This window comes from Spermophilus citellus (genome assembly GCF_964194105.1).
Source record: "Spermophilus citellus genome assembly, chromosome: 2".
In the NCBI taxonomy this organism is placed as follows: domain Eukaryota; kingdom Metazoa; phylum Chordata; class Mammalia; order Rodentia; family Sciuridae; genus Spermophilus; species Spermophilus citellus.
The window spans coordinates 202,746,359-202,871,541 of record NC_138183.1 but is presented as its reverse complement, the minus strand read 5'-3'; the positions used below and the strand labels follow the sequence as shown (position 1 = coordinate 202,871,541).

Here is a 125,183-nt window from a genome sequence, read left to right as displayed (position 1 = left end):
AGTGTCGCTGCTGCTCTGGGTCCTCCTTGTCTGATGGATGTGAGGAATGGAAACCCATGGCCTGCACACAGCTGCTGGACCAGGCAACACAGAGGTAAGTGTGGGTATCACGCACACTGTATCTCAAAGAGTGTGGCCTTAGCAAGTCCCTGACAACATATGTTTGTAACCACAGGGTCTGGTCACTCTTCAGACCCTCCATAAAGGGACCATATACCTGAGAAGAACAGGGAAAATATCTTTTAGGTAATTCAGGAGTACTTTTAGAAGCTGATTACCTAAACCAGTGCTCAAGCTCGTTGGTTAAATGACCTTTCCCATATGTGGTGATAAGTCTAACTTGTACAACTCGTCAGTGGTCCATGTTTCCCCTTGGACACACAGCACCTTGCTCTTGGGTTATGTACTTTAGTGAGGGTGTTGGTGGCTTGGGTCAGTCAAATCAGGGGAGGTGCTTCACCCTTTTCAGCAGATGTTGCTGAGAAGATGGGTGTGAACATGGTTTATAAGTTAGGATTTACCTGGACTGTCTATTTTTCTGCAGCTTCTAACAGCTGATTCTGCTATGAATGTCTCATTTTCAACTGTGTTTTGTTTTATAATTTGCTGCAAATCCTTTCTGGAATGATATGTGATATGAAAGCAGATACATTCAGTATTGAGTCAACGGCATCCTTCCATGCGGGGCCCGGTCAGGCCTCTCCAGCAACTTTGGGTAAAGCAAGTATAACCAGTTGGTTCAGCAAGCAGCCCTGCCTTCCTCAGCTGCTGCACCTGCTCTTATTTTGTGCTTTCCAGACTCTGAGATTTCAGGGACTGGTAAATAAACAAGCAAGCAAATGAACTCAGTGAATTATTATGAAGTGAACACCCTTATAATTACACCCATGTGAAGAATAGAACTTTGCTGGCCCCACTCCAATCTTCCAAGTTCCCTGCTCCTCATTGCAGTTCCAGGTGCCTTCCTCCTAATTTCCTGCCTTGTACAGTAATCATTTCCTTGAGTTTCTTAAATTCAAGTTTAAAGAAAATGTACATTCCTATACATATCATCCTTTAAAATTTTTGAACATGTGCTCCTTTATCCTCTGTATTTCCTAGAAATTAGCAGTTAGATCCAGAGACTTAATTTGCCTCAGGTTTGATCTTTTTGATGTGACTCCAGGTGGTGGTGTGCTCATTTATCAGGAGACACATCATATCTGCCTTTCACTTTTTCTTGATCTTAGCAGCCATTGATGTTCAATGCCTATGTGCAATGTTATTAACTGGAGGTTGCCACTTGGGGATTTTCTAATATATTATTTTAGTTTCATTTATTAGATGGAATGGTTTTATAAGGAGACATTTCTCTTCATCTATTATTTGATTTTCTATAGAGTTTACATAGAAAATGCAGATAAGTGCTTAATTCTTTCTGTGTATTTACCCAACTTTTAAGATAATGAACTGGTTCCTTGTCATTTTCAGAAGGTGACTATTTAAAAATTTTTATTATGAATCAGGTGTAGTGGCGCATGTCCGTAATCACAAGAGGCTGAGGCAGGAGTTTCACAAGTTTAAGGCCAGCCTGGGCTTAGTGAGATCCTTTCTCAAAATAAAAAATAAAAAGAGCTAGAGATGTATCTCAGTGTTAGAGAGCCTCATGGTTCAGTTCTCAGGACTACCTCTCCCCCAAAATTATGAACTTATGGATTTAAACATATTCAATGGGTTTCACACCACTGCAATTACTATCTTTATTTCCTTATCTTTGGCTTTGGCTCCTTAATTGTTTTGTCATGACCCTAGTGGTCTTTGATATCTTCTTTGCTTTGATACATTTTCTGTCCTAGACGTGGAATCAACCATTTCTTCAAAAAGTCCTGGTTTCTTTAAATAGAAAATGACATTCTAAGATTATAATCAGACACTAGAGATGCTCCTTGATAATGGTAGGTCATCATGTCTGTTCAGTAGACAAAGCTTACATTATACTTAAGTATAACATTTACATATATTTTATAGAAATATTTATCTAGAATTAGCTATATAGTAAATACATATATTTAAATACATAGTAAGATCTTAGAGTAATACACATAAAATTCATATGCAAATGTATGTGTGTTGGCATGTGTATATACAAATACGTTTGTACACCCCATGATTGTATAGTGTTATTTGATTCAAATTCAGGGTTCAGTTTTTACTTAACTTTTACATATTATGTCTTTGTCTCTTTATATTTTTTTATTTTTTTATTTTTTATTTATTTTTAGTTCTTGGCGGACACAACATCTTTGTTGGTATGTGGTGCTGAGGATCGAACCCGGGCCGCACGCATGCCAGGCGAGCGCGCTACCGCTTGAGCCACATCCCCAGCCCCTCTTTGTCTCTTTTTTTCCACAATGAGAACATGGTTTTCTAGGGCAGAGGGATTGGTAGAATTATAATGTCTTCTAAATATCTGCTTTATTCCTCATTATAAACAGAGCAGCCTCAGTAAAACAGTATTAATACTTCCACCACCAATTAGGATCATGGGAAACAGTTAAACATTTTTTGGTATGCTAATCTTGTTCTTTCCCCAAGCCTCCACTTTTTAAAAAAATAGTTTTCCTCTGTCTTTAACAGATCACATGCTATTTCGGTCAACTTAGCCTCAGCAAAAGAAAATCAGTGAGACCCTGTCTCTAAATAAAATACAAAATAGGCAGGGGATGTGGTTCAGTGTAGTAAAATGCTAAATAATGTGCTCTAACTGTCTAGAAAACATCTATCTGGAAATGGCATAATTTGCAAGATAACTTCCTAATCTAGTGAAATTAACTTCTATTACTATTACAAGGTCATGAATGAAACTTCGTGACAAACAATATATTTTAAAGTACTGTTTCTAAAAGAATTTCAGTTATACAACTGAGAACCTATAATTAAAAAATATGTTATGAAGTATTATTCAGCCATAAAGAAGACTGAAATTATAGCATTTGCTGGTAAATGAATGGAACTGGACAACATCATGCTAAGTGAAATAAGCCAGACTCGGAAAATCAAGGATCAAATGTTTTCTCTCATATGCAGAAGCTAGAGCCAAGTAAGGGGGAGAAAGGAGGGAGGTTGGATATCATAAGGACAGAGGGAAGATTAATGGAGTAGAAAAAGGAGATTGAGTGTGGGGTGGGGAAACAGGAAAAGGGAGGAAATGAGGAATTACTTTTGATAGAAACATTCTATGTGCATGTATAAATATACCACAGTAAATTCCACTTTCATGTATATCTATAAAGCACAAATAAAATTTTAAAAAATAGACTAGTAGCCTAGAGGAAGGGAGGTTAGAGAGAAGGAGGAGCAGCTGGAAAGAGGAGGTACCAAGAACTGAAATGAAGCAAATTAAATTCCATGTATGTAGGATTATGTCAGAACGCACCTCACTATTATGTATAACTATAATGCACTAATAAAAGCATAAAAAATGAGTAAGAGAAAAAGTGGGATCAGAAAAGTTTAAGATTTCAGAGTTTTTTGGATTTTGGAATATTTACTTAGACTATTAATTGAGCATACCTATTGCTGAACTCTAAAATCTGGCCAGGCATGGTGGTGCACACCTGTAATCCCAACCACTTGGGAAGCTGAGGAAGGAAGACCACAAGCTTAAGACCATCCTGAATATCTTAGAGATATTCTGAGACCCTGTCTCTAAATACATACATACATACATACATACATACATAGCTAGGGGTGTAACCCAGTGGTAGATCACTTGCCTAGAACATACAAGGCTTGGGTTCAATCTGATTCCAAGGCTGCTAACCTGAGTAGTTTAAACAACAAACATTTATTTACCACAGTTTGGAAGGTTAAGAAGTTCAAGATCAAGGTGCTGGCTGGTTTGGTGTCTGGTGAGGGCCACTTCCTGGTTCGAAGATGGTAATCTTTCCAGTACCAGAAAAATAAATAAAATAAAAGGGAGGGGGTTGGGGATGCAGCTCAGTAGTGGAGCACATGCTTAGCATGTATGAAGCCCTGGCTTCAATCCCCAGCAGGATACATGCACACACAAAGGCAGCAATTGGCATACAAATTTGTTGCAGTTCTTCCAAAACAAAACCAGAAAGAAACACTTTGAGAGAATCATTTAAGCCCCTCTCCAATTTTCTCCTTGGTTACATTGTCACATTAACAATAATAAGTAACATTTCAGGGCAGAAGCATTTATGCTCCCTAAGTATCCATATCCTTTTCCACATAATATTGCAGAAAAGACATAGGCTCTCGTGTGTCTTTGCAAGACCCTGCTGGTCCTCCTTCCCTGCTTCTGCCTGGCTCTCTTGCCAACCTCCAGCCTTGCTGGTCTGCAGACACAAGGGCAATGACAGCTCACATATGTAGAAGTGATGATCTTGCCTAGACTGCTTTTCCACTGCTGTGCTGCTGTCTGACACCTTAGGACAAATCCATTTTGCTAAGTTGTTCCCTGTGGTTCTGCTACCCTGCAGAAACAGAGCTGTAGAACCTTCAACTGTCCTGTGGCCTGAGGTGATAGCCTGACATTCTTCTCCTGCTTTGGCTCAGGGTGGACCAGGGCTTCAGTCAGAGGGCTTTCCTTAAGTTCAGAGCAACTAGAGGAGCAGGAAGCCATTGACTCTCCTGGACAAAACTTTGGCACCTCTGTGCTATAGCCACTGCAGCACATGATACTCACAGATGGCCAACAGGTATCTGTGTGTTTTCTTCTACTTCAAACACAACTCTCCGTCCCAGGGATAGAGATGGGTGTATGGTTCCAAGCCTGCTAAATTGGGTAGTTTAAACAACATTTATTTACCACAATTTGGAAGGCTGAGAAGTCCAAGATCAAGGTGCTTGGCTGGTTTGGTGCCTGGTGAGGGTCACTTCCTGGTTCAAAGATGGTAAATCTTTCCACCAATTCCTCACATAATTTTTTTTTCCAATACTGGAGGTTGAATCCAGGGTGCTTTATACCTGAGATATATCTCCAGTCCTTTTTATTTTGAGGCAGGGTGTCACAAAATTGCTTAGGCTGACCTCAAATTTGTGATTCTCCTGTCTCAGCTTCCTCAGTCTCTGGGATTACAGGTGTATACCACCACCCAGCTTTCTCCTCACATGAGAGAAAGCAAGCTCTCTTGGGACTTTTCCAAGGACACTAATTCCAAGACCTCATCTAATCCTGATTACCTCCCAAAGGTTCTAATATCACTGTAGGGGGAATGTTTCAATATATGAATTAGAGTGGGACAGAATTATATTCAGTTCATAACAAAAGACAAGTCTGGTGGGTAATCCTCTCTCTTGCACCCACAATGACCCAGGTTCAGGTAGGTTTCCTTCATCTGGCTACAAAGACAGTCCCCAAAGAGTAGCTGGGAAAGACTGAGCTGAAACCTACCTCTGAAGAAGGAGGGGGTTCAGCTATGGGGGACCACTTAGAAGCAAACAGATCTCACTTAGTATAAGTTCTGTTTTTATTGTTTTGCTGTACTGGGGGTTGAACCCAGGATGCTCTAACACTGAGCCTTTATTTTGAGATAGGGTTTCACTAAGTGAGGGAGGGATTATCAGGGAAAGCTTTGGGGGAGGGGCTATATAGGCCTGGGCCAGTGAAATCAATGGGGAGAAAAAAATGGTGTCATGTCAGTGGGGGCGTGGTCCTCATCTTGTTTGCACTGGCCTTCAGTCCTTGGGGTCCTATTGTTGACCTGCCCACGTTAGGTTCAGCAGCTCAAGTAATTCTGGGCCTATCCTGGCATTAACACCTGGTACTGTCTCACTGAGCACTCCCTCAGTCTGACAGAAAGCAAGAACTTGTGGGGAGCTTCGAGGTTCATAGAACTTAACATTCACACAAGTCTACTGGCTGATGCCACTTAAACAACCAGTTCTTGATTTCCATGGTACCTTTCTTACTGAAGAAAATTGAACCACCAAAGCAACCAACCACAGTCATTATAGAAAATTAATGTAAGGGGAAGACAAAACTGATTCCAGATGCCTGTTAAAGTTGGAGGAGATGATTTCTTGATCTTTTTGTACATAAGAAAGGTTCATGAGGAAGGCCTCATACTCTGCATAAGGAAATGTGGAACATGAAAAATTTGGTAGTTTAGTGGCAGGTGAGGATCTAGAGGATATAAAGTGGGGCCAGGGTGCAGAAGTGAGGATCTTCTCACTGTGATGAGATGGCCCGGTGAGACGCAGGATTGAGAAGATTGTTCAGTGAGACTCTTCCAGAAGTCTCAGGATCAGCCAGAACACATAGAATTTTTCTGCAGATTTTACATCGTCTAGTGTACCACATGGAGCTCTGGCCTCCTTAGCAGCACCTTAGTATAAGGTACTCATTGGGAGAAATCAAGGAAAAGAAAGAGGTTTCTTCTATTTGTGTTAACTGAGGTCAGAGAGAAGGGAACAGCTGCGGAGAATTGGATGCCAGGGAATTGAGAGGAGCAGGAAGAGGAAATAGGAGTGAACACGAGAGCCAACCTGAAAAATTGCAGCAATGTTGGGGGAGGCACTGTGCCGCAGTCTGACTGGGCACAAAATCACGAGCCACCACACACCTTGTAGATTCAAACAGCAACTCTTTATTCTCGAACTGTCACTAGCACTCTACACACGTTCTGGGGAAATCCACACCTCCAATGGGCTCTGTATCCCAAAATACTGTCTGAATCCTGTGAGAACTCAAAGGGAACTCAAGGAGAGGACTCGCCTGAGGCAGCAGGATACGCCCTATTCCCAGCAGGATACACCTTAAACCTGGAACCGCCCTAAACCCGGATCCGCCCTGGTCCTTGAGCAAGGTCATTTTACATGCAATGTCACTGCAAATGACCGGGTCATGCCATGCGTCATTCTTACTTGGCAATGGCTCTCAGCAGCACTGGAGTTTGCACACTAAATGGAATAATGACTTCGGCTTTATTTTTATTTTTATTTTTTTTGTACTGGGGATTGAGCTCAGGGGCACTTTACTACTAAACTACTCATCTAAACTACTCATTCATCCCTTTTTATTTTTTATTTTGAGACAAGGTCTCACTAAATTGACCAGGCTGGACTCAAATTTACAGTCCTCCTGCCTCAGCCTCCTGGGTTGCTGGGATTACAAGCGTGAGCCACTACACAATGTTAGATGAAGGAAGATCTTTCAAGGCTAGGAGATTTGGGGGAACAGGGATAGCAGATAAATAAACTACAAATAAACACAAATGGAAGAAAATAAAAATCCCTCCATGCCCACCTAGAGGGACAAATAACTCCAATCATTTCAGTGCATATCCTTCAGATTTTTTTCTTTCATACATACTTCTGTATCTAAAGCAGTATTTAGGGCTGGGGTTGTGGTTCAGTGGTAGATCCCTTGCCTAGTATGAGCAAGGCCCTCGGTTCAATCCCCAGTATAGCAAAAACAAATAATAAAGTGGGATTTAAAGTACACATCATTTTGTAGTCTGCTTTTTATACTTTATATGATATTATGAGCATCCTTCTCAATTATTCATGTTTGGCATCATTTCTAAGGGTTGCATAACATTTTGTGTGGAGATACCATAATTGATGAGAGAGAGAGGCAAAAAAAAAATTTAAAAATCAGAGAAAATCACATAGGCAGTGACACATGCCCATGATCCACGTGATTTGGGAAGCTGAGGCAGAAGGATCTCAAGTTTGATGCCAGCCTGTGCAACTTAGTGAGATTCTGTCCCAAAATAAAAAAATAAAGAGGGTTGGGAATGTAGCTCAGTGGTAGAGAACCCCTGGGTTAAACCCCAGTGCTGGACATAAATAAGTAAAAGCAAGGAAAATCTCTTGATCCTTAATTGGGGAGAGGAGTAAGATGTGTCAATTTTTCCACAATCTTGGTTCAGTGGGAAACTCTCCCAACTAGCAAAGGAGAGTAGAAGTTTTCCCCCATTATCTCTGGGTAAAGAGGAATTAGAAAGTTCAATTTGATACCACATCTTGTGCACAAAGCTGTGTGAACTCAGTAGAAAGGTACCTTCCCCAAATGTTCCTGGACTATCAGTGTAATCTAGATCTTAGGGATTCATTTTAGTTTATGCTGTGGCCTAAGGTAATTATCTATATTGTTTCAGTTCTTTGAATCCTTCAATTATTCTATTTCTCCTTCTGTTAGCTTGGCAATTTTATTCCTTGGTTGTTCTTTTAGTGGTGATCTATGAAATTATAATATCCATTGACTTATCGATGCCTAATATAAATTATTACTCTTATCTCTTTCCAGATAATGTAAAAACCTTTATAATAATAATTTATCTATGTTGTTATATATTTTATTTTTTCTCTCTATATAAACACCTATTTATATATTATATGTTGTAATTATATAATAAATACACAGAAAGTTCATAATATATAGTTAAACTCCATAAGAAATCTTATTATCATTGTTATTATCTTATACATACAGTGATCATCTCTATTCCCACCCTGCAATGATTTGAATATGTTTGTCCCCTCTGAAACTCATGCTGAAATTTAATCCCCATTATGAGATAATAAGAAGTGGGATCTGGTAGGACCTTTAAGAAGTGATCAGGAGCTGGGCATAATGGTACAAACTTGTAATCCCAGCAGTTTGGAAAGCTAAGGCAATAGGATCTGGAGTTCATGGCAGTGTGGGCAATTTAATGAGACCCTTTCTCAAAAAGTAAAAAGGATTGGGGTATAGCTTGGTGGCAGAGCACCCCTGAGTTTAATCTCTAAAGTACCAAAAAAAAGGTGATTAGAACTCTGCCCTCATGAGTGGACAAACCATTTGTGTAATTAGTAGATCACTGTATTATTGGCCTAATTGGTTTTCTCCTGAGTGGGTTTGCTCTAAGAGCCAATTTGGCTTGGTTTCTGGCATGCTCCCTGTTTCTCATTCACATGAGATTTCTCATACTGCCTCAGGACTCTTAACAGTGAGCAGGCCATCCCTAGATACACCTTGGACGAGAATTATGAACCAAAATAAATTTTCTTTTGTACTAGGAATTTAACACAGGGGCATTTAACCACTTCGCCACATCCTCACCCTTTTATTTATTTATTTTTTAAATTTTGAGACACAGTCTCTGGCTAAGTTGCTTAGGGCCTTGCTGAGTTAGTGAGTCTGCCTTCTAACTTGAGATCCTCTTGCCTTAGCCTCCTTAGTTGCTGGGATTACAGGCACGTGCCACCACACCTAGCATAAACCTCATTTCTTTATAACTTATCCAGCCTGTGGTATTGTGTTATTAGTAACAGAAAATGGACTAAGACAAGCCTTTTCTAATGTTAATTTCTGCCTGGGCCTCAGATCATTTTTCTTCTTGAAGAATATCATTTGGTATTTTCCACTAATATAGATTTGATGGAGTTGAATCACTTCATTCTTTTGAAACAACATTTTAACTGAGTATAGGATTCTGGGAGTTGCTTATTTTCTTACAGAGCTTTGAAGATATTCTATCATCTCTGGCTTCTCTTTCCAATGAAAAATTACCTGGCATCCTTATTGTTGTTCCATTCAAGCTAATCTGATTTTATTCTCTGATAATTTTAAGATTGCTTCCTTAGAATAAAAGACCTAGAATAGCCAAAGCAATTCTATGCCAAAAAGTCATCTGAAAGGCATCACAAAACCCAACTTCAAAGTATATGACAGAGCTATACTAATGAAAAGACTGCATGATACTGGCTTAAGAACAGACATGTAGACCAAGGAACAGAATAGAAGACACAGAGACAAAATATACAGATACAGTCATCTGATCCTTGACAAAGGTGCCAGAAAATACATCAGAGAAAAGACAATCTTTTTAAAAAAATGGTGCTGGGAAAAGTAATTATCTATATGTAGAAGAATGAAACTAAATCCCTATCTTTCACCTTGCACAAAAATCAGCTGAAAGTGAATCAAAGACCTAGGAATTAGACCAGAAACTTTGTAACTCCTAAGAAAAACCCTGGGGTTAACACTCCAATATACAGGTGTCAGCAACGATTTCCTCAATAGGAATCCTATAGCTCAGGAAATAATATAAAGAATTGATAAGTAGGGCTGGGGTTGTGGCTCAGTGGTAGATTGTTTGCCTAGCATGCATGAGGCACTTGGTTCGATCCCCAGCACCGCATAAAAAAATAAAATAAAGGTGTTGTGTCCATCTACAACTAAAAATAAATATTAAAAAAAAGAATTGACAAGTAGGATGGAATCAAATTTAAAAAGCTGCACAATAAAGGAAATAAGAATATGAAAAAGGAACCCACAGAATGGGAGAAAACCTTTGCTAGCGACTCTTTGAGAAAGGATTAATATCCAGAATATATAAAGAACTCAAAAAACTTTACACAAAAAAAATTAAAAAACAATTAATAAATGGGTAAATGAACTAAATATATTGACACTTGTCAAAGGAAAAAATACAGGGGCTGGAGTTGTGGTTCAGTGGTAGAGGACTTGCCTTGCAAGTGTGAGACACTGGGTTCGATCCTAGCACCACATAAAAACAAAGGCATTGAGTGCATAACCAACTAAAATATATATATATATATTTTTAAAAATAAAGAGATACAAATAACCATCAAATACATGAAAAAATGTTCAACATTTTTAGCAATTAGGAAATGCAAGTCAAATTACACTGAGATTTTATCTCACACTAGTCAGAATGGCAGCCATCAAAAATACAAACAGTAATAAGTGCTGGGAGGATGTGGAGAAAAAGGAACACTTTTACATTGTTGGTGGGACTGTTAATTAGTACAGCCACTATGGAAATCAGTATGAAGTTTCCTCAAAAGACTAGGCATGAAACCACTCTGTGACCCGGTTGTATCACTCTTTGGTATTTAGCCTAAAAAATTAAAGTCATCATACTGTAGTGATACATGAATACCCATGTGTATAGCAGTATAATTCACAATAGCCAAATTATGGAACCAGCCTAGATGTCCATCAGCAGATAAATGGATAAAGCAAATGTATATATAACCATTGGAGTTATATTCAGCCATAAAAGAAGAATGAAATTAGGTCATCTACAGAAAATGGATGAAATTTGAAAGCATTATGTTAAATGAAATAAGCCAAACTCAGAAGGTTAAGGGTCATATGTTTTCTCTCCTATGTAGATGCTAAAGAGGAAAAATAAAAAGAAAGGTGCTGGTGGGGGAAATCTCACAAAAGTTGAAGGAAAACCAGTAGAGTTGGGGAAAGGGACCAGAGGGAGAGAGGAGGGGAAGGAAAGGGGAAATACTGGGGAAGGATATTGACCAAATTGTTATGTTGTGTGCATGTACGAATTTGTAACAATGAATTCCACTGTTATGTATTATTATAATACACTAATAAAAATATGAAAAAAGACTACTTTCTGGTCATTGTTTTTCACTAATTTACTATGATTTTTCTAAATGTAATTGGTGTTTATTATGCTTGGAGTTCCCTGTGTGCTTTAAATCTGGGGCTTTATCCTTGGTGAATTTTGTAAATTTTTCTTACATTATCTCTTTAGATACTGCTTTTTCACATTTTCTCTCCTATCCTTCCAGCATTACACACACACACACACACACACACACACAAAATATATGTCTATATCTATATCTATATCTATATCTATATATGGAATTAAATATATATATGGAGTCCTAGAAAGATTATATATATTATAGATATAAATATATTATAATATATATTATGTTTATTATATATATTGTTAGACCTTTGAACTATTTCATGTATGTCTTTTATGTTCATTTCTGTGTTCAGTCCTTTTGTCTGTCCATGTATCTGTCTCTCCATGTATGTGGATATTTTCTTCTGACCTGTTTTCTAATTCATTTCAGCTGCCATAAACCCATTCATCGATTTCTTTCCACTGTATTTTCCAGAGGTATGTTAGAATTCAGGTTTGGTTTGGTCAGAGTCTGATTCTGTTTCTCTGAGATACCCTAGACTCTTTGCTCTTCTCTGTATGGAATTTATCCTCAGGTTGGTTTCATTCATGATAACAAGATGGAAGTAGGGACTACTTGTTCCCTTGATCTCATCAAGCAGGAGAAACAGTGTTTTTGCTCCAATAGTCCAAGCAAGGTTCCTCTTGATTCTTCTGGCTTTGTCAACATACTAATTCATCTGATTAGGGCTCACTTCTGCAGCTGGAATTGGGGTCAGTTTTCCAAAGCACATATGTATCTTAGAGGAGAAATGAATACCTGAATGAAATGAATAAATGAATCTCTGCACTGTTAGGAAGAGAGAAGGAGTGATGTAGAGTTAGTTGCAAGGCAACCAGAAAAATGTCTACCACACCCTCCAGTGAGCACAATGAACTTAAAGCCCTAAGTACCCTGGAGCCCATACAGCACAAACAGATATTGTCAAGGTTACTGATGACTTTTGTCATGGATTTGTTTGGTTGGTACTCAGCACTGGCTTTCAAGTCCTTCTCATGTACCTTTCTGCACAGCAGAGCTTGAAAAATTTAAAAAACAAAAACAGCTCTTCTAGGCTCCCTTGAAGCTTAGATTCTGGATTTGATTTACTTTCTGCCAGTGAATTACGCATGTGGGGCTGGGGTTGTGGCTCAGCAGTAGGGCCCTCAAACCTAGCATGTGCAAGGCACTGGGTTTGATCCTTAGCACCATATTAAAAAATAAATAAAGGTATTGTGTCCAACTACAATCAAAGAAAAATATTTTAAAAACATAAGCAAGTGAGATTTGAGAAGTGGGGGTGAGGCACAGGTTATTTTCCAACTGCTTTTGGCTTTGTTTATTTATAAGAAAAGTTAAGGAGATGAGTCTATTAATAGGTGCTGAGAAGCAGCTACTGTGAGGACAACTTCCTTGTCTTCATCCTGGTAGGGTTAAGTAATGTGACCAAGGTTACATGGATAGCAAGTGTCTGGATTCGCAGCACTCAGTGACTTCTTGAGTTCTGACCCTTGGCTGCTGCAGTGGCTTCCCTGGTGGGTACAGTTCTGATATTTTCTGGGAATCCTTCCAGAAGGCCTAGCCTAGAGCTCATCCCTCTAGTTCTTCCACTCATTTTTCAAGCTGTTTTCTCTACTATATGCCTATCTGCTGAAAATATCTAGAGCCATTTTGGTTTCCTGCACTGAGATCTTCCCACTAGCACAATGAAGGAGATACTCTTCTGGGATCTGGATAGAGCTAGCTTATCTCCAAAAATTCTTGGTTTCCTAGCTATAATCATACAGTGGGTATGGATTAATAACCCTTTTCTCTCAATAAATGGGGCAAGTGCCTATTCTTTGACACAGCCATAGAATAGCCTGAGTGGAGGAACATGGCCCAGGCTGGGCTTGGCTTCTATGGGTCCTGCCTCCACCAGTGGGTGGGAGACAGAAATTCCTTTTTAAATTTTTTAAATATATTTTTTAGTTATAGTTGGACACAATATCTTTATTTTATTTTTATGTGGTGCTGAGGATTGAACCCAGGGTCTTGCACATGCTAGGCCAGAGCTCTACCATTGAGTCAAAACCACAGCCCCAGAAATTCCTTTTGTTATGTGGCTATTCTGTGCCAAAGCCTGCACTCAGAGCTTCACAAATACCATCTCAGTCACAATGCACTGCCGCCCTGCAAACCTTATATGATTGTCCTCAGTGTACATATGGGGAAACTGAGACTCAGAGAAGTTAAAATGATCTGCCCAATATCCCCCAGTCTCACCCACGTCCCACCCTGGTTTCTCTGCATGAAATGGGCGGCTGCAGAACAAAAGCTAAAAGGCAAAAAAACCACAGTACATGGGAATTAATTTTGAAAAGTGGGGGCGTGTCAGCTCTTTGATCTTAGGGATCAGCTTCCATACTGGAAAAGAGGGGAAGCTGGAGCCCGCAGTTACTTTATTTATATGGGGGGAACATCAAAGGTTTTTGATGGAATGTTCTTTACCAAATAAGGTAGGGGGTGGGCTTTCCAGTTCCCAATGGGTTACACCCAACTCTGGAGCTGTCCCACTAGTAGGGGAGGGCAGAGATCTCATGTGTTGGGCAGCTGGGATCTTCCCAAGGGGAGACCTAAGTCCCCCTGGCTCAGTACCGAGTAAAGACCTTTCAAGTAGCTTCACAGGAGGCTTCCCACACCCCAGATAGTAAATGACAGAATTATAGTTAACATCCAGGTCTGTCTGAATGTTCAGCCTAGGCTCGTTTACATTTTTAAAATCTCCTCTCCTTTCCCAATTGTAAAGTTAATGCCAATTCATTGTAGAGGTGTTGGCATCCCTCCTTTGGTGTCACGTAGCAAGATGGAAGCAGAGGCAACTTTTTCTACAAAATTATTTACATAATTGTAAAGTCCCTTCTCTTCTATCACATGCATTGCCCAGTTTTTTATATAAGATATATGAATTCTCTTTTCTTTTTCCCTGTACACTGGTATGAACAGTATTTCAGGGAGAAATAACTGACAAAGTGGCATTCCATTGCTATATTAACAAATGAAAGGGCATTGCCAATTACTGCAATAACATTGCAAAATGGATCAACAGATAATTGCAAAGAATCACTGGTCACATCTTAACTTGACATCTTATTAATGGGCTCTATGTGCTAATTTTAAAGGATTATGTCATTTCTATTATCAGTTATCTTATATGATGGTTTTTACCATATAATCACACTGTCCTCTATGTGTGTGTGTGTTTTAGTTGCCTATTATCTTCCCACGGGCTGCAGGCAGTAGCTACCAGTGTTGCCACAAGAATTTAAAAGGTGTTATCTCTTGCTTATTTAGCCTAAATTGGTCCAGGAGGATAATTCACACTCTGTGGCTGAACATGAATCATGAACAAATTGCTCATCGAAAAATTCCATGTGAGGAATATTGTGATTCTGGGTTCAATCTACAGTACCAAAAAACATAAAAATAAAAACAAACAAAAAACCCATTAAAATATATATCACAGTAAAAAAAATGGTTGGGATCTGGACTTTATTCAATTCTAAGTTACTTTCATGGTCATGACAATGAAAACTACCTCTTCTCCAGTTTTCCTCCTCCTCCTTCTTTTATGACAATATAGTCACATCGTCAACAGCCAAAAAATTCCATAGAGAGGGCTGGGGTTGTGGCTCAGTGGTAGAGTGCTCGTCTAGCATGCGTGGGGCACTGGGTTCAATCCTCAGTACCACATAAAAATAAAATAAAGATATTGTGTCCACCTAAAACTGAAAATAAATATTAAAAAAATCCATAGAGAGAACTGATGAGTCTCCCTGCTATTTATTTATTTATTTTTTTGATACTAGGGATTGAACTCAGGGGCACTCTACCACTGAGCCATATCCCCAGCCCTATTTTGTATTTTATTTTATTTTATTTTTTTTATTGTTGGTTGTTCAAAACATTACATAGTTCTTAATATACCATATTTCACAGATTGATTCAAGTGGGTTATGAACTCCCATTTTTACCCCGTATACAGATTGCTGTGTCACATCAGTTACATTTCCATTGATTTACAAATTGCCTTTCTAGTGACTGATGTATTCTGCTGTCTATCCCATTCTCCACTGTCCCCTCACCCCTCCCCTCCCCTCCCCTCCCCTTCTCTCTCTCCATCCCCTCTACTATAAATCGTTTCTTCCACTTATATAATTTTTCTCCTACTCCTCCTTTCCTCTTATATGTAATTGTGTATAACCCTGTATTTTGTATTTTATTTAGGGTCTCACTGAATTGCTTAGTGCCTTGCCATTGTTGAGGCTGGCTTTGAACTTGTGATCCTCCTGTTTCAGCCTCCTGAGCCAGCAGAATTACAGGCATGTGCCACCACGCCTGGCCCTCCTTGCTATTTTTGACCCTCATCTACCCAGTTCCCATCCCTGCCAGTGGTAACTGTTTTCTTCATTCCTTATGTATCTTTCTCCAGATTCTTTATGTATATACAGGCAAATGCAAATATGGATTCTTTTTTTCCTTCTTTACACAAGAGGTAGCAAAACATATATATTTTTCTATATTCTTCCATTCAAAAGTATATCTCGGTAATCTTTCCATATTAGAATACAGAGCCTCTCCATTCATTTTTACAGCTGCATATAATGTTCCGTTTTATGAATGCCATTTAATTTATATTTCTAGTTTCCTACTGATGGCCATTTGAGTTGTTTGTAATCTTTTTCTACTACAAACAATGCTTGGATGTATAGCTTAGTAAACATGTCATTTTGCATGTGAATTTATGTGTAGAATAAGCTGTCAAAGAGGATTTGTTGATTTTGAATGTTCCCAATACAAAGAAATGATACATACTCAAGTTGGATTTGCCAGTTTCTCTGATCTGATCACTATATGTTATATACATGTATTGAAATATCACACTGTACTCTCTACGTACAATTATTGTATGTCATGTTTTAAAAAGTAGAATTGTTGGGTGAAAAAAATATACATATAACACTTTTATTTGTTTGATACTGGGGATTGGATCCTGGCGTGCTTTACCACTGAGTTGCATACCCTGTCCCTTTTATTTTTTATTTTGAGACAGGGTTTCTCCAAGTTGTCCAGCCTGGTCTTGAACTTGTGATCCTCCTGCCTCAGCCTGGGATTTCAGGTATATGCCACTGTGCTCAGCTATGTATAAGAATTTAACTAGATATCTTAAGACTTCTCTTTGTAGAACTTATGTCAATATAGGATCTCACCACCATTATTCCAAATGAATGTTTTCTTAGACTTGCCACAAGAATGTGTTCTCAAAGTTTGGATTTTGTTTATGAATTAAGTGAACATTTCTATCTCAGTGTTTTATTTTGTACTATGTTCATTCTAAATTAAGTTAATAATATTTGCATACTTTTAAGATTCAGTTATATTTCTTGTCTATTCATTTTCTTTGCATATTCCCTATTGGGAATATTTTCTTTATTTACTGACTTCTAGTGACTTTATATATGAGGGAGATTACTCTTCTGACTATGATCAGATATGAAGGCATTTTCCCTAGTTTATTACTTATTCTTTGACTTGCAGTTTTCTAAACATGCAGAATTTTTTTTTTCATTTTTGTATAGTTGAACTTACTGATCTTTAATGGCTTCTGAATTTGGGATGGTAGAAAGCTTTTCTTGGTACAATATTTTTTAGTATGTTTTAGTTTTTCTTTTAAAGTTAATTCTTTATCCATTTGAAGAACCGGATGAGGCATGAAGAATGCTCTCAGCTTTATTTTTGTCTTGGTGGTAATCTATTTGTCCTGATACCATTTATTTAGTGGCCCATATTTTCTCCAATGACTTAAGAGGTCGGTCTTATAGCCATGTATAATTTTGAGACTATTTCTGGTTATGATATTCTACTCCATTCGTCTATTTGTCTATTTATATGCCTGTATCTGTTTTTATTACCATGGCTTCATAACATCTTTTAATACCTAGGAGTGTTGATCCCCCAATATTGCTCTTCTTTTTTCACATTTTTATTGCAATTATTTGCTCTTTTCTTTTTCTATATGTACTTTAGAATAAGTTTTTCTAGTAAAAACCCTCATTTTTTAATTTAGTGGGTCAAATTAAGACTTAAATTATGGAGAATCAACATCTTTTAAAAATTTTTTAATTTGTTTTAATTAGTTATACATGACAATAGAATGCACTTTGATACATTATGTATAATGGACTATAATTTCTCATTCTTCTGGTTGTAAATGATGTAGAATCACACCAGTAATATAGTTATATATGTACATAGGATAATAATGTCTGATTCATTCTACTATCCTTCCTATCCCATACCCCCTCCCCTCCCTTCACTACCCTCTACCTAATCTAAAGTAACTCTATTCTTCCCTAGCCCCACCCACTCCCCTCCCCTTGTGAATTAGCATCCGTATATCAGAGAAAACATCCAGCTTTTGTTTTTTTGGGGTTGACTTATTTCACTTAGCATGATACTCTCCAGCTCCATCCATTTACCAGCAAATGTCATAATTTCATTCTTTTAAAAGTAATATTCCATCATATATATAAAAAATTATATATATATATCAATTTTTCCATTCAAATATTGAAGGACACCTAGGTTGGTTCCATAGTTTAGCTATTGTGAATTGAGCTGCTATAAACATCGATGCAGCTGTGTCACTGTAATGTGCTGATTTTAAGTCCTTTGGGTATAAACCAAGAATCGGCATAGCTGGATCAAATGGTTGTTCCATTCCAAGGTTTCTGAGGCATCTCTATACCACTTTCCATAATGGTCGAACCAATTTTTATTCTCACCGACAATGTATGAGTGTACCTTTTTTCCCATATCCTTGCCAACTTTTTATTTTTATATTCTTGACAATTGCCATTCTAACTGGAATGAGATGAAATCATAGAGTAGTTTTGATTTGCATTTCTCTAATTGCTAAAGATGTTGAACATTTTTTGATATATTTATTGATCAATTATATTTCTCCTTCTGTGAAGTGTCTGTTCAGTTCCTTATCCCATTTTTAAATTGGGTTATTAGTTAAAAATTTTTTATTTTTAAGGTATAGATGGATACAGTATCTTTATTTTGTTTGTTTATTTTTATGTGGTGCTTAGTATCAAACCCAGTACCTCATATGTGCGAGGCAAGTGCTCTGCCACTAAGTCACAACCCCAGCCCCTGGGTTATTAGTTTTTTGAGTTCTTTATACATCCTGGAGATTAATGATCTATCTGAGACGCATGTGGTAAAGATTTTCTCCCTTTCTGCAGGCTTTCTCTTCACATTATTGATTGTTTCCTTTGCTGAGAAGAAGATTTCTAATTTGAATCCATCCCATTTATTGATTCTTGATTTTTGCTTCTGGCACTTTAGAAGTCTTGTTAAGGAAGTCAGATCCTAAGCTGACATTGTGAAGATTTGAGACTATGAATAGGAAAAAAGAACTCAAACTATCACTATTTGCCAATGACATGATTCTATATTTAGAAGAGTCAAAAAAATTCTACCAGAAAACTTCTAAAACTCACAAATGAATTTAGTCAGCAAAGTAGCAGGTTATAAAATCAACACCCATATATCAAACATGTTCCTATACATCAGTGATGAATCTACTGAAAGAGAAATTAGGAAAATTACTCCATTCACAATAGCCTCAAAAAAAAAAAAAAACCCACACACAAACAAAAAAACTGGCAAGCAATCTCACAAAAGAGGTGAAAGACCTCTACAATGAAAACTACAGAACTTAAATAAAGAAATAAAAGAAGACCTTAGAAGATGGGAAGACCTCCCATGCTTCTGGATAGGCAGAATTAATATTATAAAAATGGCCATACTACCAAAAATATTATACAAATTTAATGCAATTCTATTTAAAATCCCAATGACATTCTTTATAGAACTAGGAAAAGCAATCATGAAATTCATTTGGAAAAATAAAAATCCCAGAATAGCCAAAGCAATCTTTGGCAAGAAGAGTGAAACAGGAGGCATCACAATACCAGAACTTAAACTATACTACAGAGCCATAGTAACAAAAACAGCAAGGTATTGGCACCAAAACAGACACGTAGACCAATGGTACAAAACAGAAGACACAGAGACGAATCCACATAAACACAGTTATCTCACACTAGATAAAGACACCAAAAATACTGAAGAAAAGATAGTCTATTCAACAAATGGTGCTGAGAAAACTGGAAATCCACATGTAACAAAATGAAATTAAACCCCTATCTCTCACCCTGCATGAAACTCAACTCAAAATGGATCAAAGACTTAAGCACTAGACCAGAGACCCTGCACTTAATAGAAGAGAACTGACCTCTTTATGGTGTTTGAGTATTTCTATTTAGACAAGTTACATTTCCACTTGTTAAAGTTTTCTTTTGGGGTTGTGTTTAACAGTGTTTTAGAAAAGTTTCTTCACATAAGCCTTTATTATTTTTGCTAAATTTACTGAGTAACATTTAACTTTTTTGTTGCTACTATATATGGGGTCTTCCCTTTGAACACATTTATACTGAAAAAACTTGATTTTTTAAATACTAATTTTGTTCTCTATCATTTTATTGTATTTCCTTCTAGCTGATTGTAGTTTTTTAGTTGATTTTCTTGGACTTTCTAGATATGCAATTAGATCCTGTGCAATCTTTTCTCCAATTTTTATACATCTAAATTTATTTATTTATTTATTTATTTATTTATTTATTTACTTACTTACTTAGTTTTTGGTATCAGGGATTGAACCCAGGGGTGCCCCATCACTGAGCTACATTCCTAGGCTATTTTATTTTTTATTTTGAGACAGGGTTTTGCTAAGTTGTTAAGTCTGTCCTTGAACTTGTGGTCTTCCTGCCTCAACCTCTCAGGTTTCTGGGATTATAAGCATGCCCCACCACACTACACCCTCTAATTTATTTTTTTCTAATTGATTTGACTAATAATATATCCATTAAGGTATTGAACCCTGTTGAATGATAATCTTTGTTTTATTCAAAGGCTAATGCAAATGCTTATAGTGTTTCCCCTTAAGTTTGATGTTGGCTTTTGGGTGGATAGTTTTTTTTTTTTTTTTTTCATGTTGAGGAAGTATCTCTCCCTATCTTACTGAATTTTTAAAAAAATCAATAATTGTTTATTTCAAATGCCCTTTAGTGTTTATAGAGATGATTGAGTGATTTCCCTCCTCAAATCTATTTATTATGATGTCTTATGTAAATCGACTTCATAATATCAAACCATCCTTGTACCCTGAAATATGTCCCAATTAAATGATGCTGAATTCTGATTGCTAGCTTTTATTTAAGGTTTTTAATTGATGGTCATAAATAATATCGATATAATTTTTTTTTAGAGAGAGAGAGGTAGAGAGAGGTAGAGAGAGAGAGAGAATTTTTAATATTTATTTTTTAGTTATAGGCGGGCACAACATCTTTGTTTGTATGTGGTGCTGAGGATCAAACCTGGGCCGCACGCATGCCAGGTGAGTGCGCTACCTCTTGAGCCACATCCCCAGCCTCAATAATATCGATATAATTTGGTTTTGTTTGTGTGCAGTTTTACCAAATTTTGGTATCAATGGTATACTTGCTTCATAGGAAGAATTTGAAGCTTTTTTCCCCCTATGCTCTGGAACAACTTTAAAGACACTTAAATTATCTGCTTGTTAAAAGCTTCAGCATCCTTCCTCTGGAACTCTCTGGGCTTTCTGTTTTCTCAGCAGGGCAGGTAGCTAGCTCTTTGACAACAATCCCTATTTCTTCCATACGAAGTGGTTTCCATTGTTTTTCTCTTCTAACACTAGTTTTTTTGTGTGTGGCTCTTCTGCTATTTAGAAATCTTGGATTTTTCTTCTTGTCATTGCCTTTATAATTATAACTTCATATTTCCTTCATTCTCATGCATTAGGCAGTATCTGTGACTTCCATAGAAAGAAAATAATGAAACTAGCTCATATCTTACTACTTCATTTTTTTAAAAATATATATTTTTTTTAAACAGTAAACTTCATAATTACTGTTTTTTTTAAGAGAGAGTGAGAGAGGAGAGAGAGAGAGAGAGAGAGAGAATTTTTTTTTAATATTTATTTTTTTTAGTTCTCGGCGGACACAACATCTCTGTTGGTATGTGGTGCTGAGGATCGAACCCGGGCCGCATGCATGCCAGGCGAGCGCGCTACCGCTTGAGCCACATCCCCAGCCCTAAAAATATTTTTTAGTTGTAGATGGACACAATCCTTTTTTTTTTTGACACAATACTTTTATTTTATTTATTTATTTTTTTTAATGTTGGCTGAGGATTGAACCCAGTGCCTCACATGTGCTAGGCAAGTGCTCCACCACCCAGCTACAACCCCAGCTTACTACATCATTTTTGGGAACCTGTATTTACTGACCATCTGCTATGTTCCTGACACCTGAGCCTGGGGAGTGCAGGCTTGGAACCAACATCACCAGCCTATAGGGACCTCAAAGCCAAGGTGGGGAGGCAGATAACACTGTGTGGTGGATGCTATGGTTAGGATAAGGGTGGTAAGCTCTGGGGACACAGAGAGAAGAACTTAACTCAGCCCGTGAGGCAGTTTGTTAAGAAAGACCTGGGAAAAGGTCACTGGAGCAGGCCTCAAAGGATAAACAGTACCAGGCAGAGCATTTGAAGTAAAAGGATTCGAGTTGTGGTGCTTTCAGAGACTGTGAATGGTTCAAGAGGGCTGGAAATGGGATGTACCCGAAAGAGAGATGGTATCTCCTGAGGCAAAAATCAGACAACTGTCAAATTATAAAGGTTGACTGCCATACTCATGAGTATGGATGGCTTTGAGGGTGTACAACCTGTGTAGTCAGTTGGATAGGGCCCCATTCTTAGAGTTGGTGCTATGCCCTGCTGCTGCCATCTTGAAATTCCTATTCATTTCATAAACACACTTATGTTTTGTAAATGAAGTTTGGTGGTATGATAGAGCAGGCAGCTATGTGGTGGAGATACACTGGATGACCATGCAGTCTCACATAGGCATGTGCGTAGGTCTTGGATGAATCCCCAGCAGACAGGGCCCCAAGGCAGGTGGGCTGGGCCCTGGGCCCATACTGTCAGCTGAGATAGTGGCAGCAGCAGCAGTGGCCATAGAAAAAAGGGAGTCTCTCCATGGGGACAGTGTCAAGACCCTCAGTGGGAACCTGGCTCGCCTGTCTATCACCAAGCCCTGTTCCTATGATGCCTGCACAAATATTAACCCTCTGGCCTGAGGACTGAGACAGGAATTGCTGGCACTCGAGCAGTAAACCCTGTCAGTAAATTATTACAAAATAAAGCAAACACATGGACATTGTGATAAAGCATATCGTGAAGTATTAGAATTCCTTGAAGAGTTTAGAATCCATGATGTTTAAAACTGCTGTAACATTGCGAAGCAAATATCTGCAGACATAGAAATAGAGTCAAATATAAAAATTATTGCACTAGATGGAAAACAATTCTATTTTCATATGAAGCTTCAGATTAACCAAATATTAACAAGGAAGACAATTTTAAAATTGATTTTTCCTTGTAGTTGAAGTTACAGCAATAAATACATGAACAGTCATTCTAAATTATAGAGAAATCATGAAGGTACGTTCAGTTTCCTATTTTTGACCTTCACAGATTATAGGAACTGTCAAAACATTGAAGTGACATGGTATAAATTTAGATTAAAATTTAAATTCAGACTTACACTAAGCTAATTTGTTTGAAGAATTAAATCTTTTTATCTTTTTTTTTTGGGGGGGGGTACTGGGGATTGAACCCAGGGGTGCTTTACCACTGAGCTACATCCCTAGTCCTTTTTATGTTATTTTTAAATTTTGAGACAGGGTCTCACTGAGTTTCTTGGGGCCTCCCTAAGTTGCTGAGGTTGGCCTTGAAGTTGGAATCCTTCTGTCTCAGCCTCCCGAGCTGCTGGCAGGAGTGTATAACCACACCCCTGGCTAAATCTTTTTAGATAAGTTGTTTTATAAGAATCACCTGCTCTACACGTACTAAAATTTATATTTCTTTTTTTTTTAGAGGAGAGAGAGAGAGAGAGAAAGAGAGAGAGAGAGAGAGAGAGAGAGAGAGAGAGAGAGAAAGAAAGAGAGAGAGAGAGAGAGAGAGAATTTTTTAATATTTATTATTTTTTAGTTCTCGGCGGACACAACATCTTTGTTGGTATGTGGTGCTGAGGATCAAACCCGGGCCGCACGCATGCCAGGCGAGCGCGCTACCGCTTGAGCCACATCCCCAGCCCCTAAAATTTATATTTCAAAATAAATTTTCAAAAAATTTTTTCATTATGATGTCTATAAATACTTCTAACAGATACATTATCAGTTGGGGAGAGTGTGAAAAATCCTTCTGAAAATTAAAAAATTATCAGCCAGGTGCAGTGATACATGATTATACTAGTGACTTGGGAGTATGAGGCAAGAAGACTGCGAGTTTAAGATCAGCTTGGGCAACCTTTTTTTTTAAAAAATATTTTTTTGTTTTGTTTTTTAGTTGTAGTTGGACACAATACCCTTATTTTATTTATTTTTTATGTGATACTTAGGATCAAACCCCGCACATGCTAGGTGAGTGCTCTACTGCTGAGCCCCAGCCCCAACCCCAGCTTGGGCAACTTAATGAGACCCTCAGCAGTTTAGCAAAACCATATCTCAAAATAAAATTAAAGAGGGCTGGGTGGGGATATAGCTCAGTGGTAGAGCACCTGCCTAGCATGTGTAAGGTCCTGAGTTTATCAATACACCAAAAAAGTACCACCCAATACCATCCACAAAAAAAAATTCATTGCCAAAAATGACTCATGTCCCTTTGGTTATATTGATTGAAATTGAAAATCCTAAAAATAAAAATTTTGATGACCTAAAAATAATTTTGCACAAAAATGATAAACATTATGATCCTTGAAGATATAATATTAATATTCTTAGTAGTTTCATTATATAAAATAATGACATTTGAAAGTTTACATTTTTACTCATGTTACCTTATTATGTTTTACAAGTAATAAAAAATTTTAAAGGAAAAATCTAGTTTCATACCTTTAACAGCACCTTTTGCAAGGCACTGTAATCCATGCTTGTAATCCCAGTGATTCGAAAGGTTAAAGTTGTAGGATCGTAAGTTTAAGGCCAGTGTGAACAATTTAGTGAGGTCCTGAGCAATTTAGCAAGACCCTGTCTCAAAATAAAAAGTAAAAAGGGCAAGGAATCTAGCTGGGTGCCCTGGTGCTTTCCTGTAATCTTGGTGACTCAGGAGGCGAGACAGGAAGATCTTGAATTCAAAGCCAGCTTCAGCAATGGCAAGGCACTAAGCAACTCAGTGAGACCCTGTTTCCAAATAAAATACAAAATAGGGCTGGGGATGTGGCTCAGTGGTTGGGTGCCCCTGAGTTCAATCCCTAGTACCCTCCACAAAAAAGTGGAAAATATATCTCAGTAATAAAGCACCCCTGGATTCAATGCCCAATATCAAATCAACTAACAAAACTCAGCACTTTTTTTTTTTTAAAGAGAGAGTGAGAGAGGAGAGAGAGAGAATTTTTTAATATTTATTTTTTAGTTCTCGGCGGACACAACATCTTTGTTGGTATGTGGTGCTGAGGATCGAACCCGGGCCGCACGCATGCCAGGCGAGCGCGCTACCGCTTGAGCCACATCCCCAGCCCTTTTTTTTTTTAAGCCTTTTTTTTTTTTTTAATGCTTTTTGGTTAAGAGGACTTGCATTTTAATTTTCTACGGAACCCTGTAAATTACATAACTGGTGTTGCCTGTGAGATCAGTTTATGGTACATATAATGTAGGGGAAGGAGCCATACAGGGTTTTAAACAGGAATTATCACATTTGAAGAGGTGTTAAAAATAAGTACTGTTATGTCGCACCCATTCTGCTGGACTTTAAGCTCCTTGAGGACAGGGTTTGCCTGTAATTCATCTTTGTGTCTCCCAGAGTGCCTTGCATGATGGCTGGCACACATATGAGCTCAATAGAGCAGTGGTTAAAAAGGGGATCTGAAGCCAGACTTCTGGCATTAGGGCTTGTTCTACCATCTACTGGCAAATTACCCCTCTTTACTTCAGTTTCCCTTTCTGTAAAATAGGCATTGACTTCACAGAGTTTTTATGAGGATTGCATATGAAGTGCTTAGAATAATGTCTGACATTTATTATTCACTCAAAGTTAATTATTATCACTTAAAAATAAATATTTGCTGGAATTTTCTTTTTTCTTTCTTTCTTTATTTTTTTTTTCTTTTTTTTTTTCAGCTATTGGGGATCAATCCCAGGGCCATGCTCATGATAAGCAAGTGGTCGGACAATGAGCTATACCACCAACCCTTGAAGGATTTTTAACCTTGGGTAAACAAAAGAAAATGTTAGTGCAGTTTTAGAACTATTGAAGAAATAAATGGAGTCTTGACTGTATGTCAAGAGAGCACCAAATCTACGCATCAGATAATCATTTATTATTTCAGGTGCTGAAAGGATTGGACCTTCCCAATGATCTTCCACCTTACTCAGTGGGTCACCTGCCACTCAGCAAAGTAACCTAATGGAAGTTTATATGAAACTGAATAGGAATTGTTTTTTGGCTGTAGATAACAGAAAACCCATTCAAAATCCACCATGAGATGACACTTCACATCTATTAGGGTGGCTATTATTTAAAAAGGAATATAATATGAGTTGGTAAGGATGTAGAAGAATAGGAAATGTTTCTGGTGGGACTGTGAAATGGTACAGTTGCTAAGGTAAATAGTATGGCAGTTTCTCAAAAAATTATAAATAGAATTGCCATATGATCCAGCAACTTCACTTCTGGCATATACTAAATAATTGAAAGCAGGGACATGAATAGATAATTGTACATTTACAGTCATTGCAGACCAACAGCGGAAGCAATCCCAGTGTCCATTGACAGATGAATGTGTAAAAAAATGTGGTATTATATACATACAATGGAATATTATTCAGCTTTAAAAAGGAAGGAAATTCTGATACATGTTATGACATGGCTGAACCCTGAGGACATTATGCTAAGTGAAATAAGCCAATCACAAATACTGTATGATTCCATTCAGATGAGATACTGAGTTAAATTCATAAAAACAGAAAGTAGAATGGTAGTTTCCAAGATCTGAGATAGGTGGCAGAATAAGAAATTATTGTTTAGCTGGGCATGGTAGCACACATCTTTAATCCCAACGAATTAGGAGGCTGAGGCAGGAGGATTACAGTTCAAAATGAGCCTCAGCAATTTAGCAAGGCCCTAAGCAATTTAGTGAGACCCTATCTCAAAATAAAAAACACAAAAGGGCAGGGGATGTGGCTTAGTGGTTAAGTGCCCCTGCGTTCAATCCCCAGTACACAAACACACACACACACACACACACAAAAAAAAAAAAAAAAAAAAGAAGAGATGTGTGAGGGTAAAATGACAAGCCACTAGTACAAGGACACGGTTTTATGTCCCTGGAGCATAGTACAGGTGAGGGAGTGGTAGGAGAGAAGACTGGAAAAACAGAATGGAATCAAATCATCAAGGTCTTTGGCTAGGCTGTTCTTGTTTCAAGTTATTGAGGTAAAACATACATACAATAAAGTACATTAAACATAAGGCAACATTCCAACAAATTTTTCATATGTATAATCAACTCATATAATCATCATGGAGATCAAGATCTAGAACTTTTCCAGCATTCCAGAAATTTTCTTCATGCTTTTTCCCAGAATATCCATCCCCAGAGGGAACTACTATTCTGGCCTCTATCAATATTAATTAATTCTGCTTGCTCTTAAACTTCATAGAAGTGGAATTATACAAATGTACCCTTTTATATTTGGCTTCTTTTACTCACGTAATGTCTGTAACATGCCTCTGTGTTGTTGCATATATCAGAGTTTGTTCATTTTCTTTTTCTCAAGTATTCCATTGAATAAATATCTCACAATTTGTTCATTTTCTCGTTGATGTGCATCTGGGTCATTTCCAGTTCTGTGATGGCATAAATACAGTTATTATAAACCTTCCTATGTCTGTCTTTTGGTGAATGGATGCACTCTTTTCTTTTGGGCATCCACCTAGAAGTGGGCAGGCACATTCTTCTCCATAGTTATTGCCCAATATTCTTGAGTAGCTATACTAAGGGAGTTTTTACTTTGGCCTGAGGAAGTCAGGAAGTTATATGATGAAATTTACATCTGCCAGGCACAGTGGCACATGCCTATAATCCCAGCCACTCTGGAGGCTGAGGCAGAAGGATTTCAAGTTTAAAGCCAGCCTCAGCAACTTAGTGAGACCCTGTCTCTAAATAAAAAATAAAAATGGCTGGGGATGTGGCTCAGAGATTAAGCACCTCTGGGTTCAATCCTCAGTACAAAAAAAAAAAAAAAGAAAAAGAAAAAAAAGAAAGAAAGAAAGAAAGAAAAATAAATTTACATCTTACTCTCTCAGCCCCTGAATTAGATGTACTGAAAAGAGATGAGATTCTAGGGAGGGACACCTGTAGGGAATCACAAAGGAGGAGCAACAGACCAGGTGAGGGATGATGAGGCCGAGTTTGGGCAATGGGCATGGAGGAAGAGGATGGTTTAGAGAGATGGTAAGAAGATAGAAATTATGATTGGAAGTTGTGGGAAGAGAAAGAATGAAGTCCAGGATGACTGCCAGGCCTCTGACTTGGTTGCAGCAGAATGTTGGCGCTCTTCCCTGAAAGAGAGGGCACCAAGAAAGAACTGGATTGAGGAAGAAGATGAGCTCTGTTTGGAACATGTTCAATCAGAGGGACCTATAGGAAATCAAGGTAGTATCCAGTAGGCAGTAGAGGACACTGCAGACTGGTGATTTATATTATGGAATCAAGGGAATGACTTAATCATCTAGAACTTTTGGAAAGAGGATCCCAAGGTGATGATGAAGGCATTTCCTGAGAGGTGGGAGGAAAACCAGGAGTTTTCCTGCTTCGATGAAAACCTGGAGAGGGAGTGTTTCCACAAGGAGGAAGTAGTCAACCTCTCAGAGGCTGCTCAAGATGTCAGGAAAGACAGGCACTGAAAGGTACCCAGTGATACTGGGCTGGCTAGGCCTCCTGCCCCCTCAGGCCTGGTTCATGGCCTCTCAGCCTGCTGTGAGGGGACAGAGAATCAGCCTCAGTCCAGGGAAAGTGTTGTGGCCTTTCTGAGAAGTTTTGTGGGGACCTCAGCTGGACAATAGAGGGCAGACAGCAGCTACCACAGGGGCTAACCAAGTCCCTCCTGACATTGAAAGTAGTGACATTTCCCCTATGGAAATTCCCTGTTGTAAACCATATTGACTTTAATCTCAAGTGTCAGAAGGTTGCCCAGGAGTCCGAGAGCCAACCAACTGAAAGCACATTTGTATGGAAGTCAGGATAAACAAAAAAAGGGTTCAGAACATTTTTTGAGATTCACACCAATGCTGAACTTTTCCAGGAAATATGACAAAAACTTCCCTCTTAGGCAGAGAAGCACTGGGGTTTATCATTATTAATTTGTATTCCAACTGATACTTAAACTTGGGGAAACAGAGAGGGAAAGAATAGCACATGTCCTTTTTCTTTGCCAGGCCCAAGGGGATTGGAGGAGGCTCCCTAGAGTTTAATAGGCAGCTTTATGTATTTATATGCTTTGACTGGAGCTAAAGAGCTCTGTGTCACACAATGGGCAGTTTCTAGTTGGATTTTAAAAGAAATAACTTTGATCATTTCAAAAGCAATGAAGCCTGATGCAGTGGAGAGAAAAGAAGGCGGTAATTTATGGCTACCATTAAGAACACAAAGACAAAGACGGAGAGAACGTTTCACTAAGTGAAGATTTACAAATGTGTAAAAACCATCCTATGACTAGAAATAGCTGAATGTCTCTCTCAGCACCAAACACAAAAGGGGAGGGAGGGAGGAGCAGAAGACAGAAAAAGGGATGCAACCTGCCTGCCTTTGCTGCGAATGAAAAGGTCAATCTGAAAACAACTATAGAAAACTTATTTTCTCAAATTCTCCATCAAGCAGCAGCACTAGTAACACCTGCAAAGAGGCAGGCTCAGCAGGGGCCCTGGGCAGGGTGGCTACTAGCAGATAGAGATGCTGAGGGTGCAGAGGGTGGGAGTTCAGGGTAGCAAATGTGCCCCCCCCAAAAAAAATTGTGTTTGTGTGCATGACCTAAGTGGGGTTTTCTGTGACATTTGTTTTATTCGCCAAAGGAATTATCATGTGTGTTTTCATAGGAGAGAGTGGAATAAATGCTGGGCAGAGAAACTCAATGGAGAACACTCATATACCTAAGTAAGGCATTTCTTGCATCTAGGGCTTGTTTGTTCCTGAAGTGATGCTTAGTGTACAGCTGCAACCATCTCATCTGTGCCTAGGGTGATGTAGGAAGACCTGGTGCCTGTGTTCCCTTGTAAGGACTGTTAAGCTTGGAGAACCGAATGGCAGGCTGGCCAGACCTGATGTTTATGAGTTTAGATGGTCATCAATGCCACCTGCATTCCAGGAAAAGTTGGAGCCGTTTTTTGTTTGTTTGTTTGTTTTTTTGTTGCTGGCCCATTCTTGATCTCTAGACACGTTTCCCTTCAAGAAAATAACATTTAACTGGTTTACAGTGAAAGGAACATTTTTTTTTTTTTTTGCAGTGATTCTAAGTCCAGAAGTGTGTTTCTTTCTGTGACATCGTGACCCACAGTGGGACAAGTGGGCCGGTGTCTTCAAAGGGTTGTGGGATGGGAAATCAGAGGGTGTGGGTTGAGCAGTATGGAGAACGCTGCGGGTATGTGCAGGCGTCAACAGAGAAGCTGCCACTCTCTCCATTTGCATTGCTGTTTTCTTGAGTGCTACTCACAGTGTTAAGAGTATGTGTAGCCCCAAGACGGCTTTGGAGTTTGGGAACCATACTGGACACTTTCGGGGTACCCTGTAACCGAACTTTTCAGGCTAGTAAGACTATTCGTCCTCACAAGAGGTAGTGGGTCAAGTTGTAGGACACTGTGAACCGGTGGAGCACCGACAAGGTTCTTGGAGCGCTGGAGCCCAGCGGGTGCGGTAGCAGCGGTTGGTGCCGGGGACTGCGCGGGACGCGGGCACCGCCAGGCCCGTCCCGGCAGGCTGACAGCCGCCTTCGGGCCACCGCGGCCGCGCCCCCTCCGCCCGGGGCCGGGGAGGGGCAAGGGCGGGCGGGGAGGCACTGCCCCCCGCGCCGCCCGCCCCGGCCCGGGGAGGACCATGTGAAAATGAGGCCGGGGCTCGGGGAGCGGGCGGGGCCCGGCCGGGGGTGTCAGAGCGCGGCGGGCAGGGCGCCCGCACACACCTCCCGGAGCTGCCGACGCCGCGCTCGTCGCCCGCATTGCGTCGCCTTTGCCCGCAGCCGCCGCGCCTTCCATGGGTGCCGCGAGCTGCGGCCGTCCCGGGGCGACCCGGGCGCTGCTGCTGCTGCTGCCGCTGCTACTGACGGCGACCGTCCCGCCGAGCCGGGGCCGCTCCACCGGGCAGCCAGAAGGTGAGTGTCCGTCCGCTAGGGTGCACCTGGCACACCGCGGCGACTCGGACGAGAAGGCGGGCGGTGGGAAGAGTGTCCTGGGGGCCGGCAGCGCGGGACCAGGGGCTTGGCGGCTGGAGTTCGCGTGGCCCTTGCTCTCCTGGGGCCCTCACCCGCTGACCAGGCCGAGGCTCCACTATCGCTTGGGCTAGAGGCCCAGGGCCTGATTTCCCTGGCCCAGTCTCGGACCCTGGGCTATTGACAGTTTACATCCCATAGCCCAGGGACTCTGCTCCCGCCTTCCCCCAAAAGTGCCTGCTGGTCAGTTTGTAGCAGTTGAGCAGGGAGGAGAGTATTGGGGCCTCCAGGCCAGGTCCCCATTGTGTAGATGGGGAAACTGAGGGCCAAGCTTGGGGTACATCCAGGAGGCCAGAGCAGCCTTTCCCTGGCTTTTTCTTTTATATGGGAAGTTCTCCTAGTGGCCCTCGGGGTCAACTTGTATCTGCGGAATGATCGGAATGATCGCGGTTTGAAAACTTGGAAATGTCCTTAAGCAGCAACCAGCCTAGATTTTGGGCAGCCAGAGGTAAGAACTCTGGAAATTCTGCACTAACTGGACTTGTAATACTTTCAAAACTCTCGTTTTACATTAACATCCTGGAGAGGGGTCAACCCAGGAAATACTTTTGCGAAGGCCAGTTCCCAGGTGAAGAGCATGGGCAGGGGTGCGGGTGGGGCAGTTGGGCACTATATCGGGTTTGCTCCATCTGAGAGCTCTGGATAGTTTTTGCTCAGAGCCCAGGGTAAACCTCTGGGTGACAGAAAACTTCTCTCCTTTCAGAGCTGTATTGCCAATTTGGTTCTTCCCTCCGAAGGCATTTTAATGTTGTTTCCTTATGTGCCAGGCACTGTGCTGGCTTGATATCAAGGCCATGACTCAGTCAAGACATTGTCTAGTGAAGATACAGCCAGGAAATAATGACAACCCTACATGATATGTGTGCTGTGAAAGGAGAGCACAGGATAGCATATAACTCCCCTATGGTGAGAGTCATGGCAGGCTTCCAGAAGGAGGTGAATCTGAACCAAGTCTTGAAGGCCAGTTGGTGATGGTGGAGTAATTCCAATTAGAGGAAACCAGATGGACCTAGCAATAGGGACCTGGACATGGTATGGCTCATCCCAGGGCTCTCAAGCACTTTTGGTTCTGAGGAGTCAAGAGGGGTGGGCTGGTGGAAGGTGATGTTAAAGAGGGCCAAGCCAGATCACACATGACTTGGACACCAAATCAGGTGCTTGCTGTGCTCTTTTACAGATGTGGATGAGTGTGCCCAAGGGCTAGATGACTGCCATACAGATGCCCTGTGTCAGAACACACCCACCTCTTACAAGTGCTCCTGCAAACCTGGCTACCAAGGGCAGGGCAGGCAGTGTGAAGGTAAGTGACTTGGGGACCATTGTAGGTGGGCTAGTAGGGCAACTTCCACCTCCTTACCTCTCATAGTGGACACTCATGTTGGTAAAAGTGCTGCCTCCGTCTTGAATCACACCACCTGCTGTCTGAAATGTATTGCAGATCCTTAAAGCTTTGACTGTAAACATCAGGTTAGGGTTGATCATAGTTTTAACTGGCTTTGAAATGTCCTTTTGTTGAGCTTGTAGAAATGATAAGAGGTGTTTTAGTTTCTTTTGGTCCCACTCAGCCATGCTCATGGGAGAGCTGTGCCTGCCAGAGCAGGGCTGATCCTGTCTCCCTGGCGCAATATGCACCCCCTTACTGGAGATCGAGTGCTGGAATCTTGCCCTCTCCTTCTGGCTCTGGAGGCTCCGTCCTGTTCATGGCTTTGAGATGTTTGGCATTGGGACTTGCCAAGCTTTAGAGCTACACCTTATCTGAGCTGAAATTTCACCCTTGAAAGATGTGTGTAAAGGAGTATTTTAACCGTTAGTGCTTCAGATCTGGGAATGCAAAGTCCAGACTCTGCCCACTGGGGATTAGTTCAGTGTCATGAACTTTAAAGTTCAGAACTTGATGGAGACTGGGCACTCACAGGAGAAGGCTGTTCTTAGGGATGGAAATCATCATACAGTGGAGCTGGTAGGCTCTTCATGGAGCTCTGGTCCAATCTATCACTCAGATGGGGACATCGAGGCTCAGGGGATTTGTGGCAATGATCACACAAGTCTGCTGGTGGAAAAAAGGTCATGTCTCTACCCCGATTCTGTCCCAGCTCCACCTCTCTTATATATTCACTCAGCTTGTTTCTGTCCCCCTTTGGTTGGGTAAGAAATCATACTATTTATTTATTTAGCAGCACTGGAATTGGAACTCAGGGTCTATCTACCATAGAGCAACATTCCTAGTCATTTTAATTTTTTTTTTTTTTATTTTGAGGCAGGGTTTCTAAATTGTCCAAGCTGGCCTTGAACTTGCGATCCTACAGCCTTAGCCTCCTGCCTTCACCTCCCGAGTAGCTGGGATTTCAGGCTTGCACTACTGAACCTGGCCAGAAATCCTACTATTTATATTACTTATAGTCTTCCTATGCAGGAAGAAGTTTAAAATTGATGAGGTGCATTGAATTCATTCCTGCAACTCCCTCCTGCCTCTGGACCCAATCCCTTTAGTCTGAGAGGTTTTATACTCTTTACAACTTGGGCTTAACCCTGGCAGAAACTGACCTGAATACTTGCAGGATCTAAACCTACATAGTGAGTAGTCAAAGTCCCTGCTAAGCACTTTGAAAAATACCTCATTAGACAGGAGGAAAACTTTTAATACATACCTATTTTAGTGCCTTTTAATGACCTCGTGTTCAAACCCTAATGTTTCAAACCAATCTGTTTCATCTTGTGGCCTCTGAGTAATGAAGGTTCTTGGTGTTTGGAACAGTGTGTAATATCTAGTACTGCCTGGTATGTGGTAAACACTCGTTCTTGTTCTTTTGTTTTGTTTTATTTTGGTACTGGATTGGAACCAGGGAGGCTCTACCACTGAGCTACATCCCTAGTTCTTTCTGTTTTTTTAAATTTTGAGACAGAATCTCACAATAAGTTGCACAGGCTAGACTTGAACTTGCAATCCTCCTTCCTCAGCCTCCTAAATATCTAGGATTACAGACATGCACCATCGTGCCTGGCACTAGTTTTTAAATAAATGACTGTGCAAGATGAGCTCAATCATTGACACCTTGACACAAGGTATTTTCCAAAAATACTCGAACCTGTGAATGAAATATCTAGGTACAGAATATTTAGATGATTAAAGAGGTGACTGTCAAGTGCATTTGTAGTATTGTAGCAATGACTTAATCTCTCCCAGCCCCCACCTCCTGGTCTTACCTGAGACATCCTGGGATTTGAAAAATGGAATTATAATGGGAAAATTTGGGTTTTGTGGTAGGTAAAGACACTCCTTGGGAAATCATTTGGGAAACTCTCTTTTGTGCCAGAGAAGCGCAGATCTGAGTCAGGTTCACAGTCAGGGAGGGATTGGTGGTCCCTCTTTAAAACCCTTGTGTTTGTGAAGCCACGTTTGTATTTTTCTCAGAGGCAGGCAGCCACAGCCATCTCTGACAGCCATCTCTGTCTCTGTCTCTCTCTTGCTCTGCCCTGTGTCTTGGGAGGTCAAAAGACTTCCAGAAACAAACATCTCTATGCCAATTCCTCCATATCACACCCTCTCTGTATTAAATATTCTAATTGCAGTATCAGAATTCACATGTTGCTTCTCTGCTTGGGGGAAAAAATCACATTTTTACCATGTGTATATAACATATCTTGTAGTCACTGTATATTCTCCAGGGGCACAAAACTGTGTCATTGGTTTCTTTTAGATAAAATATGTCTTTAATAAATGATGTCTCAAGTGACACCTGGCAAGAGTTTCCTTACTCTGAGCTCTTGTTTGACATATTACAAGTGAAATTGAATTGCTAGCAGAGTACAATAGAAAAAGGCTACTATTTAGTTTAAAATAACTAATAATTGGCATTGTTGTTTTTATATATTTCGATTTGCTTTTAAATAATCTATGATTATTGTTATAAAAAATCAAAATGCAAAAATGTTGAGAAAATTAAAGCACTTCTCATCCCTTTACCCACAGGTAATCACTGTTAACAACAAATACATATTCTTGGGGCTGGGGATGTGGCTCAAGCGGTAGCGCGCTCGCCTGGCACGCGTGCGGCCCGGGTTCAATCGCGCTCGCCTGGCATGCGTGCGGCCCGGGTTCAATCCTCAGCACCACATACAAACAAAGATGTTGTGTCCGCCAAAAACTAAAAAAAAATAAATAAATATTAAAAAAATTCTATCTCTCTTTCTCTCTCTCCTCTCTCTTTAAAAAAAAATACATATTCTTTGTACTATCATGTTAAACTAAAATCTGAGGGCTGGGGTTGTGGCTCAGTGGTAGAGCTCACTTGTGCGAGGCCCTGGGTTCGATCCTCAACACCACATAAAAATAAATAAATAAAACAAAGATATTGTGTAGAACTGAAAAATAAAATATTTAAAAAAAAACCTAAAACCTGAAATGATTTGGTGTTTTGAATACTTGTAGTATTAATGTTGTGAGTCAGAATATCCCTGTTTAGTTTGGATTTCTTGCTCCAAGAGTTCAGAAATGGAAATTTTCTTTTAAGAAGGAAAAGGAGAGAAATAAAGATTGTAAGGATTCAAAGATGTGGATATTCATAGATATTACTCCTTTATCTGTGTTGCTGTGTTTACTAATTTTTTAGTCTCTGGGGCCCAACCCAAGGTATCATTTGTGCTGTGATTCTCACCAGCCTCACTGCTCATAATTACTCTCACAAATGGGAACTGGGTTTGCCTGGAGTGACTGGAATTATCTTCCATAAAGTTTCTTCTACAAAATATTAGAGGAATGGAAGTATGGGCCTGAAATAAGTAGTTTTTTTTAAATAATGTGATTCAGAAGTGGCTTTAGATAAGTGATTGAGCCACTGAGCTACATCCCTGGCCCTTTATATATATATTTATTTTAAAGAGAGAGTTGGGGGGAGAGAGAGAGAGAGAGAGAGAGAGAGAGAGAGAGAGAGAGAGAGAGAGAAATTTCTTTAATATTTATTTCTCAGTTCTCGGCGGACACAACCTCTTTGTTTGTATGTGGTGCTGAGGATCGAACCCAGGCTGCACGCATGCCAGGGGAGCGCGCTACCACTTGAGCCACATCCCCAGCCCCCTTTATATTTTTTATTTCGAGTGCAGAACAGTAAAGAATTCATCTATGTCCTTTGCTCATCTTACTCTAATTTTACTAGCTTACAAAACCAGAAAATTAACACGGGCATAATGTTATTCACTAAATTGTAAATGTTATTCGGATTTCACCAATTTCCCCCTGATATTATTTTTCTGTTCCAGAACTGAATTCAAGGTCCCACAGTATATTCAGCCGGTGCTTCTCTCTTGTCTCACCCAATCTGTAACACTTCTTCAGTCTTTCCTGGTGTTTCATGACATTGACATTCTTTTTTTTTTTTTTTTTATGAATACTGCTGGCTTTGTTTGTCTTATGTTTTCTCAAGATAAGAATTGATATAAGGGGCTGGGGTTGTAGCTCAGTGGTAGAGAGCTTGCCTAGCACATGTGAGACACTGAGTTAGATCCTCAGCACCACATAAAAATAAATAAATAAAGTTATAAAGAAAAAAAGAATTGATATAAGAGAATGTCTTGTGTTTTCCAATGATAAGATTGAGATTATTTATTTGGGGCAGGACCACCATAGAAATGCTGTGTGTTCTTTTCAGTGGATCACATCAGGGAGACAGATGTCATCATATTCCATTTCTAGCTTTTTTTAACCTTGGTCACCTGGTTAAGACAGTATCTGCTGGGTTTCTCCACTTCATAGTTACTACTGGTTTCCCATTACAATAGAAACATATTTGGGGAAGATACTTTGAGCCCAGGGTCAATATTGTTTCTTCTTAAATGTTTATCTAAGGATGTTGGGATACAGTTCTGGATCTTCCCTGCAACAATTATTACTGTGATGTGTGCCTACATTTTTTTTGTACTTTCCTCATTCCTCATACATCTATTAATTGAGATTCTTCTTAAGAAAAAACTGCTTTTTCTTTCCTATTTATTTATGCATTTATTTATGTATGTACTTATACAACACTGTGGACTTATGGGAGTTGATTTTATTATATGTATAATAATTTATTTTTGGCTCAAATCATTCCAGCTTCAGCCATTGGGATTTCCTTCCCATTGTTTCCTGTGTCATTCTGACATCTGTTTTTTGAGAAATTCCTGATTTTCTGGTATTTTAAGATGCTTGGGTTAAATCTTATTTTTTCTTATCTTCAACCCTGGAATCATCCACTTCTCTAATGCAGTCTGACCCCTTTAATTGGAAAATGGTACACTGACACTTTGGATTCCATATCAATATCAAAAATTCAGTATTCCTCTTTAATTATTATTATTATTATTATTATTATTATTATTATTATTATTATTATTATTTTGGTACCAGGGATTGAACTCAGGGGCACCTAACCACTGAGCCACATCCCCAGCCTATTTTGTATTTTATTTAGAGACAGCGCCTCATTGAGTTGCTTAGTGCCTCACTTTTGTTGAGGCTGGTTTTGAACTCCCGATCCTTGTGCCTCTGCCTCCTGAGCTGTGGGGATTACAGGCATGTGCCACTGCATCCAGCTGCTCTTTGTTTATTTATAACTTCTTTCTCCAACAGTGAGAAGTCTGGCTCTCATTATCTGCAATGTGTTTACCTCTTTGTTTAATCCTAATATAGACACAAGTATTTATAGAGTTACTGAGCCATAACCCTGTGAGTAAACCAGATTTACTAACTAGAATATAGCATACAACTATTTTTTATTTTAGCTCTAAAACATCCAATTAGACATCCATTTCTTTTCTATTCCTATTCCTTTCAGTGTGGTACTTTTCTTTCCTATTCCTTTCAGTGTGTTTATGTTATTAATTTATAATACATTAGGTTCATTTGTTCCTTTTTGTGTTTTGTTTTTATCACCCTACCTCTCACCCCATCTCCTGGTTGGTTGTATATATGTGTGTATACATCTATGTATAAAAATCATCATTATGGTTCTAAGAATCAAAGCTATTCAAAAATGTACCTCAGAGAAGTGTGGCTCCCTCCTCATTTCTGTTACCCTGTTCCTCTCTCTCCATCTTTCCACTCCTTTCCTCATTCCTTGTAGGTCACCAGTCTCTGTAGTTTCTGGTTTGTGCTTTCTTTATTTCTTTTGGACAAGTAAACAGATAAATTTGTGGTGGTTTTTTTTTTTTAGCAACTTTACTGATGTATAACTTACCAACCATAACATCATCATTTGCCTTTTTTGTTTTTGGTAGTACTGAAGATTGAACTCAGGGGTGCTCTATTTCTAAGTTATACCATCAGCTCTTTTCTTTATGGGGGGTGGTACCAGGAGTTGAACTCAGGGGTACTTGACCACTGAGCCACATCCCTAGCCCTATTTTGTATTTTATTTAGAGACAGGGTCTCACTGAGTTGCTTAGTGCCTTACTTTTCCTGTAGCTGGCTTTGAACTGGTGATCCTCCTGCCTCAGCCTCCGTAGCCACTGGGATTACAGGCATGCACCACTATGCCTGACACCATCAGGTCTTTTTATTTTATTTTTAATTTTTTGGTACTGGGGATTTAACTCAGTGGCACTTTATCACTGAGCTACATTCCCAGATCTTTTTATTTTTAATTTTGAGACAGGGTCTTGCTAAGTTGCTTAGGGCCTTGCTAAGTCATTAAGGGTGACCTTGAACTTGGGATCTTCCTGCTTCAACCTTCCAAGTTGCTGAGATCAATGGTATGTACCACCTATACCTCGATTTTAATTTTATTTATTTATTTATTCTTTTGGTACCGGGTATTAAACTCAGGGGCACTCAACCACTGAACCACATCCCCAGCACTGTTTTGTATTTTATTTAGAGACAAGGTCTCACTGAGTTGCTTAATGTCTCTCTTTTGCTGAAGCCTCAGCAAAAAAGGCTGACTTTGAACTCTTGATCCTCCTGCCTCAGCCTCCTGAGCTGCTGGGATTACAGGTGTGTGCCACCGCACTCAGCTTTTTATTTTGTTTTTGAGACAGGTTCTCCCTAAATTGCTGAGACTGGCCTTAAACTTGCAATCCTCTTGCCTCACCCCTCCAAATTGCTGGGATTATAGGTTAGTGCTACCATGCTTAGCTGATAGGAGAATTTTGAAGAGATTTTTATACATCTGTGTTCATAGCATCATTTACAATAGCCAAAAGGTATAAACAATCAAAATGTTCACCTGACATTGGATGAATGGATAAGCAAAATGTGCTGCATACATATAATAGAACTATTGTTCATCCTTACAAAAGAAGGAAACATAAACTAGGGGCTGCAATCCCAGCAACCTCACAATGTGCCTGTAATCCCTTGTCCTTACAAGTTCAAGGCCAGCCTCACCAATTTAGTGAGCTTCTGAGCAATTTAGTGAGATTCTTTCTCAAAATAAAAAAACTGAGGATGTAGCCCTGTGGTAGAGCAGGGCCTAGGTTCAGTTATTGGTATCAAAAAAATAAAATCTTGTCACATACTTAATTGGGGTAAACTTTGAGAACATTATACTAACTGAAATAAGTCAGTTATCAAGAGACAAATAGTTTGAATCTATGTATCTGAGATACTTAGAATAGTCCAAATCAAAGAGACTGAAAGTAGATGGTGATTGCCAGAGGCTGGGGTGGAGATTAGGAGTTAATTGTTTAATGGGTAAAAAATTTTAATTTTACAAGATGAAAAGATGTAATGGAGATGAATTGAGGTGATGATTGCACAACATTATGAATGATTTAATAATACTGAACCATACACTTAAAAAAAGGAAAAGAAACTACTAAACTGTTTTCCAAAGTGGTTGTGCTATTTTATGTTCTCATCAGCAATGTATGGCAAAAGGATCCCCATTTTTCCACATCTTTGTCAACATTTGTTATTGTCTGTCATTGTTATTATTCAAGTGAGTGTGAAATGGTAGTCTTAATTTGCATTTCTCTAGTCATTAATAGTATGAGCATTTTTTTCATGTGCTTATTAGCCATTGGCATACCATTTTTGATCAAATGTCTTTATCTTTCTTTTTTCTTTTTTTACCATTTCTTTCTTTTTTTTTTTTTTTTTTGGTCAGTGGACTTTTATTTTATTTATTTATTTTTATGTGGTTCTGAGAATAAAACCTAGTGCCTCACACATGCTAAGCAAGCACTCTACCATTGAGCTACAACTCCAGCCCCTGAAATGTGTTTTTAAATCTCTTGCCCTTTAAAATTCAGTTGTCTCATTATTTTTAAGTCCTTGGTAAAGCATATGACTTGCAATTACTTTCTCTGACTCTGTGGTTTATCTTCATATTCACCCTTGCCCACTCACCCTACTTACTGGGGATTGAACCCAGGGGCACTTTACCACTGAGCTAGAAACCCAACTTTTATTATTTATTTATTTTTATTTTTTATTTTACAGTTGGACACAATACCTTTATTTCACTCATTTATTTTTTACGTGGTGCTAAGGATTGAACCCAGGATCCAGCGTGTGCGAGAGGAGTGCTTTACCTCTGAGCCACAACCCTAGCCCTATTTATTTATTTTTTTATTTTGAGATAGGGTCACTAAGTTGCCCAGGCTGGCCTTGAACTTGAAATTTTCTTGCCTCAGGCTCAGCTTGCATTACAGGTGGGTACCATCAGGCCAGGATTGTCTTTATTTTGTTTTTAAGACAGGGTCTTGCTAAATTGCTGAGGCTGGCTTTGAACTTGTGATCCTCCTGCCTCAACCTCCCAAGATGCTGGGATTATAGGCATATGCCACATCTTTATTTTCTTAATGTCTTTTGAAGTATAAAAGTTGTAAATTTTGATGAAGTCCATTAAATTTATGCATTATGAGTTTGGTGTTGTATGAAAGAAATCTTTACGAGGGTAAATTCTCAAAAACTTTTCTCTTAAAAACTTTATAATTCTTACATTTAGGTCTATGATCCATTTTAAGTTGCTTTTTGTATATAGTAGGAGGTAATGGTTAAAATATTTTTTGCATGTGTATTTTCCATTATTCATCACCATTTAATGAAAAGACTATGATTTCTCCCAATGAATGCCTTAACACTTTTGTCTAAAATCAAGTGACCATAAATCAAAGGTTTATTTCTGAATTCTCAGTTCTGTTCCATTGATCCATATGTCTCTTTATGCCTATACACACTGTCTTGGTTAAGTATAGCTTTGTAGTAAGTTAAATTTCCCCAAATGTGTTCTCATCTTTCAAAATTGTTTTGACTCTTCTGAAACTTTTGTATTTTCATATAAATTTTAGGACAAGCTTGTCAAGTTCTATAAAAGTGTGCTCAAATTGTGTGTGTGTGTGATTTTTTTATTGTCTTATTTCTTACATGAAAACATGCTACATATACTTTTTTGCATTTTGATTTTTTTCCACTAAATAGTGTATTCTAAAAATTACTTCAAGTCAGTTCATGGAAAACATCTTTACTTTTTTATAGTTGTATAATACTACCATCAAGTAGATTTACCATATTCAATAAACCTGTCTCCTGTATATGGACTTTTAGGTTGTTTTCAGTATTTTGTAATTTCAAACAATGCTTCCATGAATAATTTGGTGTATTTTTTATTTTTCTGCTGTTGGGTGAATTCTGAGATGTGGAATGGCTAGCTACAAGTCATAGGTCAAAGACATAGCACCTGTTTGATTTACTTCTGTTTTATTCCTTAGACATTGATGAATGTGAAGATGAATTCAATGGAGGCTGTGTCCATGACTGTTTGAATATTCCAGGCAATTATCGCTGCACTTGTTTTGATGGCTTCATGTTGGCTCATGATGGTCATAATTGTCTCGGTAAGGAGAACCTTTAGAAACGGCAGTTCTCATCTCCCCACCCCTTTATTTCCTTTGGTGAAAACCTAGTTATTAAGACAAAAATGGCTTCAGAGATTTGTGTTTTCCTGACCCATGGAAATGAGACTCCCCGCCGGGCATTATGTGGAACACCTGTAACCCCAGCTAGCTACTAAGGAGGCTGAGGCAGAAGGTCTGTGAGTTAGAGACAGCCTGAGTAATTTAGTGAGACCCTGTCTCAAAATAAAAAATAAAAAGGTCTGGGGATGGTGTTCAGTGGTACAGCTTCCCTGGGTTCAATCCCCAGTACTGTCCCCTGCACTCTGCCCCCACTAAAAAAAATTCAGACTCCCTAAGAGAAAATCAGGTACATGATTTATCTATAACATAGACCCATCAGTCCAAGGAGATAGGTAGACATTGTCATTATTATTTACTGATTATCTGTCATTGATTTGTCACCTTTAAGATCTTTGATTTTGTGTTGAAAAGATCCTGACTTATAGCCATTTCTTTAATGTTTTAAGTGTCATTATTCTGAATTAGCCCTGAAGACTTTAATGTTGGCTTGGGTCACAGCCAGATAGACCCCCTTCTTTTTTTTTTGAAAGAGAAAGAAAAATCAAACAGAAACTTTCCAGGAACATCCTCTTAGTAGTCCACAAAACAGAAACATCTGTTGGAGTTTCAGTCCTTGAATTAGAGACTGCAGAGTGTTGTTTACATCAATTCCTATACCAGAAATAAAATGGAACTTAGAAATAGTGAGCAGTTGGATGGGGCTGAGTGCTGGGAAGTCTTTGAGGACTCAGCACACCTGCCAGGTAGGTGTTTGTACTTTGCTTTTTGCGGGGTGGGGGGTACCAGGGATTGACTCAGGGGCACTTGACCACTGAGTCACATCCCCAGCCCAATTTTGTATTTTATTTAGAGACAGGGTCTCCCTGAGTTGCTTAGTGTCTCACTTTTGCTGCTTTGAACTCGAGATACTCCTACCTCAGGCTCCAGAGCCTCTGGGATTACAGGCATGTACCACCACGCCCAGCTGTGTTTTTTTTAATTTTTATTTTATTCTTTTTTATTGGTTGTTCACAACATTACAAAGCTCTTGACATATCATATTTCATACATTAGATTGAAGTGGGTTATGAACCCCCAATTTTACCCCAAATGCAGATTGCAGAATCACGTCGGTTACACATCCACAATTTTACATAATGCCCTATTAGTAATTGTTGTATTCTGCTACCTTTCCTATCCCCTACTATCCCCCCTGTTTTTTTTTTAATTTATTTTTTTTAGTTGTAGTTGGACATGATACCTTTATTTATTTATTTATTTTTATGTGGTGCTGAGGATTGAACCCAGGGTCTTGCACGTTTGAGGCGAGCGCTCCATCACTGAGCCACAAACCTAACTCTGTGGTTTGCTTTTTAAGGCTGGCATTACCAACTGTACAGGAGGTCATTACGGGAGATAAATGGCATCAGGGTCCTTTGACACTGATGACCCTTCATGTGTTTGACTTGCTTATTTCTATAAAGCCAACCAAGAAGTAACTTGAGCCAGGCTCTGACTCTGGGAACAGCTATTTAGATGTCCCTTAGTGGTTTGTAGGGAATGGTCACTTGATCAAATGCTTTGAGATCAGCATTAAAGGGCCTAGGAAAGCTGGGTGTAGTGGCCCATGCCTGTAATTCCAGCACCTTGGGAAGCTGAAGTGGGAGGATCATGAGTTCAAAGCCAGCCTCGGCAATATAGTGAGACCCTAAGCAACTCAGAGAGACCCTATTTCTAAATAAAATATAAAAAAGGGCTGAGGATATAGCTCAGTGGTTAAGTGCCTCTGGTTCATTCTTCAGTATCAAAAAAATAAATAAAGAAAAAAGAAAAGAAAAGGAAAGAAAGAAAGAAAGAAAGAAAGAAAAAAAGGCCTTAGGCAGAAGTTGTGTTTTGAGTGGTGGAGTTCTGGAGTGGAGTGGAGAGTATTTCCATTTGGGATGCAACCCAGATGTGACCTTTATCCCATTTCAGTATCTTCTGTAGCTCCATTCTCACTTAGATTCTGTCCTTTGCTATCTGTGCCCTATGGGAGAGGCCAGGCTTTGGGTACACAGCCTTGAAAGCCTGAAGTGTCAGTAAGATTTGATTGAAGACCAGGGAAGCAACCACCTCTCTGCAAACTTTCTAGGCAGTCAGTGTCAAAAAAGACACATTAAAGAGACAGTCCTGAGACAGGAATGAATTGCAATGAATTAAAAACTCTGAAAAGGGAAGTTCTTTTTCTGTTGGGAGGCTTACAGTATGGGTTTTTTGTTTGCTTTGTTTTCCATTTTCAGCGGGGAGATTTCCCTTTGATTTGCCAACAGTGGCATTCTGAGGATTTATATCTGATGGCAGACCCAGTCATTATGGTTATGCTCTGATCCACAGCCTTTGGGAAAATGTGAGCTTCCTAAGAGCAAAAAGCTGACCCATCCAAGGCTTCAGGACCTGGGCCAGGGCAGGTGGGATGGTTCTAAGTACAGGCCTGCTCAGAAATCCTGAGGCCTGGATTCTTGCTTTGCCTTGGCCAGTAACATAGTAGGGTATTTCATCAGGGTATTTCCATTTCTCCTCCTCGGGTCTCTTTTGTGAACTTGGTGACAAACATCTGCCTTACAGAGAGACCCTGAACATCCACTAAGCATATCTGCAGGGGCTAAGGATTCTTTAAAAGGAAGGCATGAGAAGATGAAGTCCATTTGGAAGAGTGGGACCAGTATACATAGTGACTGCCACTCAGACCAGAAAGGGTCAGTGCAGTTTGTGGCAGGAAAAGAAGGTCAGGACCCAAACTCTTTGGGAATGGCAGGTTCCTTTGATGACCCCTTCCTTCTCATCAGCCCCCTAGCCATACATTAGCCACAAATGTATTAGCCAGAGTATAGAGTACTGGCACCAAACCCAGGGTGTTCTGAGATCCTGAATGCCCATAAGCCTGAGAAATGAATGCAGCCCACCCTGCCTGAGTTCTGAGTTGATAGAGTGCCTGGGAGCTCATCGTAGCCGTTTGGCTTCATAGCAGCAGTTCTCAGTCTTCACCTCACTTGAAAAATCACCTTTAACCATTGCTATTGCCTTGGCTTCACCCAAACCCAGTTCTATGTGTGTCTCTGGAAGAGGAGTACAGCAATCTGGGTGCTAACATGCGGGCAAGGCTTAGAACCCCTGTCCTGTAGTCTAGAGAAGCTCACAGGCCTGATGATATTTATTTGTGCATGTGAAAACACACTGTTGTGTTCATCTAATCATGGTGTGACACTCAATGACACAGTTCTGATTGCTCTGGAGAAAAAACAGTGGGTTAAATGTGAGGTGGGCACATTTAATCCTGGATGTGGTGCTGAGGGAAACAGCTCTCCTGCTCACTTTGAGTCCTCCATGTGGAACACCAAGGCCAGGTGTGTCTCAGCTCGGCTCATCCTCTGGAATGTGCTTCCTTCACCCTTTGGCATAGACAAGGGTGAGTTTGTTAGGCTTTAGGGGATGGCTCAAGTCCCATCAGTTTAGTCAGGCATCTGCTTTGTAGTGTGGGAGGACAGATGCCTGTAAGATCTGAGGCTTGAAACCAGATAACAGACATTTAAATGTGAATTTTCTGGTTACAGATATGCCCAGGAGCTAGTGATAGGCATATGAGGAATTAGACTGAAGAAAATAAACTGTTTTCTTTCCCCCTCTGTATTGGAGATTGAACCCAGGGGTACTTTACCATTGAGCTCTTTCTGCAGCTCTTTTCATTTTTTTTGGACACAGGATTCTGCCTCCCTAGTAGCTAGGATTAAATTGCTTTCTAATCAGCCTTCTTCACAAAGAGTCTTTGTGGCATCTGAGACTCTTCTTGAAGTTTTTTCTTCTTTGGTTCTGGTGATGCTCCTGTATGGATAGTTAACGACTACCTGCTGTGTTCTAGGGCTGAGTTAATTAAAACAAAAATCTTGTCCTCAAGGAGTTTGCAGTCTAGTGGCGATGGATAGGTAAAAGGTCTTGAAGATGCACCTGGGTAAATGTTTCAGTGAGGGGTGCACAGGGTGCTGTGGCCACAGTGGGAAGAAAGGCCTTTCTAAGCCTATCTAGGGTATGAATGCAGGAGCAGGTTGGGGAGGCCTCCTTTCTCCCTGCATTCCTGGCCTTTCCTCTGAGGCTACTTGTCCCTCCTCTACCTGCTTCCTGCCCTTGATGCTGTCCAGAATTCGACTGCTGCTGTCTCCTTTCTGCCTGTTTCTCTGCTTTCATATTCCTGCCCTTGGCTTTCTCGTGTACAGTCACTACTTTGGCAACTGCAAGTAAGTGGTTTCCAAGGCTGTACATATGGCCGTGGATTCTCTTCCCATTTACCCTTCAGGTTTCCCCCATCTGCTGGATCTAGCCCTGATGTCATATGTCAGGCACATCGTCTCCCTGTCTAGGGATGAAGGGGGCAACTATGTCACCATCCCCATTTCAGTCCCCAGCACTGGTCTTGCCTATGTTTGTGTTCTAGAAGGACCCAGCATCAACTTCCCATCCTCTAACAATGCCCCACTCACAGCCTGCAAGTCTTCCAGCCCTGTAGGCACCTTATCCACCCACAATCTTCTACACCTGCCTTGCTAGCAAACCATGGTCAGGCCCAGTTTGCTGTCTGTCCCCAGTTAGGACAGCACTGGCCATGGCTGCCCAGTGTGTGTGTGCAGGTGGATTCCCAGCTATCAGTTCTTTCCCTTCTCTGCATCTGACCCTCAATTGCTGCCTTATTTTTCCCAAAGCACCCACCCCCGCCAGTGGTTCCCAACTGCCTTCCTTTGCCTGGTATTCAAAATCCTGTAGTGTGACCTCAATCTATCTTCCCAGCTGTATCTCCTGTGACTTCCTTCCACATTCCCTGTGCTCCAGCCAAATCAAATGACTCACTGTATCTGAGTTCTTCCATGCTTCCCAGCCTCTGGGCCAGGACTTACATTCATTCTTCTGCCTGCAGTCTCTTTTCCTCCTAATTTATAATGCAAGGAATTCTAAGGCCCTCTTTTTATCAGTTTCTCCTTAAAAACTGTGCTGATCCCACACGATCAGATGTGACCTGTCTTTCCTCTGTACCACCTTTTGCCTTATCTCAGAGTCTATTTGTTTTTCTTCCTCTCCTGAAGGACATGCTCCTAGAGGAAGAAATTTTATCTTACTCATCTAGCACCATGCTTTGGAAAGTGAAGGTGTTCAGTAAATGAACTGATTATCTAAGCAGAGATGAATAAATGAACTGATTTATTCATCAGCCAGGGTCCTGGCTAAGTGAGTCCCAGACACATGAGGCTGGGTAATCATCTGCAGTCCTGTAGTTTTGATTCTGAGAGCTTCTGAGATGCAGGGACAAGGAAAAAGGCCCTCATCTCTGCTTAGCAGGAGTCCTTGAGCTGCTGGACTGGGTGGGGTATTTGAAACAGCCACAAAAGCAAAGGCAAATCCCTCCCTCCCTCCAGATGTGGACGAGTGCCTGGAGAACAATGGTGGCTGCCAGCACACCTGTGTCAACGTCATGGGGAGCTACGAGTGCCGCTGCAAGGAGGGCTTTTTCCTGAGTGACAATCAGCACACGTGCATTCACCGTTTAGAAGGTACCTCTGCCCTGTTGGGGGTTGGGGAATGGTCACAGGGGAGGGTCCTCGCCCCCATGTGCACACAGGACTTCTGAGGGTAAGTGCAGCATATTGAAAGTCTGGAGGCTTGGGAGCAAGTCCAGACTGCAGCTGGGGAGCCATGGATAGTTATTTTCCCTTCGCCTTCCTTACCCAGAAAACTCAGTACAGATACTGCGGAAGCTCCAAGGTCTTCACAAACCCTCATCTCCTCTAGTTCTAATCTTTAAATAGAGTGTATTTCAAACAGAACTAGATGTCTCTGGAGAAATAAGATGGATGATCTACCAAGTTTTTCACAAGTGTGCTGAAAACCACAGTACCAGTGCCAGCCTGCCCCTTGTTCTGGGTGGATTCAGAGGGGACTGTACCTTTCTGTGGGACTGGCCATGAATTGCCCTGCTTCAGCCCTAAACTAGTTTTTTTCCCTGTGTTTTGCTTTTTTTTTTTTTTTTTTCTTTGACTGGGATCAAACCCAGGGCCTCATATATGCTTGGCAAGCACACTGCCACTGAGCTATATTTCCAGTTCTTTTTAAATTTTACTTCACTAAGTTGTCCAGGCTGGCCTTGAACTTGAATCTTCCTGCCTCAGCCTCCCCAGTAGCTGGGATTATAGGCATGGGACACGCCCAGCATGTTTTGCATTTCTTTCTTTCTTTGTTTTTTGTTTAATGGTTTGCATTTCTAACTCCAAGCCTCTAGGATTTTGAGAGGCAAGAGGATCCCTTTCTACACTGGGGCTCTCTATGCTGCAGTTTCTTTATCCGGGGTCTCTATTTATTATTCCTCCATAAATGTACAGGAAACTCATCTCTTCTGATGGCCTCACTTTCATTCATTCTCTTTGATTTGAGTTTATACCTTTTTTTTAAAAAAAAAATATTTATTTATTTATTTATTTATTTTCCTGATGGTGGAGTGTTGGGAGAGAGAAGCATTAAGGACATGTAGCCAATCAGTTATTTTTAACTAACTGTCATCCTTTTAATTCTTCACTGCTCTTTTAAAAGAGCAATATTGTGGTGGCTGTATTTCTCTTGCAGTTACATCTGCCTGTTTTTTAAGGGAAGTGCCCTAAATATTAAACTATTAATTTCTTTTGGCATATTCTGCAAATTCACTCTCATAACTTAAGAGTGAGGTCATTTTAAGTTCTGTTTAATCACACATTTGAAGATTTATTGTTTATCATAGTTTTGGTGACTTTTCAAGGGTTTCTTTGTGAAAGATGATTTTGACTCATTTTTCAAAGATGTAAACTCATACTTTATGCCTAATGAGAATACTAAGAAGAGTCCTCAGAGAAATCACCAGGGGCCAGTGACTTTGGTGATTGTGATCACTCCAATCTGCCTATTCTAGTGTTTGTGGTGGGGGAGTCACACTTGCTGACTCTAATTGTAAACACAGAGTGTGGCTGTCAAGTGGGTTCTTGGTCTCATGAATTTGAAGAATGAAATCCACGGACACAAAGATGAGAGCAAGGTGACAGGATTTATTACAGTAACAGAAAGAAATCAGAGCTTCCAAGGAGGGAGGGGTCCCAAGAGAGGGATGCCAGTTGTCCAGGGGTTTGTATGGATCTACAGGTTTAAGGAAGTCAGCCTCCTGCCCAATCCTGGGTAAGGCATTCAGTGTTTATGAGGCATTCATGAAGCCTTTAGTCCAATCAAAATATTGATCAGGCATTTTTCCTTCTTTGGAGAGGTTACGAACTCCAAGTCACATATGTCCTGATTTAAAAATAACCTTTTTGCAAGTTTCTCAGCAAAAATCCTGCAGCTGCTATTTGTGCTTTGCTGCCCAGGAAGTCACCCAGGGGCCCATTTCCCTATCTACCTAGACTTTTCTCTTCCTCCTGACTTTATAACCATGCAAATTACTTATCCTATGGTAGGTGTGGCCCTTGATAGAGTAGTAGTTGGGTTTTATTTTCCTGCCAGGTTCTCTGGTGTGCACTGAAGTCTTGTCCAAAGTAGGTAGAATTGGAGGTGGGGGTGAATTAAGTTGCCAGGGACAGAGAGTGATCCGAACCTCAGAGCATCACCCTCATTGGTAGTTCAGAGCTGTTTCATGAAGTCATGCTGGCTCTTCTTCTGGTGGTTGGGACAGGAGGAAGGGACCTGTGGTGAAGCCATTCCTGGAAACCCCGCTATAAGTCCCACCACTCAGGGCAGCTTGTAGGGATTCAGATGCTCTCTTAACTTGTATTTCCCGGGCCCTGGCTCAACCTTTCTCTCCTTGAAAGCCCCTAGATTGAGTAGAGACAGAGGATCCTCATAACAGAAGTAAATACAAATGCAGTTCCTTCCTGCAAGCTGTTTTCTAAATTTCCGCCAATTCAGACATTCTTAGATCCCCCGAAGAGTATTTAAAATGATCATATTTGTCTGGAACTAAAACCAAAATCCAAGAATTTGGGTTGTGGTCTGGAAGTGCTCTCTGTAATTTTCTGTTGCGTTTCAACCTGATAGCTTGGTAAATACACACCAGTGGGAGCCAGCTGATCACAGCAATTTGTGACCCCATCCAGCCTAGGGTCTTAGTTCTTTAAACTGAATAACCTCTGAACAATATTCCTGTAGGACCTCCTCCCTGGGCTCTTAGAAATTGTATTAAAACAGACTTAAAAACCCACAGTTGGTATTTTAAAGGCTGTCAAAGGAGGTAACACCAGCAGGTTAGTATTTTCCAGTGCTGCTATTGTTTTTAATAACTGTTTACTAAGTACTCTTCAGTATAGGGGATCAAAACAGCTGATTCTGAGGGAAAGCTCAAGCTATTTATCTTTCTTTTTAATCCTTAGAGACCCTAAGCTCTGATAAAGAGACTGTGTGTTTTCACCCATGTAATGGGGGTAGGCTGGAGAGACACACATCACCCCTGCCTGCCATTGTTCCTATTCATGGGCGCTCAGGCTCTCAAAATGAGCATTCCTCTTTGGTTTTGTCTGCTCTGAGAACATTTAGATGGTGCAGGTAATGGGGAGCATTGGGGTGAGGAAGGCGCTGCTTTCTCAGTCCTGTATTATGTGATATTTTTTGCCTCATTCTCAAGACGTGCTCTTATTTTATTATCTGTTCCTAGAAATATCCTTCATTGCCTGGGGAGCATCAAAACAGGGAATTTCTGGTGTTTCTTAACTGTCTCCCTTCTGGTGAATGAAGGGTCTCAGATATTCCTGAAGAGCTGGGAACCTCTTTGGGCCTCCTGATTTTTAACAGACCCATCTGCCTCCCCAAGCAGTGATTTTGTTTTGAGTCAGGGTACTATGAAAGGCTTGGGGGGTTGCCTCTTGAAAAATGGTCTAAGCCTCCATTACTTCTTGGTACCTGCCAATCTAGCTTGATATGATAGAATATCAGGGGGCAGCTTCTCTATGTACTGGATAGTGTCTGGCACCTAGTCATTCTTATGAAATATTTTTTCTAAATGAACTGCTCAAAAACAGTAAAGATCACTTTGCAAACATCTTGACAGACCTGTAAACAAAGTGAAAAAGGCAGCGAAGATGAAGGAAATATTCTCTTCAAGTGTTCTGCCACCTTTTCTTGGGCACTGTTACATTTACCCTCCAGTGTTCCTGGTGTGGTTATTTCAAGTGCTTCACTGACCCAAATACAAACTGCTTACTGGTCCTTCTCAGGAGGACAGGACACTGCTTCTTTTGGGAGACAGCTTTCACCTCCAGTACCATCTTGATACTAGGGAGTGAATGACATCTTCAGAAATTACCAGCCAGAGCAGAGAGAACTATGCACCCATCCAGAAAATCTCTGTGTTACTTGACAGCAGTCCTTGCTTGGCAACATGCAACATGCACAGATTGGGTACCAGGGTGCAGACCATTCAGAAATGTCAGATAAAAAGCAAGGTTGTTCTAGGAGAGACACAAGAGAGTAGGGGATGTCTTAAAGCTGTGCTGTCTTTTGGAATAGGAATGGTACCTGTTGAAAAAGCTATTCTTATGACACATTGGTGGATGGAGGAGACTCATGATTTCATTAGAGCCTATTGGCTAAGGTTTTAGAGACACAATAAGAAATAGTGTTAGATCCTAGAGATGTTGAATGAAACCTGTTGTACTTGTGTTTAAACAGTGCTACTTCTAGTATTAGGAAGTGTCTTGTTAATAGAGAGCCAATGAGAACCAAGTCCCTACTTAGATATATTTTAGAGTTTTACTGCATAGAGGCCAAGAAACAGCATATGAACAGATCTTTAATGCAGTACTAAAAGTTCCTTCAAAGTGATGGCAAATAGCAAGATCTCAATAAATTGGTTTCAAGATGAGGCAGGATCTGGTAACCCACACAGGTGTTTACTGTGCTGTTTCTATGCTATCTAAATGATGCACAATAAGCCATCCAGGAACATAGCCACCTGTCCCCATTCCTACCATAATTAGTACAAGATTGGCTCTAATAGAAATTTGTAGTATACCTAAAAAATTGTACAGTAGCTAAAGGAAACCACATGTATGTGACTCTCTCTCTCTCTCCTTCTGTGTTCTCTTGTCATAGTGCCATTGTATGATGCTGTCTGTCAGAGGCTTATGGTATGAAGCTGCAGAGGCCTAGGAACCAGCATAAAAGAGGTCCCTGGCAGGTGTCCGTGTGGTGATGCCAAAACGTAGTTGTCACCCTCACCTCCACACCCGTGGATGTGGTAGACGTGGAGAGGAGGGTTGACATTTTTTGAAAAAGATCTTCAAGAATATGTGAAAAAGTTGAGACTTTTACCATCTCACCACCCCATCTGCAAGTTTGCTTAGAGAGATTCTCCTTTTCTCTTTCTGTTCTGGACCAATGAATGAATAAAGTTATGGCAGAGATAAAAGTTTGGGTCCTAGCTCCTGGGGTAAGCAGGCTCAGATACCACACCCAGAAGAGTATTCCAGGTTATTGAGGAGGGCTCCCACCTCTAGGAGAGTTGAGACATCATGTCTCTTGGGTGATTAAAAAAAATTGTGTTTCTGTTAATTTACCTAGCTTATTTTGAAATATTCTTTTAAAATGTGGAGCAGATAGAGACCCAGGAGGGCAGGTTTATGGCCTAGCTTCCTCCCTCCCATTCCACCAGTCTCTTGGAGCTCCTCTGCAGAATCCTCAGGATCCTGACCACTACTGGATCACCTGCTGCATGCTGCTGTTTTGCAGAGGGCCTGAGCTGCATGAATAAGGATCATGGCTGTAGTCACATCTGCAAGGAGGCACCGAAGGGCAGTGTTGCCTGCGAGTGTAGGCCTGGTTTTGAGCTGGCCAAGAACCAGAGAGACTGCATTTGTAAGTATGGTCTGGAACTCAGCTGTATGAGGGACATCATACCCCCCAGAGGCTGCCTTCCATAGCTCAGCATGAATATCTCCTGGCATGGGGAAGGCAGTTGGCACAAGTGCTGTCCTCTATCTAGTGCTTGGTTCACTACATGAGGGTAGTCTCTGTAGGAAAGGGGAATGCTATTTAATTAATTAACTAACTAATTAATTAATTAGAACTGGGGATTTAACCTAGGAGCACTTAATACTGAGCTACATCCCCAGCCCTTTTTATTTTTTTATTTTGAGACAGGTCTTGCTAAGTGGCTCTGGGCCTTGTTAAGTTGCTGAGGCTTGCCTTGAACTTGCAGTCCTCCTGCTTCAGCATCCCAGGTCACTGGGGAATGCTATTTTAAAAAGAACTACTCAGAAGGAAATGAAATTAGGGAGTAAAGCGTGTGAATGTTGGGCTGGGGTTATAGCTCAGTGGTAGAGCGCTTATCTAGCACATGTTAGGTACTGAGTTCAATCCTCAGCACCATATAAAAATAAATAAATAAAATAAAGATATTGTGTCCATCTACAACTGAAAAAAAAAGAAAAGAAAGAAAGAGTGTGAATTTGGGGGGTCAGCTCTTCTTCTTTCCACAGTATAAAATAAAATTTTCTTATCTGGCAGTTATAGCTCCTGGCTACCTGATCCCTGCTTTCTTTATAAGTCTCATCTGCCTCCTTTTCCTAGACTCTAAACTCATTGCCTTTTGGGAGGTTCCTCATCTTCTTTGATGCCTGTCAACCTTTTCAAGCCCTCCTCCAATCCTAGTGTAGTGAACTTTGGTTCAGTCTTCAACATCCCACCTAACTTCTAATAATGACAAAGAACACACCTACAGTTTTTGGAGCATTTATTATGTGTAAAGCCTTTTCTCAAGGTATTCCACATCAATAATAATAATAATAACAACAACAACAACAATTATTATTATTATTATTTTGGCAGTGTTGGGGATATAACCCTGGCTTGCTCTATCACTGAACTATATCCCCAGCCCTTTTTATTTTTTATTTTGAGACAGAATCTTGCTAGGTTACCAGGCTGCCCTCAAACTTATAATTCTCCTGCCTCAGTCTCCTGGGAGCTGGGATTACGGGTGTGTGCCTCCCCATTAATTTTTATAAGTATCACTCTATGACCTAAGTATTATTACTCCCAATTTTAGTTGATAAAACTGTAGCGAAGATAAAGTAACAAGATCCCCTTGTGAGTAAGTGGGAAATTAGTTTCAAACTTAGGTCCTCCTGACTCTAAGGCTGTGCTCTTAATCTCCTTACTTCAGTGCCTCAGAAGCCTTCCTAGTGGCAGCTATTTTGTATTTTGGTTCCCATAGCACTTTGTTTCTTTCTCATAGTGTGTGACATTTTGGTTTGAATTGTGTTTTTAAATATCTGTCTCCCCAGTTATAAGCCATTCCAATCCAGGACTTTATCTCCCTTTTTGCTTTTCAGTCTTCTCTGGTGTCTACTGCAGGATGTATTCAATATGCACTGGTTTAACGAATAAGTGAATGGTGGTGTACAAATGCAGACACAGCTGCTGCACAATGGATGTGGTAGCAAAACCCCAATGGGTAACAGGAAATGAATGGCAATTAATGGTATTCCTAACCACTATTTATGAAGAGAGAATACCGCTACGGATAATTATTTGCAGTGAGGAGACCTTAGTGGTTAAGAAATGAGGAGATGGGTTTACCTCAAAGCTTGCCAAACCATGGCTGGTGCCACCATCACCCTCAAATAACAGGCTTTGACAGGCTCTTACAGCCTCCTAAAGTGAGGCTGTCTTTGAGGGCTTTCAGGGGCAGAGCAGAGACCACTTCTGCCTCCAAAGCTTCAAAGGAGGGCCCAGACCCCCCAAGACACACCCATGGAATGAGACTCTCAGGATTTCAGTTTTCCAGGGGCCAATTGCTAGAGGTAGAGTACCTATTAACTTGTTTTTAAAAATTTTAAATGCTTTTAAATAGTCACTGTTTAAAGATTCAATATTCTTTAACATTCAAATAATCAAACAAAAACATTTGGAGAATTAAAAAAAAAAAGCAAGGTCCAGAATCCTACTATATAACTAATTATTTTGATTTTTTCATATTCCTGTTTGGTTGTCATTCATGTGCATAAACAATCTTCACATAGCTATAATCACAGAACAGCTGCTTTCTCACATCTCAAATATGTAATTAGTTCTTTTAAATTAGAAAAATTGCAAAGGCCAATGTAAAAATTCAAACACTCTAAAGTAATCTCCCTCTCCCATTTCCTTTGCCAGAGGTGACTCTGTTAATAGTTTGATGAGCAGATAGCTTGGTAGTTGACATTTTAAATTTATTTTTTGGCCTGTCATCAATGCGTTCATACACAGTCTTCATAATTATTGGTTAATGCTGCATTAACTATGTGCAAAGAGTCATCATCTCCTCTGATTATCTTCCATTTTAACAAATCCAGATGGAGTCTGAGAATAATCCTAACATATATGTACAAATTAAATACTGTCAGTTTACTCCCAGATATGAAGTGCTATGGCATTTCGCAAAGCCTCATACAGGCAAATTTCATTAGTTAGAGCAGAGCAATAGCCTACAATCTCTTAGTATAATTCCTCCCAACTCTGCCGTTCACCCTCCCATATGACTTTGTTCAAACTTATGTTTCAGCTTTTATTTCTATGATTTGTTCTATGACTATCTGCTTAGGCAGCCATGGACAAGGCCTGAATGGGAATTCTCTCTTTTATGCACAGAGCCTGGCATGCACTAGGCCCTCAAATACTTGCAGAGTAAAAATCAGAGTTCCTCCAAAGCAAACAACCCTGGTTGTGGAAACCTCAGTGCTTTATGTATTGATGCATTTTGCTCTCAGTGACCTGTAACCATGGAAATGGTGGGTGTCAGCACTCCTGCGAAGACACGGCTGAAGGGCCCGAGTGTAGCTGCCATCCACAGTACAAGTTGCACACAGATGGGAGGAGCTGCCTTGGTGAGTGGTAGTCCCCACACTGAGTGAGAGTCTGCCCCAGCTTACCCACCACTAACCTTCACCTTACCCTTATTGGAGTTTAGTGCTAGATGCAGGGTATTTCTGGTGCATCTGGCCCCAAACAGGCACTGCTGCTTCAATGGTGCAGTGGGAATGGTCTAGTTCTGGGCTGGAGGTCCCCCTCTCTCCCTGTGAGACCTTGGAAAGCCCTTCCTCCTTTACCTGGAAAACACATCCCAAAGGGCCAGGACAACACAAAGTTAGAGCTAGCTGTTTGTGATAATGCAGCAAGCTTTACAGTCAGCAGGAGCCAGGGATGCATATTTTTGGCGGGATGTCTGTCCTTGGCTAGTTCTATTTTAGAGGTTTCCAGGCTCAAGTTCTTTTTTGTTCTGAACTAAGGTTACTGGAGTGAGCTGAAGCTTGCATTCCCTAGTGACTCTTTGGTCAGTGCAATATACTTCCAAAACCTTTTCTACATTTAACATTTATAAGGATCTGTGGCCATTTAACACACAGTGTTTCTCTCACAGCCTCATTATAGCACATTTATATTGAGTGAACAGAGTCACACATTTTACATTGTTCTTGTGTCTGGGATTTCAGCAGAAATAGTTGTTGAAGGAATGAATAATGTGACTCATTCAGCCTGAGAACTGTGGTCTTTTGCTTCTCTTGTAGAGCGAGAGGACACTGCCCTGGAGGTGACAGAGAACAATGCCACATCAGTGGCAGATGGGGATAAGCGTGTGAAACGGAGGCTGCTCATGGGTAGGCACCTTCTCTCCCCTCCCCTGGCCACTGCCATTGTCCCTTTTCCTCCCCAGCTCACTGCATCAGGCCTGAGATTGGGGGCCACGTGCCCTCAACCAGCAGGACTAGGGTGAGTGCAAAGCCAGGGCGTGTCTGTTCTTCTCCCACTGCTGTTGCTTAGCCACCATCCAAGGCCAGGGGACTGTGGGAAGAGTGCTGGCCAATCCTTCAGAATAATCAAGTCAATGTCCTAGCATTGCCCCAACTAGCTGTGATACTTGGCAAACTGCCCTGAGACTCTGACTCTAGGTCTTTCTTTAAAATGGATGTAATAGAATCTACCTCTTAGGCTTATCAGGAAGCTCAGTTAAGATAATAATATGCAAAAGGGCCCAGAGTCCAGGGCCTGGGACTTAGTGGGTGGCCAGGGGATGCCAGTTCCCTGCCTTCTGAGTTGCTATAATGAGAGAGGCGCTTTGGGCAGCCTCCAGCTTAGCATGGTTATTTGTCTGTTTTTGTGTCCACTGAGTCTTCCATTTCTGACTCAGCCAGTGTTAGTGGTAGGGGAGATGAATGGAGAAGAGTGGCACTTGGCTGTGGGATGTGGGATGGTTTGCCAGTAGGCCTGACAGTCAAGCTGGAGATGAAAGAGAAGTCGAGGCGGTGACTGTAGGGATGGGGACCAGACAGTTCCTTTGACATTATTCTGGGGAGTTTGGCTCTATCTAAACAAAACTGATCTTTTGACAGCTTCTGGATTATAATAGGTATGACAATGAACAGTCATTGGTTACCAAGCAGGTAACTTTTCTGCTCTTTAAAAATTAATTTAAATTTGTCTTAAAATTAAAATAATATACGTTAATACTATAAAACCTTAATTATCACTTAACTTATAATGAAATATATCATTTCCTTATCTCAGACCTTCTCATTTCCTCAGCCCTTTTCCCAGAGGCCATAATTCTCAATTCTCTTGGTGTTTTCTTTTTGCTCATCCTTACCCAAGGTCTGAAAAAATGAAGTGTGCACTTTTTGCTATTTTTTTCTTTCTTTTCTTTTTCTTCTTCTTCTTCTTTTTTTTTTGTTGTAGTTGGATACAATACCTTTATTTTATCTATTTTTATGTGGTGCTGAGGATCAAACCCAGGGCCTCGCACTTGCTAGGCCAGTGCTCTCCCACTGAGCCACAACCCCAGCCCACTTTTTGCTATTTCTTGATGTGTCAGTTTCAGGTGTAGCTTTTGACTTCCCGTTGTGGAAGATTAGGTTTTAGCCCTCTCTGCTTCCCCTCCTCCAGCACACTTGCACATCTATCCTCTCACCCATGCCCTTAATAGTGTTCTATCACAATTTAAGTCAATATTACGTGTTTATGTTATTGTGATGACCTATAGCTACATAGGATTTACCCTGAGTCACACAATGAGATATGGTTGTATTTTCTTTGGTTAATTTTCTAAATACCTCCTTCCAATTCTTTGGCAAATCTCTTGCACAGCTTTCTAAAACCCTTTGCAGTGTGTTCAAATATAGCAGGATGCTTCCCAACTGGGTTCCCTTCTCTGGCCAGCCTAGCCTAAGGCTTCCCTGCTCTAGGAGGCCCAGCTCCTGCCCACAGCTCCTCTCTCAGCAAGTCCTTTCCCAGCAGCCTAGGAATTCCCTCTGCTGCTCTGTTTTGGAGGATCCCAAGTCTTGTCCTTGTCAGTACAACAAATGAAATTTCACAGTATATTCCTCAACTGTGAATTTTCCCACATGCTGAGTACTTAGTAGGCCTCTTCAAGATGGGCATTCAGGTTCCTTGGTTCTGAGAAATTTTCTTCCATATTTTCTTTACTCTATTTTCTCTGTTCTTTGTCTCTGGAACTCCTACTGGTTGACTCCCAAATTGATCATTTACTTTTCTTCTCTTTTTCCTTCTTTGTACTTTTTGCCTACTTTCTAGAAATTTTTTTCACTTTTTTCTTTTAATCTTTCTACAGGAGATATATATATATATATATATATATTTTTTTTTTTTTAAACTTCTGACTTCATATTTTAATTTTTCAGGAATTTTATTTGGTCTTTTGTTGTAGAAACTTATTTTCACTTCATGAATGCTTCTCTTATCTCTCTGAGGAAATGAGAAGATTTTAACTTCTCTTTTTCCTCCAAATTTCTTTTTCCCTGTTTGACTTGGTATATGTATTTCACATGTAGAGGCTTTCCTAAAATATGTGGTGTTTTTTTGTTTGTTTGTTTTTGTTTTTTAACCTAGGGGGTTGAACCCATAGGTACTTTACCACTGAGCTATATCCCCAGACCATTTTTAAAATTTTTTAAAAAAATTGAAACAGAGTGTGGCTTAGTTGCCCAGGCTGGCCTAGAAGTTGAGATTCTCCTGCCTCAACTTTCCAAGTCACTGGGATTACAGGTATATGCCACTATGCCCAGCAGTCTAGTGATTCTTGACTGATTTTTTCACATTTAATTGTGAATCTAAAAAGCCAATTGGAGGGGCCGGGGCTGTGGCTCACAGTGGAGTGCTCGCCTAGCACATGTGAGCTGCTGGGTTCCATCCTTAGCCGCATAAAAAATAAATGAATAAATAAAATAAAGGTATTGTGTCCAGCTACTACTAAAAAAATATTTTAAAAAAAGCCAATTGAATATTCTGTTGGCCAATGGACTTCATGTTTAGGTGATTAGAAGTAACTTAACTGTTTCATTTAAAGATCCTCGAATACCAGTACTTATAAATCTTTTTACTTAGGCAGGTCAATTTAGCTAGACAGGATTCCTTCCATCACTTGCCTAGAGAATATAAACTTAGCTGCCAGCCTTCTAGGAGCTGGTATGGGAGGCTGTGGGCTAAAGATCTCTCTTCTCAGGGAATAGACTTTTATCCGACCCTTCCTCCCTCTCCTCTGCTATTCCTGGCACTTCTCTGGTCCAGCTTCTCCAAAGCATAAACTCCTCTTGCTGTAGCCAGATTAGGAAAGAGGTAGTCACATGACTGTTCAGAATTAAGAAGGAGCTCTGGGGGTTTGTCTGCCTCTTATACAGACTCTCAATTATCCTTCTATTTTAACTCAATCTTCACCTCTGCTTCTAAAGTAACTTGACACCTCCAATTCCTCCAATTTGGACCATTCTTTGATTCTGTTATGCAAGTGAGCTTTGCTACTTATAGTTAGCCCTTCTGCAGATTCCTAGAATTTAGCTTTCTGTTGTGCCAGTTACTGTTCCTCCATTGACATGCCACTTCCAAAATATTTGATATCTTTCATCTGTTGTCTCTTCTTCCTTTCCTGTCCTTAAGGATTTATACTATAAAAAATTGATTTACTCCCATTTTAGTGAGGTTTTTGAGAGGAAATAGAGAAAAACATATATATTACAGATGTCATTTTAATTAGAACTCAGCTTGTTTCCCCAGGGTTTCAAATTCTGTAGTCATGGAAGTAAAATGATGTTCTATGTGTCTAGATGCCAACAATGGAATGAATGTCGAGTCTCACTTTCCTGTTACTTGGAATAACTGTTGTGAAATGCAGAACTAGCAGGCCCTTTGCTTATTGTTCCTCCTCTGCATAGTTACAATATAACTAATATGGCTTATTTTTCATTTACTTGACAGGCAATTTAAGTCATTAGTTTTAAAAATGGGATGGCTGGGGTGGGCAGTGCTTATTTACCCTTTCTTGCTGTGTCCATTACTAAGCATTACTAAGACTGAAAAAAGAAGATTTGGGATTCAGAAAAGAACATTCCCCTTTGCACTGCACTCTCATCTCGCCTGCCAGAGGTGATCATTCTTAGCAGTTTGCTGGTTATGGATCATCAGGAACGTTTTTTTTTTTTTTTTTTTTTGTACTGGGTATTGAACTCAGGGACTTTTTGTTGTTGTTGTTGTTGTTGTTGTTTTAAACCAGTGAGTTAAATCCCCAGTTCCTTTTATTTTTAAAATTTTTTTTTTCTTTCCAAGTTGCTCCAGCTGGCCTTAAACTTGCAATCCTACCTCAGCCTCCTAGCTGCTGGGATTACAGGCATGTGCCACCGTACCCAGACATCAGGAATTGTTAGTGACTTTAAGTCTACTTGGAGTGGGGAATGGTTCTGTAGGTTAGGAGACATTTTTACCCTAACTCTGGTCATCCTGACACTCTTCCTCCAGAAATATACCCCATTTAGATGGGTGGAAGCTGCACCCGCTTTCCCTCTATCTTAACTGCATGTGGCAGAGACTTAAGGTGTGACTAACCATTCCACCATGCTTTCTGGCTTTCACAAGCTTTGTCAAACATTAACAACCATATCAGCACTTCTTTGGGAAGCTAACTGCCTTTTCTACCTCCTTGTCAGAAACATGTGCTGTCAACAATGGAGGCTGTGATCGCACCTGCAAGGATACTTCAACAGGTGTTCACTGCAGTTGTCCAGTGGGATTCACTCTCCAGTTGGATGGAAAGACATGTAAAGGTAGTCTTCACCTATGGGGGTGGAGGGTCTGGACACCCTCTTCTGGAGAGGGTCCCGTACTGCTGATGTGTGCAATAGAACCAGTGCTTTCCCTCCATGACCTTCGAATGACTCCAGATTTGCTTATGATTCATATTGATGTGAGCTTTTCTTCTCTGGGCTAGTGGACGGTTATAATTGAGTAAGCTTAATTAAAATCAACTTAATTATACTAACTGTTGAGAAGGTCAGCTCTACAAGGATCAAATAATCCATTGCAGGCAGTGGCCTTTTTAGAAAAAGTCTGTTCAAGGAAACATTCATTGGCAGGAGATAATATCAACCTATCATAAATAATAGCCTCAAGATTATTATGTAAATAACAGTCAAGATTGTTATCCAGAGAACTTAATGAATAACTGTACCATTAACTTATACTGATGAAGACAGATTCCATTAACTTGCTAGTATTTCACAGGCAAGAGTACAAAGGATTAGTTCTTTAGCATGATAAAAAATAGATATGAGATGAAACTGAGAACAGATAAGATTGAGTATCAGGAATCATTTAAAAACGTTGGGGCCATTTGATCATTGTGTAATTTGCCAAAACAAATGCTCTAGTCCCTTATAACTTTAATCATTAATCTAGAATAGAATGTTTACTAATGGGAAGTATGTCTTATCTTGAGAGAGTACTACAAGCATGGAAATAGAATGGGGCATCACTACTCGTTCCCACTGTTTGTTTCCTTAATACTTGTTAAGGGCATTGGAAGTCAGTTTGAAAGACCCTGTCTTTCAAAACTGGTTCAGCCAGACAAGAAAACATATAAGATTAAAAACATTAGCAAACATTTTTAAATGCTTTTCAGGGTCTGTTTTTATTTCAGAGAATAATGAGCACACACAATAGCACTTGGGGGATTTGTGGGAAGCAAGGCAATTTTGCTCTCTGATTTGCTGTTGCTTGTCTGTTACAGATATTGATGAGTGCCAGATCCGAAATGGAGGTTGTGATCACTTCTGCAAAAATACTGTGGGCAGTTTTGATTGTAGCTGCACAAAAGGATTTAAATTATTAACAGATGAGAAGTCTTGCCAAGGTATGTGCTGAAAATGTAGCAGTGCTCTGCAATAGTCCTCTGGTTGGAACAGAGAAGATGTTACCCACCCCTCTGCCCCCCAACCCCACATTCCCCAGTAGACACTGGCTCCACTGCTTTCCTGATAAGAGTCACTAATCCAACTTCTAACTTGGCCTTCACTTATATTTCATCTGTTAGGTAGAATAAAAGCAGGAATGTAGCTCACAGGTATATTTTGGAAATTAAGTTATTAATGATTAGAACATCTCAGCTGGGCATGGTGGCACACACCTGTAATCCCAGCAGCTCTGGAGGCTGAGACAGGAGAATCTCAGGTTCAAAGTCAGCCTTAGCAACTTGGCAAGGCTGTAAGCAACCTAGTGAGACCCTGTCTCAAAATAAAAAATAAAAAGGACTGGGGATGTGGCTAAGTGGTTAAGCACCCTTAGATTCAATCCCTGGTACGAAAAAAAATCAAAGAATCCACCTGATGTGACTACAGCAGCACTCACTGCTTGAAATGGAATGAAATGCAATGCAAACAGTGTTGCATCAGGGTGTTGAGATGTGGATAATTTTCCTTTTTTAAAGAATTATTTTCATGTTATTGACCTGATGCCAAAAAGGTTTTTAGCAAAAATCTGTAGAATTAGAGAACACACTTTCCTAGCCAAAAGATGGGTTCATAACCAAGACCATGAACTGGCTGGTCTCTTCCTATAGTTCTTGTTTTGAATAACCAGCCTTTGATGCTTAGAAGAAGGTTAGAGATGGAGGGAGGGCGTTGTGTGGTAGAGACACTGGTTGGTTCTTAAGCAGTATTACAGACCCCTTTTCAAATATATCCTTCCCACATAAGGTGAACAGCAAGGAAACTTCTTTGGCAGCAGCCATTGGTATTAACAATTGTTTTGGGTGGTGGGAAGCTGTCTTGGGGCATGTTATCATTAATAGTTTCAGATAAACAGGGCTGGGGATGTGGCTCAAGCGGTAGCACGCTCACCTGGCATGCGTGCGGCCTGGGTTCGATCCTCAGCACCACATACAAAGATGTTGTGTCCGCTGAAAACTAAAAAAATAAATAAATATTAAAAAAATTCTCTCTCTCAAAAAAATAGTTTCAGATAAGCACTTTTATGTCCTATTAATATACAGGAAAAACTCTCAGAAAAGATCTGCTATCATTTGTTCTTGCTGTGTTTCTGGGAATAAAGACTGCCTTTTTTGGCTTGTTAGAAATCTCAGCATTAAATCAGAGTCAGGCCAGGTGTGGTGGCACAAGTTTGTAATCCCAGCTTCTCAAGAGTCTGAGGCAAGAGGATTGGCAGGTTCAAGGACAGCCTCAATAATGTAGCAAGCCCGTTTCAAAACAAAAAATAGAAAAGACTAGGACTGTAGCTCAGTGGTAAAGATCTGATTTCACTCTGTATAACAAAGTTGTAACATTATCTTTTTTAAAAAACTGTATGGTGTGAATTAGGTTTTATTAATACATAATTTGCCGGGCAGTTCAAATATATTCTCCTTTAAATTCAGTGAGTTAGTGCTAGATGATCATTGTGTGGTTTTCTTCAGTTTGACTTGGAAAGCAAATTTGCTGTTCCACATAATGTTTTATAATGTATAGAGCAAGCAATGCTGTTTAAGCTGTGTAAACACATTAAAAAGGAATTAGGAAAGTGATCTCATTATTTTTGGCAAAGAGAAAGCCTAGAGTGAGCTGCCAAAGTCAGCTACTGAACGAGTCCACTTTCTCAGCAACTGGCTGATATTAATAACAGATTTCATAGAGTGGCATCAATTACTAGGGAAGAAACTGACTTTTTCTCATTTTTCACTGATCAGTCTTACTAGAATAAATATTTGCACAGAACAAATTTGCTGGAGAAATTGCCAGGATTTCTGGGAAAAGCGAGGAATGAAGATATTTTGCAAGAATTTGCCCTTTTTTATTTCACTTTTTCATTCCTCCTGATCCATCCAAATGTTTGTTTTTTATTAATGTAGTTTCTTGTGGCACATTCAGTGTTGAAAAAGTGGTGTAGCAATGGTCTAGTTAGCTTCCACCAAGTGCTGCACTCATCCTGGTTTATCCATTTGGAGACTTAAGTTGTAACTTTAAAACCCTCTAAAGACTTGAGAGAGTAAAGCACTGAAATTCTAGTCTACAGGAAAGACGTGGGGGCCAGACCATGCAAGAAGAGATGATTAGATAGACACATGCAGTTTCCTGAGGCTAGTGTGCATGACCCCATCCGTAGCCAAGGATGCATTCACACTGAACCAGGAAGATAGGAGACACATGGTGCTGGACTATGGGGGAGGAACAAAACCAAGGGACTGGTCAAGCAGATCCAGTTTAGAGTTTAACCACCTAATTTCCATGTCTGCCATAGAAAACTACTGAGGTTATTAATGTTGATACATTCTTTTAGTGCAGAGGGCTTTAAAACCCAGGATTAACTGGCTTTTTGGTTAATCTGAAGACTAATTCTGGGGAGATCAGAAAGAGAGGAGAACCAGATTTACTTCCAACCCAAGGGTTTCCTTTGTTTATTTCACCATAGCTTATAAAGTTACTGGTGCTATTTTACCAATAGTAATATAACAATAATAATGTACAGCTAGTATCATTGTTTATAATATAGTTTACAAAAATCTTTTTTAGATATGTTATCTCATGTGACTTCATTTACATAATTTTAATGACTTATCCCTGCAAAGAAGTATAGGTGAAAGAGACAAATTAAACCTAAAGGTATGTGCAGTTTGCAACAGAATTTGGAAATAAGGATCCTGGTAGTGAGCAGACCTATGGTGAGCTGCTCAATTCTTTCTTTGACACAAATGAGAGAGGAGGATGAATAGTAAATCTCCCCCACCGCCCTGTGTTGTTTGGGTTCTTGCTCAGCAACTGGTGTTTATTATAAACCTCTCTCCTCATTTGTCAGAGCTGGTTTCATCAGCCCTCTCCCTTTGGCAATTACAGATGTGGATGAGTGCTCTTTGGATAGGACCTGTGACCACAGCTGTATTAACCACCCTGGCACATTTGCTTGTGCTTGCAACAAAGGGTACACTCTCTATGGCTTCACCCACTGTGGAGGTGAGTGGACTGGTCCTCTAGGCTTGGGAGATGGGGTGAGGTTGGTCCTGGGGGTGGGGAGCAGGGCTCATCTCCAAGGTTTATTTTCCTACAGTAGGGGTAAAAGGTATATCACAGTCCCTGCACAATTGCAACAGGCCCATCATCTTAAGGGAAGCATTTGCTGAAAGAGAACCTGTCCACATTTATCCTTTTAACATGTCTGGTGTGAAGTGAGGCAGAGAGAGAAACTGAGCTCTTTCAGCCGTGGATTGATTCTTCCTTGACTTTATTGACGTGTGGTTGTATTCAGAGAATAGGAGGGTCTCTCAGGAGCTGAGACCCTGTCCACTGGAACTTCACATCAGACAGTAAAGTTGCAGTCCTCAGAGAGGCTTGGCAGGGCACCAATCAATTCCTGCTGTGCAGAGGCACTGGCTGCAAAACCTTAGTCCAAGCTCCATAGTTAGGTCTTTGAACTGCAAGTGGAACCATTGTATTTCTCTCTCCATTCTGTTCTCATTTAGCAACATAGTCTCATAACCTTGTAGTCAAGCAGACTATAGTCTAAATCAGATTCAGCACCAACTGACTCCCATTCCATTCCCCTGGCCATCAGATTCACCCAGCAATCTTTGAGAACACAGATTCAGATTTCAAGGTGATTCTGAGAATCTGCAGGACTTGGGAACCACTGGCCTGAATACTTGCTGCCTAGTCTTTCTTTCCTGTGCTTAAGAAGAATGGATCATGTTGTCTCCTTTCTCCTCAACACATCCTTGACATGCCTAACTGTATAGCTACTGAGTTTGCCAAGAAACACCAACAAAATGTACCCTAAATATGGAAGTGAATCTGGGGCCTCCTTCTGATGGGTCTTAGTCTCGTGTTGACATGAGTCAGTGTATGCCACTTCTGTTTTCTGTACCTCAACTGAGGCAACAGTCAAATAGGAGTCTGAATTCTGATTCCCTTGATGTTCAACACAGAATATGATGGAGTTTTAAATTAGAAGCCTGTGGGGTGTCCAAGTTTGAACATCTGAAAGCAGAGTGTGGTCCCTTCTGAGGTTTTCTAACTGGGCAATGGTTCAGTGAACAGAGGAACTTGAGACCTCCCCTAGTAAGGCTCATGCCAATGGGAAATTTGGGGCATGTGGTCAGTGGGTGCCAAGCTTGAAGGCAGTCAGCATCTTTCCTTTGTTTGGTGACTTTCAACCATGTGACGTCGCAGCTGCTCCTTCCTCACGGGAAGGATAGTGTCAGCCCATTCAGTGACATGCTGCTGTGACAGGGGAGCATCTTGTTCCACAGACACCAACGAGTGCAGCATCAACAACGGAGGCTGTCAGCAGGTCTGTGCAAACACAGTGGGCAGCTATGAATGCCAGTGCCATCCGGGGTACAAGCTCCACTGGAATAAAAAGGACTGTGTGGGTAAGGGGCACCGGCCACAGAGCAGACATAGCCAGTGGGGCTCACTGCTGGCCTAGAGGTGGGAGGCTCTGCGTGCTCCATGTCCTCTGGATCCAGAGCACCTGACCTTCTCCATAAGATTTTCTCCCCTTCGCAGCAGCAGCCAGTCTTTAAATAGTCCAAAAACAGGAGATACTTTTCAGGCTCTTTGGTGTTTCCTTCTGTGCTTCTGCTTAGGTTGGAACTTACTTCTGTTTCCCTGGTTGCTCTTCTGCATGAAAAAAATTGCACACCAGGGAGGGACTCCTTGACCTTGGTGGGAAGTGGGGCCTGTGTCTGTGTTCTGTGTGGGCATCAGCTTGACTTTCTTTACTTGGGGCCTTTGGTGCATGGGATTCAGCTATCCTTGTCACACTTAGAAATGTCCTTCTCTTTCTGTAAGTGTCTGTGTTTTGTCCTGTTTAGAAGTGAAGGGGTTCCTGTCCACTAGTGTGTCACCCCATGTGTCCCTGCATTGTGGGAAGAGTGGTGGAGGAGACAGGTGCTTCCTAAGATGTCACTCTGGCATTCACCTCTCTTCAGGTGAGTGGGTTTAGTCCCCAGGGGCAGATCCTCATACCAGGGCCAGGTCTTCCTGGCCTGTAGGTGCTGGAAGCCCTCAAAGGCCTTTCAGGTCCTTGACCAGATACTTTTGACCACCAGAGGCCCATGCTTTCAGGCCCCCTATGCTGGGTGTTTTTCTAGTGATATAAATAAGAGTGGGGTGGGGGTGATTTTAGCTGCCATCAGGATAGCCCATAGTAACCTTGCTTATGCATTTGACAATTCATATTCTGTCTGTCAGGACTGCAAGAGGCCTATTCTGTCACCTGCGGCTCTTCTTCTCCTCTCAGGAGCAAACAGCAAAAATCAAATGACTCTGCTTTTGGGGGTAATTACCAAATCTACGTATTTTCTTGGGGCTTGTGTTCAGTGGCCTTTATGCAAGGGTGCTGTTCTTGGGCATTGGATTTGTTTTTTTCTTTCTTAATCTCAAGGCTTGAGCATTTGAAGGATGTTCTTGTCTGCAGCCTTAGTACCTCGAATCTGACTCACCCATGTAACAGATACTTATTGAACATTTACCGTGTACTCAGCAGCACTGTGTTCAACCCTGGTGGGTCAACATATTGGACAGAGACCCACAGAGCTCTGGAACTAGGAAACTCAGGTCTCCCAAATTCCCTCTGTGTCTCAGAGGCCCTGCAGGAAATGTGCCTGGATACCTGGCATTAATGGAGATAGTCCTGGGCAGAACAGATGGAGCAAGGATTCTGTCCCCAAAAGGGCAAATCCTTTCCAGTTTGTCAAAAGACTGAGATCCAGAGTTTTCATTAGGCCTCATCTGCTCAGATGTATGCACATTTGTCACTCTGTCACAAGAACATCTGAATGAGGCCCATATGACATCTGATGTCCATATTACCTTTATGGGCAAAGATAGATACCCAAGCTGTGCAGTAATCAAGTAGTTAAAATGTGCTGCCCACTAAATTACATGTATTAACTGATTTAATCTATACCACAATCCTCTGAGTCAATTTTATTAGTGTCCTCATTAACCAGACAAGGCACTGAAGCTCAGAGAGATAAAATTCCAGTAAGAAATAGAAGAACCAGGATTTGAACCTAGGCAATCTGAGTTCAGAATCTTAAGCACTATCATTCACTGCCATCGATATATATATATATATATATATATATATATATATATATGCAATTTTTTTTAAGTTGTCAATGGACCTTTCTTTATTTATTTATACATGGTGCTGAGAATCAAAACCTTTTAGGGGTTGTACTTCTGAGCTTCTTCCATAAAGTAGTTGATGAAGCTCAGGAAAAACCTGTGAGTTTTTGCCTCATGCATGCTAGGCAAGTCCTCTACCACTGAGCCATAACTCCAGCTCCATTCACTGCCCTTTTTGTTGGATGTTTGGGACCCAGTCAGAGTGGACATCATGGTATGTTTCATCAAATTCCTCAGTGATGATTCCTTGGTGATTTAGGCTACCCAAGGGTGGGGAAGCAAATAGCCAACAGCTACTCAGTTTTTACTGTGTAGCAATCAGCCAGTTAAATAACTTCTCTTTTTTTTTTTGGCATTATTACACTTAATCCTTACAACAGCCTGGTAACATAGGTACTTAAATGTGTCTATTTTACAGACGAAGAAACTGAGGCTTAGGGAGATTAAAAACTTGCTCAATATATAATAAGAATTGTGATACATTCTGCTATCATGTATTTAAAAAATAAAAGTAATTAAAAAATAAATAAAAACTTGCTCAAGTTCTTATCACAAGTCAAGGATCTAGAATCCGAATGTAGGTCATGGATTCCAGAGCCTAATGTGTGGTGAAGACTGATTCTGGGACTGCCCCCAGAATTCTGCACAAAGCCCCTTAGAGTGGGACCTGTGTTCCCTGCCAGGCCCTGGAAATCTAATAATGTCTGGATTGGCAGCTGCCTCAGCCCTGTCCTCTCAGGGCAGGCATACATGGAAGAGTGTTCCCTTCACTCTCTCCTTAGATGGTCTTATCCAGATTTGAGCCTGAGAAATTGGACTTCATTATCAGCAGGAACAAAATTGGCCTCATCTTTTTTTAAAAAAAAATTTCTATAGTTGTAGATGGACATCATGCCTTTATTTTATTTGTTTATTTTTTTATGCAGTGCTAAGGATCAAACCCTGTGCCTCACATGTGCTAGGCAAGCACTCTGCCACTGAGCTACAGCCCCCACCTGGCCTCATCTTTTATCTCACCGTGGAGGCTGTTTTTGGCTCTTTCTTTGTTATATTTGAACAGTGGATTCATTCATCTCTCCCCTGAGGGGATTAGTGTAACACCGAGAAAGCTCCAGGTGTCCCCAGTCCAGGGTAATGAGCATTCCATGATCCAAACCTTTCTTGGTCTCAGGTGAGAGAGGGGGCTCAGGGTGTGCCATGCAGTGGGACTCAGCCAATGGATAGCTCGCCAACATCCACCTGGTGTTTCCGTTCCTTTGCCTTTGAAGGTAACTTCTCTCACTTGTTTCTTTCTGAAGATGTCACCACCATCAGGACAAGTGTAACCTTTAAGTTAAATGAAGGCAAGTGTAGTTTGAAAAAGGCTGAGCTGTTTCCCGAGGGTCTGCGACCAGCACTACCAGGTATGGAACCAGATGGCTGGTGTGTTGGGAAAGGGGCCTGTGATGCCTGAGCCGGAGGTCTGAGGGGCAGACAGCTGTCCAGCTGACTCAAGCGCACTTCAGATGGGATTGAACTTCAGCATCTCCAGGGACTTTTGTCACCAGAGGGAGCAGAGCCTAGTTTAGCACCCCTATACCCTTTTGGGATTGTACTTCTGAGCTTCCTCCATAAAGTAGTTGATGAAGCTCAGGAAAAACCTGTGAGTTCAAAGGAGTCAATGAGGGCTTAAGATGAATTAGCAATGTGTGTTTGCATTGGGTTAAATTTTCTGGATCTTAGAGTTTGCTTGAAGAGTAAGCCAAAGAAATTTGAAAAAAAAAGGGTTGGCTCAGAAATGATAGCTTTGATGAACAAAGATGTAATATCCAGCATTCCTGCTGCTCTGTTTTTTGGAAACTGTGACTCCATTGGTTTCAACAGAACAAATACCATCTAAGTATAATTGGCCTTACTGAAACAAGCAACATCTATCTCTTCTTTCTTCCTCAGCTCACATTTTCTGTATTATCTCAGAGAACACTTTTGGAGATAAAAAAAAAAAAAATCAGGATTTATGTATTAAGAGGTTTCTTTCCCCAGTCTACCCTCAAAAAAAAAAAAAATCACAAACAAAGCTTACTCTAGTTTCTTTGACTACCTGCTGGTAACTAACCAACATCAATTTTGGTACCTCTATTTTATGGAATATTAGGCAGCTGTTAACTATATGTATTAAAAGAATGTTTAATGGCAGGAAAATGTCCTTGTTATAATGCTAAGATGGAAAAGGGGGACAGAAACATCTATATATCTAATACAATCTAAATTGTATGAAAAAAGTGAAGTGGAAGGAAAACAGAAAGATCACTGTGCGAGTAATGGTTATATCTGGGTAGAGGATGACAAGTGATTTTAATTTTTTCTACATTTTTTATATACTCCTTAGTGAGCATTCACAATTTTTACCAGAAGGAAGCATTATTGAAAAAAGATTTGGTCTGGAGTCTACTTAATGGATTATACCAATATGCTAATTTCTTAGTTTTGATAAATATGATGTTAGGGTAAGTAAGATGTTAGCAGGGTAAACTGAGTAGAGTTTATGTGGGAACTCTCAATACTATCTTAGCAACTTTTCTAGGAATCTGAACTTCAAAATAAAAAGCTTTAAAAAAGTAGATATGGGAAAATTGAAAGAAAAAAGTTTCAAGATGAATATCTTTTTAGTTTACAATTTTAAGTTAACTTTATGAAAAGGTAAAACATCTTTTAGTGGAAAATATAGAGAAGAAATAAATTTATCTCTTTCTTTTGGCTCTCGATGAGCTGTTGTTTTGAATATACTTGTAATGTTAAAGAAGAATACAAAGATAATTCTTCAGTTCAATAAAATAGCATTTTAAAATAGAGCCAAATTAATCATGTGGATATGTGGACCTGCTTGCTCTTTGATTCCGGTTAGCAATCATTAATCACCAGATTCACTGGAAGTCGCTGGGATGGGAGACTGCCAAAGTCAGGAACAGAGATATGCAAATCCTGGTGTCATACAAAAATTCCACTGTCATCCTAGATGCCTTCATGATATTGTTTGGTTTCGTTGATTCTTTGTGCCATTTATTTTCCCTGGTTATTTAAACATGAGATATCAAGCTGGGTGTGGTGGCACATACCTGTGAACTCAGCAACTCAGGAGGCTGGGGCAGGGAGGATGGCAAGTTCCAGGCCAGCCAGAGCAGCAATAAGAAACAAAAAGGGCTGGGATGCAGCTCAGTAGTAGAGCACCCCTCCTCCCCTGCCCTGGGGTTCAATCCCCAGTACCACAAAAAGAAAAAGAAAAAGAAAACAGAAAAAAAAAATAAAAAATGAGACATCACTGTTGATGTGCTTTCCAGCTCTCCCTTCTGGTTAGAATTATGTCAGGGTCAGTTTGCCTGAAAGCAGAAGTTGGTTTCCCTTCTGCTCCTGCACTAATTCCCTCTGCTGGGGCCCTCACAGTCCAGTTTTAAGGAAACCAACTGTGAAGCCAGGCATGGTGGCACCTACCTGTAATCCCAGCAACTCAGGAGACTGAGGCAAGTTCGAAGCCAGCCTGGGCAATTTAGCAAGGCCCTAAGCAATTTAGCAAGACCCTGTGTCAAAAAGTAAAATGGACTGGGGATGTGGCTCCGTAGTTAAGCATCTCTGGTTCCATCCCTAGTACCAAAAAAACAAAAACAACAACCACAAAAAACAACTGTGAGAATGTGGGCACATCTCAGCAAACTATCAGCAGGGTTTTGATGTGAAACGACCCCTGGTTCTCCTCTTCCACACATGTGGCTGGCTAGTCGGACACACTCAGCATTTGTGCATGAAAAGAATTTTCAAGAGCTAGATTGTAAAGTTATATAGGAGGCGATACTGGCTCTTCAAGATGAAAATGTCATCATGCTCCAAGCTGGGGGCTTTCAGCGTCTCGCCATGTGGAGTTAATCACATAGTCCCTGGAGAGTTGTTTTAATGAAATGTTTACTGAGCTTTAGCGAATGTTCAACTGAGTGCTTTGCCAGGACTTGGCTCCCGATAATTTTGTTTCTTCATACAGAGAAGCACAGCTCAGTAAAAGAGAGCTTTCGCTACGCAAACCTTACATGCAGCCCTGGCAAGCAAGTCCCAGGACCCCCTGGCCGATCAAGCACCCCTAAGGAAATGTTTATCACTGTTGAGTTTGAGCGTGAAACTTACCAAAAGGAGGTGACAGGTTGGTCTGAAAGCCGTCTGTGGTGCCAGGCTTCTTACAGCTTGCTCCTTCTTTCTTTACCTTTTACCTTTCATCATTCCTGGGGGGAAAATAGTGCAAACACTGAAGTATCTCCTGTTTTATTTTCACTCCCAAACTACACAAATTGGTTTAGAACCTGATGATTTTCTCTGCTTCAAAAAGACCCAAAGCTATCGTTTTGGTCAATATATTTCTGTTTGAATTGAATGCTGCCCAGCCTGCTAGGTGCCCACCTCCAGGTCTCGCCCTTTCTGGTCCACAGGGAACTCGGGGTGTTGGTGGGCCCTGCAGTCGGTCTGGACATCCTCACACACTGCAGCCTGACTTCCCCCCATGTTGCTGTCCTTGTTTCTGCAGCTTCTTGTGATCTGAGCTGTACTGTGAAGCGAACAGAGAAGCGGCTGCGGAAGGCCATCCGCACGCTCAGGAAGGCTGCCCACAGGGAGCAGTTTCACCTTCAGCTCTCAGGCATGGACCTTGATGTGACTAAAAAGTCTCCCAGAACATCCGAACAGCAGGCAGAGTCCTGTGGAGTGGGCCAGAGCCATGTAGAAAACCAATGCGGTGAGTATCCCAGGACATGCTTGCCTACAGAACTGCAATGAGCTCTGTAAACACTAAAGGTAACCAGTGGGGAGTCTGGGCCATCCTTCCTTCTCTGGGTTCATAGAACACTCTGGAAGCCCTTTCTCATCTGGTACCTGTCATGCTGGTGCTGTCCTGCCTATGAGACCTGGGGCTCCCTGGGGGCTGAGTGAGTGTTGCTCACCTCTTTCCCTGGCACCTGGCACCATGCCTGGCTTGTGGTGGGGACTGAAGTCACTGTTGAATTGAGGGACAAAAAGAAAGAGTCAGGATTTATAGGAAGGATGCTGTCCTTTAAATCCCCAAGGGATCTTCTTTGTACTTTTTATTTTTTAGAGCCCTGTTCCCTGGCTGGGGCAGGACTGGGGTGTGAGGCACCCCAGAGCCTTTTTCATACTCCATTCTGTCATCACTTCCTGAAGGTACTTCTCTCTGGCTTGATTGCTGATAGCAGGGATCAAACTCCTGTCCATAGTCTTGTACAGAGGCAAAGCTAGGGCCACCCTGCTGCCTTGTAAGAATCCTGAGCTTCTGCACAAGGCTCCTAGGAGTGTCAGTTCTGTGGTATGTTGTTGCTCTGTGTATATGTTTGAGGATTAACTTTGACAAACTTTCAGTTCTTCTGATAAATCTAGCAAAAGGTTCCAGGGTGATCAGTTTTAAAATGTTTTTGTTGTCAGAGTCTGTTCCAGGCCAGTCTCCAGGGGAGACTCTACTTGAAAAGTCTTAAATAGGGAAAAATGGAGTCTCACTTTATTATGGCAATTTATTGAGTTCTATTAGCAAGCACAACACTGAGCCCTGTGTCTGCATTATCTCATTTAATCCTCATAGTAACCCTGCCAGGTTTAATAGGTGAACAGCCTGAAGCTCTTCTCTTGCTGAAGATCTCATTGATGGTCTAATTCTAAAGTCTGTGCTCTGGTTCCAAATAAGGTGGAGTTCAATAGCCAGCCCCCTCGAAGTAAATAGATATTCTTTCTGAAATTGTCAATAGGGGCTGGGGTTGTGGCTCAGCAGTAGAGCGCTTGCTTTGCACAGGCAAGGCCCTGGGTTCGATCCTCAGCACCACATAAAAATAAATAAAAAGGTATTGTGCCCAACTACAACTAAATATATATATTTATTTTAAAAAGTGTCAGTAGAATCATGAGGCTTGAGAACTGAAGCTTAGGTAAGATGTAATAAGTTAGGGTTTGTGAATAAGCAAAGCTGAGCCCAGCCAAACTGTCAGCAACAGCACCACAGCTCCAATCTGTTCCTTTGCCAAAACTTGGTGAAAATCTAGTGTAACTGTTCACAAGGGGCTGGTTCCCAGAGACCTCTGACTTTTACTCCAGCTGATTCTTTTAAGAAGAAAGAAGAAAAAGAAAGTAAATATAACCCATCTGGTTGATTTATTCTAATTTTAAATCCCAAGAGCTCCAGTTTCCATGCCAAAATAGTGGTGAAGGTTGGCTTTGCCGCCCTACTTTTTAGGGTGAGTGAAGAAACTTGGGGTGGGCAAGCTGGGCTTCTTCTTGACCTCTCAGAACTAAACTGCACCCTTCTCCCCACTAACTCTCCTGTTGGGGTAAGCCTGTGGGCTCACCAGGGAGCCTTCATGGTCTGTTAAGAATGTAGGAAAACTATTATAAAGGGCAGGTGGACCAACTCTCCAGGAAGACCATTACTAATACTATCATGGGTATGGTATGCTTCTGGGAACTAAACCAAGGATAGGGGCAGGAGTTAACAGAGGCCTCATGATCATGACAACCTGTGAAGGATACTGTAGAGGGTTTTGTCTCTCTTGTGGTGTGTGAAGGTGCCCCTGAGATGCCACGCTAAATTGGTTGTCATGCTAAATTGGGTTGTCACGCTAAATTTGGTTGGATTTGTTCCTAAGAGAGACAGTGTGGCTTATCTCAAGCTCCCTCTAAAATTGGATGAATTTTGTAGCCTACATAAGATCAAATCTTTGCCACCTTGTCAGAAAGCAATGTTGAAGATTCCATCGGCCCTACTTTCCCCCTCTTGCATAAGGAATTACTAACATTCCTTCTTTTCTTCTGTCTGCTAGAGGAAGGAATAGATACAAAGAAAGGTTGAATGTGTTAATTAGAAAAGATTTTTACCCAGCAGATACATGGCATTGTGTGTGTGTGTGTGTGTGTGTGTGTGTGTGTGTGTGCTGATCTCTTTCCTGAGCCTTGGCCTTCTGTGTAGCTGGCACTACTCCTTCTCTCTTATAAATCCACCAGTTCCATCAGAGGGCTCCAACTTATCTAACGCTGGTCACTTCCCAAAGATCTCACCTTTAAATGTCTCAGTTGGTTTAACTTTGCACTCTCTTAGTATGTCACAATGGAGATTAAATGTCAACATACGAACCCTTGGACAACATGTTCAAATGATGGTAAAGCCTCCCCAAAAGTGTTTTGAATGACCTGGAAGGAGGAATGGAATTATTGTTTTTCTGTTAAGGTATTTCAATTTAGTTTATTTATTTATTTTTATTTTATTTTATTTAGTTTTTGATGGACCTTTATTTTTTATTTATTTATATGCGGTGCTGAAAATCAAACCTGGTGCCTCATACATGCTAAGCAAGCGCTCTACCACTGAGCCACACCCCAAGCCCCTTAATTTAGTTTTAATTTTTAAAGTGCTACATGTTCCAAGTGGTACAGAAATACATATAGTAAAGATGAAAGTTTTCCCCACAGCTGCCAGTTCCCAGCATTGATCAGTGTTATAATTTGCTATGTGTTTTTTCTCATTTGTTTTTATGTACATATGAAAATGAAATTTTATGCAGTCCCCCAATAAATATTTACTAAGCTCTTCCTGTATGTCAGGTACCACTTTAGGTGCCAGAATCCAGCAATGAAAAATGTAAGTAAAAATCTCAGCCCTCATGAAGTTTACAGTTCTGGAGGGGGAGACAGGCACCCAACCCATGAACGAAGACAGATAGCATGCAGCAGATGGTGACAAGGGTTCAGAGAGCAGGCTGGCTGGGGAGTGCAATAGAAGGTACTCAGGCAAAGTGAGGGCTGAAAAGGAACACATTTTCCCCAAATGCTGACTGTGGTCAGTGAAGGCCTCATTGCAAAGTGTCATTTGAGCAGAAATGCAAAGGATAGGATGAAGCAAGCTATGGGGACATGGAGAAGAGGAGAGTTCTGGGCAAAGAGAACAGCGAGTGAAACACTCAGAGGAACTGGAGGGAAGCCCAGGGAGATGAGAGCAGAGGGAGGGAGGCAGAGCCATGATGTCAGAGCAGGAGCAGAGGCCTGGAGCTTGGCAGGGGCAGGGGCGGGAGGGGGGGGAACAGAAATGGGTGAGGACTCCAACTCTGAATCTGAGGGAGGAAGGAAGCCAGTCAGAGGCTTTGTGTAGAGCAGTAACAGCGTTTTGACTTACATTTGGAAATAATAACTGGCTGCTGTGTAGAAAATGGATTTATGTGTGAATAAACATATTTTAAAATATACCAATACAATTTGAATACTGCTACATGTTGTTTTTAACTATAGAATACATCACAGGCATCTTTCTGTGCCAGCGTGGAAGCTACATCATTTCTTTTAATGGTTTCTAGTTTATATCTGTCTTAAGACAACAGTATTTGTTAGCTTTGCTCCTATTGGTGGACACTAAACTTATTCCTTTTTTTTTTTTTTACACAAACAGTGCTTCTGTGAATACCCTTTTTTTGTACACATGTTGACATTCCTGAAGGACACACTTGCAGAAGTACAATTGCCAGGTCAAAGAACATGCATATTTGGGGCTGAGGTTGTAGCTCAGTGGTAGAGCACTTGCTTATCTTGTGTGAGGCACTGGGTTTGATATGTAGCACCATATGAAAATAGATAAATAAAATAAAGGTATAAAAATTCCCCTATTAAAAAATAATATGCATATTTAAAATGATAATAGATAATAACAATTATCTATTAATAATAATAGATAACTGCCAAATTACCCTCCAAAAAAAATACCAATGTGCTGTTCCCTCCAGTATTGTGTCTGAATGTGTATAAAAATAATAAAGTCATTTAAATTTGTTTTTCTTTGATTATTAGTAAGACTGAGCCTGCTGTCTTAGGTCTACTCATTTGTATTTCTTTTTCTCAGAACATCCATAGTCTTTGTTTATTTTTTCCATTGACTTGTTTGTTTTTCCAATATCCTTTTAAAAAATAAAATTTTAAAGTCCCAAGTTACATCAAAGGAAATAGATTCTGACAAATTTGAAGACTTTCTTATTGTCATTTGAACATAGTAAAGTCTTTTATTAATTTGGTATTTGGGGACTTTGGAAGCAGCCCACTCTGCAAGTGACTTTTGTACCATCTGTGATCCATTTTAGTAAGATGGTGAAAAAGAAAAGCAAAGCAATTATATTCTACAAGGAACAAATTTCTTAAGCTCCATACAGGACTATATGAAGTCCTTCATGCCTAAAGAAAAATTAACAGTGACCCAGATTTCGAGCATTATACTCTCATGACATCAGCTAAAGGAAAAACTTTTTAAGAAATAGAGTTGATAATAGGCCTATTTTTGTATTTGACTTCTTAAAACTTGCTGAGATTTTTAAGAGTATACAGGCAACTCGTGAACTGGGAAGTATTTTAGTGCCTGGGTTCTTGAGAGAATAGGAAAGTTCAATTCAGTTTTTACTAGCAGTAGCTTTCCTCTGCAGCAATTGAGAAAAGTTAATTCAGCCAGGACTTATTGAGGCTCCACTCCATTTGCTCGATGTGCTTGAGATGAAGCTGTGAGAACATAACGAGCAAGAGGCCAGTTTGAATGAAGTTCACATGCCAACAGAGGGAGATGGAAATTAAAAAGTAAAGAAAGGAGATAATTCCAGAAGTTTATGTGCTGTGAAGATAATAAAACTGAGAGGTTTGGAGGGATGGAAGGGATGCTGTTCATGGGGATGTGTGAGGAGATGGCATGCAAAGCTCTGAAAGGGATGGGGAGCTCCTTAGGTTAGGGAAGGACTAGTAGATGCAAAGGGCCTGAGGCAGGAATGAGCTGGGAATTTTATTCTTAGATTTTTCAAAATTGAGAAATCATTTGGAATCACACAGATAGAATTTTTTTTGTTTAAATTAAGGAAAAGAAAATCTATATTAGCAATATAGACCAATAATAGACCATAAATATTTAATAATATTTATCACAGACTTAGTAGGAATTTTTAAATTAGATTTTATTTTATTTTTTTTAAAGAGAGAGTGAGAGAGGAGAGAGAGTGAGAGAGAGAGAATTTTTAATATTTATTTTTTAGTTCTCGGCGGACACAACATCTTTGTTGGTATGTGGTGCTGAGGATCGAACCTGGGCCGCACGCATGCCAGGCGAGCGCGCTACCGCTTGAGCCACATCCCCAGCCCTTAAATTCGATTTTAAAAACATAATTTAGTAAAATGTTGAGCACTTATAATGTGCTCAGTAGTGTGCTAAGTACTTTACATATATTACCTCATGAAGGTTAGCATTTTACCCAACATCACCCAGCAAATAAGTGACAAAGGTAGGATTCTAACTCAGATCTGGCTCAAGAGCCTATATTCCTAACTCTCTCAAATTGAATACTCACCTCTCCTGAGTATACCCTGTGGCCTAAGATTATCCCTCATACAATGTGCTCAGATGAAACCCTCCATGGGCCAGCTCTGTGGTGGGCGCTAAGGAGACCTGGATAAATATGACACCATCCCTCAAGTTTCACTTAGCACCCCCAGCTAAGTATTAAAGAAACCTTCCCCGAAAAGAGAGAGCCTAAGTTCAGTTTTGAAGGATGCACTGGTTATGTATAAATAGGGAGGCATTTTCAGGCAAAGGCACAGCCTTAGGAAATGAGGGAGAGTAAGCTGAGCACAAAGAAGAATAGACACATTGATATTACTACCCGCAAGTGCCAGGTAGGATGTGGTGGGCAATTAGGCCAGGCGGAAGTCATGGCCAAGTCATGGGAGACCTTGGATGTGTTGGTAAGGAGGCTCCGCTTTGTTGAGGTGATATGATGCCCTTGGAGGATTTATTTAATCAGGAAATGTCCAGGTCATTTGTGTATTCCTGGAAGATCTTCTTGCTATATTGTAGGGGACAAAACTTACAGGCTTAAGGACCAATTTGGGGACTTTGGAAAGCATGACATTAAAGATATTGAGATCAAGAAGGTATAGAGAAAAGGCAGTGAGTTAAAGGAACATTCAGGAGGAAAGCTGCCTTTGGTGATCACATGGATCAGGGGCAGCAGAGAGGAGAGTGTGGGTGAGTTCAGAGGTTTCTGACTTGGCCTCTGATCCTGCCACTCGCATCCCATATGTCTCTCATCCCACCCAGCCCTGTTTCATATGCAGGAGGCCTGGTTGGTTGAATGGTCAGATGAATGAGATCACTGGGGAAGAAATAATCAGAAGAGATTTATGGGAGAAGCAGAGAAAAACAGCCTCTCCAGAGAGCATAAGAAAGGATGAAAGCTCAGACACAGAAAAGAAAGCTAAAGACTGAACATGAGTCAAAGAAACAGAAATGCAGGGAGTCAAGACTGCGAGGTTTTGAGCCAGGGAGTAAAGCCATCCAGGAAACATCTTGGGAAGAGAATCTAATGGCGGGTGTAAAGGGCAGAGGCAGGAGGAACAGAAAGCAAGGAACTAGGTGGAAGGTCATCACAGTAGTCCAAGTGAGAGATGGGGAGGAGCTAGCCATGAGTGCCTGGGAATGAGGCACCAGGGGCCGGGGGCCACAAATGCAGGATGCTCCAGCTCAGTGATGGCGCAGTGAGGAGAGAAGGCAGGACTAGGTGTAGGTCTGAGCCTTTGTGACACATAGAGGAGAGATGCCATTGATAAAAAGAGAAAACCCGGCAGGGCTCAGTGGCACAAAACTGTTACCCCAGCAGCTCGGGAGGCTGAGGCAGGAAGATAGAAGTTCAAAGTCAGCCTCAGCAACTTAGCGAGACTGTCTCAAAATAAAAAAATAAAAGGGACTGGGAATGTTACTCAGTGGTCAATCACAGGTACCAAAGAGAGAGAGAGAGAGAAAGAAAGGGGGGGGGAGGGAGAGAGGACAAACCCAGAGGCAGGGAAGAGTAGAGATGCTTTGTCCATGGGAAAATAACTTCATCGCTTCACGTCCAGATCAGCCCTCCATCCTGCATCTGTGCACAAGCACTCCAGTGTCCCTCCTGTTAAAGTGAGTGGTTGGCCCATGCTCCCACCTAAGGCCATCTCTTCCACTTGGGTACTGGAGCCCAATCCCTCTCAACTTCAGAAGCATGTTGCTGCCTTGTCCTCACTGCCCAGTCTCAGAGTTCTCCTTCTCTACTGGGTCACTTCCAATAGCACATAGACTGAAATCCTATCCCCAAATCAAACTGTCTGTTGACCTTATGCTTATCACCAGACCCAACCTCATTTCTTTGTCTTCCTATAGAACAAAAAAAAAAAATTCTTTTTTTTTTTTTTTTTTTTTAAGTATCAGGGACTGAACCCAGGGGCACTCAACCACTGAGCCACATCCTCAGCCCTATTTTTTAATTTTTGTATTTTATTTAGAAACAGGGTCTCCCTGAGTTGCTTAGGGTCTTGCTAAAATGTCTGAGGCTGACTTGATCAGCCTGGAGATCCTCCTGCCTCAGCTTCCTGAGCCATCAGGATTACAGGTGTGCACCACCATGACCAGCTGGAACAAAACTCTTTGAAAAGAGTTGTGCTACACTCCTTTACCTCCCACTTTTTCCTCAGTCTGGTTTTCATCGCAACCTTTACACTGAAACTGCTTTTTCTAAGATTTCTAATGACCACCATGTTGCTAAATCTGCTTGCTAATTCCCTGCTCCTATTGCAGACAGGCTGTCTGACCCTCTTGATTCCTCCCTTTGCCTGGAATCTCTTTTCTGTGTGGACACCACATACTTCTGGTTTTCCTTACCTCACTGGCTGCTTCCTTTCCATGTTGGATGCTGGTTCCTCTCCTATTTCTGTTCTCTAAGCACCAGGTGTCCCAGGGCTCAGCGCCTGTTCCCCTCCTCTAGCTTCATGTTCTCCTAGCTGACCTCATCCAGTGCTGCAGCTTTAAATATCACCAAATGCTGGTGACTCCCAAAGTGCCCTCACCAGGCTTATTTCTATTTTTAATTATAGACTTCTCTATCCCAGAAGGATTGAACATTTTAGAACACACACTCTTAAATGAACGTTTACTTATTTATAAATTATACTTGCACTATTGGCTAATATATTTACTTACAATAAAATATAGAACAAGACAAAGATTAGACACAATTGAAAAATAACTGGTTAGCTTCTTAAGGTACACTCTATGATTTGGCAAGATTTGTTGCTAATAGCAGCATTCCTAAATCCATTTTTTTGTTCATTGCTAGTGCTTTGGGTGAACTCTTTTTTTTAATTTTTTTTTATTTTTTAGTTGTAGTTGGACACAATACATTTGTTTATTTATTTATTTGTCTATCTATCTATTTATTTATTTAATGTGGTGCTGAGGATCGAACCCAGGGCCTTGCATGTTCTAGGTGAGTGCTGTACCACTGAGCCACAATCCAAGCCCTTAGGTGAACTCTTGTTTTATCTACTGAATTGTTACTGTCTGTATCTCATGATATGGTTTGAGCAGGTGCTGAGGGTATAAGTGTCACCCTAGCACTTTCCTGTTGCCATGCATGCTTGCATGGTGGATATACCTTTGGTGCAGGTGATCCTTACAGAAATCTCTTTTTTTTTTTTTTTTAAAGAGAGAGAGAGAGAGAGAATTTTTTAATATTTATTTTTTAGTTTTCAGTGGACACAACATCTTTGTTTGTATGTGGTGCTGAGGATTGAACCCGGGCCGCACGCATGCCAGGCGAGCGCGCTACCGCTTGAGCCACATCCCCAGCCCCCTTACAGAAATCTCTGGAGCTGCTTTTTATTATTTTGTGATGTTTACTTTAGTTGAAACTAGATAATGTAATCAATAAATCCAACCAGGCATAGTTACATTGTAATTCTTCTCAGTATATAGAAAGAAGTGAATCCCTCAGTATCTTTGCCCCCTGCTCATCTCTCTTGGAGACTTTTCATCTTAATATGTATCCTGTCCCAGGGAGACACCAGCTGAGCGAGGGGTCAGTCTCATACCACAAACTTACCCAGTACATGGAGTGCTTCTTATCTATTAAGTAAAAATTAACATGATTTGCTCTGAGGCCATTTTGCCCATTCTAGTGGATCATCTTGTAAAGCCCTGGGTGTAGTGGCCACCTCAGAGACCACCAGCTGGCCAGTGCCTTCTCAGTCTTAACACTCGGATGGCCAACAGGCATCTCTATCTCGATGTTTCCTCTTTCCTCCTTCCCAAATCAAACCTGTCTCTTTATCCCCTCAGTAAATGACACCTCTGTTTATCCAGTTCTGAAACCAAAAACCTCAACATCTTCCTGACTTCTCTCCTCACCCATTCCACCGGAACTTCTGTCAGCTTCAGATGCTATCCTGAATCTAGCTGTTTTGTCCTGTTTTTTTTTTTTTTTTTTTTTTTCACTCTATGGCAAATCACCTTCTTTCTTCCAGTCTGGTCATCATAGTCTCTGAATATTCTTCCCTTTGTTTGCCTTCAGTCTTTTCTATATGCAGCAGCCATAAGATGACTGAAAAACATAAATCAAGCTGTGTGTGATGGTGCACATCTGTAATCCCAGTGACTTAGGAGGCTGAGGCAGGAGGATCTCAAGTTCAAGACCAGTCTCAGCAACTTAGTGAGACACTGACTCAAAATAAAAAATGAAAAGTGCTGGGAATGTAGCTTAGTGGTAATGTGCCCCTGCATTCAATGGAAGGAGAAGGAGAAGGAGGAGAAGAAGGAAAAGAAGAAGAAGGAGAAGAGGAAGAGGAGGAGGAAGAGGAGGAAGAGGAAGAAGAAGACGTAAATCACATTGACTGCATGGCTTCCCCATTCAGAACCTCCAGCACACATTGAGTAAGCCCTAATTGCCTTATTGTGGCCTTCAAGAACTTCAAGGGAATGATCTGGCCCTTACTTGTTTTTTAAGACCTATCTATCTCCCATTACCTTGCTCCTTTCATGGTGTTCCTATGCCACAGGCCTCCACTCTTGGGTAATCCCACTGCAAGGCTGTTTCCCTCATTCCATTCTGGTCTCTGCCCAGAAAGGCCCGTCATGGCCACCCTTCTGAATGATGCACATGGAAACTCCCTTCCCATCACTCTCTCTACAATTTTTCCTTTCTTCGTCACACCACTGCTTGACATTCTACTGTATGTTCATTTATTTGCCTCTTTATTGTCTGTTTTCTTCACAAGAATGAGGTCCCTGTTAAGGCAGGGTCTGTCATCTTCTCTGCTATATCTCCAGCTCCTGGAGCGGTACCCAGAACATTGAGTATTTATTGAATGAATGTGTGAATGAATCTTTACAGGAACAACAGATGAAATCCCAAGGAGACTTAACCACATGAAAAGAGAGAAAAGTGTAAATCTTTGGATAAATATTTAAATCGAGGACACTCTAAAGGAAGTGAAATTTCAGGTCCAGTTAACTAGGCCTGAAGAGAGCCTGGTGCATACTTGGGAACCCAGCAAGGAAGGCATCAAGCTGGGCTCGTTTCTCTGCCCCATCTGTAAGAAGATTTTCAGATAGCGAACCTGAGTACACTCCAAGACTCTGAATAATGAGACATCAGTCTCTCAGCCCAAGGAGTTGCTGTCCCAGGGGACTCATTTAAAGGGGGCTCAAGCCAGGATTCTGAGGCCACAGATCTGCCTGGGGCACCATCATCCCTGAGCTGGGACAAAACAGCAGCCCCAGGACACCCTGGGAATCCGTGTGGGCTGCTTGTGGCTCTCCTTCAGAAGTCAAAGCGTGATTCTTAAGAAAACAGTGAGATGCTGGAGAGTGACCTCTTTTATTAGGTTCACCATCTTAGCCACAGAGAGACCATAGTGTTTGTCCATAGCCTGAAATACTCAAAGGCCACAGTACTGAAAAGAGGGCAGGCCTTTGGGTCTCTTTGTCGCCATTAATCCTCATCCAGCTGGTCTCTGTCTTTTGCATCAGAAAAGCTTTCTCGTATTTTTTTTTTTTTTTAAAGAGGGGGAGAAAACAGCTGTGTAGGATTTGAGAATGGGATTTTAATGGTCACTGAAGATGCACAAAAGCTCTGCTGTGATAGTGAAGTGTTCTGGAGGCAATTGACGCCTTTGTCTGGGGCAGCAACACAAGCTGGCTGCTGAGGACAAGGAAGAAGCACCTGGGTGGTGTGATTGAGGCCAGATCTTCAGCACATTTGCAAAAAGCTGTTTCCAGGCATCCCTTCCCAACAATCAGAGTCAATTTTTACTGTTTAACCATTTTTACCTTGTGAAAGAAACAAATCTATCCGGAAGCACTTGGCTTGAATTATTTCCGTGGATCTTTCTCTCTGGAGGGAAAATGGAACTTGTGACTGACAACAGGGGGTTGTTCACGTGAAGCAGGCCTTTCACTCTGAGGAAAAAGAAGGTGCCCTCTTTTCCATAGGGTACCCCAGAGGGCATTTTTCTGCCCTTTGATCAGTTAAGAAATCGCAACAGATGTGGAATATTGTGAGACCTCTCAAAATGAAGCCTTGAAAAGTCTTTGGGGAGGGGGCTACCAAGTCCCAAGGAGGTAGACACCTAGACCAGCAGGAGCCCATCCAGTGACTCAGCCAGTGAGAACCATGTCCCGGTTTAACCACAGGTGAAAGGGATCTGTTTTCTGCCATAGGAACCATGATGGAGCAGACTGCTGCTGGGATTGTGGTCACCACGGGGGTCCATATGGGCTTCCCTAAATGAATATGGCTAGGTTAGAGGGGTTTTGGAAAGCCTGTTTTATTTATTTTCTGCCAGCCTTTGTGACACTTTGGCTCATGAGAGCTGTGAAGAAGTTATTCTTTCCTTTACTGGCCCACTATAGACGCTAGGATAGTCAGGTGGGACATAGTATGACATGTTGTGAATCCCTAGTACATAATTCAGCCTGACTTTTCATGGGACTTGGCTGAAACCATTATCCAGTAGGGCATTTAGAAAATAACTCAGGAATTATAGACATAGATATGCCTCTGCTCATTATAATATTTTTTTTTTTGCCAGAAAAAGAAGGGATAGATTCTCTGTTAATTTTTTTTAATTTTTATTGTTGGTTGTTCAAAATATCACATAGTTCTTGATATATCATATTTCACATTTTGATTCAAGTGGGTTATGAACTCCCATTTTTACCCCGTATACAGATTGCAGAATCACATCAGTTACACATCCACTGATTTACATATTGCCATACTAGTGGCTGTTGTATTCTGCTGCCTTTCCTATCCTCTACTATCCCCCCTCCCCTCCCCTCCCCTCCCCTCTTCTCTCTCTACCCCATCTACTGAAATTCATTTCTCCCCCATTTCTCCCCTTAATAAAAAAAAAGAGTGGTGTGCATGGTGGTGCATGCTTGTAATCCTAGCTGCTCAGGAAGCTGGAGCAGGAGGATTGCAAGTGTGAGACTAGCATCAGCAACTTGGTGAAATCCTGTCTTAACATGAAAAATAAAAAGGATTGGGGAGGTACTAAGTGGTTAGAGTACTTGCCCTGCATATGCAAGGTCCTGGCTTCAATCCCCAGTACTGAAAAAAATCATAAAATCATATAAAAATGATATATAAATATTATAAAAGAAAATCTAAGCAATACAAAAAAGCATTGAACTTTAATAGTAGGGTGGACTTTGTTGGTGGATTGCATTTAATTGTAGAAAAATTATTTGAAATATGGTATATTTTGCTAACTAAGATCCAAAGCCTTTTTTTTTTAAGATTTTGGAATGAGTAATGAAAACATTTTTATGACTGATTATAGACAACTTTGCCATGTTTAACCCTAACATTGCATGTGTAAATCACTTTTGTAGGATAGGATGAAAAGAGATTTTCCTTCTTATAGATATACAAGAGATATAATAACTAACTTTATTATGTGATTACCCCCATCGCCACCATTTCTTAGCAGCTTGTTGAAAAAGAGTATGTTTGTTCCAAACTCCAAACTCTTCTAAACATTTAGAGGATTCTTGACAAAGTTTTGAATTGTGTTTTAGTCTGCACTTTGGTTAAATAACCTTTTTCTCCCTTAAACTTGAAGCTCTTGATCTTCACAAATTAGGAGTGGGACCTTGACCAAATTATTTAACTTCCCTAAGTCTGTGTTTCTGTAAAATGGAGCTAATGATAACACTTTTAGGTTGTGTTGAGGGATAAATGAGATAATGTGTATAAAACTTTTGGTATGGTGTCAGGTATATTCCAAGTACTAACAAGTGTTAACTATTAGAAAGGCCATGGGTGTGTGTGTGTGTGTGTGTGTGTGTGTCTGTCTGTCTCACTAATTTGCCCAGGTTGGCCTCAAACTTGTGATTCTCCTGCCTCAGACTTCTGAGGAGCTGGGATTACAGGTTCATGGCAATACACCCAGCTAGAAAGGCTTTTTTGATGGGTACAAGGATGATGTTTGACTGATATGTTAGGGAGCCAGATTTGGTACATTTTCTTAATATCCATGCACTACAATGAGCTATAAAGCCTTAACTAAAAACATCAGAAATATAACCAGCAGCATAGGTTTTTTTTTTTAATTTCCATTTTCTTTCACAGATTTTATTTATTATTATTATTTATTTACCCTAATTTGTTATATATGAAGGCAGAATGCAATTCATTTCATATTACATATAGAGCACAATTTTTCAAATCACCGATTGTGCACAAAGTATTTTCACACCATTTGTGTCTTCATTCATGTACTTAGGGTAATCTATATCATTCCACCGTCATTCCTATCCCCTTTCACCTTTTTTTCCCCTCCCTCCCCTTTGCTGTATCTAAAGTTCCTCCATTCCTACCATGCTTCCCTCCCATTGCCATTATGAGTCATCATCCTCATATCAAAGAAAACATTCAGCCTTTGTTTTTTGGGGATTGGCTTGCTTTACTTAGCATTATATTCTCCAACTTCATCCATTTACCTCAAATACCATGATTTTATTCTCTTTCAATGCTGAGTAGTGTTCCATTGTGTATATATACCAAAATACCAAAATTTTCCTATCCATTCATCTACTGAAGGGCATCTAAGTTCGTTCCAAAATTTATCTATTGTGAATTATGCTGCTATAATCATTGATATGGCTGAGTCCCTGTGGTATGCTGTTTTTAAGTCCTTTGGGTATAAACTGATGAGTGGGATAGCTGGGTCAAATGGTGGTTCTATTCCAAGTTTTCCAAAGAATCTCCATACTGATTTCCAGATTGGCTGCACCAATTTGCAGCCCCACCAGCAATATTTGAGTGTGCCTTTTCCCCCACATCCTCGCCACACTTATTATTGTTTGTATTCTTGATAGCTACCATTATGACTGGAGTGAGATGAAATCTTGGAGTAGTTTTGATTTGCATTTCTCTAATTGCTAGAGATGTTGAACATTTTTTCATATGTTTGTTGATTGATTGTATATTCTCTTCCAAGAAGTATCTGTTCAGTTTCCTGGCCCATTTATTGATTGGGTTATTTGTTTTTTTCTTTTTGGTATTAAGGTTTTTGAGTGCTTTATATATCCTAAAGATTAGTGCTCTATCTGATGTGCTTGTGATAAAGATTTGCTCCCATTCTGTAGGCTTTCTATTCACCTCAATGATTGTTTCTTTTTCTGAGAAGAAGTTTTTGAGTTTGAATCCATCCCATTTATTGATCTTGGTTTTAATTCTTGTGGTATAGGAGTCTTATTAAGAAAGTTGGGGCCTAATCTGACATGATAGAGATTTGGGTCTCCTTTTTTTTCTATTAGGCACAAGGTCTCTGGTTTAATTCCTAGGTCCTTGATCCACTTTGAGTTGAGGTTTGTGCATGGTAAGAGATAGAGGTTTAATTTCATTTTGTTACATGTGGATTTCCAATTTTCCCAGCACCATTTATTGAAGAGTCTATCTTTTCTCCAATGTATGTTTTTGGCGCCTTTGTCAAATATAAAATAACTGTAGTTATGTGGGTTAGACTCTATGTCCTCTATTCTGTATCATTGGTCTACAGATTTGTTTTGAAGCCAATACCATGCTGTTTAGTTACTATTGCTCTGTAGTATAGTTTAAGATCTAGAATAGTAATGCTACCAGCTTCACTCTTCTTGCTAAGGATTACTTTGGCTATTCTGGGTCTCTTATTTTTCCAGATGAATTTTATGATTGCTTTTTCTATTTCTATAAGGAATGCCATTGGGAATTTTGATTGGGATTGCATTGAATCTATATAGTGCTTTTAGTAGTATGGTCATTTTGACAATATTAATTCTGTCTATCCAAGAACAAGGTAGATCTTTCCATCTTCTAAGGTCTTCTTTAATTTCTTCTTTAGCGTGTTGTAGTTTTCATTGTAGAGATCTTTATCTCTTTTGTTAAGTTTATTCCCAAGTATCTTAGTTTTTTTTTTTTTGAGACTATTGTAAATGGGGTGGTTTTCCTAGTTTCCCTTTCAGCAGATTTGTCACTGATGTACAGAAATGCCTTTGATTTATGGATGTTGATTTTATATCAAGCTACTTTGCTGAATTCATTTATTAGTTCTAGGAGATTTCTGGTGGAATGTTTTGGGTCTTCTAGGTATAGAGTCATATCCTCTGCAAATAGTAATAATTTGAGTTCTTCTTTTCCTCTGTATCCCTTTAATTTTTTTAGTCTGTCTGATTGATCTGGCTAGAGGCTCAAGAACTATGTTAAATAGAAGTGATTAGAGAGGGCATCCCTGTCTTGTTCCAGTTTTTAGAGGGAATGCTTTCAATTTTTCTCCATTTAGAATTATTTTGGCCTGAGGATTAGCATAGATAGCCTTTACAATGTTGAGGTATGTTCCTGTTATCCCAAGTTTTTCTAGCATTTTGTACATGAAGGGATGCTATATTTTATTAAATGCTTTCTCAGCATCTATTGAGATGATCATATGATTTTTATATGTTATATTGGTGTTCTCATTTACCTCTAAGAATTTTTTAATCTCCTCCTTGATGTCTTTTACAACCCATTGTTTATTCAGTAGCATATTATTTAATCTCCAGGTGTTGGAGTAGCTTTTATTTTTTATTTTATCATTGATTTCTAATTTCATTCCTTTGTGGTCTGATAGAATGCAGGGTAGTATGTTATACCACAATGTTATACCACAAAACAAATACTAAAGATTTGTTTTGTGGTATAACATATGGTTTGTTTTAGAGAAGGATGCATGTGCTGCTGAGAAGAAAGTATATTCACTCATTGATGGATAATATACTCTATATATGTCAGTTAAGTCTAAGTTATTGATTGTATTATTGAGTTCTGTAGTTTCTTTGTTTAGCTTTTGTTGAGAAGATCTATTTAGTGGTGAGGAGGTGTGTTAAATCACCCAGAATTATTGTGTTGTGATCTATTTGACTCTTAAACTTGAGAAGAGTCTGATGAATGTAGATGCTCCATTGTTTGGGCATATATGTTTGTAACTGTTATGTCTTGTTGATGTTGTTCCCTTAAGCAGTATGAAGTATCCATCTTTATCCCTTTTGATTAACTTTGGCTTGAAGTCTACTTTATTTGATATGAGGATGGAAACCTCTGCTTGCTTATGTAGACCATGTGAATGATATATTTTATCCCAACCTTTCACCTTCAGTCTGTGAGTGTTCTTTCCTATGAGATGAGTCTCTTGAAGACAGCATATTATTGGGTCTTTTTTTAAAATCCAATCTATCAGCTTATGTCTTTTGATTGGTGAGTTTAAGCCATTAACATTTAGGGTTATTATTGAGATATGACTTGTATTACTGGTCATTTTTGTTTATTTTTGGTATTTAGATTGACTTGGTTTCTCTTTTGGTTGGTTTTTCTTTTATTGTAGTTCTTCCCTTTGCAGATTTTTATTGTTGTTTTTCATTTTCTCCTTGTGGAATATTTTGCCAAGAATGTTCTGTAGTTCAGGCTTTCTTGCTGTAAATTCTTTTAGCTTTTGTTTATCATGAAAGGTTTTTATTTTGTCATCTGATTTGAAGCTTAATTTTGTTGGATATGATTCTTGGTTGGCATCCATTATCTTTTAGAGCTTGGTATATGTTGTTCCAAGATCTCCTACCTTTGAGAGTCTGGGTTGCAAAATCTGCTGAGATCCGAATTGGTCTTCCCTTATAGGTAATCTGATTTTTGTCTTGTGGCCTTTAAAATTCTATCCTTATTCTGTATGCTAGGCATTTTCATTATAATGTGTCTTGGTATAGATCTGTTGTAATTTTGTACATTTGATATCCCATAGGCCTCTTATATTTGATTTTCCAATTCATTTATGCTTGGGAAATTTTCTGATATTATTTCATTGAAGAGATTGTGCATTCCTTTGGTTAGAATCTCTGAACATTCCTCTATCCCAATAAATTTTAAATTTGGTCCTTTGATGGGGTTGCCTACGTATCCCATAATTCTTGGATATTCTGTTCATGGTTTCTTACCATCTTCACTGTGAGGTCAACTTTATTTTCAAGATTGTATATTTTGTCTTCATTGTCTGAGGTTCTGGTTTCCAAGTGGTCTAGTCTGTTGGTGATGTTATCTATTGAGTTTTTTAATTGGCTTATTGTTTCTTTCATTTCAAGGATTTCTTTTTTTGTTTGTTTGTTTTTCAGTATCTCTATCTCTTTCTTGAAGTAATCTCTTGCAACCTATATTTGGTCTCTTATCTCTTTGTTGGTTTGATTCATGGTTGCCTGAATTTGTTCTCTTATGTCTGTTGGAGTGATTGATTTTTGCCTATATCTGGTCACTTAGGTTGTTCTTTAATACCCAAATCTTTTAGTTATGTATATTCTGAACTCCTTCTCTGACATTTCACTTACTATACTCACTACCTATGGATTCTATTGTTGTAGTGTCTTGGTTTGGGGCACTTTCCTCCTTGTTTTTTCATGGTGTCTGTGTGACTTCCTCTCTTGCAGTGTAGATATGAAGTATTACAGCTTCTGCCCTATTGTCTTATAGTGTCCCTATAGATTACCAATACCTCACTTTTAAGGAAGAGATCAATATTACAGCACTCAATGTACCCAACATATAGCTATATATCAGTTAGCTTCTATTTTTACATTTACAGTTTTGTCACTATAACTGGAAATGATGAGTTCAGTTACCTTCAACCATATAGTCAATAGATTTGCGTAATGGTTTACAGTTTCTGATGGTGGAAGTGGGGACTGGAGGGTTGGCTGAAATGTTTATGAGGTAGGATGTGAGAATATAGAGATATGAGATTATATGACTAGTGAGACGAAATCATAGGAAGTTGGCTGTTAGTAGGAGAAACAAAAGGTAGGCAACTCCATGCAAGACTCCCTGTTACCTCAGCAACAGGACAACTGTTAGCACCCCTAGTAGAGAAACCTCTGGCGCAGCCAGGCCACAGGGACCTTGGTGACATCTTACCAGGTCCTTATTTTTGTCCCATGATAGAAGAGGTGATATCCCAGTTTCATGGTGGTGGCAGCCTCAGGCCTATGTGTATCTTGATGATGTATTGTGGAGACATGCTTTGGTCAATAAGAAACCCCAGTGTGGGTTAGCTCTGCCTCTAGAACTCTGGGCCGCAGTGGTGTGAGGCAAGCATGCTCTACCTCCTCAGCAGCATAGTTTATGAGTTTCCTTGTTGGTTATTCTTCTAGGAAGGATTTACAAGAGTTTACTCTTTGGAATGAATTCATTTTAGTACAAATATGAAGTAGGCTATAAGACTCTAGGAATTACTGTCCACCCACCCAACCAAGGGAGAGCTTTTCAGAGCACAGCTTCTGATTATGTTTCTCTTTTTTCAGTGGCTCCTTTTCCTGCAGAATAAAATCGAAATGCCTAGCATTTAGTAATGTTTGCAATCTACCCTTAATCTTCCTTTCTTCCTCTGCTCCCACAATTTAAAAAAAACGTTTTTTTTTTTTGTGTGTGTGTGATACTGAATATTAAATCTAGGGATACTCTACCACTAAGCTACATCCCCAACCTTTTATATTTTTTATTTTTGCAACAGGGTCTCACTAAGTTGCCCAGGCTGAACTTGAACTTGTAACCTTCCTGCCTCAGCCCCTGGAGTCAATGGGATTACAGGTCCCAGTGTATACTACCATGCCTGGCTCATGCATGAATCTTTATGACTTGCTCACCTTTCTACCCGAGGAGATTCTATCTATCCTTCAAGACCCAACATAAATGAGACCTCCTCTTGGAAGGCTTCCCAGATACCACCAGTCAGTATTAGTAATTCTCACCTCTGTTTTTCCTAGACCTAAGTTCAATGAATGATTTTTGCCTTTATACTCTTCTGATAGCCCTGTGAAATAAGGAGATCCAAATTTTTTTTTATATCACTTCAACAACATCAACTGTCTCTGCTACAAAAATAATTAGGACCCTTGTTATTCCTGACCCCAAGGAGCTCATGTCCTTGTAAATGCCCCAATAGGTGGTAGGGACCATGGTAGAGAGGCATGCATGGGAACCAGAGGCAGGGCCCACTGTGTTGGGGGAATGTGTGGTCAACACCGTTTATTTACCTTCATCTCTAGCACTCATGTTATCCTTCCTCATCCTCTGTCCCTCACTGACCAGATTGTTTCCCTCTTTGGCTAGTCAGTTGCAGGGCTGGGACATATTATGATGGAGCACAAGAACGCTGCATTTTATGTCCAAATGGAACCTTCCAAAATGAGGAAGGACAGATCACTTGTCAACCATGCCCAAGACCAGAAAATCTTGGGTCCTTAAAGACCCCAGAAGCTTGGAATGTGTCTGAATGTGGAGGTAAGGATGCTGTCTGTCTCTTCTTATTCCTCCAGTCTCCAATGTCATTATCTAGACTAAGGCACAGTGGCATCTCAAGGATTTTGGATGATGAACACTGGACCTTAGGCTTCCTATGAGTAAGGACTATGTTGGGTTGGTTTGGTTCTCCAGTGCTTGGGTCAGAACCTGATGCTGTGCCAATGCTCACATGAGCAAGTGAATGAAGATGGCATAGAATACACTGGTAGAAAAGTGTCAATGTTATGATTAGTTTATGAGAGGTGTAACCTAATCAATGGCTGAGTCCACTGTTATGGATTAACTGGGAGGTAGGTTGTGGCTGGAGGAAGTAGGTCACTGGGGATCTGCCTTTGGAGTATATATTTTGTCCCTGATGAGCAGACCTCTCTCTACTTCCTGTTCCATGTCCTGAGCAGCTTTCCTTTGCCATAATCTTCTGCAATGATGTTCTGCCTCACCTTGAGCCCAGAGGTCTGGAGTCAGGCATCTATGGACTGAGACCTCTGAAACCATGAGCCCCAAATAAACTTTCCCTCCTCTATGTTGTTCTTGCTAGGTCTTTTAATCATTGTGACAAAAAAAAAAAAGCTAACTAAAACACTGCCTAAATAAATAACAAGAAAATGGGTACCCTGCACATAATTCAATAAATATCTGCTGGATGGAAAAAAAAAAGAAAAGAAAAGTGTCAATGTTGCAATTGTTTGCTTTATTCACCCTAAATATATGTACCTGAGACCCAAGTAGTTCCAGTTCATAAGGAATGTTTGAAAGTGTTCAAGTGGAGAGGACTTTATTCCAGCTTTGATCTCAAATTCAAAGCTTTTTTAAAAAAATTTTGTTGTTATTGATGTACTTTTATTTTATTTCTGTATTTACATGCTGTGCTGTGAGTCTAACCCATTGCCTCACACAAGCTAGGCAAGGGCTAAGCTACAACCCCAGCACTCAGAGTTTTTTTTTATTTAAAACAAATATATCTTTCTGGTTGTTTTGTTAAAACTGGAAGCTCCTTTCTGAAAAGTTTTAAATCATCTCTTACAAAATGTTAACTTTGAAGCCAAGCTTGGTTAGTTTCTGTGATCTACTTTCCCATTTATTTTATTATTAAACATCTTCCTTTTGTTAAATGGGAGGAGGGCTGGCTATATGGACCTGTGCAGGCTCCAGTGGAAGATGTGATCTGGATGGTGGTTTCTAACTGATAGACCCAGCAGAGTGCAGGGACCCTGTAATGCCTTGTGGTTCTCCATCCAGTTACAGCATTAGTTCTCATCCAAATGACTCCAAACTCAACTACAGGGATGTTTCTTTTCTTTCTTTTCTTTTCCTTCTTTCTTTCTTTCGATACTGGGGATTGAATTCAGGGGCACTCAACCACTGAGCCACACCCCCAACCCTAGTTTGTATTTTATTTGAGACAGGGTCTCACTGAGTTGCTTAGTGCCTTATTGTTGCAGAGGCTGGATTTGAACTCGTGATCCTCCTATCTCAGCTTCCTGAGGTGCTGGGATTTTAGACGTGTGCCACCACTCCTCGCTACAGGGATGTTTCTGAGTTAAACATCATATCCTTTAATTGAGTGTATGATCCCTCCCATATCTTTGATTTGTTGTGAAACTTCAGAACTAATTGCAAGGGTGAAAAGAGGCAGCTTCTGGGCATCAGGTCATCCTTGTATGTGACCTTGTTAAGATATATTTATAAGCTGGGCATGGTGGTGCATGCCTGTAATCCCAGCAGCCCAGGAGGCTGAAGCAGGAGGATCACAAATTCAAAGCCAGCCTCAGCAACTTAGTGAGTCCCTAAGCAACTTAGCAAGACCTTATCTCAAAATTAAATATAGAAAGGGCTGGGGATGTGGCTCAATGGTTAAGCACTGACTTCAATCCATGGTACCAAAAGAAAAAAGACACATATAGCAATAAGAAAAGTATTAATAATAATAATAATAAAAGTATTATTAATAATAATATTAATAATAGCTAACATTTATTGAATGCTTACCATTGCTAAGCATTATGCTAAATATATGATATGAAATATTCATGAGATGGTCCTATCACAGCGATTCTTTGAGTCACTGTGTCACTTCACACAGCCAAGAAGTAGAGGATTTGGAGTCAGGATCGAGGTCTGACAGCATCCAGACTCTTCCCTTGGTTGTGCATTTATTTATTTATTTATTTATTTACTTGCTTACTTACTTTTTGGTGCTGGAGATTGAACCCAGGGCCTTGTGCATACAAGGCAAGCACTCTACCAACTGAGCTATATCCCAAGCCCTGGGGTTCTGGAGAAGGGATAGGACCTGTACTGGGGTAGGGTATTGTGCATTTTTAAAATGCTATAATATCTACAATTTATGGTTTAAAAAAACCATTAAAATTAACAGAGGAGAAGTGATTAAGAATACAAGAGACAGCAGATTTTTATAGCATCTTGCCAATGACAAACTTACTCCTAAGAAACATGTTCTTTAGGATTTTTTTTTGTTGTTGTTGTTGTTAATGACTGTGTTTCTTGTCCTAACCTTGGGGAAAAAAAGAGAAATCATTGCTTAAAGTAAATGCCCTTGGATCCCTCTGTCCATGTGGACTGGATAGTTTGGATTTAGTTGACTCATTGAGGTAGGAAAGGACACACCTCAATGCAAGGAGATGTAACTTTGTAAATATAATTGGTAAGCAGGAGATTCTTTGAGTCACTGTGTCACTAAGATGTAATCCACTGGATGAGGGTATAGTATTTCTGGGTCCAATTGCCATATTGATTCCAGAGTAAAGATATCTCCCTCTCTTTCCCTCTTTCTCTGGTGACTCCTGCTTGGGGTCCCTGGGCAGTGTGTAGGCCTAAGTCTGAGACATGCTCAGTCCTCTCCTGTATTTTAGAAGCAGCTGCTGTTTGACTCTTGGTTTCCATCTTGTTGTGCAGCCCTGAGCATTAACACCAGGCACTCACCAGTCACCTCCTTGGGGTGGCAGGGCAGGGCTGACCTTGCTTCTCTCACTAAGGTAGGCGCTGAGGTCAGCACAGGGTAACAGGCCTGACCAGAGTCAGATCTTATAGAAGAGAGGTGGGAATGGCCTGCCTAGGAGCTTTCCTTATCTAGGGCCATTGGTCCCCCCAGGTCTGTGCCAACCTGGAGAATATTCTGCGGATGGCTTTAAACCTTGCCAGCTCTGTGCCCTGGGCACATTCCAGCCTGAAGCTGGCCGAACTTCTTGCTTCCCCTGTGGAGGAGGGCTCCCCACCAAACATCTGGGAGCAACTTCCTTCCAGGACTGTGAAACCAGAGGTGAGTACTTGCTTTCCTCTAGAATTGAATTTCCTTTTTGAGTACCCTGGGAGTCTGGTGAAGGTTCCATTGAACCCAGCCCAGAGGTTCCCTGTGGGGTGCTTAGTAACCAAGGGTTCAGTCCCTGTGCAGGAAGTGCTAGAACTCCCTGGACCGGGTCTCTCCACAGCCATCTTGGCTTCTTGGGACAGGGCTGACCAGGGATGGATCAGAGAGACATGAGCAGATTTTGAACACAGGCTCCCTTGGTTCCATCCTGCAGCCCTCTTCCACCTCAGTGCCCTGGCCTAGAGCTCCCCTACCCCAGAACAGGTCCTATCCCTTCTCCAGAACCCCACTTCCACTGTCTCTTCCCAGGGGACCAAGCCTCAGCCCAGCCTCAGTCTATATCCTTGATACCCACAACCATTGTGCCTGAAGATGTCAGCTGCCACTGGTACCTGACTGCAAGAGCCACACACTCTCTGAAGACATGCACAGCTTGCTCCTTCATGTTTTCTCAGTGTCACGAGTCCCACCCAGACCCACTGTTTGAGTGTTCATTAGCCCCAGATTGATAGGAAAGCACTTCTTCATTTAGGCATAAAAACTTATTTCACAAACTTTGAAACCTTTCATGTTGCATTAATAAAAATACAGTCTTCTTGTTTTGATTTTCTTCACCCTTGTCCTCACAGTTCAGTGTTCACCTGGACATTTCTACAACACCACCACTCACCGATGTATTCGCTGCCCAGCGGGGACATACCAGCCCGAATTTGGGAAAAATAACTGTATTTCTTGTCCAGGAAACACTACAACGGACTTTGATGGCTCCACAAACATTACCCAATGTAAAAGTAGGTCTCTCTCTAAGGCTTCTGTGGTCCTGATCAAGAGGGAAAGTGTCTGGGTCCAGCCTTAGAGGAGGGTGGGGTAAAGTGGCCAGGGTTCCCAGGTTCATTCAGAACCTTGTCTGTTTTTAGCCAAGCTCACAGCTATGCAGATAAGCGCTGAGGGAAGGCGGGACTACAGTCTCCTCAGCTGTTAAAATGGAGATAATAGCTTTGACCTGGAGGTACTCTCCTTGTTTTTGTATGTGAGGTGCTGGAGATTGAACCCTGACCCTTGTGCATGCTAAGCACACACTCTGCCACTAAGCTCCACCACGGCCCCTACTTACCTCTGCTGACCCTGGATGCTTCCCCAGGCACACTCACAGCTGGATTTGCCCTGATTCCCCCCAACCCAGGGCATAGTTTCAGTGGGTCCTGCCCAGCATGCACTGTTCAAGGGCTTGTTATGTGCCAGGCATCCTGCTGAATAAATCAGCTGGGCCAGCCCTGCCAGGAGCCAAGCTATGTGTCTGCAGAGGAAGGAGCGACCCACTAGTCTGGAGAGATGAGGCAAGGTCTCTGGAGGGTATGGAAGGTTCTGATGGAGATAGTGGACAGAGCAGGAAAGAGCATCTTACTGAAGAGCCGCTGAGGAGAAGCACAGACCCAGGAAAGTGAAAGGCCTCTGGAAAGAGACCCCTGGGCCTGAGCACAGAAGAGTTGGCACACCAAGCGTGCCTAGCTAAGGAGCTTAACTTGTATTTTGCAGCAATGAGGGGGCAAACATTTAAGGACTTGCTGCGTCAGGTTTTCCTCCTCCCCACCTTAATCATTACATAAAATTCTCTAGTAAAGGCCAAAAGTTAAGCTCAACTAATGTTGTATCTTTTTTTAATATATTTTTTTAGTTGTAGGTGGACACATACCTTTGTTTTATTTTTATGTGATGCTGAGGATTAAACCCAGTGCCTCATATGTGCCAGGAGAGCGCTCTACCACTGAGCTACAGCCCCAGCCCCCTAGTGTTGTATCTTTAAGATAGCAATTGAGGGGAGCAAGGAGGACTCCCCAGAATAGAGTAATTTGGGATGGAGAAGGGCAGTGAAACATTTGAATTTTGGGGGTACCGAGGATTGAACTCAGGGGCACTCAGCCACTGGAGCCACATCCCCAGCCCTATTTTGTATTTTATTTAGAGACAGGGTCTCACTGAGTTGTTTAGCTCCTCACTTTTGCTGAGATTGGCTTTGAACTCACTATCCTCCCATCTCAGCCTCCCAAATCACTGGGATTACAAGTGTGCACCACCCCACCCAGCTGAAGTTCTTTTAACATCTTTATAAGCAGCCATCAAAGTTCCTCTTAAATACCTGCTGCCACAGGAAGCTCACTTCTTTCATGATCTTCTAGCCTATTGGTAAATGAGACTTTGGCAAAGTTCACAGAGTTAGGAAATTCCTCCTTATACCAACATAACTTTTTCCTTATCTTCCCACTCCCTGGCCTTTGTTGGCCCTTAGGACCACGTGACACAGTCCCTCAGGTAGCCCTTCAAGCCTGAAGGCTGTGTTTTTCCTAATAATGACAACTCTCTATTATAATTAGAGAAGAAAGTAATCCCTTCTCTCTCTCTCTCTCTCTCTCTCTCTCTCTCTCTCTCTCTCCCACACACACATACATACCCTTAGTATTGGAGATTGAACTACTGAGCTGTATCCATAGCCCTTTTTATTTTTATTTTGACTCAGGGTTTTGCTACGTTACTGAGAACCTTACTAAGTGGCTGAGTCGGGCTTTGAACTTGTGATCCTCCTGCCTAAGCCTCCCAAGTCACTGGAATTACAGATGTGTGCCACTGTGCTCAGCTCCCTTCAATATTGCTCAGATTTACCTGGCAATAGTAAACACTAACCTCTTTGAGGGCAAAGACTAGATCCCTCTCAGTCCTGAACTCCCAGAGCTTTGGGTGACATGTGTTGGACAGTGGGGATTTGGTGAATAAAGACAAGGGTCAGGGAGGGTGTGCCTGTGCACATTAGTTAGCTCTTTTTCTTCCCTACTTAGAAATAAAATGTGGTTGTAACCAGAAAGAAAAACGAAGAAATCTGTTTTATCTTCATCAATGGCCTCAGTCAAATGTTCTCTATTGAGCAGTGAGCTCTGTTCTCCCTACTTGGACAGATGTAGAAGTTCTATTCCATGGGTTCCCCCTGACACTTGGACTTCTAAGCATATATTTAAAGCTAAATTTGTTATTTTGTTCATTAACAGCTGACCTTAGCATCTTTAGGCTAATGGGAAAATGGCACCACTCCGAGGGGTGGCCCCTTTGTGAGAGTTCACAATGACTCCCAAAGGGGGCCCTAAGTCTTATTCCCAAGGGCCATCTCTGTGCCCCTTCCTCCATATGGTAGGGATGTGGCAGTTCTCAAGCCAGGCTAGCAGGGGCCATGAGAGATGACTGTGTCGAGCCCTTATAACTCATGGCATTTCCTTTTCCAGACAGAAGATGTGGCGGGGAGCTGGGAGATTTCACAGGATACATTGAATCCCCAAACTATCCAGGCAATTACCCAGCCAACACCGAGTGTACCTGGACCATCAACCCACCTCCCAAGCGCCGCATCTTAATTGTGGTCCCTGAGATCTTCCTACCCATAGAGGACGACTGTGGAGACTACCTGGTGATGCGGAAAACCTGTGCGTCTCACCCTCTGCTTCCCTCCCTTCCTAAGGCCAGCTGGGAAGCCTGAGGACCTGCTCCCCGGGCTTTAAATGTGAGGAGAAGGCTAGACTGTCACCCCCATATTAGAACAGAGATGGGGTGTAAGTTTATAGAGTTGCCAAGGAATGACACATAGACTAAGGGCTGGAGATGTAGCTCATTCATAGGGCACTTACCTAGCATGTGCTAGGCCCTGGGTTTAATCCCCAGTGCCAAATTAATACTATTAATAATAAATTTGACTAAAACCATACATCAAGGCCTTTTACTGAACCCCAGAGGCAGGGACCCTGCAGGTCATTCTTCCCCTCTGTACTCACTGAGATTTTTGGACCCTCTCCACTGGGACATGCAGAGGAAATGAGGCATGTGCAGTGCTGGCTCCAGATACTGCCCCACGCTGGATAGCAATTCCTGACTGGGGGAGGGACCAAGGCATGATGCCAGAAGGGGCCCCTCCCTCTATCCTGACTCATGACCCAAGGTCCATAAGGGATGCCACCATCAACACAGCTTAGCAGTGGGCTTACTTCCAAATCTGAGTGGGCTTAATTCCAAATCCACCTCTTATTGGTACTATGATCTAGGCACTGCCATCTCCGTAATGATTAAAGTGGGGAAATAATAACTGCTGTCTCACAGGGTTATTAGATGGACTAAATTTGTTAAGCACTTAGAAAAATAATGGCAAGCCAGGCACAGTACTACACACCAGTATTCCCTTCTACTCAGGAGGCTCATGTGGGGGGATTGCTTGAGCCCAGGAGTTCAAGACCAGCCTTGGCAACATATTGAGACCTCATCTCAAAAAAAAAAATAAAACCCAAAACAAAAACAAAAAAAATCAATAGAATAATAATAGCACATTGAGCTACTATATAAATATTTCCTATTCTTATTAATGGTTACAATGTCTGATGTTAGGTGAAGATTTGAATCCCAACCTTATCACAGACCGGCTCTGTGGCTCTACGTGCTTACGTACCTCTCTGTAAAAGAGTTAACAATTGTACCCACTTTTTGTGGTTTGCAGAGGATTAAATGAGAGAAAGTCCCTAAAATGGGTATTAGCACACTTCTGGGTCTTGAGAAGCATGCATCAAATGGGGGTGAGTGATATTAGATAATGGCAGCTGGGCTCTGAAATTCAAGGGCCCTCTCCCCACCTCTGCAGTGTGCCCAGCCACAGGCAGCTCAAGCCTAGCCTTCCCTGGAGACTATTCTATTCCCAGTGCTTTACTGTTAGGATGAGTCAGCTAGACCTAAAGGGCTCTTCAACGTACCTTGTTTTATGGTTTGAGTGTTTGAAAAGATGAGGATTCATTGTCTGCTCACTCAGTGACGTCTTAAATGACACCCTCTGCAATTTCACTCTGCAGCATCGTCCAATTCAGTGACAACCTATGAAACCTGCCAGACCTACGAACGCCCCATTGCCTTCACCTCCAGGTCAAAGAAGCTGTGGATTCAATTTAAGTCCAATGAAGGGAACAGTGCCAGAGGGTTTCAGGTCCCATATGTGACGTATGACGGTAAGCACCGTGAAGCTCGGACAGTAGCACATGGCAGAGGCATCTCTAGTTTGAACAGAACCAATTTCTGAGCCAGCTGGTGAATTGCTGACAAGCACACATGCTCAGAAAGGCAGCCATGGTGAGGGGAAAGAACATCGCTGACTCACAAGTGCCACATTTTAAGCGGGCATTTGGGGACACTGACTACAGGGATGAAAAGATGGTTTAGAAGATCAGCTTAGTGGATCATGGGCATTGAAGTCAGACAGCCCGGCTATTATCTCATCTGTGATTTTGTGTACCATCTCCAAGCCTTCCTTCCTTCCTTTCCTCCTCCTCCTCCTCCTCCTCCTCGTCCTCTTCCTCCTCCTCCTCCTTTTTTTGTTGCTAGGCTTTGAATTGAGTTCACATGCATGTTAAACCCACACTGTACCACTGAGCTACACTCCTAGTCAAGTCTCATTTTCTTAATGTTTGATGAGGATAATCATTAGATTTAATGTGAGAGTTCCTAAAGGACTTGGTGCAGTACCTGGCACACAGTAATTGCTCAATAAATACTTCTTATGATTATGGCTTTTATTGTACAGAATCCTGAAGGAGGAAAAAAGGCCTGAGTTCTGGTTCTGGCTCTGCCACTGACTTTCTTTGTGACTGTGCAAGTCAGATGATGCCTCTAGTTTCATTTTCTTCATTTTCAATGAAGGAGTGGTCCTCCTGAGCCCTGGGGCCCAACTCTCTTGAGTAGGTTGATGAACATTTATGGAGCATAAAATGAATTATAACTTGTCCTAGAGGGCTTCATAGTCTAGAAGGGAAGAGTCATCTGTCCATTCATGAACATATTTATGCATCTACCCAACAGATATTTAATGAGCCTCTGCTAGGCTAGGAATTGGGCCAAGTACTGGAGACAATCTGGTTAGTGATATGAACACAAAACTGTATATATTGTCATAGATGCTTTAACAGGGCATATACACAACACTATGAGCACAGAAGGGCGGCAGTTATTTTGCATGGATTTTTGGAAGGAACAGAATACAGTCTGAACAGATTTGGGTCATAATAAAATACAGGGGGCATAAATGGGGAGGAAGAATATTCAGGAAGAAGGAAAGGCCAGAGGATGGCACGTGTGGGGTCTGATTTGACCAGTGAGTGGGGAGCATGGGGCTTAACAGTGAAAGGAGATGAGGTGGGAAGGGCCTTGAGGGCCAAGTTTAGGAGAGTAGACTTAATCTTATAGGGAGCCATTGGAAGTTTTTAGGCAAAATGCAAAAACTAGATGTTTAGAAAAAATAGCATTCTCTGTCTCTCTTAAAAACACTTCACATAATTTATTTCCAACATGTGACAAAAGCTAGGATCATTATTCCTGTCCTGCAGTTGCCTAAAATAATGTCAAACACCCAAGACAAGGGCTTTTAGTGTCTGACTCCTGGGGCAGACACAAATGCGTCCCATATGCCTCTGCTGAATGAGACAGAGAGCCTAGTCATCCACCTGGAAGCAGCTAATGGGCAACCTGTCCTGTGGGAATTAGGAAGGAAGCAGAGCAGACGCAGGGGCTCCAGAATACATGTCGCCAAGGCTCACACAGCTTAGTGTAGCTGTTCTCATCTCTGCCTTGGTGACACAGAAAATATCTTGATTTTTTTTTTATTAAGAAAAAGAGTTGTAGCTTGAGCCAGGGCAAGTTATACATAGTCCTGGATAGGCCCATGACCAGGCATGTGTCATAGCAGTAAAACTGCCACTTTGTCCCTCCAGAAGCCCCTCAGGTCCTTATTCAGGTTTATATTTTAAAATTTGTATTTTTGTATCTGATTTCAAAGCCCAAAAGACTAGAAATCACAGTCAGAAGGTGTGATTGGGGCTCCTGACTGCCACAGAAGGGAGAGGATTGCAGTCCTGGCAAACAGATACTGAGCATTCCTGAGCACTAATATGTCCTGAGGCACCTTTTAATGGTACAGTCCTCATAGTCACTCCATACATGACACATTTGTTTCCTGGTTTTACAGATGAGGCCATTCAGGCTTAGACATTTAAGCAACTGGCTTAAGGTCACAGTATGACGAAGACACAGAGCTGGGATTTACCTTTGTCTTTGGGACTTCAGAGCCTGGGTTCCCACTTGCAATGCTTCTCTGCTTTTCCTAAGGCCTGGAGCAAGGAAGGAGACACACTAGCTCTTAGAAGCAGAGGACATTTTTTTTTAAACAGCAGTTTAGAAGCATTTGGTGCAGTGGCAAACTGCTGTCTAGAATATTACAACCATCCACATTCCTAGGGGTCAACTCCCATCAAGGACAGGAGCCACTCCTCTGAGGTAGAGACATTGCAGCAAGGGGATTCAAGATTTAAAATTAAAAAAATAATAATAAAATAAAACGTACACTTGCTCATATTCAATATTCACTAACATAAAAGGAGAATGATACCACATTAGTAGAGTAGCAATGACGTTGTACATGCACCAAATTAGTAATTATATATAATATAGTGTTAATTTCCACTCACCATCTCTTGACTGAAAGGAACTTTTCAAGAGCTCCTCCTGCACAATTTCAATGATGTTCTCATAATTCGTGTGGCTTTGTAGCACATGATATGCATACAAAGAGGCATTTTTAATGTCTGGGATTTGGAAAAGATTGTGCTTTGCATATGCTTGATTTGAATTATGACTGTGGGAAAGAGACTAGACTGTAAAGGGGAAGGGCTTCATTTAGAGAAGGATTATCATATGCACTGCATTTAATGTATGTCAGGACAAAAAATTATTAGTGAAAAAATGAACAGTGCTTTCTTCCTCTCTGGCCAGCCGAATTCTTTACCCTCAGCCCCAGTCAAATAAAGGAAAGATGAGTTTTGCTTATTTGATAAGAAGCTTGATTGTTTAATGCTAAACAAGGACAGAGGGAAGGGAGGTAGAGAGGGAAAGAAAAACCCGGATGAGCTCCCCATGGAGTGCACACAAACAGAGAAGAGCAGAGCACCAAAGACTAAACCCTGGAACCCTCCTGCAATAAAAGGCCAAGGAAAGGAGTGAGCAGCCAGTGAGGTAGGAGGAAAACCAAACAGAAAAGTATTTTGGAAGCCAAGAGAAGAATTTGATCAAGGTGGAGGTGTGACCAGCAAGTCACATGCTACTGATATGTCAAAGGTTGAAGGTCATTGCTGATCTCAACCAGCAGTTTTGGAGGAGTGATGGGGGACCAAAGATGACTGGACTGGGTTTAGGAGAAGAAGAGAATTGGGTACTGTGAGTGTTGACCACTCTTTTGAGGAGTTTTTCAGCAAAAAGAAGCAGAGAAGTGGGGAAGCTGGAGGGAGAAATGAAGTCGAGGGAGGGATTTTTTAAAGATCTGAGACATAACTGCCTGTTTGTATGCTGATAAGAAAGATCAATAGAGGATTTTTATCATGTAGAAAAGAAATCAGAGAATTAATGGCACAGATGCTCTTGATTTAGTGAGGGAAGATGGCACTGGAGTGCCAAGTGGAGGGATGGGCCTCAAGTGGACACAAAGAGGGCTCATCTGAGGGAAGAGAGAACAGGGAGACAGGGGCAGAGGTCTGTGGCTAGTGGAAGTGATGGAAATCTGTGCATGGGTGTTCTCTGATGATTATCTTTTCAATGTCAGTGTGGAAAGTGTTCTGAGATAGCCACAGAAGGGACGCTTCTCAGAACCTTATCAAAAATGAAAGAGCACATTTGGAGATAACTAAACCATAAGAATACAAAACATGTCCTTTATTCCAACAGAAGATTACCAAGAACTCATTGAAGATATTGTTCGAGATGGCAGGCTCTACGCATCTGAGAACCACCAGGAAATACTTAAGGTGAGTACTTGTCTCTAGTGGACATGGTGTTTTTCACAGAAATCCCCAAGTACAGTCTTGAAGTCTTTCCTGCTACACCCTGCCACCTCTCAGACTTGGAGACTGCCCTTGACCAATGCTCAATTTCATAACTTCCCCAGACATGATTTTTTTTAAATTCATTTTTTTGGTGTAGATGGACACAACACAATGCCTTTATTTTTGTGTAGTTCTGAGGATCGAATCCAGGTCCCTCCTGTGCTAGGTGAGCGCTCTACCGCTGAGCCACAATCCCAGCCCCAAGACAGACATGATTTTTTTAAAGAACAGGCTTCTATTTTCAGTGTTGACAAGTGAAGTTGTATTTTTCAATTTGGAAATTTGTAAAGGGGCAGTTTTGAAGAAGACTTGCTTATAAATCCAAGACAGTGGTATATAGTATTTCCATATTAATTCCAAATAGTGGGGAACCTTTTTCTCCATATTTGTCCTTCATAAAGTCTACCAAATTTTGTATACTTATAAATAATTAGCAACAAACACTTGCTATATCACCAACTGTGTAAGTATCCCCCAGCTCCCTATTTTACATTTCATCTAGTTGAGAAAAAAATCATGGGTTTTTTATATATTAAATGTTCTTTATAAAATAATGCATACTTATTAGAGATAATTATAAAAAATGAAAACTGGAAAGATAAAAATCGGAAGAAACAATTTTCACAAAGTGTTTTTTAGTTAATCAAGCTACTGCTTAATACTGGGTCATTATAGTTTTGTTGGCAAAATGTCAGGATGTTTGAACAATTTGGCCCAGTAACAAAAATTCTGTTCTCTTTAGGATAAGAAACTGATCAAGGCTCTGTTTGATGTCCTGGCCCACCCCCAGAACTATTTCAAGTATACAGCCCAGGAGTCCCGAGAAATGTTTCCAAGATCTTTCATCCGATTGCTACGTTCCAAAGTTTCCAGGTTTTTGAGGCCTTACAAATGACTGCCCACATGCCACAAATGTTCGGCTGTGGGCTTGGTGGGATGGAGCCGTCTGTCTGCCTTCCACACAGTCGGATATTGCCGTCTCCAGTATCAGTGACTCATTAGAGTTAAATTTTTATAGATAATACAGATATTTTGGTAAACTGAACTTGAATTTTCTTTCCCAACATTGTGGAATGGCTTTGAGTAGCACTGACTTCTCACTGCTATGGGAAGTATGACCAGATGTCTCAGGTCCTGCAAGGGCTGGCTGAGCTAGACTTCAGTCAGTGCAGGTGAGACTCACCCCACTTGGGTCTCTCTCCTCCTCTGGAGTCTGTAGTAGTGAAAGGACACCACAGAAGAGCTGCTCTGTCTGAAACATCAGCTTTCTCCAGCCTGGGGCTCCCTAAGGCAGCCCTCCGAGCCCCTGTGCAGGTTCTGAGCAGGAAAAACAGGCAAGGAGGGAGGGAGGGCGCCATCCACCCACTCCGAGACCTGAAAGGACTCTGTTTTCCACAGCCTTCTCCAGCCTGTGTGAGATAAGTTTGATCTCAGGAGCTTGAGTTCTAAGCTGTGATCGTTTTTTTTTTTTTAAAATACTGAAAGCCAAAAGAATTAGAAATAAACCTAAGCCCTTCTGGAGAATTAATAGTGTATACATGTTGCCAGCTCCCCTCTCCTACCTTGCAGCAAATGCACACAGCTGGTTTTAGCACCTTTCTTTGTGCCCTCAGACATGGCTGAGCACCGAATTAGGGCTTAGAGAGTTTGGGTGGATGCAGTCTCCTTGGTGGATGAGAATTCACCATCATCAAAAGGAGATTTCACCAACCCTGGTCAGTATAGCCAAGGGTCTTCTCTCCACCACGAGGCTTCCTCCCAGCAGGCACCTGAGGACCACGTGGGATATGGGGCCCAGCCTGTTACTTGTGCCTTCTGTCCTCACTCTCCAAGGGCAGATTGGATTCTGCTCTGGGCACTACTGTTCAGGATATGCTCATTCTCTGATGGTAGCAGCACTACTGGGAGCAGCTACACACTGGCCTCTGCATTTTTAATAGTATCACGTTTTTAAACATTTAAATCCCAAGCCAGAGTCTCATTACAGTGGGTAAAAAAGAATCTTGTCAGATAAGCTGCCATTTCCTAACCGAAGAACTGAGTACACAGCCATAGTGTTTTGTTATTTCAGTGATAACTATACACAATTTTCTACACCAAAGTTCTAAAAACTGTGTAACAAGTTTTTCTTGAAGAAAACAAAGATGATTTCATTATTATTGAACATATTTTTTACCCCCATGTTGTTTTTTAAAAACCATTATAACATTGTTTTCTTTAGCCCTAATGAAGCTTCTTTATTTGGATGGGTCCTAAATCCCCACTCTCAGATTTCTCTTTAAAAATTTGAACATCTTCATTAAAAAAAATTATTAAAACAAGCACTTGCAATTTGTTTAACTAGAGCTTGGCCTATATTTCTGAGTCTAATTATAAGATGAGAAGTTAATGTAAATAACCTGAGTTGTGATGAGACCGGTGAGGAGATAAGATGGGCTGAGCTGTGCCATCCTGTCCAAGCATGTTAGTAACTTTGTGCTCATGCAAGTGTGATTCTCTATTGTCAATTCCACAAGAAATCTGGGGGTGGGTATGCTCTGGGGGTTGGAAGGAGAATGCATAAACCTGGTTGCCGTGGAACATCCTCCAGGAACAGCCTCATGCATCAGAGCTGTGCTCCTGGGACAAGCATGAGCCCCTGGGCCCTCCTGAAGCTTTCTCTCTAGACCTATCAATCATCCTAAGAGACACTCCCTGTTGGAAGGCTGGCTGACTGTGGCTGCTGTTGCTCTCTACTAACTGAAGAAATATTTATCGAACATCCCCTCTGTGTCAGGTACTGTTCTAGGCCCTAGGGAAGCACTGTGATAAAAACTAGAGTCCCTGCACTTGTGGAGCTTACATTATAGAGGGAAGAGACAGACAACAAACAACACAAAAACAATCTGCTGAGTGGTTAATGCAATATTGAAAATTGAAACAGGTTAATGTAATAGATGGCTGTGTTTGGGGTCTGAAAATGGCTTCTATGGGGAAATGGCACTTCAACTGAACACTACTTGGCAGGGAGGAATGAGCCTTGGGAAAATAGGGGAAGAGCATGCCTGATAGAGGGGCACCAAGTGCAGAGGCTGGGCACAGATGAGGCTGTGTGTCTGTCACAGTCTGGTGAGAAGGCCAAGATGAGGCTCAAGAACTGCACAGGGGCCAGATCACACTGGGCTGTGGCATCTGGAAGGAGTGGTTTGGGTGTAATTCTAAACAGATTGTGAAGTTTCAAAGAGGATTAAGCAAAGAAGTGAGTTGATCTGTATGCTTTTAAAGGTAGTAGCACTGACTCCCGTATGGACGGATTTTAGGAAGCAAGCATAGAGGCAGAGAGTAGATAAGAAGCTATCACCAGAGACTCACCCCAGCAAAAGGTGAGGGTCTGATTTAGACTGATGGTAGTGGAAATAAAAAAAGTAGAATTCTGGGCTCTATGACTGTTTTGCTGATAGAATATGGCAGAAGCAGCACTTCCAGTTTCCAGGCCTAGGACTTAAGACACTAGCAGTTTCTACTTCAATCCCTTGGGACATTTACATTTGGAACTCAGTCACTATGCTTCAAGGAAGCCTTAGCAGCCTGTGGAGAGAAACTTTGTCCCCATCCCTGCAGGCCAGGCAACAGCCAGCTAAGCTTGCCAGCAGCTTGAATGAGTCATCTTGGAAATGGACTCAGCCCCCAAGCGGAGCTGCCCCAGCTGATGCTTCTTGAACAGTCTTTGTGGAACCACACACAGAAATTACAGATTTGTGAACAAAACTAATGACTATCATTGCTTTAAGTTACTAGGTCGGGGTTGATTTCTTATGCAGTAATAGGACATTTGGGAAATGGGAAGAGATTGAGAGTTCTGTTTTGACCATTCTAAGTTCAAGGTACCTATTAACTGTCCAAGTAGAGAGTTCAAATAGGCAAGAGGTTATAAGAGGCCCCAGGAGAGCTCAGGTCTGTAATAAAAAATTTAATGTCATAGAATAAAGGAAACATATGAGATTTTCCCTAAATTAAGATTAAAAATACAGTTGTGTTTCCCCCTAATCCCTTTCCCGTGTCAACTACAATCCTGAAATATTAAATAGAGAATTCCAGAAGTAATTCATAAGTTTGAAATAAATTTTATTACAATATATTGTTATAGTTGTTCTACTTTATTATTAGGTATTATTGTTACTATGCTTAATTTACAAAGTATACTTTATCATAAGTATGCATGTATAGGAATGAACAGAGTATATATAGGGTTAGGTAATATCTACAGTCTCAGGTATCTGCGGAACATCTTGAAACATGTCCCCCAAGGATAAGTGGGAATTACTGTATGTAGATGAAAAAGAGGAGCTCTGAATTCTGGGAGGACTCCCCCAGGTGGGCACAGGGACCAGAACTTTGAGGAGCTGCTTATCAAGTAAACAGAAAGAAGCCAAAGCTGAGCTTCCACCTTCCCTCCAAGTCGGCAAGTTCTGTGGGTATACTCCAAGTGGGGGCAGAATCTATACAAGTCCTTCCTTCCAGCTGTGGATACTGTTCTTTAGCCATTTACTGAAGTGCTGCATCCATGGATTTGGCAACATTTCCCTTGAGTTTCCAATGCTAATGAAAGAGTGTTTGCCTTTTCACACTAACAGATGATTATCTTCACTTTGGAAAATTGCTTCCTCTGAATCATCCTCTGGGCTGTTAAGTGCATCTGTAGGCACTCACTGGATTTAGGTTTGCAGGTGATTTAAAAATGTCATGTGGTAACTTGGGAAAGTTGGTGGCTGCACAGCACAAAGCAAAGACTCACTTGCCCTCAGCAGACCTTTGCAGGAAGATGTATCAAGGCTGTTCCCTGCTGCTGAATGCAGCTGCTGGTGGACCTGTACACTGGGAAACCCAGGGATCCCATGCTAGACCCAGCTGCAATCTCTGAACCCACAGGAAATGCCTTTTACTAAGGCTGTCTGCATCTCTTCTTCCTTCTTCACAGCAGAATGGGTTCTGAGAGCATTACCCAAGTCTACACATTTTTAGCCAGCATTCGAGAGGCAAATGGTTCAGCTAAGGCCTGAGAAAAGTGGTTCCTTATTAAGTGGAGGGAGCAGCCTGGTCCACCAGCAGGGCAGGTCATCAGCTGTCTTAAAGCCAGACCCTGGGAGAAGCCGGGGAGGGGGCCCATCCACAGGAAATTAGAGGCCTTGATGGGACTTTCTTTCTGTGACCACCTCCCACTCCAGAAGCTCATGAGTCCAGCAGAGGGTGACCTAATATTTGTGGTACACTGCCTCCTTCTTCTCAGGGCAGTCTTTATCAGCCTGCAAGAGACCATCCTCAGGGGACTCTTGGCCCTGCAAGGCTTCTCCTATGCTCTTAGACAGTGATTCAGCCATAAAGACATACCTACATGACAGGGCTCTCTTTCCAGAGAACACAGTAAGATCAAAATAGATTTAGAATATGAAACCACTCGGGCTGGGGATGTGGCTCAAGCGGTAGCGCGCTCGCCTGGCATGAGGGCGGCCTGGGTTCAATCCTCAGCACCACATACCAACAAAGATGTTGTGTCCGCCGAGAACTAAAAAAAAAAAAAAATATATATATATATATATATATATATATATATATATATATATATATATATTTAAAAATCCTCTCTCTCTCTCCTCTCTCACTCTCTCTTTAAAAAAAAAAAGAATATGAAACCACTCTAATAGGCAGGTTGCTCTCATTGAATAAAAGGGTTATGAAGTAACCTTTTTGCTTCACTCCAAATGATGACATTAACTCAAAATTGCTGGTTTTCAGATTATCTCATAAGGGTAATGCAACTATTGTCCTTTGTTACTAATCATTGTTATATGTTTGCTCATTTATTCATTTATGTAACCTATCTATTGAGGGCCTACTAAGTGCTAGGCATTGTAGGAGCTAGGGATATAGCAGCAAGCAAAATAAAGTCCCTGCCCCTGGGGAATTTAGATTACAGCATGGGTCAAGGGGACTGACAATAAACAAGTGAACATATAAATGTTCATGCACTCATTCAAGTCAAATAGTGAATTCACAGTGAGGAGGATACACAGTGAGGAGAAGGGTGAGTGACTGTTTTAGATAGGATGAGCTTATCACTGGTGTCACAAATCTAAGCCCTTTCCAGGACATCAGCTCCTCAAACTAAGCCTGGCAGCACAGACCCTGGCAATCTCCTTTACTCACCCAGCAAGAATTTGGCATTTCATGTCTCACCAGGCCCAACAAAGCACCAAAGGGTGAACAAAAAAAAAAATTCCTAGAAAAGGCACCACCTAGTGGTTGTAAGATGGAGTTGACCTGTATTTAGTTGCTCATCCCTTTGCCTGGGAGCTCAAATGTCCACAATTCAAGACAAAATGTTACCCAGCAGGGCCTTGAGGACCAGGGCTATCTTTCTGAGTGGTTACATATAGTTTGACACAGATTCTGGGGTATATCTGTTTAGATTTTTCTGTTTCCTCTGCCTGGTCTAAAAACTGATGATCAAGGGGGAATTCATTGGTTTACATCATTTCAAATTATTCACACACACACACACACACACACACACACACCCCATGTTCATTCACTCATTTTTTATGGTCTAGGCACTAGAGTGTATATATATATATATATATATATCTCCAAGATGGGGGGGGAAAGAAGTTGAAAAAATGATGGAAAAAATTACCCCTAAATTGTAATCATATATAATGTTTGAGCATGTGTAGCTCCAGGAGCTACTACTATGCCCCTCTGACCTGGATTGTTCTCTGCTTCTACATTCTTTCCTAGGACAGAAGGATAATTCTGAGGCATAGTTTGAAGTTTTCAGTCTTTTTCTATAAAGTGCAGGAGATTCACAAGCCTACCTCAAACCTGACCTTTGATGCTGGCTTTGCTTCATTACATTAGTTTTGAGTTTGAAAAACATTAATAGTTGCTGGGAAGGAACTGGAACCGATGCCACGGGGTAGGACAGAGCCCAGTGGTGTATGACACAACCATGCACTGCAGAAGAGCACGGCCGCAAAGAGAAAAGCTTGTGGTGACCCTGGCCAGGACTGCTGTGCTGTGCTCACTCTCCACAGCATTGTAGTGACCACAAATTCACAGTCATCACAGGTGCCAGCGCAGCTGCATGTATGTTCACCTGGTCATGATATAAAACTGTGGACAAGGAGGCAAGATGGTGTGATGGTGGCAAAGCAAGAACATGTGCCCAGGACCCTGATATTAGTTCCAGGTGACTTGGCTGGAGCTGCTTTTAGCAGCTGCCTCAGATATTTCAACTGAAGTGTTGAGCAATGTGGGTATAATTGTAAGAGGCTGGGTAAACCTTCACTCAGGGCTCCCCAAAAGGAACTGGGGTGACTTGATAGTTCACTCACCCAATATCACCCCTCCCAGGATTCTTAGTGTGCTTTTCTGAGAGTGCATTCTGCTTATCACAATGAAATGTTCCTTCTCTGAGGTTTAGGTTCTATCATGCTCATTCTTTCCAAGACTCTCATTATCTCCTCTGCAGTACCTGGATTCATATCCTAGTTCTGCTTATTAGTTATATGACCCTGTACAAGTTACTTAACATCTCTGTGCCTCAGCTTCATCATATGGTAAATAAAGATATTGAACACTTACCAGCTATGGCTATTGTGAGAATTAAATAAATTGATAAATGAAAAGCTCTTGAAACACTGTCTGGCATGTAGTAAGGGCTGAATAAATGTTAACTGTTATCATTATCATCACTAACTTCTGCTTCTTGACACTGGAGAAGTTCAACCCATGTACATTCCTTAAAGGGATCCATGTTCTGCTGGTTTCTCCCATTCCACCAAAATAGCATGTCCTTTAGTTATAGGTTTTCTAGTTTGTGCAACCCAGGGACAGAAGAGTGAGATCTGCAGCAGGAATTAAAGGCCACATGCTTGACTTGGGATCTCACACAAGACTTTCTGAAAACCTCCTGAACTGTAATGTGAAATGAGCTCTTCTGGTCTCCTAAGACAGCTTCTGTAAAGACAGAATTGGCTCTCTCTCTCTCTCTCTCTCTCTCTCTCTCTCTCTCTCTCTCACACACACACACACACACACACACACACACACATGCACACACACTGTTCCATGTCCAACTCTCACTTCATGTGCCTTCAGATACTATGTCCTGAGAAGAGCAAAACATCACCTATACCATACTCATGCAGAGGATGGTGATCCATCTCCTTGTAGAGTCCAAAGTTACACATTCGCTAGTGTTGCCTCTTCCAAAGTTGATGTTTCTGGCATGGCCAAGTCCAACTTCTCACTCCAGGAAGGCCATTGCCTGGGGCTATAATGAAGACATTCACTTTAGCGGGATGCAAGTAATTTGCATGACCCACCGTGGTCAGTGGGACAAAGCCTTTTTCTGAGACGAAGACACAGGCCTGGCCAAGGTAGGTATGACCACTGTGCAGCATGTGCTTGGGAGAGCACAGAACTCCAAGTGCAACGTGCGATGTGAATTGCATCTTTATAAAATTCCATGAATTGAAGGGGAGAAAAGCCAATAATTACACAGTAGCAAATTCAAGCAATACACTGATCTCATGATCAAGATTAGCATCTCTAATAAGGAATAGATGGATATCATGTGCCTCCAGATATGATGTTCTGAGAAGAGTAAAATATTACCTATACCATACTCATGCTAAGGATGTACAACCTCAATCTAAATAAAAGAAAATATCAATAAACATAAAACAAGGAATGCTCTGTTTAAAAAACAAAAAAGGGGAGAGGAGTTAAAAACAACTTGTATATCAATGATTACACACATTTGTGCTTCACAAGACACCATTAATAAAAGGAAAAGGCAGCCTACAATGTGGGGAGAAACTGCAAATAATTTATCTCTCAAGGACTCATTTCTAGAATAAAAAGAACCAATACAACTCAATAATAAAAAAGATAATTCAATTTAAAAATGAGCAAAGGATCTGAATAGATACTTCTCCAAAGAAGATAAACAAATGGCCAATAAAACCCTGAAAGATGCTCAGCAACATTAGCCATTAGGAAAAAATGCAAATCACAATGAGATGCCACCTCACTGCACTGGGAGGGCTATCATCAAAATGATCAACAATAATAGCTGTCAGCTAGAATGTGGAGAATGTGAAGAGACCTTCATACTCCGCTACTGGAGAGGTAGGATGGTGCAACCACTTTGGAGAGCAGCCTGTTAGTTCCTCAAAGGGTTAAGTATAGAGCTACCATATGGCCCAGCAATTCTATTCCAAGAGAAATAAAATGTATGTGTACAAAAAGGCTTATACATGAAAGTTGATAGCAGCATTAGTTAGAATGGCTAATAAGTAGAAATGGCTCAGATGTCCAACAACTGATAAATGGCTAATAAAAATGTGACATATCCATACAATGGAATATTATTTGGCCATAATGAAGTACAGATACATGCTAAAATATGAAATAACTTTGAAAACGTTATTCAAAGTAAAAGAAGCTGGTCACAAAAGACCATACTTCTTTAAAGTTTTTATTGATGCATTATAATTACACATAATAGTGGATTTGTTGTTACATATTCATACACACACAATAGAACAATATAATTTGGTCAATTTCATTCCCTAGTACCTCTACTATCTCTCCTTTCTTCCTCCCCACCCCTTTCCCTTCCTCTATTGTACTCGTTTTTTTCCCCACATTTTTTATTGGTGCATTATAGTTGTATATAATGCTGGGATTTATTGTTCACATGCACACAATATGATATAATTTGGTCAATATAATTCCCCAATATTTCCCCCTCTCTCTCCTCCTCCCACTTGCTGGTCCCTGTTTTCTATCTGTCTCTATTTCCTCTATCTATCTACTTTCAGTTTTCCTGAGATACCTTACCTTTCTTTTCCTTTTTCTTTTCTAGCTTTCATATGTGAGAGAAAACATACAACACTTGACCTTCTAAGTCTGTCTTATTCCACTTAACATAATGGTATCAAGTACCATTATTTTCTTAAAAATGACATAATTTCATTCTTCTTTGTGGCTGAATAAAACTCCACTATGTATATATACCACATTTTCTTTATCCATTCATCTGTTGATGGACACTTAGGCTGGTCCATAGTTTGGCTATTGTGAATTATACTGCTATAAACATGTGCATGCAAGTATCACTATAGTATGGTGACTTCAATTCTTTAGGATAAAGAATACTGAGAATTGGTATAGCTGGGTCATATAGTCAAAAAGACCATACATTGTATGATTTTGATTAAGTAAAATGTCCAGAATATGCAAATCCACAGTGACAGAAAATAGATTATAGATTATCTAGGGCTGGAGAACTTGGGAAAAAATGAGAAGTGACTGATAATGGATATGGAATTTCCTTTGGGATGATAAATGTTTTTAAAATTTGATTGTGGTGATGGTTGTGAGGATCTGTGAATATATTAAAAAACTATTGAGGGGCTGGAGTTGTAGCTCAGAGATAGAGTGGTTGCCTAGCATGTGTGAGGCACTGGGTTTGAACCTCAGTGCCACATAAAAATAAACAAATATAATAAAGGTATTGTGTCCATCTATAAAAAAAATTGAGCTGTACACTTCAAGTGAATTACATAGTATGTGGGTTATATTACAAAAAAAAACAGTCACTAAAAGGAGGGGATCGTATTCTTCAAAATTGCAGTGTCAAAAAGGACAAAATTTTGGAAATGTTCCAGATTAAGGAGGCTAAAAAGACATAATAGCCAAAACCTGACCCTAACCTGAATCCTGTTCTGGAGGAGTACGTTATATATAACTTTATAATGGTCAACTGACAAAACCAGAACATAAATAGTAATTTAGATAAAAGTACTATATCAATGTACATACATGAAGCATATGTCTGTACTGTGGTTATAGAAGAGAAAAATCCTTGATCTTAGGAAATACACAATGAAGTATTAGAGGGCAGGGATCAAACTTTTTGTATTTTATCTTCGAATAGGTCAGAAAAAAGCTGTATGTGTGTGTGTGTGTGTGTGTGTGTGTGTGTGTGTGTGTGTTTGGGGAAGCAAATGATAAAGCAAATGGAGTAAAATGTTAGTAACAGGTAATCTCGGTAAAAAAATACAGGAATTGTTTGATCATGTTCGTGTTTGCAAATTGAAGGTTTGAAATTGTCTCCAAATAAAAGTTTTAAAATAGCCAGGAATATCTTTCCTATCTGGGCAATGTAGAGATGTGTGAAAATAGGTCAGAGTGAATGGGGTGTGTGTGTGTGTGTGTGTGTGTGTGTGAGTGAATGTGTCTGCATGCCTGGGAGTCCACGTATGTTCCACAGAATGTGTCACCTCTCTACTGCATTTGCCCAGGCCCTGTGGCCTGCCCTGCAAGGGCCACTGACCTGTCACTGTCATACCCAAGCAGCATACTTAATCAGGAGAAGAAGGTGGAGTCCTCGGTGCTCCCAAGGTAGACAGTAGTTGTAGTGCAAGCTGCCCGGCTGGCTGTCCCACTCTGGTTGGGGCTGATTAGAGATGTGGAATGGAAGGTCAGGCCTAGGTTTTGTTGGATTCTCACAGGCTTGCTGTCCTCACAGATTTCTTTTCTCCACCACCTTAGGAGGGCCCTCTTGTTTCCGGGTTCCCTATTTGTGTTGGGGAGGGGAAGAAAATAGGAACAGGACTCGGGTTTAATGAGGACTCACTTTATTCTAGGCCCTTTAAGTTTTACATAATATCTTTCTAAACTACACAGAGCCTTCAAGAACTGAGGCTGAGAGCTTTAGTTACTTAGCCAAGGTCCCACAGCAAGCAAGGGGCACAGCCAGACTCAAAGTCAAGCCTATAGTTCCCTTCCAGACTTCTACCTCCTGCTCCAGATACTGAGCTTTTCCCCGCCTTTCTCTCCTCTTTGGCTATCCAATTTGAGGTCAAAATCCGTCCTCATCCCAGGAAATGAAACCAAATCAATGCTGACAGGAATGGATCCAAAAGAGTCCGCCAACTTTGGAAAACACCAGCAGGGCTGCCATCAGCCCTATTTTTTGAGTCCACAGTGTTGCTTGGAACTCCTCTAAAGAAAGAAGACAAAAAAAAAATCTCCTATCTTTGCTTTAACCTGCCAAAGTAGACACAGTCTTCAGGGCTAGGTGCCAAGTTGTGGGCACCATGCAGTCAGAGATCCTGGCACACATCTGGTACCTGCAGCAGACAACTGTTTGAAGAATCTTCCTTCCAAAGGAAATTATGAGGGTGGTGAGGACACCAGAGTGGGATTAGAGCTCTGTTCCTAGCAAGAAGGATGGGGGTGGTGAGAGAAGATGGCTCTGGGGAGCAGACATTCTAACTTTGAAGGTATGACAGGAGGTAACATGCATGGGTGGGCAGACAAAGAGGATGGTAAGGGGAGGACAGCCTCCCTTTTATCCTTTGCTCTTTTTCTCTATGTTTCTAGCCTCTCAGCCTCAGAACTCATTCTGTGTCCCATTCTCAAAGGCCTGCCACCTGTTAGTTGAAGACCTGATCCAAAAGAAGGGTGCTAGGGGAAGAGGTTGGAAACCTGAAACTGTTGACAGCTATTAGACAAGAAGAGCCTGCCTACTGGGACATCAATTCAGAAGAACATAGAGGGCTGGGGATGTGGCTCAAGCGGTAGCGCGCTTGCCTGGCATGCGTGTGGCCTGGGTTCGATCCTCAGCACCACATACCAACAAAGATGTTGTGTCCGCCGAGAACTAAAAAATAAATATTAAAAATTCTCTCTCTCTCCTCTTTCACTCTCTCTTTAAAAAAAAAAAAAGAAGAAGAACATAGAGCTGAAACACAGTAAAAATGTCATTTGGGTCCTTAGATCCAGTCATGCCTGAAGCCCCTGCATTTTTTTAATGAAGGGAACCAGAAATTTTGTATTTTTGCTTAAATTTCCAATTGTATTACTGTCACTTATAAGAATAACATGAAAAAGTCCTAACTGAAATAGCATTGGCTTTTCCAGTATGATTTTCAAGTACTGATTCTCTACAAGAGCCAAGGTAAGACGCAGAGAACTTTAGAATGGAGCTACCTGACATGATAAGTCCAGAACCTAGAAATACTAGGGAAAGAAAGAGCTGGCCAGCCCCTTCTCTTAGGAGACCTCAGCCCCAGGGAGGGGAAAGACATTCAGGTTTGACTTGTGTGCCTAGAGCTCTACAGGGAGCCTCCGGGGGAGCATAGGCCAGACCCACCTCTGAGAGCACAGCAACCCACAAATTTTCCTGAGGTTGTCCCAAGCAATGATGGTAGCTACCTCCTGCCAAGCCTGTGCTATGTGCCTGATGGTGATATATATATATATATAAATTTAATCCTCACAGCAATCCTGAGAGGTAGAGATGTTACTGGCATCATTTTATAGATGAAGAAGTAAATGCTCACAGTGGTGAAGTCACATAGCTAATAAGTGGCAGAGCAGGAATTAATATCTAACATACTGAATCCCAAACCTGTGCTTTTAACAAGTATATTACAGTCTTCCCAAGATGGGCCAATGCTGCAGGGGAATTTGGCTATATGGAAAATTAATAATAATCTTTTCTGTTGGTGCATCTTTGGAGAGTTTACAAAGCACAACTGTATATGCAATCTCACTGCATCTTTTTTTCCAGATATGGAAACTGAGGCCCAAGAGTAGGGAATGACTTGCTCAGTCATTTGGAGAAACATTCAGAGGCAATCCTCCTCAAACTGAGCAGCCAGTTTGTATTTTGCAGAAACTCACAATGTGAGTACAATAGGGTGCTGGCCTCACCACATCAACCCAGGCTTAAAGGCAGTGATGGTATCAATCTGGCCAATGAAAGTCTCTGACAGGGAGGTGGGAGACCAACTCTTATTGTGGCCACATATCCAATTGCAGATCACAAATCCCACTACAGCAAAGAGCTCTGAATTCACAAAAAGATTCCCAGTCCCAGCAAGTCCCCATTTATTTTTCAGCAACACTTGATATGGCCAAATTCCAGTTCAACAAGAAAGATTCAGCTTCCTGGCATTCCCAGGGGGATCCAGCTATGAAAGGAGTCCCTTTCTTCTGCAGGGACATCCTCAGGAAAAAAAAAATAGATTGCAGGACTGAGCTGAGCTGCCTCAGGGATTCCAACTCCTCCCCCAGAGCTTCTACCAGGTAGTTGTCTGGGCCCAAACCACAGAGGCCCTCACTATCAGTCCTGTCCTGAAACTTTGCCAAGCCCAGAGGCACTTGTTCTAAATAGACAAGGCAAAGCCGTCTCGCCATTCCCTGGGAATCCTGTGCCTAGAGAAACGACTAGGTAGGGATCAGGCAATGGGAAAGAAGAAGCCAGGGCAGCCACTGTTGTTCATCATTGGATGTGTACCAGGGGACTGGAAGGTGAGCAGGAATCCCACCCAGCTTCTCAAGATCCTGCCCTTTGCTTGTGGGGAAGAATAGAGGAGGAATCTACCTCTGGGGCTTCTCTGAAGGCAGGTGAGTGGCCTTCTGGATTTGTTTCCCCACAAGCGATTTGTGTTTTCAGAAACTAAGGCAAGTGTTGAAGGTAGATCAGAAGGAAAGAAGAAGTTCATTATGTCAAACCCAGTCCTTCCATGTCTGGGAAGCCTGGCACATATTCTAAGGGCAGCTCTAAGGGCAGCTCTGACACTTGCTTTCCTTGGGCACAACCTTAACTTTTTGCCATACTTATTCTAATATTTATTAAGAGGCTTTTATGAATTAGGGATTCAATGTTAAGCAAAATACAGACTCAGCCACCTTCTTGGGGTTTCTAATCAATGGAGGAGACAAATATTAATTAAAAATGAGTTCTCCTATACACACAGAATGAAATATCCAGTAGAAATACATACCTCATAATAAGGAGAATTTACCCTCTTGAAGGTCAGAGTCAGCTCTCTTAAAGAAATAATTAAAAAGCTGAAGTCTGGAAGTACAGGCATTTATTTACTAAAGGAGGTAGGAAGAGGTATTCCAAGCAGAAGGAAATTCAAAGGCAGGCAGTTTGGCAAGAGAGAAAATGACTCCTCTAAGAATTGGAATAAGTTCATCAAGTAGAAGTGAAGAGTCCAAGGACAAGTGGGCAGACCACACAAGAATATGGGTCTTTATCTCCTGAGCAATAGAATGTATTTTGAGGTGCTTTTCACAGGGAGGTGAAATGATGGCACCTAAAATTTGAGACGATCACTCTGGGAGCACAGTGAACAATTTTTAAGAAAGGAACTAGGAAATATTCACAGGCCAGTTAGGAGGTCTCAGATGTGTCTCCATAAAGGGAAATACTATACTATTTTATAAGATGTTACCAGGACTCAATGAAATGCTGCATTTTGCTTATTTGTGTACCTGGCTCATGGTAAAGGTTCAATAAGTGTCGTTATTGTTACTTGAATTGTTGGTTTTCTTTAAAGTGCAGATCTTTCTGATTCAGCCTGCTCTTGTGAGATGGGGTGGAGAGAGTAGTTGTGTCATGCAGGATGGAAACATGGTTTGTACCAAGTTACAACATCAAGTCCAGAACCCTGAATGCCTGAAGGTCCCCACAGAATACCTTGAAAGTATGAATGATTCAGAAGAAAAAGGGGTTTGTATGACCCATTTCCACAACGATGGAGGAGAGATGGGTGAAAGACATCGCAGCCTCGACCGTACCTAGAGTTTGCTGAGAAAAACAGGTGCTTTCTGTCGGAGTCAAGAGCAGGTGTGGCGTTCCAATACGTAATGCCCGGAGGCGGGACCTTGTCCACTCCCCAAACCTCACCAAATCTTAAGGCTTGCAACAGGACCAGCTTCCCTGACTCGAGCCCGTGGATGCCTGGATCCAGGTAGAAGGTGCCAGGAGGAGGGTCCTGGAAAGGCTGACTCCAGCCCTCACGCACAGGCTGCCCCTTCTCTAGTCACGTGTCCCCGAAGGTGACGATCGACTAGTAGTTGGAGAAATTCTGAGCTCTCTCAACTTCAGAGTGAGCCACCCCTCTTCCGTGCAGTGGGTGCGGGCTCAGGGCAAGGCACAGAGGTGCGAATCCGAGAAGCCGAGCTGCCAGAACCTGGGACATGGCCCAACTGTCGGTGATCCCCGGGACGGCCACAGCGTGGACAGGTGAGCTGGCACCAGGGCGGCGGCTGGGTGAAAGAGGCTGCTGGAGCATTGGGCCCCACAGCCCATTACACTCCAGGGGATGCGAGGCACCCACATGGGAAGGGGGGCGGTCGGGGGAAGCGGCTGCAGTGGATCCTTGGCCAGCCGGCCGGTTCGCTCCTTGCTTAGTATTCCCGGTGACTGGTAGAACCGAGGTGGGCGGAGAACCCAGGACCTCAAGGAGCCGAACTCCGGGCGGGGTGATGTGCCAGCCCCGCCCGGCCCCCGCTCATTGGCTGCTTCCCATGACGTCATGCTCGGCTATAAAAGGCGGCGCGCTGTGCTTGCAGTGCTGGAGCAGCTCGAGGCTGAGGGCGCTGGGTGCCGGGAGCCGCGAGCCGCCGGGCCCCACGGCCGCGGGCGCCTCAGCAATGTTTTACTCAGGGCTCCTCACGGAGGGCGGCCGCAAGGAGACGGAAATGCGGGAGGCGGCGTCGCTTCGGCAGCAGCGCCGGATGAAACAGGCGGTGCAGTTCATCCACAAGGACTCCGCTGACCTACTGCCCCTGGATGGCCTCAAGAAGCTGGGCTCGTCCAAGGACACGGTGAGTCCCCACTGCCGCGCCCGCCTTGGGATCCCCGCCGCCGCTCACGCCCCCGCCCTTGCAGCCAGGTCACCTCCGCGCGGCTAGGGGCATGACCGCTGCTGCTTTCACTGAGTCACCCGCAGGGCCCGCAGCTGTCAGCTGCTGGGCCGATGCTCGGTCAGGGGGATTCCATCATTCCCTTGTGACTTGGGTTTCTCTAGGGATTCCGTAGTACCTTTCCTAACCTGCGCTCGCTCTGGGGTTGCCTCCTCTCTCTCTCGGTGCTCTCCTTTCGGTTAGAAGGAAGAGACCCTGCCGACCTACCCTTTTTCCTTCAGGTCTCCTTTCCTCTCGCATATTTAATACTGAATTTGGTTCTTAGGATTCCAGACTCTCTCAGCGTGGGCTTCCGCTGCCTCAGAGGCTGCGTGTCAGGTCCTATGACCCAGACAGAGGTGACTCCTAATGGATGAGTGAAGGAAGAGTGGAAAGAGAGGTTTCTTGACAGTCACCATATCCAGATGACTTTTGGTTCACTCCATGCCTCCCTATGCAGAATCTACTTCTTCGTTTGGTTTTGCTCTTATCTACCTCTGACTTTCCATCCTGATTGGGGAGATAGAAAAGGGGAAGGTTCCCTGAACCCCAGACATCTCTTGATCATTCGCACCTCTCCTCCACCCCACCCCCTCAAGGTATAGGTGGAAGGAGGAAGCCAGGCTGCTCCAACTCACTGTCCAGCTATTGTGTGTAATAGTTGGAGCTGGGGCTGGTGCAGTCGTTCGTTTCTGGAAGATTTGACATTAAGTAAAAGTGAGTGCAGGCCTGGAACCTGGGTTAAAAACCATGCTGTCCTTTATCTATAGAATGGGGATGGACGACTAAAGGTTACCAAAGGACTGTATCTGATTCTCATCCCTCTGTCACTGTAGTAATGAGGGGCCAAATTTATGTTTAACTTTGTAGCTTTATCTGGACTTGTACTAAATTCACAATAACTTTATTAATCTGGGAGTAATTTATGAAACATTAATTATGTCACTTTTATAACTGAAATAAGTGTTCTACATAATCTTTCTAGCATTTTTATATTTTGAATTTTTGAACTATTTAATTTTGATGTGGTTGTTGGCTACATGGTTCACTGAAATTGCCATTTCTGGCTCCAAGATGGTAACAGAAGGCAGAGATTCTGCATCTACATTTTCTTTTTAAACAGTTCCAATGACACACCCATGCCAACCAATTTTCCCTCCCTGCCATTAGTGACTTATGTGCTAAGGATACCTACTCCAGTCATCTGTTTTTAAAACATTTTTTTTCTGCCTAAGCCCCAAAATAGTTGATCTGATCATGCTAATGCAGAGTGAAGAGTGACATGTATTCCTGCAAAAGACATGACTCCCTTTTCCCTTCTCTCTCTTTAAAGCAGTCTAGATTCATTTAGCAGCCCATACTCAAGTCTTCACTTCTTCAGACCAAAACAGTCCTAGGTCCTGGAAGCTTCAGAAATCAGTAAAGAGGGAAATATTAGGAGGGGAATTAAAATGTGGACTTTTTCATATTGGATTTTAGATTTTGACACTTGATTGTCTTGGATTGTCAAGGACTCCCCCCTCCCCAAGAACTACCACAGTCTCCTTCTTCCTAAGATTTGTTATACTACTTCATGCTATGTTAGAAGAATTACATCTGCTTTTCTGACTCCAATCTGTCACATCGAGCCACCAGAAGCTGATGGCATAGAACATTGCAGTAGATGCAAGAGGAAGCATCCTCAAGAAGCAGGATATTGCCATAGGTGTGACACACAGCAGTTGAGTGTGAAGCTCTGAGCCATGGTTCACACTTTATGTACCCATTATCATGGAGTTAATTTCCTTCTCTCACTGTTCTCTCACCTTTAATGTGCAAGTTATTGCACAGAAGAGTGAGAACAGGTCACAGAAACCAAAGCAAACTGAGGTAAGATTTAGACAGCTGTAAGACTAGGGTGAGACAGCATGTTTTAAGCTCTTTTGGGACTGATGTTGCAGTCTCAGTACAATCTTAGAAATATGTCTTATCATTTTACTTTATAAATAAATCTGGCAGGATAGACCAGTGCAGACTCCATATTCTCTTAGTAGATGTAAAATTTGGAAAGTGTTAAAATTAGTTGATAATTCTTAACAAAATCTCAATAAAGAGGGGATAAAAAGGAAGGGTGAAGAGGAAGAAGAAAAATTAGCTTTCACCAACTTGGGGTTTATGCAACATGAAGATTGTGGTTTTTGTTTTTCCCCATATTAGTAACCTGTCTTTGAATTATGCTGTTGACTTTTTTGAATTATCTACCACATACCATGTAATTTCTACAATATTCAGTGATACGTCAGCCCTCTTTGGCAGAAATGACCTATAGGCAAACAAAGTGGTCATGTTCTTTTAGGCCCAGGAAAGTGCCTTTGTCTTATTATTTTGTTTTTGGAAATGGCTGCTACAAATTCTGCTATGGAAATTAATTTTATTTCATATGTCTGGCTCTCGTTTTGTTTATCCTTTCATTCTGTTGTTTATTTTGTATTAGATTAAGAACTAAAACCAGAGATATAAGTAATATTATATTTGATTTTTTTTAACCTTGATGAAGCTGGAAAAAAGAATGTTTCCATTCTTGCAGTCTTGCCTATTGTAATTTCTCTTGTTTTAGGTACCAGGTTTATAAAAGTTCTTCTCATTGTGCCAAAGGCTTTTTAGTTTTTAAAAATGTCACTTAATGGGGGCTGGGGCTGTAACCCAGTGGTAGAGTGCTTGCCTTTCACATGTGAGGTACTGGGTTCGATCCTCAGCACCACATAAAAATAAATACATAAAGATATTGTATTCATCTACAACTAAAAAATATTTTTTAAAAAAGTCATGTCATGGATAATATGCTCCTTTTCCAATATATTATTATTGATCTATATGCTTTAAGCCATATCCTTGTCTGGTAGTAGAGAGTTTTTCTTTCCTATCTATTATTTCCTACCTATTCTGAAAATAGCCAAATGTTATAGTTGTATTCATTACAGTTAGGAATGAAGGCCAGGGCAAAGATGAATGAAGGCCAGGGCAAACATTGAGACAAACTGACCATG

The 125,183-nt window shown here is 41.2% G+C and overlaps 2 protein-coding genes and 1 long non-coding RNA gene across 7 annotated transcripts in view; 2 read left to right on the top strand and 1 right to left on the bottom strand.

Moving 5' to 3' along the window:
- Positions 1 to 30,477: 30,477 nt before the first annotated feature.
- Positions 30,478 to 107,717, top strand: SCUBE2 (signal peptide, CUB domain and EGF like domain containing 2). Of its 4 annotated transcripts, XM_081282521.1 has the most exons (23): positions 30,485 to 30,995; positions 32,290 to 32,412; positions 41,799 to 41,924; positions 47,423 to 47,557; positions 52,740 to 52,865; positions 55,760 to 55,876; positions 56,558 to 56,647; positions 60,980 to 61,096; positions 62,059 to 62,181; positions 65,153 to 65,269; positions 66,562 to 66,684; positions 67,129 to 67,245; positions 67,508 to 67,594; positions 69,748 to 69,852; positions 72,459 to 72,614; positions 72,993 to 73,199; positions 92,941 to 93,111; positions 96,245 to 96,412; positions 97,090 to 97,251; positions 99,730 to 99,927; positions 101,332 to 101,484; positions 105,242 to 105,321; positions 106,142 to 107,717. In XM_081282521.1, exons 1-23 carry the CDS (start codon positions 30,878 to 30,880, stop codon positions 106,292 to 106,294), a joined length of 3,072 nt encoding a protein of 1,023 aa, XP_081138647.1. In that variant the 5' UTR covers positions 30,485 to 30,877; the 3' UTR covers positions 106,295 to 107,717. The 4 variants fall into 4 exon arrangements, with proteins under 4 accessions (XP_081138648.1, XP_081138649.1, XP_081138647.1 ...); XM_081282522.1 differs by lacking the exon at positions 52,740 to 52,865 and having other exon boundaries at positions 30,478 to 30,995; XM_081282523.1 differs by lacking the exons at positions 105,242 to 105,321; positions 106,142 to 107,717 and having other exon boundaries at positions 30,479 to 30,995; positions 99,730 to 100,004; positions 101,332 to 101,468.
- On the bottom strand, positions 62,006 to 81,272 carry LOC308642998. 2 transcript variants are annotated; one of them, XR_014020679.1, is made up of 5 exons: positions 81,162 to 81,246; positions 73,405 to 73,457; positions 72,599 to 72,693; positions 63,167 to 63,232; positions 62,006 to 62,134 (listed from the first exon to the last, which is right to left on the bottom strand). It is a non-coding gene; the product is annotated as an uncharacterized lncRNA (long non-coding RNA). The 2 variants fall into 2 exon arrangements; XR_014020678.1 differs by lacking the exon at positions 73,405 to 73,457 and having other exon boundaries at positions 81,162 to 81,272.
- Positions 107,718 to 121,538: 13,821 nt separating the features above from the next.
- The window catches only part of NRIP3 (nuclear receptor interacting protein 3), a 25,205-nt gene continuing 21,560 nt past the window's right edge, over positions 121,539 to 125,183 (top strand). The window contains exon 1 of the mRNA XM_081282525.1: positions 121,539 to 122,079. Within this exon, the coding sequence (XP_081138651.1) occupies positions 121,738 to 122,079 (342 nt within the window). The 5' untranslated portion in view covers positions 121,539 to 121,737. The remainder of the gene's footprint in view (positions 122,080 to 125,183) is intronic.

What these genes read in the sequence shown, in the direction of transcription:
- SCUBE2 (XM_081282521.1), top strand. Translation starts at nt 30,878, where the DNA reads ATGGGTGCCGCGAGCTGCGGCCGTCCCGGGGCGACCCGGGCGCTGCTG. An exon ending in TTACCAAAAGGAGGTGACAG is followed by an intron (nt 72,615 to 72,992) that starts GTTGGTCTGAAA and finishes TTGTTTCTGCAG; the next exon opens with CTTCTTGTGATCTGAGCTGT. An exon ending in CCCATATGTGACGTATGACG is followed by an intron (nt 101,485 to 105,241) that starts GTAAGCACCGTG and finishes TTATTCCAACAG; the next exon opens with AAGATTACCAAGAACTCATT.